At 39.3% G+C, this 137,567-nt stretch overlaps 3 protein-coding genes and 1 long non-coding RNA gene across 4 annotated transcripts; all 4 read right to left on the reverse strand.

The window, feature by feature from the left end:
• Nucleotides 1-24,846: 24,846 nt before the first annotated feature.
• LOC124285534 (tolloid-like protein 2) lies at nt 24,847-52,946 on the reverse strand. The gene is made up of 20 exons (XM_046721774.1): nt 52,802-52,946; nt 40,293-40,371; nt 39,927-40,066; nt 39,527-39,676; nt 38,940-39,024; nt 38,536-38,678; nt 37,184-37,321; nt 36,111-36,192; nt 35,767-35,888; nt 31,654-31,797; nt 31,225-31,312; nt 30,727-30,848; nt 30,204-30,383; nt 29,638-29,740; nt 29,025-29,146; nt 28,686-28,838; nt 27,774-27,849; nt 27,314-27,438; nt 26,291-26,429; nt 24,847-25,126 (listed from the first exon to the last, which is right to left on the reverse strand). Exons 1-20 carry the CDS (start codon nt 52,902-52,904, stop codon nt 24,847-24,849), a joined length of 2,574 nt encoding a protein of 857 aa, XP_046577730.1. The 5' UTR covers nt 52,905-52,946.
• A 4,212-nt stretch (nt 52,947-57,158) lies between these two features.
• Nucleotides 57,159-86,165, reverse strand: LOC124285541 (cubilin-like). Its single transcript, XM_046721783.1, has 20 exons — nt 85,835-86,165; nt 75,747-75,825; nt 75,224-75,357; nt 74,738-74,887; nt 73,854-73,938; nt 73,449-73,591; nt 72,041-72,178; nt 70,979-71,060; nt 70,654-70,775; nt 69,813-69,956; nt 69,273-69,360; nt 68,712-68,833; nt 68,160-68,351; nt 67,289-67,376; nt 65,415-65,536; nt 65,059-65,211; nt 62,914-62,989; nt 62,250-62,362; nt 58,917-59,075; nt 57,159-58,130 (listed from the first exon to the last, which is right to left on the reverse strand). Exons 1-20 carry the CDS (start codon nt 85,890-85,892, stop codon nt 57,751-57,753), a joined length of 2,628 nt encoding a protein of 875 aa, XP_046577739.1. The 5' UTR covers nt 85,893-86,165; the 3' UTR covers nt 57,159-57,750.
• An 8,706-nt stretch (nt 86,166-94,871) lies between these two features.
• Nucleotides 94,872-96,497, reverse strand: LOC124285558. The gene is made up of 2 exons (XR_006900836.1): nt 96,360-96,497; nt 94,872-95,296 (listed from the first exon to the last, which is right to left on the reverse strand). It is a non-coding gene; the product is annotated as an uncharacterized LOC124285558 (long non-coding RNA).
• Nucleotides 96,498-100,899: 4,402 nt separating this feature from the next.
• Nucleotides 100,900-106,213, reverse strand: LOC124285535 (deleted in malignant brain tumors 1 protein-like). The gene is made up of 7 exons (XM_046721775.1): nt 106,133-106,213; nt 105,790-105,911; nt 104,673-104,816; nt 104,169-104,256; nt 103,218-103,339; nt 102,754-102,894; nt 100,900-100,979 (listed from the first exon to the last, which is right to left on the reverse strand). Exons 1-7 carry the CDS (start codon nt 106,171-106,173, stop codon nt 100,900-100,902), a joined length of 738 nt encoding a protein of 245 aa, XP_046577731.1. The 5' UTR covers nt 106,174-106,213.
• Between the last annotated feature and the right edge of the window lie 31,354 nt (nt 106,214-137,567).

Below are 137,567 nucleotides of genomic sequence, written 5' to 3' on the forward strand. Positions count from 1 at the left end.
GCTTCACCATGACATTATTTATTTAAGAGAACTTTTCATTGCACTCTCTATACTTGTAGCGCCTTCCACATTTGGGCAAATATGATGAGTAATTCTACACTACTAGCAGAGACATGTCCGCATTGTGCCAAGCGCAGAAGGGGGACGTATGATTAGAAATCTCTGAAGAAAATAAATAAAATGATCTGGTAAAGACTGACCAGTAAATGAAAGGCAAACAGATTAAGCGTAGAAGGATTGTGGGTCCACGAGTCAAACGCACAGCAGAGCATAGTGAGGCAAACAGGTTTTACTACCCTCATTCATGTCAACATCCAGATCGCTGCCATAGATGACTCCAATGCGTTTCATTGGTGATTCAGGCTCAGAAGTGGTAACATAATGTTCATCAAGCTCAGCAACTTTGCATAAGCTTTTAACAGCCTCAAAGGTTTTATTTGGTAACACTAACATCCTGGCAATTCATGCAATACTGACTATGTCAGTAAGAACCTTAGTTTCAGCGTTTCGCTACAAGTTCTCCGTCAATAAGTTGAATGGGTTACAGAAGGTCATCATCATCAACATTCGTCTAATTATGATATTGACTTCACTCCAGAATGGTCTATCATAACAATTGTAAAGAACAGACCATGCAGAAGGAGTGGCAGTAGGAGGTTGCTTAACAACACAAGCTTTCTTAGAAGCGCCATCTGGAATGCGACCGATTCGCTTCCTATAGAGGAGACACCACTTTGAAGCCTCCTCATGTCCATATCATGGTTGGTCAGTTATTGCCGAGGAAATCCCCAACATCAGACTGATTAACCCACGAAACGAATAAACGTAGAGAGTTCAATAATCTCCAACAGAAGTGAAAATCAGGAAACAACAACAAAACAGGAACAATCCATAAACAACCAAGCATGCTATGACACTGTTCAGATTTGCTCACAAGCAAAAGACGTCCGTACAATGCAATAAGACCGAACTCCCCTTGTGTTCGATTGAGAAAGGAATTGAAGTCTAAGACGTTATGGTACCGAGACGGAATTTTGTAAAATGACCTCTGCATCATCGGTACAACAGAACAAGAGATGGCGTGGTGTTTCAAAGCGATAACGACAGACCACATGATTTTCTCGAGCTGTACAGCAGTTTCATTGTCAAGAGCAATCTTTATGTTTTATCCTGATCCGTAAGATCCCTGATGTGTCACCCACTCTAAGACGTCTGGCTGATACAAAAAGAGAGGTACGTTTATGTCAAGCGAATCCCATAAAGCGCCGTAAAAGATCCGCCAAATTCCTCCTCCGAGGATGAGATAATCATCCCGCTTTGTGCCCATCATTATGGCCTCCAGTGAAATGAAGATGCCAGGTCACCTGGTGGACGGCACTGGTACTCTACCATCTGATTGCCACTCTCGTGTTGAGACTCATTTCTAAAAACGAGAAATTCTTATGAGGGACTGTTGATCGCTACCATAACTTGGAAACATTTGTCTTCTCTCGTGGTAGCTTAAAGTTAAAAAGAATGATTCTGTTTATGTTGTTTCCAGTACATCACAATACCTTTTGCGGTTGCCATTACAGTTATTGAACGGAAAAACCTTGCAGGAGACACTAACTCAATATCCGCTTGACTGACTTCCATTAGAATGTGCACATCTCTACTCTCTACCGTGTATTGACCGTTGTATACCGTGACATAATCATTGTCACAAACAAGAGAGGAGATGTTCTGAAGTACCGAGTCCATGGTGTCCAGTTGAATGGCTTGGTTTTGATGCTCTGGTTGTATCTGTCCATGTACAAGTCTGACTCCTGCAAAACAGACACATTTATTATATTCTTAAAGGTAGAAATACTGTAAATATTTGTTGTTGTATTTTGCAGGAATATGTAGAATAACATGTTACTTCACCGAGTGTGAATATCACTTTTGCCTGGAACTACTTGCTGATTAAAAGAGAATGTCTCGATGTCTCGATCATTTATAGTAAGCAGTCAAAATATAATAAATAGAGATATTTTGTTAATGTTGTAAGATAACACGTATATTTCATCTCGTGGTCTGACAAAGTTGATATGTTCACTGCGCCACTCGTGAACATATCAACAATCGAGCTACGAATATCGATATTAACCTAACAAAATATCTATTATTACTTCAGAGTGCTATACTAATGATTCAAATATAAAGGTTGCCGGGTGGTTCCAAACATCAGCTGAAACAAACGCATGACTGTGTACACATGCGCACGCATGAATTAGTACGAAAGTATTAAAACATTGAAGTTTAATAAACAATCCAACACACCCATCTCACTTGATTTAGGCAACATTAAACACAGGGCAACATTAAAGGGTCGGATGCAACCAAAAAAATCAAACATAATTAAAACACAATTATCACTTATTCATGACATATAATAATAAACATTGCTGGTTGAAAAAACATATAAACAAAATTATAAGCGTACAGTCGCAAATCAAAAGTGCAATATTATTTTTGTACTTGGGTTTTACTTCCCAAGAAACAAGAAGCAGCCGGGATACCGAACCCAGTCAGAGCGGGTGGGTTGTGCACTCAAGTGTAACGGCTGGTTCATTAGCAGATCCCCTCACTGCTCATTGTGTGTGTGTTTATAGAGATGTTGGGTTTGTAAATACATGCTCATTTTTTGTTTATAACATTTTGCAATCAACAGACATCATAACATGTCATGTGAACAAGTATCACACCTGCCTGACTGTGTAATTACATAATGTGACAGAGACCGAACTCTGGCCATAAATCAATGCGTTTTTGTTTATGGTGTAGAAACTGATAGGTTGTTAAGTTCAAATGCATGTGGTCAGTGATCAGTTGTATATTGTCATTAGCAGACAGGCAAGCAGATACATAGGTGTCAATAAAACAGACATTGAGTTTGTCTGTGAGAACGACATATCTATATCACAGTTAGAAATTCTGTCAACGCTAAAATAATGACATTGCTTAAGTATCGAACTGAGAAAGTGACTCGGTAAGAAGAACGTGTGGTGAAATAGACAAATGAAATTATATAAACAGTTAATCTACTGTCGCCAACATATACAAAGCTCGCGCCTATGAAATATCAACAAAACACTAGAAAAATAGATCACGCCAAACCTTCGCCAGACAACCCGCTTCCAACCTGCGCGAACCTATTTTCACTGCGCATGTGCTATGAGCGCAGCTTGAATTTCCCAAGCGCTGGGGAAAATTAGTGAATCGTTTGAACTACGATTTCGCGCGTTTTTCATCGCGTTATTTTTTCAACTTTTAAGTTGAATTTGCATTTTGACGCTTTGTTTCGGTAAGTCCATACCGAAAGGTATCAGAATCTGCAACGTTGCATGTGACCTTTAAACACTGTAAATGATACAGTAATTAAGTTACTCACAGGAAGTAGGTGTTTGGGTATCCAGGCGAGGTAAATGTCTTGCCGACAGAAGTTGCAACGAGAGCTACACCGCAGTTTTGGGTACCTGGTTGTAACAAAGGGAACAATTTGTGAGATCATCATGGGCAACTTTGTATTTTTTTAGTGATTTTGAAGCATTCAGTGATGCCATGTAATAATCCTGCATGTTGAAATTCGTTAAGCCAGCGCTAGCGAATCTACGTTATTATGCAGAAAGAAACACGCCATCATTGCAAGACCTGCTTCGTTTTGATCAATGTTTGAGAGATCTGCACAAGATGATCATTTTGGCTTTCAGAAGTGGTTCAAATGTTTTGATTAAAACCAGTCTTTACGATCCTGATTTTGACCATTCAAGCTGAGAAACACTAGGCTCAATTTTACATACTTGACCACATCTGCTATTACATTTTGTTTGAAGCCCATATAAGTACCTTGTAAAGGGAGAAATGGAGAGAAAAAACAGGTTTATAATTTACAGGTTTAACGGTACATGCAGTAAAGATTTTTAGACTACTGCTGCATAGCCAGGGTACTGATTTTACTAACCATTTTCTCATAGTATCTAATTAGAAAACCACTTCCCGTTCCACTGGCATCAGTCGTGAACACTGCATGGATATGTTGGTCGTCTTCGATGAGAATATTCCATCTGCTTTCTCCACAGATTTTACGCGAAGAGGCTTACTTTGATCACCTGGGTGGACAAAATGTGAGGAACAATTTTGTAAAATATGAAATGTGTTTCGGTGTTAGTAATCTAGTTTGTAAATTACTTCAGCTTTTCACAAACTTTCACTTATTTTCCTTCCTTGATGCGCCACAGTGATCACATTAGGTTTTATCTTGATAAGAAATCAATAATGTGAAAAATATGATAATATCATTATATTTAATAAGTAATTTATATAGAACAGAGAGGTTTTCAATGTAACACGACTATTTTACCATTATTTATGGTATTTATAGTAAGGACGTCGTATGCACAGGTGGACTTGTATTGGATGTTGGAATACACCATTTCGAGCACAACCCTGTAGCCGCTTGTTTCAGGATAGATGTCCCAATAACAGTTTTCATGGCTGTAAAATAATGTTATTTTGATTAAACAAAATATCATGTGTAAAGCTAAACACATAAACATTTACATCAAATATCAGTTAATTACGTTAATTCTTTAGTCCCTATCACGTCAAGGATAACCATTTTGCAAAAAGCATTCATCAATAGATATGAATGCTTGGACTATTATGAGCATTCATTCTTGTGAACAGATCATTCATGAAATGAACAGGAACATCTCTACATACTTTCCGTAGTTGCCCGGGTAGTTAGGAGATGTGAAATTCAGCGGTTCCCTCTGTGCATGGAGCGTGACATTGCACGCACCTGTAAAAACACCATTCATTGTAGTACATGCTTGTAAATGGCTTCTCTTTATAACCTTGGCACCAGGAACAGTATAACCTAGGGAAGAAGGTTCAGAGACTAGTCAGTCTTTACTGGAGTAAATAAATTTGCTGACATGGTATTGCACGACTTGTAAATTTTACACAATTCCAAATTTACACAAACACACCATTCTTACATTATATTGATAACTTAGTAAAATCTTAGTAAACAGCTTGACACAATAGTTCATAAATGGACAAAATTGTGAGATATAATTCCATACAAAGGAAGATCATGTGTCAAAGAGTTCGAACAAGGTTGTCTTCCTATTGGGTGAACGTAGATGTCGACAGTTAGTATTGCATGGAAATAATTTCACATGCTTCGTAAATTGTGAATATGAATATCAGTTGTAATTGGTGAGCTTTCCCAGGATCGTTGTGGCATAAACTATATCATACTGATATATTTGTTTTATGCAAATAAAAATGAAATACAAATGTTCGCCGTTGTCACCCATGCAAAATGTCATGTTCGTGAGTTCTTGGAAATTTTATGAAACCATAACCGTCTTGGCTAGAAGCAACAAAGGATTAAAGATGGTATTCCCATACACAAAGCCGGGTTAGACGATGACAATAATGGGCTGAGATTGTCGTTCGCTTCATCAAACAAGTTACCTGCCTTGTTGTTTTACTTTACAAGGACATAAACCGTCCAGCTCACACTTTAGCACACAAGAGCTTAAAGTACATCCCGAACCGGAGCTCATTCTTCAGGACGTCTTTATCAAGTCAGATATTATTTGGCTAGATAAAGCCTAAATAACTACAACGGTTCGCGTAAAATAAAACAAATGAAAACACTGTAATATATTTTGATGTTTGTGCGCAGAAAACACATGGACGTAAAGCCAGGACTATTTTATTGTTGATACTGTCCACATTATCACCAGTCAGCACACAGTGTAAGTAGCGTTTCTCACAGTCATTCATAAGAACACCGTTTACATTTATCTTTTTCTTTGTATTTAAAGGTTATTGGTGTTGAAATAGACGTCATTGGCTTTCATACGACTTTGGAGGAATCGAATGCTAAACGTCAAGTCAAAAGACTTATAAAACCGATGATTTTGGCACATCGTGGTTAAGTTCACTAGCAGTAGGATCAGTTGAGACATCTTATCACGTGCCAGGGTTAGCCTGAAGCAGCCCCCCATCAAGATGAATGAATATTACAGCTTTACGGTGAAGAGACATAAGAGGGCGAGTGAGTGAGTTAAAGTTGATAGTCACACTGGCAATATTTTAGCCTACCCTGACTTCAAAAAGTCATTCATAATAAACGCGATTAAATTATAAAAACCTGTCAACGAAGGACAGTATAAAACTAGATTATCAATGATAGAGAATTAAAAGTAGTATGTAACTGTAAAATCAAACAAACTGTGATGGACAATACAATATAAAAACGGACTGGAGATCACCAGCAACTGGAGGTAGGTCACCGTACTAGGGACCATGGGAACTTACAGTGCCTTTACTACCTATATGGACCCTAGCTGGTTTTACACCATCCCTTCAGCCGCTGGTGATTGGAAACAACTATAGCCATAAGTTAAAAACACACATATTCTACGATGAGAAAAGTGGTCAGTTGAAGTTTACTTTGAATGTATTAGGACTTAGGTACTCATACATAAGAAGTAGCAATTAACCCCAAATATAATTGATGCAAGCATACACAGCAAATACGTTGGCCTTAGTATGATTTGACAAACTAAAGGGACACTCAGGCAAACCCTTTGCACGAAGTTTAATTGACTCCTCGTTACTTTCAAGGCAAATCAACGAAAGAATCGTGTATTTAAATCATTCTGTAATATTAGGAAATCGTCACATAAGTAAGAAATTAAAGTGTTCGTGACAACCTTGAACAATCCACCATATCTCAAAGCAGGACATCATTCTCTTCGTGTAGCAAAATCAGTGGCACAATTATTTTGAACAGTCAATTGTTAAACCTAGGGACAAAAACTCCACTTTTTCAGATGAAATTGACTTGGATTTATCTGAGCATGATTCACATTGTAACATTTGTATTGTAGAACTACCTGATGAAGTTAATCGAGGCATACCCATTGTGGAAGTTACAGATACAGTTTATTGTCTTTGATATAATGAAGCTGCAGTTTGCAATTATATGCCATCTGAATTACTGTAACATTCTTCGACAAAACTACCCCTGACATTAATGAATCTGTTGAAACACTGAACACTTTAATCTTCGAGATCGTTGTAACATTACTCCATTTATCTAATTTCAAATTTTGTATAAATAGTATTTTTCCTGCTACGTTTTCTTTTAAAAAATAAGTTCCTTTGTTCAAAATTGTAGCATCTGTACATAATGTTCTGAACTAAACTTTATAAATGTGTTTAAACATATCTGTAATAATATGCAAAACTGTTTTGTTAAGTTTAAATATTGATATGCAATAGTTGTATCGTTACATTCAGCTGAGAGTCCAGAAATTGCATATGAAATTTACATCATATATATTATATCTTCAGGTTTGTTCAATATTACTCACTCACTCAGTTTACTCACCGCAACTTAACAAGATAAGTCAGTCAGAAAAATTGCTTTATTTATGATCCACCATGAAACCGTGACATTGAGACATTTACAGTTCCAAGGGAATATCAAAAATGATTTTGACTCCATTATACACTTTTAGCTGTATTTGAATTTTACTCCAGCCTGTCCACAGCTGGAGACTTTCACTAGCCACACTGCCCACTAGTATGCTCATGAACACTTATGGGGATGAGGGAATGATTTATGATATGGCATCGGCTCATAGTCCATATAAGTCGATAGTTTATGTAATTTTATTTGTTTAATGTTTCACCAATCAATGTATCTTTGTTTATTGTGTATTGTTTTGTTAGTTATCCCTTGTTATGTCTATCCTGTTTTTGAAGTCATGTGGATTGAATGCAATCCTTTTTCTAATTAAGTCTTTTGTTCGTTAATTATCATTAGGCGTTGTACAATATACCCTCATTTTATAGGGTTCCGGGTAGTCTGTGTCATTTCCCTGGACTCCTAATTTTATGTATTATAGGTTGTTGTAATCATATGTGATTAGGTGTATCATTCTGGTACCGATCCTCTGTCAGATGGGCTGCCCGCAATATTTGCGTCATTAATTGAGGTGTGGATTTCAGGTGTGCGGCGAGGGTATTTGACACTCGACAGAGTGTTATATCAATACTTTGATGTACAAAATAAACTGTAAAACATTTCTAGGGGGGCGGGGGGCAGCTGCCCCCATGGGCTACCTACGGCCCTACCTCCTTTGGAGTTTCCACGCGTGGTCGACAGGAACGCTGACGGGGATCAAGTCAATAGTTTTCTGAATGACTGTATTGAGGATAAAATAATAGGTGTTGCGATACATTCCTCCATGTGTATACATTTTGTTAGCAACTTCAGAGTCAAATTTGAAAAATGGCATGTAAGATATATTATTGAAACCACTTTCTGTTAAGTTATATATGACCTTATTTTACACACACACACACACACACACACACACACACACACACACACACACACACACACACACACACACACACACACACACACACACACACACACACACACACTAACAAACAAACAAACAATCAAAACAAAACAAAGAAATAAGAAAACATAACCAACCAACCAACCAAGCAAAAAAAACCAACAAACAGTATAGTATGGACGAGACGGGTAATGGTTCAGTCGGCTGGCTTGGTATGCTTACCCATATTTAAGTACTGCAATATATCTATATGTGTTCATTTACCGAAAACCCCAGTTTGGGCCTGCCCATTCTTATATGAAAGGATGTAGGGTACGCAGACGAAATTTAAAATTAAAATGAATTTAACATCTGCTTCTGACAGTATGTGTGGGGTGGCTGAAGCGACCGCTCGTCCTCCGTAGACCCGGGTTCGATTCCCCACATGGGTACACTGTGTGAAGCCCATTTCTGGTGTCCTCCGCCGTGATATTGCTGGAATATTGCTAAAAGTGGCGTAAAACCTTGCTTACTCACTCTGACAGACTGTAATGGTGTTGTACTTTGTGAAAGTGATCAACCATTACTATTTGTTACCTGCACTACAAAATGAGTAAAATAGTTGACTAAACTAGTCGAAATGGATGCCAACTGCCTGTCGGACCAAATGTATCAGATTCTACACGAACTAGACTGGGTAAACAGAATGTTAACCTCTTAGACCTTGGGCCACTAAGATCAAACATATACTTTTCCAGTTTGACTTTGACTTTGTCAGCAATGTTGTTTTCTGTTCATATATTATTTTATTTCATACAACGAAGAACTAATTCTTAAATCCAAAGATAGGATTAGTCAATATCATCAAACTCTATGTTAATGGCGTATTTAACAAAGCTTTATGATTTCTATTCAGCTGTCAACAACTGTAGCAATATCGTGTCCGCCATCTTGTTGAGATAGGTGACAGGCCATTTCTCCAATTTCTTGTTTACTAATGCGCTATTGAACAAATGAGATTGTCATATACCATACATTTCCCGGGCAGACTCAAATTTAAAACACATATGCCTTGTCTGTCTACCATTTAAAACTTCTGTTACCTGTGCTGATTGTAGGTGTAGTTTGGTATGGTAAAATCCCACAGTAATACGACTGACCTAGTAATGTAGTTTGACCTAAAGAACGAAATCGATTATTGTTGTAAAACGTACCACCTGTTTATACATTTTTCACAACTTGTCATTTAACATATAACATAATATGTGAAAACGAATATATGTCACACTCACCTGAGACCAGCGGCCCATGCAACAACAACACACATAATCCAAAGAAATAATGGCATCCTGTCGCCGTGGAGAGCTCTCATGAAAGACTGGCATTAGTAGATCACCTCACAATGTAACTGTAAAACCCCTGAATCACTTTCTCTGTGTACACCCTATCAGGCAGGGAACGCTCCAATGACAAGCGCATAAATAGATTGCAACACACTTATACGGATGTGACCTAATCGACTTCTACGTGGTAGTCACCAACGACACCCGACAAAGCAAACAAGCCTCTCAGATAACGAAGTAATATTGTTAGGTGCGTCAGCACACACTATGTAAACATGCTTCAGTCAGTGCTGCTCATATTTATATGTTGTAATAGCTACTTGCTTCTTAAGAGGTTGTGCTTTACCGCATCTCCTTACCAAACAGTATAACTGATAGCAGATTTATAGCAAAGGGGGAAGGACAGGGCAAAGGGAAATCACTGTCATTGTGACGTATTATGTCAAGGAAACTATTCCAGGAAATTGAGCAATGTTTGGTTTGTGAGAAATTCTCAAATAGATTTACAAATAGCATTCTGTGATTAGGAGGTTATCACTAATGTTTGTAATAAAACTTGTATTTAGGAAGCCTTGGTATTATGCCTGATGCGTGTTTTTCACTATCGTTAAACACAGTCGCTTGGTGACTTATTTGTGTGAGTTAACTGGTACTGAGTTACATCGGTTTTGCAACATTCCGACAGTATCACAATGTCGAACACCGGGACTTCTATGCATATGTTATGGAGTCGTGAACACAGGTCCCGTTCGAGCCCATTCTCTTCCTTCTTGGTACCCTTCGCCATTGATGCAAAACCATTAAATTTCATGAATATTGCCAAATCACAGCCCCAGTGCACAGGCCCTCGTGTCTTTGCGAAGATTAAAGATTTTAAAAAAATATATAAAAATTTGAGATGACCCTCGACTCGAAATACTTCACAGTACAATACATAATGACAAGGACGGACACTTTTGTGCACCCTACCCGCCGGCTTTGCCGATCGCTACTCTACCATCGCATGCAATCATTTAAAACTTAATGTAAACATAATCATGGATGATTGGCCTATCGAGCACCACTCATGACACCTACCAGTTCTTTATTGCTATTTCTGCGAGTCTGTTTTGTATTATTTGTATAAAGCAGTTCTTCCCATGACAGGTAGCTGAACAGTTTCATTTCCAAACATATTGTCATTTTATTTTCTGTTTAGTGGCTTATAGGCAGTTTATAGAAAATTAACTAAGCCTTCACGATACAATGTATTATAATTACCCTTTGCAACAACCCGGCATCAAGATCATATGACATAATTCGTGCATGTGTGTCCTATTATGTTCCTAGGTAGGTAGGTAGATAAGGTTTTATGGCAACCTTTGGCCTTAAAAGGCCTGTATGCGTCCAACACGTAACAAACAGTTATATTTTGGTTTAGTTAAATTACATCGTACTCACCCTTTTTAACGAGGAAGTCTAAAACAGCACTTTGTATGCAACCACACATTAAATTATCGCCAACTATTGCGTTCATTGTAAAAGTATGTTATGTTCCTATTTGTTAGCGGGAGTTACTTCCCTTAGAACATTACTCTCATCGTCACTGACCCGAAAATATAATTATTAGAGTGAGTGAATAGCAGTTTTAGCAATATTTCAACATCAATAACAAAAATAGGCTTCACATACTGTAACCATGTGGGGAACATATTATTGGAATTTAGTGATATGTAATTATACAGATAACGAATAAACTTGGTGTTCCATGAAATATTGGATATAATTACAAGTGTTCATATTTTATCATGCCATTATTTGGCATGGTATAAGAATTGACAGATAGACAACTGGACAATACTGGTGATGGTAGGCAAAGTAATTTCAATATTGTCATGCATAGGCTTTGGTTGGATAGGTTCTTTGGCACATAATGTATATTTACCTCCTCTCTTCATTGAATGGAGTGCCTCTTCTTTGGCGCGGTTGTGCATTTTAGTGAGTGTCTTTTCTATAAATACTGCCCTTGAATGCCTGATGATTCATCCACAACATCGTCAGATTGGGAACGGGGAGATGATGAACTGAATGTTGTGAGATAATACTCTTGTTCCAGCCAATAGCCGAGACAGAGCTGACGATGAACCTGTAACGATGTTTTCCTCTAAAAACTTGCAGCTCACTTTCGTTTACATTTCGCAGTTGCATGTTTTGGTTGGAAATGCTTGGATATGTCATTACGATTTGATACCTTTTAATTTTCATTGAACATATTCAATGGACTCCACTTGACAAGGAGGCCGACTTGCAGCCTATATCACGAAGTTAAAAGAGTCATCTGACAGCTCTATCAGTCATATTTCCCATGAAGAGGTTAGGTTTTGTTTGTTTGTTTATTTACGCTGGATTCAGCGGCATCCTAGCGATCCGTAAATATTCTAATGTGGATTAGTTGCTCCAGTGATTGCCGTCATGAGCCTCGATACACACAATTGGGATACGATGACATACGATGTCAACCGAGTCAGCGAGCCTGACCACTCAATCCCGTAAGTCGCCTCTCACGACATGCATGGGTTCCTGAAGACCAGTTCTAACCCGGATCTTCAGGGGCTAATGTCTTATGTTCAGCAGCAGATAATATAATATATGTTATGTTAGAAATGTTTGAGAAAATCAAAACACCGTTCGTAATTTGTGTTTATTGATTTTCGAGATGCATTTGATTGGATGTGGCCAAAAGTATTATTTTAGACAAAAAGATATGCATGGTAAATCATTAAGACTCTTGCAAAGTATGTGTTTGAGAAAATCAAAACACCGTTCGTAATTTGTGTTTATTGATTTTCGAGATGCATTTGATTGGATGTGGCAAAAAATATTATTTTAGACAAAAAGATATGCATGGTAAATCATTAAGACTCTTGCAAAGTATGTGTGGCAAAGTGAGTGAAGGAGTGAGATAGTTTAGTTTTACGCAGCACTCAGCAATATTCAGCAATCGAGTCTGGACCAGGCAATCCAGTGGTCAACAGCATGAGCATCGATTTGCGCATTTGGGAACCGATGACATGTTGCAACCAAGTCAGCGAGTCTGACCACCCGATCCCTTTAGTCGCCTCTTACGACAAGCATGGATTACTGAAGGCACATTCTAACCCGGACCTTCACCGGTTGTGTGGCAAAGTAAAAGCTTGTATTGTCATGTATAGACAGACGGAATTGTTAGTATTGCATCGGGCGCCCGCCAGGGATACATGTTACACCCAATATTTGTTTTTTCTTTTTATAACTTGAATTCTCTTTAGAATTTAGAAACTGTAACTTCAGAACAATCTTTGTTTCTGAGAAATTTTCCTCGTCTTTTTGTACATGACTTCGTTCTTGTCAACGACAGTGTTATTTATTGCAAAGGAAGATGCATCCTATCTGTGTTAGATATCTTAGTCGATGCAATAGTAATTGTCAAACGCACGAGGACGCATATGTTTGTTAATCACAAACCTCATAGATTTATCGCTAATAATAGACTTTCAGCATTAAGGGTGTGTGTTAGGATGAGAATGCTACTTACACAGTTATGATATTATGGATGCATGTGCTAAAAATATGTTTTGAAAGGGCTGACCGCCCTTTCCCAAGTATCTGATCATGCCTCAAGCACTTCCGATAGTGTTGGCTATTTATGCCACTCCTGAATTGTTTCAGTGTTACAAGAATAACATACATTTCATCATGAGCATTACAAATTGGTAAGGATACTAAATTACACAAAGGTGAGTGAGTGAGTCTCGTTTTACGATCTTCACGGGTGTACACACAGGTAAAGTAGTCCGTTCCAGTGTTAGTATAACTGGTCGTATTTAAAATTATGTTATTTCTTTATATATCTTCTAATTCCTATGCATACAACGTTCGGCTGAAATGCTGGGTTGGATGTGAATACTTTCAGCTCCTCAAGTCCTGAAATATTATGTGCAGTCACGAGGCTATTCCATTTCCCCGCCATGGTGACATTGTACATACACATTATGCCTTGATAGCAAACACGCTTTAAACGATACTGGTCCCTGGTGTGGTGATCTACCTTCAGTTGTTGGCGATCTATAGCCCATTTTTACACTGTATCTTAACTCACTCAATCACTCACTCAACGATACTGATGAAAAGGGAGGCTATCCATTCTGCTCTTGTATCTGTATTGAAACGTGTAACTGATATTAGTATGTTCAACAAGTGAGACGGCTGAAGTAGTGTTAATATTTATAGCACCTTGGAGGATCGATGGTTTCCGGGAATATAATACGTTCTGTAGTAGTCGTATCAGCTGTGGTAGTGATCTCCGTTACCGTCGCATCAGCTGTGGTCGTGGTCTCCTTTACCGTCGTACCAGCTGTGGTCGTGGTCTCTTTTATTGTCGTATCAGCTGTGGTAGTGATCTCCTTTACCGTTGTATCAGCTGTGGTCGTGGTCTCCTTTACTGTCGTATCAACTGTGGTAGTGATCTCCTTTACCGTTGTATCAGCTGTGGTCATGGTCTCCTTTACTGTCGTGTCAGCTGTGGTCGTGGTCTCCTTTGCTGTTGCGTCAGCTGCAGTTTTTGTCTCCCCATCTGTTATGTCAGCAGTGGCCGTTGTCTTCGTGACTGTTACATCAGATGTAATGAATGTTTTCTTTACTGTCTCGTCAACTGCAGTCGTGGTCTCCTTTACTGTCTTGTCAGGAGTGGTTGTGATCTCATTTACTGTCGCGTCATCACTGGTCATGGTCTCATTTAAAGTCAGCATTTATGTTATCATTGTCACGTCAGCTGTTACCTTTGTCTCTACGGTCATGACATATGTCGCAATCCCCAGTACACTGGCTGATCTTGCTGCTAAGGCAGCACTCAACAAATCTGTGACACCACTTCTTATTCCATACTCTGATTACAAGGCTAGCATTGGAACTTACATCCGTGATCTGATGCAGAAGAAGTGGGACACCCAAGTAGGTACTAACAAATTACATGAAATAAAACCTTATATTGGCTACACCTCCTTGGGTTGTCAGTCCAGATTTGAAGAGGTCATTATGCGACGATGTCGCATTGGCCACACAAGATATACAGATGCATACCTATTGAAAGGTGAGGATCCTCCGTTTTGTATCCCTTGTGATGAGAGAACCACGGTCAAGCATGTCCTGCTTGACTGTGTTGAATTCCCCATCATACGGGATAAATATTTCAATATCAAAACAGTAAAGGACCTTTTTAATAAAGTTAATTAGTGTTTAATCATTGATTTTTTAAAAGAGATAGATTTGTTTAATAAATTTTGATATATGTTTTGTAAATAGATAAGGTTTTATAATTGGTAGTTCAGATTATCAACTTAGATTGTTAGTGGCTGTATCCTCAAAGGGGGTTGAAGTAGCGTAAACTTATTGTCCTCCTGAGAGGGTACGTAAGTCCCAAAAACTTTCAAAGTTAATTTTTCAGGTACCAAGTTTTTAAACGTAGTATGTTTGTTCTTTTAAATTTCGACTAAATTATTCTACAATCTCCAGCGGCTAAAGGGGTGGTGTAAATCCGGCTAGGTTCCTAGTATGGTGATCTAACTTCAGTTGTTGGCGATCTATAGCCCGTGTTTTATATTGTATTGTCTTCTTTAATTGGAATGTTTTAGCTTTGTTCACTAGTTTTGTATTATATCTGTGATTATCTAGTATTTGTACTGTCCATCGTCGACAGGTTTTACTCTTCAATATATTTTCACTTTTTATTGTATAAATTGTTTTCGTCAGGATATGGCTGAGATATTGCTGATGTGACGTAAAATATTAACTCACTCACTCACTTACTGGCTTCTCCTTTCTACAACACCAATGAAGAGCCGGGTTAGAATTGATCTTCAGTAGCCCATGCTTGTCAAAAGAGGCGACTAACGGGATTGCGTGGTCAGGCTCACTGACTTGGTTGGCACATGTCATCGTATCCCAATTGCGTTGATCGATGTTCATGTTGTTGATCACTGGCTTGTCTAGTCCAGACGCGATTATTTACAGACGGCCGCTGTAATATTGTTGTGTGCAGCGTAAAACTCACTCACTCACTTCCTATAAAAATAATCAAGTCATTCGTAAAAACACACTTCGTATTTTATACATGCCCCTTAAGCATACTCTGTAAATCGTTTTACCCGTGAAGGTCCTGGCTAGAATGAACCTTCTGTAACCTATGCTTGTCGTAAGAGGCGACTAACGGGATCGAGTGGTCTGGCTCGCTGACTTGGTTGACACATGTCATCGGTTCCCAATTGCGCAGGTCGGTGATCATGCTGTTGATCACTGGATTGTCTGGTCCAGGATCGATTATTTACAATAAGAAACTGTCCAGTGATTCAAATCATAAGCATTGATCGACTTAACTGGGTGAAAGGACATTCGTCAACCACGTCAGCAAACCTGACCACCAGAACCAGTTTGTCACCTCACATGACAAGCATGTTTGGTGAAGACCAATGTTCTCTGCTTGTGTGAAAGGACACTCGACGCAGTTGATCTGAGAAATAATCCCATTGTAATCAGAGCAGGCATTTCGATCAGAGACACTGATGTTCCAGTCGGTGCACTGACTGAGTTTGGTTTTACGCCGCTTTTAGCAATATTCCAGCAACATCATGGCGGGGGACACCAGAAATGGGCTTCCCACATTGTACCATGTGGGGATTCGATCCCGGGTCTTCGGCGTGATTAACCAACGCTTTAACATGTAGGCTACCCCACCGCCCCTCCAGTCGGTGCAGCAAATACAATGTACATAATGGTGTCTATGTGGTAAGCAGCACACAATCGGCGATTGTTTAGTATTATATAACAAACATAGTTTGCACTCCTTGTCGTTCAAGGCAAACTAAAATCGAAGGTTTAACCTCACTTTCCCTACATCTGAATGTTTGGATAAGGGATTAGGAGGTCACTGGACTGTGGATGTAGGACTATGGTCTGTTGTAATGGTGTCACTGGTGAACACTTCTCACTATCAGCAGAAGGGAGCTAAGGCCAAATGGTGAAATCAGTTCAATTATAAAATGTGAACTGTTTTAATAGGTCTTGATGTAATAACTGATTTGAAATAAAAACAAGTAAACTACTGAGATTTAATCATATCTTATCGTTTTTGACAAAAATAGCTAATCTGAATCAGAAATGGTCATACCAAAATGGCAAACTTTAGATACATTGCTAATACTAAATGTGGTCAGAATGTAGAGTTAGATGTTTTCAAATTCAGAGTTAAGTATAGACGTAATATGATCACATACTGAGAATATTGTAAAAAAAGACTGCACAGCCATTTTATGGTGGTACCATTTACGATGGTATTCTAGCATCGCCTCTTCCTCAACACAATCACCATTCAGAGGAGAACAAGATACAGACTATACTTGAATGCCCCTTTGTTAACTAATACGTTATGGCCTGGTGGACCAAGACTCTAAACAATGGAACGCCTTCTGCCTCCAGTACACAAGTACTTAACTGTAGATACAAAGCTGGTGGATTAATTTTGTATGTAGCCTGTGTTTGTGACCGGTGTTGCGGATCGATTCGCAGGCTCCTGGTATTCAGTGATCCATGAAGGACACGATATGAACGAAAGTTAAAACAGGAACCCACAGTGGCAATATTTCAAGCATTTCCTTTGAAAATACATAAATTATGGTCGGGTTTATATTTCGAACACGGAGAGATTACTAGAATCTGTACTCTACTAAGAAAGTGTAATCCCAATTATAACATATGTTACATTTGACAACTTTCTAAATAGTAGTATAGGGATCTACCTTCAGTTATTGGCGATCTAAAACCCATTTTATATTGTATTGTTGCGGAAATATTGTTTTATGATTACATGCTAGTTTTAATCTTACATCTGTGATAATCTATGTATTTTAATGTCCTTCGTTGACAGATATTTTTACTGCTTGAGTTTATGTTTGATATGCAACACTCATAGTCACGATATGGCTGAAATACTACCGAAGTGTCTTTAAATTTTAACTCACTCCCTCACTAAATTTCTAAATGGCACTTTCTAAATGGCATTGTGTAATCACGGAAAGATTACTAACATGAAGTCAAAGTCAACACAGTTACAACAAGGGACAGTTATTCAAGGGGAATATCACAACTGAATGACGACATGCTGCAGGAAATGAATGTAGATAACCATGCAAGAGAACACGAACGGTTCCCCAACAGAACAATTTTACGGCACTTCATTTCTTTCAGAAAAGAAGCCACTAACAGTTCCAGCTGCTAATTCCATTTACCAAATATGAAATGACATTTGTAGATTTATAAAATATTTTAATCGAATTCAATGTCACTTTCTATAAAGAAATGGTCAATAATTAATTGGCCTAACTTTATTAAATGATCCTTGACTGTTTTCACGCTGCACATGGCCCATGCAGGAAGCAAATGTACTGTAAGTCCCCATAGTCCCTAGTATGGTGATCTACCTTCAGTTGTTGGCAATCTATAGCCGGCATGTTAAGTCAGTTCGAGTCAGTTCGAGTCAGTTCGAATGTGATAGTAATAATAATTGCCCGCTTATATGGCGCTCATATACAGGCACATTGCCTGTTCATGGCATTACGTACATTACTATCCCCGGTCAAAGGACTTTCCGATACTTTTTCAACTCCCTGGGGATGATACAGTCATGCTGTCTGTTAGGCGCAATGAACTAAACACTCACATTGCCAGCACATCCTCACGGGTACCCATTTTACAGCTGGGTGAACTGAGACAATGTGGATCTAAGTGTCTTATCCAAGGATACTACGCAAAAGTGCCCAGGTAATTGCCTTCACCGAGGATCGAACCCGGGCCTATAACGTGATAGGCAGACGCCTTACCACTGCACCGTCGCGCTCCACATGTGTACCTGAAACTTCTCACTCAACCCACATTTGAAAATGGTATACCATACATCACTGTTAAGATAGCACAACTCCAGCATAGGAATGCCCATGGGATGTTTCCTTCTTAACACTGATTTCGATTCACTGCCTTGAGTACAATGGATGAAGCAGACAGTTTCTTTATATAGTGTGTGGACATGTTTGTTCAAATTGTTCAGTTGCTGTTTTTACCTGCTCACAGACCATGTGCTTGGTGCATTCAAAGGAGATACTCTTTTTGTCTTGGACACGGGTCAGAAAAAAATATTTGAAAAGAAAGCAATGTGTGCGTGTTCAAAAGAATGACACCACCTGAATACGTTGAAGATATGCGACACAGCTTACCCTGTGGTACTGCCCATTGTGCAGAATTGTGTCTCTTTGGTTTTGCAAGAATGTATAAAAACTCGTTGGTTTGAGTCAGGACCTCGACCCATAGTGAAACCAAATAGAGGGGATATTACCTGATGCGAGGTTTCCGTCAGCATGCATTTCACCACACATAAAGTGATGGAAATGTACAGTGATTTAAAGTGATCTCCGTGGCGTTCTAGAGGTAACACTGACTTTAGCTATAGGCAAATACACACAGCCACTTGTATTTTTGTAAGGTTACTTCTTACTGTTTTTCTCCTTGAATGGTCTTATTTGAAGTCATTTCCCAAATGAATGTATAGTTTATATCAAATATAATATATCTCTTATAATAACTGACATGAACCTTGAAACCCTGTTCAAGTTTGTTCAAGAAGTAATAGGGGTGGATAACTCTTAATCAATGTGAACGAATCTGGTACTTCCTGTATTTTGCGCTGCGCATTTATCAACGGAAGTCAATTACTAAAATATCGATAGTCACACATACTATCGATGCATCGATAGTTTTCCGTATCTACCATCGATTAATTGCTATCGGAGACTCAACAATTCCAATCCTTGGATAGTTCGATGCATCGTTACAACCCTACGAAATATTGACTAAACTAAATAACCACAGAACATCAACGATCATTCAACAAATTACATTGAAATACACAGTGAGCAGTCATAAAAGGCAACTGAAATATAAAGAACAAGCGAGAGCAGCGATATATACTGAGAGAAACAAATAAAGGAACACGGGAAATTTCAAGTGTTCCTTTAATATTTTCCAGTTTTCATCACCAGCTTTAAATAGCGCTGTGGGGGGAAATATAAGAATAAATAAAGGATCACTGTCGTGAAGTGGTGTTCCTTATTTCCTTATTTCCTGAAGTGGTGTTCTTGAATATGTCATGCTTTTTGCAAATTTCATGCAATTCGAACAGCAACTGTTTGACTGCGTTATTCCTTTTTAACACATCCTTGCACTTTGCTATTGCTAGAAGACTCTGAAAATTTACATAGGTAAATAGGTAAATACAGTTTTAGCACACAGCAAATGCTTATATGAATTTCTTTTGCAACAATGAAGTTCTGTCCGTATTCTCAAAATAATGTCGGCCCATAGGTTTTCACATGCAATTAAAATTGCATGCAGTACAGCAATTAATACTCCCTTGTTGTAACCCGTGTTAGGTGGTATAAACCTACACATGTCATTTGTCATCATTCACTTGATGGTCAGTTAATGAATTTATAACAGGTATAATTAGTGGTAACACCACTTAGATAACCCGACAAAGGTTCCCCATTGGCATTTCTTGTGTCTGGAGTAAATACTCAACAGTATAAACATCGATCAAAGGATTAACCCATACTTTTATCTTACACAGCGGATTGGTCAAAAGGTAGTGTTTATGTATGTACATTTACTAATCAATACTAAATACACTCTGTCGTGTCTGTGTCTGCGTAAAACAACTTCCATCTTTCAAAGGATTAACCGCCAAGACATTGATTCTCATTATTGGCTAACTAAATTACTTTTTTTGTAAAGAATGGCGGAGATTATGCAATTAGTTCCCAGGTATGCTATCTTGGGTGACCAATGCGACTATATACCAATGTGAAATACCTGAAACGATATATCACTTTTCGTGAACATGTATTAGACTGTTAAAAGACACATCATTTGGAACAGCTGCAGGTGAATGACATACGGCTCGTTTTTGTGGATATTGATGGATACATTCCTCGAACAAAGTAATAGCCTGACATCATTATAACTACCTGTTTTAGTTTTAATAATTGCATTTTGTTTTTTATTCATTTGTCGCAGCATTCCACAGAATCCATGATTTCGTCGTGAAGTAATGAGACAGACAACATACACTAGGGCGTGTGTGCGAATTATGATTTACAATGTCTAGATATTCAAGTTATAAGTAAAGGCAGATCGCCTGATAATAAACTAATTCGGATTATAAGACCAAATAGAAAGACGCACGTTGACTAGTATCTACATACTGGTGAGTGGACATTAACCATGGGAATGTAGCAAGATATTTATTGCGCAGTATGTCACTTCGACCCCCACCTCGCTTCCGAGGAAGAAATCGTTATGTTATAAGTTGTGTCATGCCAAATCCTGTTGGCCATGATTCCAATACATATTTAACTACGAGTAGAAAGTAGTTTTGCTTTTCTAACTTGATGAAAACAAACCATAATCTCATTAATTCTTTAACAGACTTTAGCCCGTCATGTTACGATTATTAAAAATGGCAGGGCACTGTCGCGAACATCCGCGAGTCTGAGAATAAATGCTATTTAGGTTTGTTTTCACCGAGTTACAAAATCAAACTACTTTCTACTGGTAGTACAATATGTATTTGATTGATGTCCAATAGGATTTGCGTGACATATCTTATATCATAACAATTTCTCTCGAGGAAGCGAGGTGGGTGTCAATATAACACTACTTACAATATTATTGTCACTTCCACCACGACCTCTCTTCCGAGAAAGAAATCTTTATGCTTCAAGTTGTGTCATGGAAAATATGTTTGGTCATCAATCATATATATATTGTACTACAAGTAGTAAGTAGTTTGATTCTTTAACTTCCGCGAAGCGATCTGGACAAATTTAAGATATCGTTCCAAGCTTCCACAACGCTTGTTTCGCGCTCACAAACATAACTCATTTACTAAATGATTTAGCACGAACTGCGGGGTCCGGTGGAAATTAGTGCATGGTGACACCATCACTCGACCCCCCCAGGACGGCAACGCAACGATTGACAGCAACGCAACGATTCGTTTTGCTTTGAGTAAGTTTCGTTGTTCAGACCACCCTTTAATGTTGGAATAAGGGCGAAAAGTAAATATAAAACAACATGAGTGATTCTACCCTCTGTGTATTGTACTTACAATTGAATCAGAGTACCAATTCTTTATTGAATGTTCATTATACTGTGATCTGAGAAACAGCCTTCTCCCACAATACTACATAAATAATCCATGTGAAACATTGACAAAAAAGAGCGAAGTTTTTGAATATAGAGTATAAGATTAAATTAGACATTGTACACGTTAGCATACAGCTTAATATTATATATGGCGCTGGATTGTATTTTCATCTTTATAATTGTAAAACGGGTCGGTGGCCCTTGTACGAAATTAACTCTCACTGACTAGATATAAGCTTATGATGATACATATTTAAACTCAACGTGACAAATTCACTTTTCACCCACAACATTGAACACTTAAAATGTGTTCACTGCAATTTCGAGTAGTCAAGTCGATAATCCTTTCGTTAACCCCTTAAACAATCATTACTAAAACAACACCAAACATCAAAGACTACCGCCAGTCGCCTTAACGACCCCATGAAACACTCATGCCGCCCCATGCCACTATTGCAATTAGCCCATGCAGAACAATAATTTACCATCACCCACCAGTTATCTCCCCTTGCGGATATTTCCAAGATTGGAAATTTTTGGAAACATCATCTTTCCAAAATTGGAAAGTCTTGGAAACATCATCTTTCCAAAATTGGAAATGTCTTGGAAACATCATCTTTCCAAGACATTTCCAAGCTTGGAAAGATGGATTTTTTTTTTCCAGTGTAGTGTCCCTCCAGCTGTCGTTGTCACATGTGTTGTCACGTGTCAGATGTGGTCGTACTCTCATCCACTGTTTTGTCAACAACGGTTTTATCAGAAGGTGACACCGTGCTCTCGGTTGCTGATTGCTCGGATGTTTGTTGTCAGGACAAGGTGAGTGAGTTTAGTTTTACGCCGCACTCAGCAATATTCCAGCTATATGGCGGCGGTCTGTAAATAATCGAGTCTGGGTCAGACAATCCAGTGATGAGCATCGATCTGCGCAATTGGGTGCAAGTCAGGTAGTCTGACCATCCGATCCCGTTAGTCGCCTCTTTCGACAAGCATGGGTTACTGAAGGCCAATTCTAACCCGGACCTTCACGGGTGTCAGGAAAAGGTGCATGTACCATTTTGGTTGTGTTACATATGGTTGTTGTGAATCTACACCTCCACTTGCTGAATTCAAGGATCTATCCAACTGCGTATTTGCTATAATTTCGATGCCACTTGTCGCCTTGGTTGTCGACGCCGACACAGACACAGGTTCAGAATCATCAGCTGTGGTTGCTGCAGCAATAACATATATTTACACAACCTGAATTCTCTGTATCTAAAACGACAGTGATGTGAGTTGCTGCAGCAAGTGACACATACGTCTGGTAGAGTGGGGAAAACCAGGTCATACGTTTCATTGCGACTATGTCAACATACATACGCCTTTGTGAGTTAATCAGGTCACGTGTCTTCCAAAAAGAGAGTGAGTGAGTGAGTGAGTGAGTTTGGTTTTACACTGCTTTTAGCAATATTCCAGCAATACCATGGCGGGGGGCAACAGAATTGGGCTTCGCGTGTTGCACTTATGTGGGGAATCGAACAGTGAGCCGAGTGGACGAATATTGGAGTTAGTTGTACGAAGAACATATTATCAAAATTCATGTTCTACAAATTGTACAGTGAGATACCTGTTTTGTAAGAGTAATCTAAAAGCTAATTTACCTAGCTCAATGGTCAACACATATCAACAATAGATCATACCAACAGACATTTTGTATTTTTGTTCCATGAAATGGTGAGAACCAGGCTTTCTGCTGACTTGCTCTACTGATCAACTTCGCACAACACATATGAACGTCTACACGTATGAAAACATAAGCAGAGTCAGTGACCTCTGCCAAGAAACTGACATGTTGGAGCAAGTAGAGTACAACTCGGAGCACATGATATCAATATGTCAACGGTCCGAACACCTACGCTACTCTATTTTGTCACTGGGATATTTCCACTCTTAGGCAAATTTTGTCAATAGCTGGTGCTACCAGCAGAATACATGCTTGCCCTTTCCGTCAACACCTGGTGTCGACAAACATTTTCAGTGTTAAACTCCTTACAACAGACGGAATGTGTTGTGAATATAGTTGATATGGGTATTCTTTTACAATTCTATATCCCATATAAGAACTGACAATGAAAGTGGTAGTGTCTTTTAAATAGAGATTCCCCATGAATTTGATTCTTCATCACCCGTGCTCGTGGATTCCATCAAAGTAAAACCATCAGTAAACTCATACTCGTGACAGTCGAAACACGCACATTCCCGCACATGTGCACATGTATAAAATTATAATTTGTAATAAAATCACATGATAATAATCATAAACATAACACGCACAACATGCATCATTTGAAATACAAAATATTTTTATTACAAAAAACAATAACAAAATATCAAAATATACCAAACGAGATTAAAATTCTAAGGTGTCTTTCCTTGGGGGGATTGTGTGGAATGTGCAGTATCCATTCACCATTATCACATTGTTTGGGACAATCTTTATTGAAAAGTGATCAGTCGGTGAAAGATATGTCACCAAATGGCGACATCCGTTCAATATCGTACATGTATTCGTAAAAATTGTTAAAAATTCAACCGCTGTGTACATTACACCACGAAAACATCCTATAGACATATTGTATAACACCATTAATATGCTTATATGCTAATCCGTCAAGTCAATCAACATTTTTAGAATTAGCTGTAATAGATATTTTGAATATTAAATGATCATCGAAAACCATGGTACGAAACGATACCCCTTGCAAAAAAGTATATGGATGAGGACACTGCATGAAGTATACACGAATGTGTCTTGTTCTGTTTTCTCCAGTTAAACAAACATGCACGTCATCTGAAACTGCCACTCAGCTGGGTCCTGCTGGGTTATCTATCCCTTGATGCTCAGATGCACCGCTACTGTATGACGTGACAACAGGCTGTATGTCTGATAGTGGAACTGCCTGAAAGTACGGTGGGGGATCATCCTTCACGACATCATTGTAAGAAGGAGGTGGTGGAGACATGAACGGCAGAACAGCAGGAGCAGTAGGCGGGGTTTGTGGGTAGCTGGGGACGTTGATGAAGGAGACGGTGCCTTCAGGTGGTCTGTTTCTCTGCTGTTGGACGTTGGGAATGGATTTCTTTCTGAAACAAAGTCCACAGCAACAGCAGGTTGCAATAACCACAGCAGTGATCCCGCCAAATACACCTCCCAGTATGGCTCCGATGTTCGTTGGTGCAGCAGCTAAAAAAGAAAACAAATTAAAACTGAATAAATAATACAGCTAAAGAAAACATAAAAAAGTGTTTTGTAAATATAGCATTCTCTTAGATTTTACTTAATCCCCTAAAATGGCATATAGATATTGTTACAACCCGTCTGTTTTAGTTGCTTCTAAGTAGTGTTTTGAGGCGGAATCCTAAATTTTGGTAAGGTACATATTATTTCAACATTATCGTGCTGTTGTAACTCTACTGCGTTCCATTACAGAGGTAAAGAAAGAGGGATGTCAAACCCTTATTTGTCTGATATTGCCTTGTTGTGGAGACTACAGTAGATGCATAGGGTAGGTCCTTGTGTACAAAATGGGAACCGTTATGTTATAAATTGGACTTACTATACGAATTTACATGTCTGTATGACAATGAGCCAGCGCATTGGTGTTAATTACTAAAAGATCAACTTCACCCTTAACTCACATAGGTCAAAGGACAATTACGATGAAGCGACAATTACACACGCTGAACCTGTGACTTAACAGTCTGCTTGCTTATAGGCTGCTTTGATTGAGAACGATTTGCACGCCACTTTTAGCAATATTCCATCTATATCAAGGTGGGAAACCAGATGTGGGTTTCTCACATTGTGAGGAATGGAACCCGAGTCTTCGGCCTGATGAGTGAATGCTGTAACAACTGGGCTACCCACATGCTCTGAAGCTGTGTCAATCATGTCAGCTTATCAGCTTGATGTGAGACTAACGAGCGTTGGTCCAGAAAAACAAGATACGGGCGAATATACCTCAGTTTGGTCAACCTGACAAGTCGTGCCCTGGTCGTCCACCTCCCTTGTCAACCACACCCTCAACATATTCTTTATCTATGGATACATATGTTATATATATGTCTTACCAACCTGTTATTTTACAAGATCAGTTGTATGCTGTAGCGTTCCCAAATACCGCATGTTTCAGTTAAAGTGTAAACGAACAGAGATGGCTATTGATGTGGGTTATTCTCTTAAACGATGCAATACATTCCTAAATGAACGAATAAAACTGAAACACGTACAATCATATGTTGGTTCGCCGGCAGTAGGACAACTTAAATCCGGAAAGGGAAGTCGAACCATCAGAGTGGAATTTAACCTTCATTGTCTGTCCTGTAGTCTGTGTATTTGGTCCATCTCTTCCACACCATCGACCGATCGAGCTTTCATAACTCGTGACTATTGAGAGAAATCACATGAGAAGATTATGATAATAAAACAAATCATGAGCTAATGTCACAAACGTTTGTTCGGAGATACAATGCTTTAACAGTGAGTGAGTTAATATTTATCGTGACATCGGCAATATCTTAGCCATATTATGACGAGAACCGTTTATAATTACATGTATATTAAAGATCAATAAAGTTATAAATTAAAAAACCTGTTGACGAAGAACAGTAAAACTATTAATGTATCACAGATATCCATTCAAAACTAGTAATTAAATCTAAAACATTGGAACTATAAATGACAATACAATATAAAAACAGGCTATACATTGCCAACGATTGAAGGTAGATCACCATACTAGGGACCATGGGGACTTACAGTACATTCGCTTCCTGCATGGACCCTAGCTGGAGTTACACCATCCCTTCAGTCGTCAGCAATTTAGAAAATCTAGCTATATATTAAAATGACACGTATTCTACGATTAAAAAAGTGGAAAGTTTCATTGCTTTAAGAACTCTTTCAGTTGTTCTTATTTGGGGATGACATTTACTTATTCCAAATGACTATTTTACTGTACTATCTACTGTGACTCAAACGCAATAACATCAACTATAAGTATCGTGAAAAATATAGATGAAATCGGACAGATCACACTGATGAATCCAAATGATGCTGTTAAGCAGGACGTGTGCCTACTGTGCCACGTCAACGTGGACGTCATGTCCGCGTAAATGTCAGCGTCTTAGCTTAAAATTGGAGAAAAACAAGAAGACACACAGGTCGCTGACGTTCTCTACATTAGCGAATCGAACAGAGCTTAAATTCGTTTTAGGCATCTGTCTCCTTTACCCATTTCTAGGATAACAATGATTAAACGCGTTCATTACCATCATAGAGCTGTACATAATCATAGAAACAGCTGCTGTCTTGCTCAATGTTGAAATACACCACGTCCACATGGATTACATATCCGTCAATGGAAGTGCTGATTGTCCACTCACAGTCCGCATTGCTAAAATTGGAATAGACATTAGCATTAGTCATGTGTTCCGCATGTCAGGCATTGCAATTATATATGAACTCATCGTGCTTATGCAACAGGGTTTACTAACTACAAACTTTCAGTTTCCATCCTCGCTGGAATTAAAATTTAACAATCCCCTGATCATAGAATGTCATAGTGTGTATTCCTTCTTCTGGATTGTTGATTCATTTCTCTCTGAGTTAATTTAAAGAAGGACAAAAATATTTGTATGAACAACTTCTGTATTAACAAATAAGTTGTTCATTGTTTTACTATTTACTGCTGCGACTGCAAATCTAACTACAAGTGTCCCATATACTTACTCGGGATAGGACAGAGGATAATTCGGTGATTCAATATATTTTGTCTCATAGCTTATCGTATCATCTTCGCCACACACTGAAACAAGGAAGTATCTCAGTGATATTAAACAGTTCTGTTTCTGTGATGGGCTTCAGACATTTACTCATGTCGGCAATCGTAAATGAAGGCTTACCCCAGGGTATACTTTTTTCTGAAGGAAAACATTTTCCTTTTATACACACATTTACATAAGGGTTTTGTTTTATAGGGTTTTCCCTTCAAATGATTTGAAAATGAATTTTTTTTTTGCAAAATGTATGTTTAAATGCGTTAGTTCATGAAATAAATAGTTGCAATAACAAATTACAAAACGTTGCCAACGAAGGACAATAAAATAACTAGAGGATCACAGATATAGATATAAAACTAGTATGAAAAGCTAAAAACGTTTAACTATAGAAGACATTACAAAATAAAAAACAGGCTATAGATTGCCAACAACTGAAGGAAGATCACCATACTGGGGACCATGGGAACTTACAGTACATTTGCTTCCTGCATGGACCCTAACTGGATTTGCACCATCCCTTCAGCCGTTAGCAATTTACAAAATCTAGCCATACATTAAATATATACGTATTCTACGATTAAAAACGTATCCTCTCAGGAGGACAATACTTTTACAGTACTTTAACCCCCTTTGAGGATACAGCCACTCACAATCGAAGTTACTAATATAAACTTCCAATCATAAAATATTTATCTATTTACAAATCATTCAACAAATCTAATTCTTTTTAAAATGCAATAATTAAATGAGAACTTATATTATTACAAAGATCCTTCATAGTTCGTGATTTGAAATAGTTATCCCCTTATGATGGAATTTCATGAAAGAGGAAACGCGCGAAAACTGATATAGAATTACGCACCTGTCGTCTGCGCAGTGTATTTCAGAGAAAATCCTTTGTCTGTGATAGAACTGTCAGTGCGGAACGTGATGGTCATGGAGTTGCGGGAACTGACGATGTAGCCGGTGACGTCACTACAGTATTTACCCAACCGAGTGGCGTAAGATGAGGAACCTTGAAAAATACAAAGAATCGTTGTGTTGTCGGTTAAAAGAGATACGCATGGTAGAAACACTGAAGCCAACTTCATCCTGAGAATGCTTATCATTGACCAGTGGTAACTGCAAACAAATTCAATTTGAAGAAAAAATTACTAAAAGTATCTTTAAGTCCTTTTGTTAAAAGGAACATTGTACTTACCATCTCTGAAGAGCACGTAGTCTTTAGAACAGGATGGATCGTGTTCCATAGAAATAGTCTGAGCTTCAACCTTTACTTTATATCCAGCAGGTGCAGATATTGTCCACTCGCAGTACATATTGCTGTGAAGAAACAGATGAAAAGATTATAAGAAATATAACACTGGACAGCAAGTCAATTAGGTTACAAAACAACATGCAAAACATTGCTGCATGAACATAGGTTTCAGCAGTTCCAAGATGCTTTTGTCCCAACCACTCTCAATCAATATAAGCTTTGTTCTTCCTGATAATTATCTATAATCCCAACACACTGAAATTGGCAAGACTCAAAACATAAAGCCTTGCAACGTTCCTCACAAGGGAAGGTGATAAAGAATATCAATTCTGATGTGTAAGGATATGTGCATTGTAATGTCTTCATGTAAGAAAATCCTCAAAATGTTTCAAAGTCTGGATCATCTGAAGTGATCAAAGATTAAGTGATTCCTGGGAGAGTGATTGTGAAGATGCAGGGTCATGACAGAGCTTTTTTCGGATCGAAGGAGTCACTGAATTAACTTGCAAGTAGTCAAAACGGGTTATCAACAAAGATGATGTATACATCTACTTACTTATTGTAGTTGTAGTATGGGTACCCAGGGGATGACAAAGACCTCCAGGAGTATTTGCTGGCGCTGAGCAATGAACTACCGCAATTAGAAACATGCGGTCTCTCTGTTTAAATAAAGAATGGAAGCAATGGATATTTAAGTCACAATAGTGTTGACATTGGGTAAGTGCTTTCAGAGTTATAAACGGAAGAGTAGGTTGTAGCAGAAAAGGCAAATAACCGCATATAGTATGTTAATTTATACAGTATTGCAGAAATAGACAGGAAAGCTCATACAAGATACATTTTGATTGAAGATCAATACATTTTCTTTTGTAGACACCTATATAACAGTGTGTCCTGTCTATTCATACATTAATAAAGTGTGTAACATGTGATTTTCCCATAATTGCCTGAACAAGGGATCAAGTAAATATAATGTCTCTATTGTCAATGCCATCCCCAAGCAACATTGAATACCCGCTACCACTAATGGCAGTTCCACAGTCCCAGCCCCAGCCCCAGTTCCCCACACATTCCAATCTATGTACACACAACTGGTTGACCACAAAAACACAATTATTGTACCTGTGGTTGTTGTTGTTGTTGATGGGAATATTCCAGCTTTGTACTTCAGATTATAACCTTGTCGCGTGGTAGAGCCATCGGTGTGGAAGGCGATGGTGATGTAGTTGATGGAGCTGACAAGCTGTTTGCTGTAGTAAACACCGCAATATTTACCCAACTGAGGTGACCAAGATGATGAACCTTGAGAAAAGATACTTACTAAGTTAGTGGCATTGGTTCTGACGCATATACATAAGCATGCTAGTATTCAAATGAAGCTGATGCTAATAGAACGTATTTAGAGTAACTGTGATAAAATACATTATGCACCTATCTTCACCCATCAAGTCCAAAGTTCTTACAAATAACAAAACCAATTGTATAGAGAACCGCTTAATGTGATCCAATGGTCGTTCACATATTTTTGGATTCATGATCAAACTAAGTAATTTATGAATTGTCTCAAAAGTAACCGATACAGCACAAAGCGCACTACGAGAATTTTGTTCTGAGGAACCTCTATACATTTGTACCATGTACTTACCGTCCTTGAAGACAAGATAGTCCCTCGAACAAGATGAGGAATATTCCAACGACAAATATATAATTTCAACTTTAATTTCATATCCATACGGTGCTCTAATTTTCCACTCGCAGTGTACATTGCTGAAAACAGAATTTGTATACATAAATTGGTATTATGCAAACGTATATAAACAAGTAAATTGTTCAAGTGTATAGTCTTGAAATGTACAAAGTGTAGTGTTTATATGAAAAAAACCCCATTCAAATACTTTTCAGTTCATCAAAACATATCATACAACTATACATGTGATAAGTTACCTGCAAGTCATTGGCGTAGTCACACTTACTTGTCCCGTGTTTAGTGCTAGTTTCAAAGTCACGTTTACAGTGCTAAATCGTTGACACGTGTGGAGTGCTGCATACCGGTCACGCGTGTAGTGCTATTTACCACATGTTATTTGCTAATATTTACTAACTGGTTAACCTTTATTCACTTGACAAGAGAGTAGGCACCTACTTGTAATAGTTCGAAGGATAGCCAGGAGAAGTCAAGTACTTCCACGTGACAGAAGATGCGGAGAGATCTGATAATCCACAGTCGAAAGCTGTAACAGCATGAAGCCAAACGAGTGAACTAATGAACATAATAAAACATAATACACTTGACGATTTGTGATAACCAAGAGTGACTGGATGACATGAATATCATCACACTTTAGGGTTCATGGAGTATATTCAGGTGGAAACAGTTATTCGCCTGGATGCTCGAAAGTTTTAAGTGAAAAGTTCCTCTGAAGAGGTAAAAGCAGACAAAAGTTTCTCACACAATGGGTCTCTGTGGTCCTGAGGAAATTATGTTATTCTGCTTATCAGGAAAGTATATTTTTCCAATGAAGACAAGAACTAAACTTTATTATAAGTTAAAGAATGTTCCTGAAATTATTACCAGATGAGTACTGCAAACGAAAACCTCCTCCTGTGACAGCATGGTCTGAGTGAAACATGATGGTCATGTGGTTACTGGAGCTGACGATGGGAGTAGACCTACTATCACAAATCTTTGCCAGTTGGCGAGCATCGTTTGCTGAACCTAAAACGTAAATGTATTAATTGTGCATCTTTCATCAATAAATGAATGCAGTTTCATTTACATTTATTTGATGTCTTCAGTATAGAAGCAAACAACATTCTTTTCAATATGAAAATTATTCGTTACCAAGGTTCGATTCAACACTAACGGTAAATAAATACTAACGATATACGCAGGGAACAGTATTGTTCTTCAAGGCAGCCGTATGTTCGGAACATTAAAAATTGGCACAGTAATGATTACTGTTAGAAATACAACTCTTTGTCATACACTACACCATCGTTATAGTTGATAACAAGAACCTTACCGATTACTTGATTTAAATAATAATTATTGCAATAGAAGATATATTTTTCTTTTCAGTGGTGAGGTTTTCATATTTTCATATCGTTTGCTCAAATGAAATGTCCGTATAGGAAGTCCTACTGAGAATGCAGGTGCATGTGATGTGTCTAAGAGCAATTCACTTGACTGGGAAATAAGGTAGGATTGTGACAATGAGGTTGTGTTGTGACAACAAGGCTGTTTTGTGACAATAAGGCTGTGTGGTGACAATACTGATCCCTGAAAAAGTTATTGCTTGGTCGATTGCTCATATTGTAGCCGCCGGGAATCTGGGACATTATCTTCAGCAACCCATGCTTGCCATAAAAGGCGATTATGCTTGTGATAAGAGGCGACTAACGGGATCGGGTGGTTAGACTCGCTGACTTGGTTGACACATATCATCGGTTCCCAATTGCGCAGATCGATGCTAATGCTGTTGATCACTGGATTGTCTGGTCAAGACTCGATTATTTACAGACCGCCGCCATATAGCTCTAATATTGCTGAGTGAGGCGTTAAACTAAACTCACTCACTCACTCACTACAATTAGGGATGATACGCTATCCCTCTGTTACTATCAAGTTGGGTGATTGCTTATCACCATACACGACAGGTGCAGACAATATTGATCCCTGAAGTAGTTATATTTCCTGGTTGATCTAGGACATTATCGAGTGCAATACTGTCTCAGTCAGGCACACTCATAGGTAACATGTCATGAGATAATCTTCCGATCTCAGTGAAACCCATATTCGGGAAGATACATTTCAATTAAGTTCTTACAACATGTCAAAAATATATATCCCAAACAAGAAACGTATGGTCTATTTTCACAAATTCTGCTACCTTTAAAGTGAAATAGCACATGCAATCATACTCAAGAATAGTGGACATAGACAAGGTACGTCAAATTTTTGGAAACGCATGTAAAATATCTCGATTCAACAACAATTCAAGGGACGTAACTCGTGCTAGTTTTACCTCACTTCAGCTGCTTCAGCCAAATATTTTATGGATGCTTTTTCAAAATTCAGTTTCTCATTCAGTAATAACATAAATGTAATAGGAGGACTGACTGACTGACTGAGTTTGGTTTTACGCCGCTTTTAGGAATATTCCAGCAACATCACGGCGGGGGACACGAGAAATGTGTAATAGGAGGAGACATATATATTTATTACACAGACATTTCATCAAGTTTCAAAATAGTGACAAATAACTGGACAGACAATTCCCATGTAAGGAAAAAGGCAATAATTTTTTCAGGTTTTAGGTTTAGTTTCACGCCGCAGTCAGCAATATTCAATCTATATGGCGGCCTTCAAATACATGTTGCGTTTTTCACTTAATGGTTGAACGAAGTTGGTGCCATTTACCTATTCTTTGCCATTTTTAACAAAACATCTCGTTTCGTTGCCTTTGTTTTGCACCCTTTGGACTCTAAGTAGTCCCTCAATTCAGTTACACTGGCCTGATTGACATCAAGCTGAGGCAAGGCTACATTTTCCATTTCGTCCCTTATGGCCTGTCATTTCGATTTTCTCATAGCAGACAGATCCTCTTCCCAGAATTGTAGTTTGCGTTTTGTGTATGTCCTTTTCTCCCTCACATGGTGTTGGTTCCTTTCCATGCGTTTTCTTATCTTCAGTTGCGTCAGTTGCTGCATCCCATTTATTGGATTTTCTCTGATGAATGCTCTTTATGTCATCATTCATCTTTTCAATACCCTGACAACTAAACTGACGCAGGGGTCCAAATTTGGCATACATGACAGGTGCATGGTTAACGAGACAATGAATATAAGGAGTTCAATGGCTTTGCAATATCCCATCTCCTTTTCCCCCAAAGACAAGAACCGGTTTAGCCATGCCTTAGTTGAAAATAGCCTCCCCGGTTACCCCTTTCCCACTATAGACAAAATCATGGAACACCTCTCTGAAACCTGTCCAAATTGATGTGATGGTTTCGACCGTAGGAGTGGGTAAAACATCTTCGGGTTTAAAGAGTCTGGATGACTTGCAGCCAATTTTCACAGTTTAAAAGCTCAAATATATGTTAACATGCATAGCATTCAGTGAAGGTGTCTGTTCCTAATGGGGTGTTGTCTTTAATATCTCTTGTGACCACCAAGAGCCCCAAAAACTGCTCTGCGCTGTCTCGGCATGGAGTGATTAAGTCTTTGAATTCGACCTTGTGGAACTTTGACCCAATCTGTCCATGCAGGTAGCAACAGTACTGTGGTCCCTATGGTCCCTTGTATGGTGATCTACCGTTAGTTGTTGGGCGATCTATAGCCTGTTTTTATGTTGTCTTGTCATATATAGTAAAAATGTTTCAGATCACACTACTAGTTTTATATTTATAACTTTGATATCCTAGTTGTTTAAATGTCCTTCGTTGACAGTTATTTTTAAAATTTACCTTTAATTATTATCATTTTATACGTTAATTTAGTCACGATATGGCTGAAATATTGCCGAAGTGACTTTAAATTGTATCTCACTCATTCACTGACCCAATCCTCTTGCGATGCCTGCGACAATAGATCTAACGTCTGGAGCGCCGGTTGACGTTCACGCACGCATCGGCCGAGGTCACGCCACAAATGCTCGATGGGGTTGTGGTCGTGATATTTGGAAGACCATGGAAACACTGTAATGTTCTCATTCTGAAGATACTAACTAATGGCATGTGCTGTATGAGACCTGGCATTTACTCACTGGAACAGCCATGTGAATCCTTAAGAAATCGCCTCTGTATCGAAAATGATTTAAATTGCCAAGATGGCGCACAAAGTTAGATTTCTGCGTGTCGGATATGGTATCCGACTTCAAGACACTCCCTGCACCATGTCGGTAAACCAAAGTGTCACAATTCTGGGTAAAACGTTCATTTTGACGTCAATCACGTCACTGAAGCAGAAAATGCCACTGAACAATACACGTCACAATCAAACGTTACTGTACCACTGGACGCGTCGATGTCGATGTATGGTGATCTACCTTCAGTTTTTGGCAATCTATAGCCTGTTTTTATATTGTATTGTCATGCATAGTTAACATTTTTAGATTTACTTATATCTGCGATAATTTAGTTCTTCGTAGAAAGCATATTGTAATTTATCTTTAATTATTAATATATCTATAACTTGATTTAGTCGCGATATCTCTGAAATACTGCCGATGTTACTGATAATCTTAACTCACCCACTCACTAAAAATACCAATGACCGTGTAAAAGCAGAACAGTCTTATATAGGTCATCTCCCTGCTCACTATTCCAGTAAACGGCACGTGCATACCACTCTTCATCCATGCCATTTTAAGCAAGTTGAACGTAGACATGCATTAATGTTTTTGAAGATGAGAATGCGCTGTGCATCCGTTTCACAGAATTACAAGGGCGAAATCATAACAATCAATAAGTAATTTTGAAAAAAACATGTTTGAAATTTCATATAAGATTAGTATCAATGTGTGGCATTTTTTGGTGAGTATAGGTAAATAGTGATCATTAATATTATCTTGATTATATTCTTTTTCTCCTTGGTACCACACGGATGTCACAGAACTTAAGCTACAACTGTTTTGCTCAATTCTAAGAGGAACACAACGTTAACATGCGTCCCAAGCTTTACTTACCATCCTTAAACAGTAGATAATCATCCACGCACGATGCCACCTTTTCCAAATCAAGAAACAAAACTTTCACCGTTATATTGCTTCCTATCGGTGCATTTAGAGTCCACTGACAGTCCAATCCACTGCAAGGAAGAAGAAAAAAAATGTTCCGAAACAAAAACACAAGCCTCATCCATATTGGTTACACGTGATACAAGCATATTTACATTTGGTGACATTATTATCAAGGCGAAGAGTATCTATCTACATGTGTAAACATCTTTTGATCTGGCGAATTATATCCAAGTAAACGGGTTTTGAACCATGCATTCATTTACATCATATTATTGTAACTCTTTACTTACTTTACGTAGTTGCTTGGATAGCCAGGGGAGACAATCACCATTGGACTGTAACCTGCGGAAAGCGTGACGCTGCACGTTGTTGCTGATAATGAAGAAGAGTAGCAAATGTACAATTTTTGTTTGTTTTTGTTGTTGTAACAAGGATTCGGCGTTCCTGTGCGCGTGTGTGTTCGTGCGTTCGCTCGTGCTTTTGTGTGTGTGGCTGGTTGTCAAGGATGAAGGGGTGGGGGATTCGGTCTTTGTGGTAGTTTGTTTGTTATGGACCCAGACATTTTTCACAAACAATGTTTAAACTCTCCAGGGGCGTATCTGATAAATACTAAAGAAATCAAGGTTTTATTAGTATAATGTTTACTAGTATAATCTACCATGCGAAAAAATAGCGAAAACGGTTTTGGGCTGACCGGCTGGGACATTACTGTGAGCCAATGTTGACATTAGTTAAAATTGGTGTCAACAGTAGTCATAAAACATATGTTTCTTGAATTATTGGCTTATTCTAAAGATAATGTGTCCTCACTTCACCATTTTGTCCAGAGAGATCTGTTACCGAAACTTCATAATAAATACATTTTACTAATCCCGTTTACAGTTTTACAAATAGATTCATACAGAAATATTATATCCAAAATATATGTCTAAATTGAGAGCTAATGTTATCATAATTGGCAAACATAGTTGTTACGCAAAACGAATCAAGGCATCAATGACAAAGACATAGATCTGTTATTGCTTAACTGAATGCACAAACTAACGCAGTATTGATATATTTAGAGACTAATAACGCTGAGAGTTTGGAGCTGCCGTCATGCCTCATCACGTCTTTCGAAAGACATGTTCATGACACATTTGTCAACACAACTAAGATGTATGAAATAACATGTAGTAAGTGACTGTGATTTTATTGTTTTGTGCCTTGGTTTGGTCAGTTGAACAGCAGTTTTACAGTTGACAACTGTGTGTTTATTTGTAAAATTACTATATTTCACCATCAGATCAGAACATTAATTAATTATTATCTAACCGGGTAGCTGTAGTTTTAGGTTCAATCTGAGTGCTTAATGCATACACACCCGGTATAGCTTTGTATAGCATTTTGAATCCTTTGTAGACTTGCGAGGAATCAGTTCGTAGACGAACACTCAAGGCGTTCCCACCACTGTTAAAAACAGGTCTTTCGTTGCCACAGAAGGTGCCGAGGTGGTAGGAACCTGTAATGGAACATTATATTATTAACAATGTCAAAAGTGTTGATTCTCCTAACTTTGAATAGCATCATTCAAAACTGCCGGAGGCTAACAACCATGCGTTGTGCAAACTTGACGTCAGCAGGCTAGTAAGCATTAGTAAAATGTTTTCTTGTGAATGAGTATTTGGATTTGAACCAACGAGTGGAACGAGTGTGTTGGAAAGGTCGAAGAAACAGAGAGTAGCTGTTGTTGCTCGAATTCCATGAAATTTGTTAGGAGCATGATATAGAGGAGAACAATGACCAACATTGTTAACGTTGCAATTCCAGACACCCAGTATCTCTTTTAATCGTTCAGGAACACACTCGATATGCCACTTGAGGGAAAATGACATATGGAGAGGTATTCTTTCGAAAAACAATTTTGAACCACGGACCTCCGACACAGGTTCAGTCCAGCAACCCTTACAGCTCGTAGCATACCTGATAACAGGCGTGTGTTCGCCTCTACAACATCCGTGCAAGCTGACGCCAGGATATCGACACCGACGTCTAAGTTACAGCAGACAACACTTAGGGAAGGGAGTGCGTGTAGGAAGGCTGTGTACACCGATGAGTTTATTTACTTCTTCACCGAGTTTACAACAGGCCCTGTGAACGTTACATTAGACCTTGTGTTCGAGAAAGGATTTGTTTTGGAGGTCAAGACGTTATTGTATCAAGACGAGATTTTGTAAATGACCTCTGTATCGCTTTTACAACAGAACAGAGATGGCGTGCTGTTTCAACACGATAACAACAGACCACCCGTTTCCGGAGTTTACAGCAGTTTCTTAGTCAGAGCAATCTTTATGTGTTACCCTGGCCAACAAGATCCCCTGATGTGTCACCCACTGAACACGTCAGGGATGAAATAGAGGTACGTTTACGAAGTCATGCGAATCCCCAAAAAGCATATCGACACTCCGCCAAATTCCTCCTCTGAGATGAGATAATCTTCCCTTTTATCGACGCATTATGGCCTCAGTGAAATGAAGATGCCAGGTCAGCATTAATGCACCTGATGGACGCACTTGATAATTACCATCTGATTACCTCTTGTGTTGAAACTCAATTCTAAAAACCAAATTCTTATGGACTGTTGATCATTACCATAGCTTGGAACATTTGTCTTTCTTGGCAGCTTAAAGTTGAAAAGGAGAACTGACTAAGTACAATGTGCACGTCTCTACTTACCGTATTGACCGTTATATACAGTGACATAATCATTGTTGCAAGTTCCACGAGATGAGAGGTTCTGAAGTACCGAGTCCATGGTGTACAATTGAATGGTTTGGTTTTGATGTTCTGCTGTAATAGTCCAAATACATGTCTGCCTCCTGCAAACAGACGCATTTATTTTGAAGTGCTATACAAATTATCCAAATAAGGTTGCCGAATGGTTCGAAACATTCTCACATACAAACGGATGGCTGTGTACAAATGTGTACGCATGACTAGGCGTGAAGTAAATATTGTTGAAAGCTTAATAATACATCCAACACACCCTCTCTCTTGATGTATTTAACATTAAACACTGGGTAACAAATACAAGAAACTCTAGTACTGTTTGTAGCTGATAGAGTAATTAGGCTACTCACTGGAAGTAGGTGTTTGGGTATCCAGGCGAGGTAAATGTCTTGCCGACAGAAGTTGCTACGAGAGGTACACCGCACATTTCGGTACCTGGTTATGACAAGGGAACAATTTGTACCAGCCGTATAATTCATGAGATCAGCATGGGCAACTTTGTATTTTTTATTTATTTTGAAAGATTCAACGATGCCATGTAAGAATCCTGCATGATGAAATTCGTTAAGCCAGCGCTAGCGAATCTACGTTATTATACGAAAGAAACACACAATCATTGCAATATCTGCACCGTTTTGATCAATGTTTTAGAGATGTGCACAAGATGATCATTTTGGCTTTCCGAAGTGGTTCGGATGTTTTGATTAAAACCAGTCTTTACTGATCCCTGATTTTGACTATTCAAGCAACTGAAAACATTAGACTCAATTTCATATACATGACCACACCTACTATTACCTTTGGTTCAAGCCCATAGAATTATCTTGTAAAAGATGAAATGGAGAAAAACAACCAGGTTTTTAATTATAGCTTTAACGGTACATGCAGTAAAGATTTTAGACTACTGCTGCATAGCCAGGGTCGTGACTTTACTAACCATTTTTCTCATAGTATCTGATTAGAAAACCACTTCTGGTTCCCCTGGCATCAGTCGTGAACACTGCATGGATATGTTGGTCGTCTTCGATGAGAATATTCCATCTGCTTTTGCCACAGATTTTACGCGAAGAGGCTTCACTTTGATTACCTGGGTGGACAAAATGTCAGGAACAATTTGGTAAAAATATGAAATGTATTTCGGTTTTAGTAATCTAGTTTGTATATTACTTCAGCGTTCACAAACTTTCACTAATTTTCCTTCCTTGATGCGCCACAGTGATCACATGAGTTTTTTTCTGGATAAGAAATCAATAATGTGAAAAAATATGATAATATCATTATATTAAATAAGTAATTTATATAGAACAGAGGTTTTCAGTGTAACACGACTATTTTACCATTATTTATGACGTCTATTGTAAGGACGTCATGAGTACAGGTGAAGTAGCTATAGTATTCGATGTTGGAAAACACCATTTCGAGCACAACCCTGTAGCCGCTTGTTTCAGGGTAGATGTCCCAATAACAGTTTTCATGGCTGTAAAATAATGTTATTTGGAACTGAAGCAACATGGCATGTGTAAATCTGAACATATAAACATTTACATCAAATATCAGTTGATTACATTAATTCTGTAGTGCTTACATATAAAGGATAAAGATATTACAATAACAATTCATCAATAGTTATGAATGCTTGGACTATGAGCACTAATTCTGGTGAACAGATGATGTATGAAATAAACAGGTATGTCTCTACATACTTTCCGTAGTTACCCGGGTAGTTAGGCGATGTGAAATTCAGCGGTTCCCTCTGTGCATGGAGCGTGACATTGCACGCACCTGTAAAGACACGTTCATTGTATTACATGCTTGTACATGGCTTCTCTTCATAACCTTTAAACAATGAATAGTATAACTTAGGGACAATGAAGGTTTAGAAACTGGTCAATGTTTACTGGGGTAAGGAAATTGCTGACATGGTATTGCATGTCTTGCAGATTTACACAAACACACCATCCTTACATTCTATTGACAAGTTAATATCATCTTAGAAAACATCCTGGCAAATAGTTCATAAATGGACAAGATAGTGGGCTATTATTCCATACAAAGGAAGGTCATGTGTGGAATATTTTACAGAGTTCGAACAACGTTGTCTTCATATTCAGGACCCATACATGTCGACAGTTATTATTGCATGGAAATAATTTCATATGCTTCGTAAATTGTGAATATGAATATCAGTTGTAATTGGTCAGCTTTCCCAAGGATCGTTGTGGCATAAATCATACCATACTGATCTATTTGTTTTATGCAAAGAAAAAGAAAATACAAATGTTCGCCGTTGTCAGCCATGCAAAATGTCATGTTCGTGAGTTCTTGGAAAGTTCATAAAACCATAACCGTCTGGGCTAGACTGACTGAGTTTGGTTTTACGCCGCTTTTAGCAATATTCCAGCAACATCACGGCGGGGGACACCAGAAATGGGCTTCACACATTGTACCCATGTGGGGATTCGAACCCGGGTCTTCGGCTTGACGAGCCAACGCTTTAACCATTAGGCTACCCCACCGCCCCGTCTGGGCTAGAAGCAACACCTGATTAAAGATGGTATTGCCATACACAAAGCCGGGATAGACGCTGACAATAAATGGCTGGGATTGAAACCCTGCGTTGTTATTTGTTTTCCAAGGACATACACCGTCCAGCTCACATAGCAACACACAAGAACCGAAGTACACCCTGAGCCGGAGCTCATTGTTCAGGCCGTCTTTACCAAGTCAAATAATATTTGGCTAGATAAAGCCTAAAATAACTAAACCGGTTCGCATAAAAATTAAACAAATGAAGCACTGTAATATATTCTAATGTTTTGTGTGCAGAATTGTTGAATCTGTGTACTATTGTCATCAGTCAGCACACAGTGTAAGTAGCTTTTCTCACAGTCATTCATAAGAACACCGTTTACATTTCTCTTTTTCTTTGTATCTAAAGGTTATTGGTGTTGAAATAGACGTCGTTGGCTTTCATACGAATCATATACGAGGAATCGAATACGAAACGTCCAAGTCAAAAACTTATAAAAACGATGATTTTGGCACATCGTGGTTAAGTTCACTAGCAGTAGGATCAGTAGAGACATCTTATGTCGTGCCAGGGTTAGCCTGAAGCACCCCCCATCAAGATGAATGAATATTACAGCTTTACGGTGAGACATAAAAGGAGCGTGAGTGAGTTAAAATTGATAGTCACACTGGCAATATTTCAGCCATATCGTGACTTCAAAAGTTATATATCCACAAGAAAAGTATAAAAACCTGTCAACGAAGGACAGTAAAAACTAGATTATCACAGATAGAGAATTAAAAGTAGTATGTAACTGTAAAATTAAATAAACTGTGATGGACAATACAATAAAAAAACGGACTGGAGATCACCAGCAACAGGAGGTAGGAGTGAGTTAGTGAGTTAATATTTAGCGTCACAGCCATATAGTAACGAGAAAAATTAATTTTATACCAATATTAAAATCAATAATTTTAAAACGTAAAAACCTGTCATCGAAGGACAGTGAAAGTACTGGACTGTCACAGATATCTATTTAAAACTAGTACGCTATCATAAAAATACATAAGTAGAGACAACAATACAGTATAAAAAAAGGGCTATAGATCACCAACAACTGAAGGCTGATCACCATGCTAGGGACCATTAAAACTTACAGTACCTTTACTACCTACATGGACCCTAGCTGGTTTTACACCATCCCTTCAGCCACTGGTGATGGGAGACAAACATAGCCATAAGTTAAAAACACACATATTCTACGATGAAAAAAGCGGACAGTTTAAAGTCACTTTGAATGTATTAGGACTTTCGTACCCTAGACATAAGAAGAAGCAATTTATTCCAAATGTACTTGATGCCAGGATACACATCAAATACGTTCGTTGGAAATCCACTATATTTCAAAGCAGGACATCATTCTCTTCTTGTAGCAAAATCAGTGACACAATTATTTTGAACAATCAATTGTTAAACCTAGGGAAAAAACCTCCACTTTTTCAGATGAAATGGACTTGGATTTATCTGAGCATGATTCACGTTGTAGCATTTGCATTGTAGAACTACCTGATGAACGTAATCGAGGCATACCCATTCTGGAAGTTAGAGATACAGTATATTTTGTCTTTGATATAATGAAGCTGCGGTTTGCAATGATATGCCATCTGAATTACTTTAACATTCTTCAACAAGACTACCCCAGACATTACTGAATCTGTTGAAACACTTTAATCTTCCAGATTGTTACGACGTAAATTGTAATAAGAACGCAAATTGTAATACTTGCAGCAAATTGTAATAAACTTGACGTAAATTGTAATAAAAACGTAAATTGTAATAAAAATTGACGTAAATTGTAACACGCAAATTATAATAAAATTGACGTAAATTGTAATAATGTTCGTTGCGGTAAAATGTAATAAATATTTACGTAAACTTGTAATAACAGTTGTAATCACTCGTAAATACGCGGGTGTTTGTTTTTCGTTGCATTTCATACATCAAATAGGCTTGTTAGGGCCATAACTCAAGAAAGAAATGATGGATTTTGTTCAAATTTGGTACCAAGGTATATTCTCGAGATTCACCGACACAAGTGAAATGGAGTGACCTGAGATAATTTTCAAGGTCACAGCAAAATCTGAGGGTTTTGCCAATATAAAGATTGTTAGCGCGATAACCAAAGAATGAACTGACAAATCTTAGCCAAATGACGAAAATGATATTCGTCCTGATGTATAATCCAATAAAAATCTCCTACTGTCCTCTGTATCACGTCTTTTCGCAAATATCTTCTGAGGTTTTGATATGTATAAATATAAAGTGGGGTTGGGTGGGGTGGGGTGGGTTTCTAACGGGTATATATCAAATCAAATCAAATCAAATTATACATTTGTATAGCTCTACATATCCAGATTCCTGCTCATGTGCACTTAGTCGAATGCTCGTTTGAAGAGGATGGTTTTGCGACAAGATCGGAAACTGTTGATATTTTCCGATTTTCTGACATTTTCAGGTTATCAATTCCAGAGTACAGCACCCGGTCTGCTAAATGATCTGTCTCCGTATGTTGTGGTTTGGACAAATGGAATAGCCTAGGTGACTAGCTATGAAATGCATACATATTATTAAACTGCACAAAAAGGCAATTTGAAACTACAATCGCTTGTTCAAATGTTATATATGCTTGCCTTACAACGATCTGTGTTACGACGTAAATTGTAATAAAAACGCAAATTGTAATACTTGCAAGGCAAGCATATATAACTTTTCTTAATAGGTGGAGCACTATTCACGTACAAGGCCGCGAATCGGCTGAGGATCTTGGGGGGTCCGGGCATACTCCCCGGGAATATTTTAAAATAAGATGCTCTCAGATGCAATTAACTGCTTTCTGCAGGTAAAATGACTGCATTTATCTAATTTCCAATTGTGTATAAATATTATTTTTTCATGCTCAAAATTGTAGCATCTGTACATGATGTACTGAACTAAAGTTTATAAATATGTTTAGACATATCTGTTTATATGCAAAACAACTGTTTTGTTCAGTTTAAATATAAAGTTGTATACATTAAACTAGTTGACAGTCCAGAAATTCATTAATTTACATCATGCAAGTTTGATTAGTCGACAGATAACCTTGCACAGTTTATGAAATTTACATCAATATATATATCTTCAGGTTTGTTCAATATTACTCACTCACTCAGTTTACAAGATACGTCAGTCAGAAAGATTGCTTTATTTACGATGAAACCGTGAAATTGAGACATTTACAGTTGCAAGGGAATATCAAACATGATTTTGACTCCATTATACACTTTTAGCTGTATTTGAATTTCCTCCAGCCTGTCCACAGCTTGAGACTTTCACAAGCCACACTGCCCACTAGTATGCTCATGAACACTTATGGCGATGAGGGAATGATTTATGACATGGCATCGGTTCATAGTTCATATAAGTCGATAGTTTATGTAATTTTATTTGTTTAAAGTTTCACCAATCAATGTCTCTTTGTTTATTGTGTATTGTTTTGTTAGTTATTCCTTCTTTTGTCTATCCTGTCTTTTGAAGTCCTTTGGATTGAATGCACTCCTTTTTCTAATTAAGGCTTTTGTTCGTTAATTATCAATAGGTATTGCACAATATGCCTTCATTTTATAGGGTTCCGGGTAGTCAAGCTATGTCATTGCCCTGGACTCCTTGTTTTATGTATTATAGGTTGTTGTAATCATATGTGATTAGGTGTATCATTCTGGTACCGATCCTCTGTCAGATGGGCTGCCCGCAATATTTGCGTCATTAATTGAGGTGTTGATTTCAGGGGTGCGGTGAGGGTATGACACTCAACAGAGTGTTATATCAATACTTTGATGTACAAAATAATCTGTAAAACATTTCTAGGGGGGTGTGTGGGTGTGTGGGGTGTGTGGGTGTGGGGTGTGGGGGTGGGCTGGGCCCATGGGCTACCTACGGCCCTATCTCCCATTGGAGTTTCCACGGGTGGTCGACAGGAACGCTGACGGTGCATAAGTCAATAGTTTTCTGATGTTCTGGCCATTTGGCTGATAGTCGATGGATGACAACCAACATTCTGTATATCCCAAGCGTGACGTGTCTCACCAGTTTGCTAATCATAAACGTAATCACTTAATTGTCCAATTTATTGAGCTGCAAAAGCAGTTTACTGAAACGTGATGCTCAATACGGAAACTTATTGGCGATTTATTGTCCATTTTTATACTGTATTGTTTTCCCCTATAGTTATAACTTTTTAGATTTAATTTCTAATTTTACATACATATATGTGATATTCTAGTTGTTTTACTGTCCTTCGTCGGCAGGTTTTATATAATATACATATATTTCATTTCAATATCAAATGTTCTCGTCACGATATGGCTGAAATATTGCCGATGTGACGTTAAATATTAACTCTCACTCACTCACTCAATACGGAAACACATGATGCTCGCCTTTGATCGTCGCACATTGACATCCAAATCCAGTCTATGGTGTCCCCGATGGGTCAATATGATCATGCAGAAATAATATGATATGATTATGAATGGCTGTATGGAGGATAAAATAATAGGTGTTGCGATACACTTCTCTATATGTATGCATTGTGTTAGCAACATCAGTGACAAATTTGAAAAAATGGCATTTAGGATATATTATTGAAACCACTTCCTTTTAAGATATATATGACTTTATTGTATGCGCACACACACAAAATAAAACCCAAAAACGCCAGTATGGACGAGACGGATGTTGGTTTAGCAGGCTGACTTGGTATGTGTACCCATATATACTGCAATCTATCTATGTGTGACCATTTACCAAATAAGTCAGTTTGTCCTGTTCATTCTGACATAAAGGATGTGAGAGTACACAGACTAAATTTTTGCATAAATTAAGTTTTCATCTGCTTCTCACAATCTGTGGGGTCAGCTAGTGGCTGAGGCGTCCGTAGACCCGGGTTCGATTCCCCACATGGGTACAACGTGTGAAGCCCGTTTGTGGTGAACCCCACCATGGTATTGCTTGAATATTGCTAAATGTGGCGTAAAACCTTACTTACTCTAACAGACTGTAACGGTGTTGTACTTTGTGAAAGTGATCAGCCATTACTATGTGTTACCTGCACTACAAAATAAGTAAAATAGTGGACTAAACTAATGAAAATGGATGACAATTGCCTGTCTGACCAAATGCATTAGACCCTTCACTGACTAAACTGGGTAGACAGAATGGTAACTCTTAGACCTTGGGTCACTACGATCCAACAGATACTTTTCCAGTTTGGCGTTGGCCATGTCAGCAATGTTGTTTTTTCATAACGCATTTCATACAACGAGGATCTAATTCTATGCATATGATAGCATAGATTTTTATTCAGCTGCTAACAACTGTATAATATGATATAATTACACACTTATAGTTATGCATTTCCCATCCTATCTTCACTGACCCCAGCACGATCAGCCCTGTGCGTTAACATTTCGCAATATCGTGTCCGCCTTCTTGTTTAGATAGGCGACAGGCCGTTTCTCCAATTTCTTGTTTACTAATGCGCTATTGAACAAATGAGATTGTCATATACGATATATTTTCCTGTCAGACTCAAATTCAAAACGCATATGCCTTGTCTGTCTGCCATTTACAACTTTCTGACCTAGCTGTAGTTTGACCTAAAGAACGAAATCGATTATTGTTGTAAAACGTACCACCTGTTTATACATTTTTCACAACTTGTCAGTTAACATGTAACATAATATGTGAAAACGAATATATGTCACACTCACCTGAGACCAGTGGCCCATGCAACAACAACACACATAATCCAAAGAAACAAGGTATGTTCATAATGGCATCCTGTCGCCGTGGAGAGCTTTCATGCAAGACTGACATTAGTAGATCACCTCACAATGTAACTGTAAAATCCGTGAATCAATTTCTCTGTATACACCCTATCACACAGGGAAGGCTCCAATGAAAAGAGCATAAATAGATTGCAACACACTTATACGGATGTGACCTACATCAGCTTCTAGGTGGTAGTCACCAACGACACCCGACAAAGCAAACAAGCCTATCAGATAACGAAGTAATATTGTTAGGTGCGTCAGCGCACACTATGTAAACATGATTCAGTCAGTGCGGCTCATATTTATATGTTGTAATAGCTACTTGCTTCTTAAGGGGTTGTGCTGTACTGGATTTCCTTACCAAACAGTATAACTGATTTATAGCAAAGAGGAAGGACAGGGCAAAGGGAAATCACTGTCATTGTGACGTATTATGTCAATGCAACTATTCCAGGAAACTGAGCAATGTTTGGTTTGTGAGAAATTCTCAAATAGATTTACAAATAGCATTCTGTGATCAAGAGGTTATCACTAATGTTTGTAATAAAACTTGTATTTAGGAAGCCTTGGTATTATGCCTGACGCGTGTTTTTCACTATTTTCACTATCGCTTGGTGACTTAAGCAGTCGCTTGGTTTTGACTTATTTGTGTGAGTGAACTGGTTCTGGGAGGTACATATATAAAAAATTTTACGAAACTGTATTTTCCTTTGACAGCCCCAGTGCATAGGCCCTCGTGTCTTTGGGAGGATTAAAGCCTTTTTATAAAAATACACAAAAAATTTGAGATGACCCTCGACTCGAAATGCTGTATTTTAATTAGTATTTTAAAAGTATATTATGTTCCTATTTGTTAGCGGGAGTTACTTCCCTTAGAACATTACTCCCATCGTCACTGACCGCAAAATATAATTATTAGAGTGAGTGAATAGGGGTTTAGCAGTATTTCAACATTAATAACAGAAATAGGCTTCACATACTGTAACCATGTGGGGAACATATTATTAGAATTTACTGATATGATATACAGATAACGAATACACTTGGTGTTCCATGAAATATTGGATATAATTACAAGTGTTCATAATTTATCATGCCATTGTTTGGCATGGTATAAGAATTGACAGACAGACAACTGGACAATACTGGTGATGGTAGGCAAAGTAATTTTAATATTGTCATGCATAGGCTTTGGTTGGATAGGTTCTTTGGCACATAATGTATATTTACCTCCTCTCTTCTTTGAATGAAGTGCCTCTTCTTTGGTGCGGCTGTGCACTTTAGTGTCTTTTCTATAAATACTGCCCTTGAATGTCTGATGATTCATCCACAACATCGTCAAATTGGAAACAGGGAGATGAAGAACTGTATATTGTGAGATAATACTCTTGTTCCAGCCAATAGCCGAGACAGAGCTGACGATGAACCTGTGACGATATTTTCCTCTACAAACTTGCTGCTCACTTTCGTTTACATTTCGCAGTTGCATGTTTTGGTTGGAAATGCTTGGATATGTCATTAGGATTTGCTATCTTCTTCATGGTCATTGAACATTTTCAATGGACTCCACTTGACAAGGAGGCCAACTTGCGGCCTATATCACGAAGTTAAAAGGGTCATCTGACAGCTCTATCAATCATATTTCCCATGAAGAGGTTAGGTTTTGTTTGTTTGCTTATTTATTCCGGATTCAGCAGCATCCTAGCGATCCGTAAATATTCTAATGTGGATTAGTTACTCCAGGGATTGCCTTCATGAGCATCGATATACACAATTTGGATGCGATGCCATACGATTTCAACCGAGTCAGCGAGCCTGACCACTCAATCCCCTAAGTCGCCTCCCACAACATGCATGGGTTCCTGAAGACCAGTTCTAACCCGGATCTTCAGGGGCTGATGGTTTATGTCCAACAGCAGATAATATTTGTTTTTATTTTACAATCTCTTTGTCAGAAATATTTGAGAAAAATCAAAACACCGTTCGTAATTTGTATTTATTGATTTTCGAGATGCATTTGATTGGATTTGGCAAAAAATATTATTTTAGACAATAATGTCTGTGCCAAAGAGAGTGAAGGAGAGAGTTAGTTTAGTTTTACGCAGCACTCAGCAATATTCCAGCTACATGGCGGCGGTCTGTAAATAATCGAGTCTGAACCAGGCAATCCAGTGGTCGACAGCATGAGCATCAATTGGCGCAATTGCGAACCGATGACATGTGTCAACCAAGTCAGCGAGTCTGACCACCCGATCCCGTTAGCCGCCTCTTACGACAAGCATGGATTACTGAAGACACATACTAACCCGGACTTTCACGGGTTGTGTGGCAAAGTAAAAGCTTGTCTTGTCATGTATAGACAGACGGATGTCTTGCTTGACTGCATTGAATATTCCATCACAAGGGATATTTATTTCAAATCCAAAACTCTGAAGGATCTTTTTACTAATGTCAGTTCTCATTTAATTATTGCTTTTTTTTACAAAATTAGATTTGTTGAGTGATTTGTAAATAGATATATATTTTATTATTGGTAGTTTAGATTAGCAACTGAGATTGTTAGTGGCTGTACTCTCAAAGGGGGTTGAAGTATTGTAAAATTATTGTCCTCCTGAGAGGGTACGTAAGTCCCAAAACATTTAGTCAATCTAAGTGTACCTGCTTTTTAATCGTAGAAAAAGTGTGTTTTTAATTTATGGCTAGATTTCTCTTCTGTCGCCAATGGCTGAAGGGATGGTGTTAATCCAACTAGGGTCCATGCAGGTAGCAAAAGTAAGGTAAGTCCCCATGGTTCCTAGTATGGTGATCTACCTCCAGTTGTTGGCGATCTATAGCCCGTTTTTATATTGTATTGTCTTCATAAATAAAATAGTTTTACATGCTCATGCTTGTTTTAGAATCCATCTGTGATACTCTAGTTATTTTACAGTCCTTCGATGACTGATTATTTAGCAACTTTAATTTATTGTTTATATAAAACATTTCTCGTCACTATATGGCTGTAATATTGCCGATGTGACGTTAAATAATAACTCACTCACTCACTATAGACGGACGGAATTGTTAGTATTGCATCGGGTGCCTGCCAGGGATACATGTTACACCCAATATTTTATTTTTTTATTTTTATAATTTGAATTCTCTTTAGAATTTAGAAACTGTAACTTCAGAACAACTTTTGTTTCTGAGAAACTTTCCTCGTCCTTTTGTACATGACTTCGTTCTTGTCAATGACAGTGTTATTCATTGCAAAAGAAGATGCATCCTATCTGTGTTAGATATCTTAGTCGATGCAATAGTAATTGTCAAACGCACGAGCACGCTTATGTTTGTTAATCACAAACCTCATAGATTTGTCGCTAATACTAGACTTTCAGCGTTAAGGGTGTGTGTTAGGATGAGAATGCTACTTTCCACAGTTATGACATTCTGGATTCATGTGCTAGAAATATGTTTTGAAAGGGATGACAGTCTTTTCCCAAGTTTCGGATATGTTAATTTCGACAACAAGAACTATAACGCTATGAAATTTAACTAAAGACATGCCTCAAGCACTTCCGATAGTGTGAGCTATTTATGCCACTCCTGAATTGTTTCATTTTTCAAGAATAACATACATTTCAACATGAGCATGACAAATTGTTAAGGATACTTAATTACACACAGGTGGGTGAGTGAGTGAGTCTTGTTTTACGATCTTCGCGGGTCCGTTCCAGTGTGAGTAACTGGTTGTATTTATAATTATGTTAGTTTTATATATATCTTCTGATTCCTATGCATACAACGTTCGGCTGAAATGCCGGGTTGGATGTGAATACTTTCAGCTCCTCCGGGCCTGAAATATTATGTGCAGCCACGAGGCTATTCCATTTCCCCGGCACGGTGACATTGTACATACACATTACGCCTTGAAAGCAAACACGCTTTAAACGATACTGGTCCCTAGCTAGTGTGGTGATCTACCTTCAGTTGTAGGCGATCTATAGCCCATTTTTACACTGTATCTTAACCCACTCAATCACTCACTCAACGATACTGATGAAAGGGAGGATATCCATTCTGCTCTTGTATCTGTATTGAAACGTGTAAATGATATTAGTATGTTCAACAAGTGAGACGGCTGAAGTAGTGTTAATATTCATAGCACCTTGGAGGATCGATGGTTTCCGGGAATATAATACGTTCTGTAGTAGTCGTATCAGCTGTTGTAGTGATCTCCTTTACTGTCGTATCAGCTGTGTCGTGGTCTCCTTTACCGTCGTACCAACTGTGGTAGTGATCTCCTTTACCGTTGTATCAGCTGTGGTCATGGTCTCCTTTACTGTCGTATCAGCTGTGTCGTGGTCTCCTTTGCTGTTGCGTCAGCTGCAGTTGATGTCTCCCCATCTGTTATGTCAGCAGTGGCAGTTGTCTTAGTTACTGTTACATCAGATGTAATGAATGTTTTCTTTACTGTCTAGTCAGCTGCAGTCGTGGTCTCCTTTACTGTCTTGTCAGGAGTGGTTGTGATCTCATTTACTGTCGCGTCATCACTGGTCATGGTATAATTTTGGTCAGAATCTATGTTTTTCATTGTCGCGTCAGCTGTTACCTTTGTCTCTACGGTCACGACACATGTCGCAATCCCCAGTACTGTCCACATATACACACGCATGCACGTCTTCATATGAGCGAAATATTCTTAAGCACGACGTTAAACCCGTTGTCACCTCACCTTACCTTATTCAACAATGGGAATAGAATACTTGTGATTTACAGATTAGAATAAATGGATGACATAAAATTCAGGTGTAAGACAAGTAAATGGATGGTAACTTCTTGTTTATTGGTGGTTCTTGTGATCAGGCTGAGCAAGTTCATTTGGCTCAGATCGCGATCGTCATCTCAGGGCCTAGCCCTGGCAGCAAATGGACTTCTTAGTAAGCATTGCCCAGCCGAACCTTAAAAACACGTTACGGAGAATGTGTAGACTCCCAAACACGTCAGCCTTCTCGACTGCAAACCTGGATACACCCTCCGGGTCGGTCACAAGATTGGGAGGTTCCGAAACTAAGCCAGCAAGAGTGATGGATAATCGGCACTGCCTGGTTCAGTAATGCAAACGAGACATTATGCAAATGAGGTCCGATTATTGACCATGTTTTTCCTGATCACAGTTCTATCAAATTGGAGAGAAAATTCAATTATATAAATGTTCTCTAGTTTTATGTAAAAGGACAAGGTCATGGTCAGGTTTGTTGGCTGGGGTAGGTCTGGGGCCGTATACGGGCCTTTTCCTTATGTTTTTTTGTAATTGTCATTCTCCGTGATGGCCTCTACATTATTTATGTTATTAACATCTTTACGGTCCAGCTGTCAACAGCAGTAACAGTTATGTATTCCCCCATCAGCGGTTATATTCACCGACACCAGCATAATACGTTAACATTACGCAATATCGTGTCCGCCATCTTGTTTAGATAAGCGACACTCACTCTTTCTCCAATTTCCCGTTTACAAATGCGCTATTGAACAAAGAACATTGCCATATAGTATACATTTCCCGGAACAGCCTCAAATTCAAAATACCTATGCTTTGCCTGTCTACCTTTTAAAAGTTGTGCCGTCTGTAATGATTGTACGTGCAGTTTGGTATGCTAAAAAATGTAGATCCTATTGTTCTGTTGTATCGGTTGTTTGCTTAACAATCATTGCACCTGTAGCAATACGATTGACACAGCAATGTAGTTTGACCTAAAGAACAAAATCGATGTACGACCTGTTTATACGTATTTGACAAGATGTCAGTTGACATATAAAATATATGTCAGAATGAATATGTCACGCTCACCTGAGATCAGCGGTCCATACAACAACACATATATCCCAACGAAAAAAGGTATGTTCATAATGGTATCCTGTCGCCGTCGAGAGCTCTCATGCAAGACTGGCATTAGTAGATCACCTCACAATGTAAGTGAAACACCTGTTTAAAAGATTCCTTTGTGTACACCCAGACAGGGAACGCTGATAAATGTAAAGAACATAGATTGCAACACACACATACGGATGTGACCTACATCGACCTCCAGGTGGTAGTCACCAACGACACCCCACAATGCATGCAATCATATAAAATAACGAAATAATATGTTAAGTGCGTCACCACACTCTATGTAAACATGATTCAGCCAGTGTTCATATTTATATGTTGTAATAGATACTTGCTTCTTAAGGGGTTGTGCTTTACTGGATTTCCTTACCAAACAGTACAACTGATAACAGGCTTTATACTAACGGGATTAACTGGAACCAAAGGAGGAAGGGCAAGGCAAAGGAAAATCACTGTCATTGTGACGTAACACGTCAATGCAAATATTCCATGAAATTGCGCAATGTTTAAGAGAGATTCAGGTTTTCATTATGCGTAAACACAACCGCTTGATACCGTAGTTGTGTGAGTGAGCGGGTACTGGATTACACCGGATTTGTCGATATTGCGACAGTATCGCAACCTCGAACACCGAAACTTGTATTGATGGAGTAGTGAACACAGGTCCTGTTCGAGCCCATTCTCTAACTACTTGGTACCTTTCGCCATTGATACAGAATTGCCAAACGAACGAACGAACATGTTGATTTCTCTCTTTTGTTGGTTATGGTTGTTCGGAAACATCGAATGTAATTGCATGTGTTCCCTGATAATTATGACGGCATACATCTTTTCCCAAAGTGTGGGAATGAGTGAGTTTAGTTTTATGCCGCACTCAGCAATATTCTAGCTGTATGGAAACGGTTTGTAAATAATCGACTCTGAACCAGACAACCCAGTGATCAACAGCATGAGCATGGATCTACGCAACTGGAATACGATGACATGTGTCAACCAAGTCAGCAACCCTGACTATCCCATCCCGTTAGTTGCCCCTTTTCCCCGTAGAGGTGAGTGAGTGAGTTTAGTTTGACGCCACACTCAGCAATATTCCAATAGAGGAGACACACTGGTCGTCGTCTGGCATGCCTCTGTCAAAGATATCAAGCAATCCGATTTTGTCCAGGGTTTGCTTTTAGAAGGATGCTATCTGTTCTACTGTAAATTGTGGTGCCAGATTTTGTCATCTGCTATATTGCCAGTGCATGGTAAAGTGCTTGATTGGTGTCACAGTAACCCACTTGTAAACATCGATGCTCACTATATCAATCTCTTACTTGTCTGGGTGAGACGTGATATTTCAAAACCCATAGTCATAGATAGAGCTTTGAATATGCGTTTTTACGACATTTGTTGTGATGAAGGTATTTTTATTCCCGACCAACGGTTTGATCACCAGTCAGATACAGCCAATAGCTGATTAAACATATCTAACATGGAACGACTGTGAGGAAATATACGGAATGTTGGATGTGTTGTAAGTATTTAGAAAGGAAAACTATTCACAGCATATAAGCACTGTCAGATGTAACGCCTCCGGAGTGTACGTCAAGATCACGCTTCGACGCCTTTCCCCACATGGGTACAATGTGTGAAGCACATTTCTGGTTCCCCCGCCATGATATTGCTGGAATATTGCTAAAAGCGGCGTAAAACCATAGTCACTAGCTCACTTCAACACCTTTCAAGTTGTTGTGATTGTAGACATAACATTTGGGTAGAACTGTGAGTCGGTGATATAGTGTCAGGGCAGTCATTTGACTGCACATTCTTTGTTTGGATAGGATCATTGGCACAGAAGGTATATTGCCCTCATTTCTTCATTAAAGTAAATACCTCTTGTTTGGCCCACCTGGACACTTTAGTAATCTAATCCGAGCTTTGCAACCAGAGTAAGAAGTGTTGTCACAGATTATTTGACTGCTGCCTTAGCAGTAAAATCAAACATTGTGTCACCAGAATTTCCAACGTGGTTTGGTAACCAACAGAGGACGATGTCGTACTGGCCACTAGCAAGATCAATAAATCGTTCAATAATTTCTATTAAATGCGGCTGTTTGCAAGAAAGATTTTTAATAGCCTGAAGACACGAAAGAGAGTCTGAGAAAATGATATACTGTTTGTATTCAGGGTATTTACTAATATATTTAAAGGTCACATGCAACGTAAAACACAACTTTGCAGATTCTGATACCTTTCGGTATGGACTTACCGAAACAAATCGCCAAAAATGCAAATTTAACTTATAAAGTTGAAAAATAAGGCGATGAAAAAAACCGCGCGAAATCGGAGTTCAAACGTTTCACTAATTTTCCCCCAGACTTTTCTGGGGAAAACGGGTTTCAACAGCTGGGCTGCGCTCATAGCACGTGCGCAAGTAAATAGGTTCGCGCAACTTGGAAGCGGGTTGTCGGGTGAATACTCGGTGAAGGCTTTGGTGTGAGCTATTTTTGGTTTGTTGATATCTCACAGGCGCGAGCTTTATATGCTATGACAGTAAATTAACTGTTTATATAATTTCACCACACGTTCTTTTTACCGAGACAATTGACAGAATTTCTAACTGTGATATGGATATGTCGTTGTCACAGACAAAACTCATTGTGTTGTTGACACCTGTGTGTCTGCCTATCTGCTAATGGTAATCGAGATATTTGTTAACACCAATCAGGGATCAATGACAGTCGGGTAATTTCATAACCAGCAATGTATATTATATGTCATGAATAAGTGATAACTGTGTTTTAATTATGTTTGATTTTTGGTTGCACCAGCTGTTAGTATTGCATTAATTGCTTCTGCAGTAAAATAGAGTTAGTATCTGGTAATGGACCAATGACATGGACCCATAAATAAGGATTTGTATGTATTATATTTACTTTTTAATTGATTATATTCTTGTTTATATTGTAATTCGTTAGTTTCTGTTTTATATTAAAAGTTGTCAGTGTTAGGTCAACCTGTGGTCTCACTAATTGCCAAGGAGGAGAAGCGAGAAGACGGAAAAGAGATATATTCTCCACCTCAATGCCAGCTACAGCGTATAGTTATAGTGATATGACAGCTCTATCAATCATATTTTCGATGATGTATTTAGGTTTTATTTGTTTGTTGTTTAACACCGGATTCAGCAGTATCCCAGTTATATGACAGCGGTCAGTAAATAATCGAGTCTGACCCAGACAATACAGTGACTGACATCATGAGCATTGATCTACACAACTGGGATGCGGTCACATGTGCCAACCAAGTCAGCGTGTTTGACCACCCAATCCCCTTACGACAAGCATGAGTTACTGTAGATCAATTCCACCCCGGATCTTCAGGGGCTCATGGATAAGTGCCTGTCGGGCCGGGTAAGTGACCCATAAGTATGGCAGTGAAAACCACTTCATACGTTTCCTTGTGACTTTGTCAACATGCTCACGCCTTTGTGAGTAAATCAGGCCACGTGTCTTATAATCAAGAGAACGAGTGAGTAAGTGAGTTTGGTTTTACGACACCTTTAGCAATATTCCAGCAAAACCGTGGCGGGCACCATAATTGGGCTTCACACGTTGCACTTATGTTTGGAATCGAACCCAGGTTTTCGGCGCAGAGGACGAAATTTGGGAGTTAGTTGTACGACCATGTTATCAAAAGACATGTTCTACAAATGTACAGTGAGAGTTATCTAAAGGCTAATATGCCTATAGTTCAGTGGTCAACAAATATCCACAATATGAAATGAAATGAGAATCAGGCCTTCTGCTGACTTGCTTCCTACACTACTGATCAACATCGCACAATACCGGGTACCTTCTACGCATATGGCAGCGTGATAGATTCAGTGACATCTGCTAGGAAACTGACATGTTGGAGCCATTTTCAGGCACATTTTGTGAATGGCTGGTGCTACCGGCAGGAGAAGACATGCTTGCCCTTTCAGTCAACACCTGGTGTCGACAATGCTTTTCAGTGTATAACTCGTAAAATGTTCACAGGTATCTTCTCCTCACACCATACGGAATGAATTGTGAATATAGTTGATGTGGGTATTCTTTTGCACTTCTATATTCCATATACAAACTTGCAATGATAGTGCCGGTGTCCTTTACACAGAGATTCGTCATGAATTTGATTCTTCATCACCCGTTCTCGTGGATTCCATCAAAGTAAAAACATCACTAAAGATTACGATTTACATGTGTCAGACGAAACACGCACATGGCCGCGCAATCGTCCATGTGTAATAAAATTACACGATAATAATAATAAACAAAACACGGACAACATGCACCATTTGAAATACAAAATATTTTTATTACAAAAAAACACAACAAAAACAATAACAAAATATGAAACTATACCAAACGAGATTCATGGGCATATTCTAAGGTGTCTTTCCTCGGGGGAATTGTGTGGATTGTGCGGTATCCATTCACCATTAGTACATTGTTTGGGACAATCTTTATTGAAAAGCGATCAGTCGGTGAAAGATATGTCACTTCCAAAATGACGACATCCGATCGACATCGTACATATTCGTAAAAATAATTTCAATGACTAAAACAAACTTTTAAAAATTAAATCGCTACATACACAGCACCAAGAAAACATCTTACTACAGGTACATATGCAGATTACATGCAAGTGGGAGACTTATTGTTACTTTTATAACCTCATTAATATGCTAGTATGCTAATAAGTCAAGTCAATCAACATTTTCAACATTGGCTCTCATGACGAAATGATCTATAGTTTGAATATGAGATGATCTTCATAAAACATGGTACGAAAAGATTGCCCTTACAAAAAGGTATATGGATGACGAGACTGCTTGAGTATACTCCAGTGATACAAACATGTACATCATATGAAACTTTCACTCAAATGGATCCTGCTGGATTATCTATCCCTTGATATTCAGATGCACCGCTAGGGGATGACGTCACAACAGGCTGTATGTCTGATAGTGGAACTGCCTGACAATACGGTGGGGGATCATCCTTCACGACATCATTGTAAGAAGGAGGTGGTGGGGACATGAACGGCAGAACAGTAGGAGCAGTAGGAGCTGTAGGCGGAGTTCGCGGGTAGCTGGGGACGTTGATGAAAGAGACGGTGCCTTCATATGATCTGTTTCTCTGCTGTTGGTCGATGGGACTGGATTTCTTCCTGAAACAAAGCCCACAGCAGCAGCAGGCTGCAATACCTACAGCCGTGATACCGCCAAATACACCACCCAGTATGGCTCCGATGTTCTGAGCTGAATAAGAAAACAAAACAAATAACAAAAATAGATTAAATACATAATGAAGCAAAAGAAACAATATAAAAAGCAAGGGAAAATTAAGGGTCTTTGCATTCTCTCAAATATTATTGTGCTATTATAACTCTACTGCGGTCCATGATAAAGGTAAGGAAAGCTAATGTCAGACCCTGACTTGTCTGATATTGCCTTTGTTGTGGAGACTTCAATTGATCTTAAATAACGTCAAGGGGTAGGTTCTCGTGCACAAAATGGGAACCGTGATGTTTTTATAACTGTATCACGCTGACCTATCGCAATACCAGCGTATTATAGGTGTCGATTACCATTAGATCAACTTCACCCTAAACTGACATAGGTCAAAGGACAATTACAATAAAACGACAATATTTATACCCGCTAAACCCGTGACTTAATATTCTGGCAAGATGGGACAGAATGTGTCTGATTCATTTAGGGCTGCTTTGAGTGAGTACGATTTGTACGCCACTTTTAGCAATATCGCAGCAATTTCAAGGTGGGGAAACCGGGCGTGGTTTCACACATTCTGAAGAATTGAACCCGAGTCTTCGGCGTGACGAGCGAACGCTTTAACGACAAGGCTACCCAAATACCTTGAGGCTGTATAAGCCATGTCAAAGCGTGCCAGCTTGATGCCATGTGAGATTAAAAGTGTCATGTGTTAATTAAAGTGCAAACGAACAGAGATGACAATTGATGGATCGTATTCTCTTAAAGGACGCAGTGCATTCTGAAATGAACAAGCAAAACTGAAAAACGTACAGCCATTTGTTGGTTCGCCGGAAGTAAACGACAACTTGAATCCCGTTCGAGGCGTCGAACCATCGGAGTGGAATTTAACCTTCATTTTCTGCCCTACTGTCTCTGTATTTGGTCCATCTCTTCCACACCATCGACCGATCAAGCTTTCAATACTCGTGACTATTGACAGAATAGCACATGTTAGAAAATTATGATACTCAAAGAAATCAACAGCTAATGCCATTAACATTTGTTTGAATATATATACTAGGCACATAAAGAAACTGTGCATACAAAAATTTAAAATCTAAATTTATCAAACCTGTGTAGACACATAAGGATTTAAACTCAGAGATTAGTGACATGTATCCAACATGCATGCACGTGCCACGTTCCGTGACGTCAGTGAGTTCGTCCTTGAGACGTGCAATACGTTGTTGCACGTGCATTCCGGGAAAGAGAAACAGAGCAAATGAATGTCACACAATACTGTCACTTTGGAAAGCTCTACCCCTGCCCTTGCGATTGTTCAAAAATTAAACGGCTAGTGAAACGCATAGCATGATGCCAAGGCTCACGTCTGCACATTGTGATGGTCGGTGGGGGAATGTCTCAACGACAAGTGGCTGCACATTTCCACTGCCACCGGAACACCATTTCTGCACAGGTGAGACGCTACCAGAAAACAAATGACGTCATCGATCGGCCACGTTCTGGACGTCCACGTGTAACAACGCCAAGATAGGACAGATGGACAAGGGTGACCCATCTGCGCCACATGTTTCAGACTTCAGTGATGACTGCCCGAACCATCCCAGGACTTCGCCGTATCCACCCTAACACAGTTCGACAACGTTTACGTCATCACGGGATCAGACCACGACGTCACGCCATACGGCCTATCCTGTCACAACGTCATTGACAGGCTCGCCGAATGTGGTGCCGAAATCATATCCGCATACCCTTGTTTTGATGGAATAATGTTGTTGTTTTTTTTACAGATGAGTCAAGGTTTAACATTTCCCATAGTGATGGACGTCAACGTGCCTATAGACGCGTGGGAGAACGTTATGCACAGGTCTGTGTCTTGGAGAGGAATCGCTTTGGTGGTGGTTCCGTGATGATTTGGGGTGGAATAACAACTCCTTTAGTGATTGTTCAGGGCAACGTAACTGGTGTGGGCTACAGGGATCAGCTTCTTTGACCTGTGGCAATTCCTTTTCTGCAACGTCATGGCCCTGGGTTAACCTTCCAACAGTACAATGCCCGCCCTCATACGGCAAGGGTTGCTATGGATTTCTTGCAACACCACAACGTTGACTTACTGCCTTGGCCTGCAAATTCACCGGATCTCTCCCCGATAGAGCATGTTTGGGACGAGATGGATCGACGTCTACGCCGTCTTCCTCATCCGCCAGATAACGTCCTTGACCTTGCAACAGAACTTGAGAGAATCTGGCGTGACATCCTACAAGCCTTCCTTTCACGTCGATGCACTGCTGTTCTCAATGGACATAACCGTTATTGAGCTTGTGACATGGCCATTTGACCCCTGTCCCGATTGTGGACTCGTGACGTCATTGTGATTGACTTTTCAATTTAAATTCTCCCGACTTGTTATGGTCTCATGATCCCTCCATTAACGTTTATATGTACCTTTGACATTGTTATCGTACTTATCAACTGGGATAATATTTTGACAATGCACAGTTTCTTTATGTGGCTAGTATAGTATGACCAGAAATTATTGAGAATTTTAGGAATATGTTTAATTGGATTTCTAGTATAAACAACCTTGACCAGCTATCAAGTGCTTGGTTTCATTCAAGAGAGACAACTCCGTTAATCATTTTTCATTAGTTTGTGAAGAGTTATCCCCATTTGTTTACTTGCTAGCAGACGACATTTTCAGTGATCCCAGTATGGATGATTAAGAGAAGAGGAAGCTGATTTTAGAGTATTATAACAAGGACATCAGGTCAGCTAAAGTGATTTCAAGTAGAACAGGCATCCCCTTGTCCACTGTTTATCGTGTTTTGAAAAAAAATATTGCAAATGGATATGGCATTGAGCACCAGGGAGGCGCAGGTAGGCCCAGAAAATTGACTGTCGGTGACAGGAGGCAGCTTGGTATTCTTGTTTCTCAAAACAAACGAAGGAGTTTAGAAAACTTATGGCTGGATATGATTGATAGAGGAACTGTGGCTGTCCGTAAGGAGATAATTAGAACTGAGCTGCATGCAATGGGTTGGCAGAACAGTCGAGGAATTCCATCACCGATCATGAAACCTGAATAAAAGGAGCGAAGGTTGAACTGGTGCTTACAGCATAGAAATGTTAACTGGGACAATACGCTTTTCTCAGTTCTGTGTGGCTGTTTTCTAATACACTGAAATTCAGGACCAAACAAACTGAGAAACCTTTGTATCAGCGCCCAAAGTACAGTCCGAAATTTAACATGTGGGTCGGCATATCTGTGTTAGGGGCAACGCCCCTCTGTGTATTTGAAGGGACTATGAACAGTGAGCGTTAAACAGGTATTGTCGAGGGACATTTACTTCCATCTGCTCACGTGTTCTATGGAAATTGTTTGAATTTCCAGCAGGACAACGACCCAAAACATCGTTCAAAGCATTCAGATGCCTGCTTTCGGGCCCAAAATATGACATTATTAGATTGGCCAACCTATAGCCCTGACCTAAATCCAATAGAAAATGTTTGGGGACTTATGAAGGAAAGTGTTAATAAGTAAAATCTGACAAATATTGCTGAAATGAAAGACGAGGTGGTCCGATATTGGGACAGCATGGGCCAGGACTTTCTAACTTCTTTGATCATGATCATACTATGCCCCGCGGCATTGAAGCCTGCATTGCTGCATATGGTGACTTGACAAAATACTAACTGATCACCTGTCTTTCAATCTGGAGTTATGTTCTTCTAATATTCACATTTAATACGTTGTACTGTACATTGCTTTAAACAGTGTTTAATTTGTTGTTATTTGGGGATGACGTTTAGTCGTTCAAAGTTTATTTTACTATCTATTATGCCTCGCTTATAATATCATCAGCTATAATTATCCTAAAAAGTGTAAATAATGTTTCGTTAACCCCAGATGAGTTCGTACGGATCACAATGCTTGATAAATCCAAAAGATGCTATTAAGAAAGACGTGTGTCTATTGTGTGTTTCGTCATCGTGGACAGTATATCCGATAAACAGCGTGTCAGCTTAAAATTGGAGTGCAAAGTCACACAGGTCGTGGAGGTTTTCTACTAAGCAAATGTCAATTTAGGCGCCTGTGTATTTTACTCATTTATAGGATAACCATGATTAACCATAAGCCATTACCATCATAGAGCTGTACATAATCATAGGGACACTCAGTGCTGAAATACACCACTTTAGCATGGATTACATATCCGTCAATGGATGTGCTGATTGTCCACTCACAGTCCGCATTGCTAAAATTGAAACATACATTAGCATTAGCCATGTGTTTAACATGTACATATGAAAATACAAGAAATGTGGCTCAGGATTTGAAACTAATTGAACGACTAGTGCTTATACTGAACATGATAGGCATTGGAATTATATGTGCTTGAAACAGGTCATATGGACTCATCGTGCTTTGGCAATGTGGTTTACTGATGCAATGTGGCAATGTGGTTTAAATTAAAATGTAACAATCCCTTGATACACGGCATACCGCAGTATGTACTCCTTCGCCTGGATTGTTAATCAATCTCGTAATAGCTGTTAATTTAAGGAAGAACAACAACATATGGATGGACAACTTCTGTATTAACACAGAAGTTGTTCATTGGTATCCTTACTGCTGCGACTTCTAAATTCCCCTCAAAGATGCTACATTAATTTATACGATTGTTTTGGATGAAACTAATATAGGTATCATATATTGCTCGTTGCCCAAGTCAATAATATTATTGTTTGTGTATTTCTTTCAGTTCATCGAGGTATGAAACGAATTATAATTGGGCCGTATACTTACTCGGGATAAGGCAGAGGATAATTTGGTGATTCAATGTATTTTATCTCATAGTTTATCCTATCATCTTCGCCACACCCTGAAACAAGGAAATATCTCTGTTATATGAAACAGTGATATGAAACACTGTAATATGAAACACTGTAATATGAAACACTGGGTTCGTGTGGAGTTATTTGATGATGAGTGAGTGAACATGCATCAACGCCGCTTTTAGCAAGATTTCAGCAATATCGCAGCAAGGAACACCAGAAGTGGTCAACAAGGCAACCTCACCACACCACCACGGTACAGTCCACCTTTTTAGGCACGACTAAAAGATATGGGATAGTAACCTTTCATATTGAATACATATATCAGATGTTACTATTTCCTTTTAAAAATAATCAGCACATTCACTGTTATTGACGTGGTGGAATGTGTTCATTCAGACAATTAACATTCCATGTCTTTCATCACTTTTCCATTACATCTGTCACTTTATTAGCCATTTCATCAAGGTAACAACATTCATATGTAACCTACTTTTGTACGTATATATATATACATGATTTTGTCTTTTTAGTGTTCACCATCTGTATTTAAATATGTAAAATCAATACCTATACAGTATACTAGGGTTGTTTCAAACTCAAAGGGATCACTACGTTTAGTTTCAGTTTGTTTTGGGTACGTAAGTCCCAACATTTTCAAAGTTATATTTAAACTTACTTAGAACGTAGTATTTTTGTGATTTTAATTTTGGCTAAATTTTCCTATAATTGCCAGCTGCTGAGGGATGGTGTAAATCCAGCCAGGGTTCATCCAGGTAGCAAAGGAACTGAAAGTCCCCATGGTCCCTAGTATGGTGATCTACCTTCAGGTGTTGGCGATCTATAGCCTGTTTTTATATTGTATTGTCCAAATAGTGCTATCAGTTTTAACTTTCTACACTAGTTGTAGCTGTAATTGTGATATTCTAGTTGTTTTACTGTCCTTCGTAGACAGGTTTTTATAATATACATATATTCCATTTCAATGTCAAATATGTTCTCGTCACGATATGGTTGAAATATTGCCGATGTGACGTTACATATTAAGTCACTCACTCATTCAGTTCGTGTTGATCGTCGTATTTCGAGTAAACTATACACGAGGCAGGAAAAAACCCCAGTTGGTTTAATGCGTTGTTTCGATATAAAGGTATTCATTACAAGGTTAGTATACTGTATACACAACAGAGTAATTCCGTATACTACAAATACTACAACAGGGTACGGATAAATGCAACTCTTGTCCTCCGTTTTAAAGATAAACGAATATAGTGAGTGAGTTTAGTTTTTCTCCGCACTCAGCAATATTCCAGCTATATGGCGGCGGTCAGTAAATAGTCGAGTCTGGACCAGACCTCCCAATGATCAACATCTTGAGTATCTATCTGCGCAATTGGGGACCGATGGCATATGTCAACCAAGTCAGCGAGCCTGACCACCCGATTCCATTAGTCGCCTCTTACGACAAGCATGGGTTATTGAAGATCAATTCTAACCCGGACCTTCACGGGTCGATAAACGAATATAATGGAATGGTCAATTGTTTTGTTTTTACACATAATAAACATATATTTATAAAAAAAAGGCTTAGTGGAATTCAAGTTTCATTAATGTTTAGGGACGTTGATACATTCATGGCTCTGTATGATATTACCGTGGGATGCTATGTAGAAAGGAACACACGACAAGTGATAAGATATTCTCAGTGGCTTTGGCATACTGCCTTGCTGATTTCATTTCCGAGAATATAAAAATGTGTAAAAATAACTCAAGAAACATGAAGGCTTACCTCAAAAATATATTTTTTTCTTTGAGGGAGGCAATCAGTTTTACACATATTTACGTAAGGGTTTTCTTTGTTTTTATATTTAGTGCCGCACTCAACAATATTCCAGCTATAGAGTGGCGGTCTGTAAATAATCCGAGCCTGGATCAGACATATTTACGTAAGGCCACATATCATGTCCACCGTTTGCATAAACATTAACCAAAACCAAATAATGTTTCACCGGGTTTTCTCTTCAATTGATTTGAAAACAAAGTTTGGGAAAAATGTGTTTAAATGCGTTAATTCATGAAAGAGGAAACGCATACACATTGATATATGATTAAGCACCTTTCGTCCGCGCAATGTATTTCAGAGAAAATCCTGTGTCTGTGACAGAACTGTCAGTGCGGAATGTGATGGTCATGGCGTTGCGGGAACTGACGATGTAGCCGGTGAAGTCACTACAGTATTTACCCAACTTAGTGGCGTAGGGCTGGAAACCTTGAAAAATACAAAGAATCGTTGTGTTGTCGGTTAAAAGAGATCAAAAGGCATGATGAAAGGCATGATAGGAACACTGAAGCCAACTTGACGCTAAGAATACTAATTATTGACCCATGATAATTGCATACTAATTCAATTCGAAGAAAGATGTGACTAAACGTATATTTAAGTAAGTTTGTTCAAAGGAACATTGTACTTACCATCTCTGAAGAGCACGTAGTCTTTAGAACAGGATGGGTCGTATTGCATAGCAATAATCTGAACTTCAACCTTTACTTTATATCCAACAGGTGCAGAGATTGTCCACTCGCAGTACATATTGCTATAAGGAAAGAGATGAACAGATTATATGAAATATAACACTGTATAAAGGGCGGCATTTCAATTAATTCACAAAACAACACGCAAAATCAGACTCAGACTCAGACTCTTTGTTTAGTAGATGATGGCCTGTGAGGCCTATAGTACAATTACCTAAATGATTAAAACATAATGGTTTGTTATACAAGCGCAAAGTTTGCATTAAGGACATTAAACATTTTAGTTACATAGATTGCTAGATTTTTAAAAAATGGTAGTATCATAGCTGGACACTAATTCAATAAACTTTTGTTTAGATGGATACTTATGGTAATAAAGTGTATATACTTATCTCTTAGATGTGTGTATAATGGGCATATCAATAAGGTATTGGTATTCGTCTTCAAGGCAATCCCCACAAAACGGGCACATTGCATCGGTTATCGTATTCGAAACAGCCCGTCTATATGCTGCAATTTTTAATTCGGAAGCGGAATTCGAACAACGGAATTTTGTAACAAAGCGACGCAATGTAGATGATTTGATTTGGTTTAAATATGGTTCCATTTGGATGGTGATCTTGAAGGTACAGTAAGAAATTAACATTGAAAATCCATGCACACTAGCAGACCAGTCTTGCATCCATACATCTTTCATTCTTAATTTAAATATGCTCATGAATTGTTTCACATCATCAACATCCCGAGCTTGCCAAGAGTATTTAAAGCCATACAAAATATAAATATAAATCGAACGCATGATGCCCAATTTTTATAACCTTAACAATCAAACTTTTTTCGCCAGTACGAACTTTTTTTAACATATAGTAACAATGTTTGACCAAACGATTTTCTGGCAATCTGGGAATTTTTAGCCAGAATTTTATGACACGTAGATAATGTTTACAATAAGTGGCATGGGCCCACTTTCATCCAGTACTACGACATTACAAGAGCTCTAACATATTTTTAAAACATATACTCAGCAGCAAAAAAAACGTTAGTACGAATTCAAAATTAGATAGGCACTGTAATCAAATCACTAGAGAAATTTACATAATAAGCGGATCAAAAACAGTTTCTTTGTACAATATCTTGACACATCAATGTTGGTGGCCCGGAAACGTTGCTGCAACCCATAAATGGTCCGAACGTTGAGCTTGAAGTGATTGGCAACGGCTTGTGCAGTGTGGCTTCAAGTCTTCCTAGCGCCTGGTTCCTCTGAGCTGTCTTGAGTCGCGGCATCCTGCTGACGTTGTAATGTGAATGTTTCAGCCCATTTTATAGGGCTGGTCCTTGTGAACAGCACGTGTAGCATGAGTTGCATGAAAAACATGGAGAACACCGCACCGTCTCCGAGATCAGGTTGCGTTTTTGAGACCATTTCCTGTGTTCCATTCTGAGTTTGGGAAGGAATGTCTTTGCTCAGGTAAAGTTGGAGATGTCAAAAACATACAATCAAAACATTAAATGGTTTACCGTGATCCGTTTCTGCGAAGGAAAATTCCAAACTGACGTTTCTTTTGCTGCTTAGTATATTTACAAAACTTGGTGTGAACATTCTCTATTGGTTTATTTACAAAAACACCCCTCAACTCTGACCCACAGAGGAGAATAGGCTGAATTTTACAATAAAAGCCAAAAAAATTCCGGAAATAAGTGGGGTGTGAAGATGCAGGGTCTAGATAGAGCATTTTGTATCGAAGGAGTCACTGCATTAACTTGCCAGTAGTCAAAACGGGTTATCAACAAAGATGATGCATATATCTACTTACTTGTTGTAGTTGTAGTATGGGTACCCAGGGGATGACAAAGACCTCCAGGAATATTTGCTGGCGCTGAGCATTGAACCACACATTCCGTCTGTATAAATAAAAGTCGGAAGCGGTGAATATTTCAGTCACAATAGTGCTGACACTTGGTAAGTGCATTCAGAGTTATAGACGGTTGAGTAGTTGTAGGTTGTAGTTGAATAGGCAACAAACGCATTGATTATGTAGCTTACAGAAATGGCTAGGAAAGATCATGCAAGATATATTTTTGATTGTAACTGCATAACTGAGTGTGTCCTATCTGCTCAAACAAAATTACAGTGTGTAACATGTTATTTTTCCCGCGTTGCCTGAACAAGGGATCAAGTAAATATTATGTCTGTATCGTCAAGCAACATTAAATACCCTCAACCACTATTGGAAGCTCTCCCAGCCACAGCCCAATCCCCGGTTTCCCACACATTCCAGTCTTCTTACACACAACTGATAGAGACCCCCACCGTGGTGTAGTGGTTAGAGCGTCCGCTCTGAGCGTATAAGGTCGCGGGTTCGATCCCAGGCCGCGTCATACCAAAAGACATTAAAATATGGGTACAAGGACTGGTCGGCTTAGAGTCAGTATAATGTGTCTGAGTGGGGTATTCATGCTTAGCTGCGGCACTGTATCTCAGTGAGCTAGAACTATAAAACCAGCGTAACTCTGGGCTAGTACAAGCAGCCACACATACACATACACACGCATGCACGTCGTTGTAATATTCTCAAATACGACGTTAACCCGCATTTCACCTCACCTTCAAAACTGAATGGTTAATCACCAAAACACCACAATTGTACAGACACATAATTTTATCAGAGTTTTTAAAAAATCTACCTGGGGTTGTTGTTGTTGTTGTTGTTGTTGTTGTAAGGAGCATTCCAGCTTTGTATTTCAGATTAAAACCTGGTCGCGTGAAAGCGCCATCGGTGTGAAAGGCGATGGTCATGTAGTTGCTGGAGCTGACAAGATGTTTGTTGTTGTAAAGACCGCAGTATTTACCCAACTGTTGACCCCCAAACGATGAACCTTGAGGAAAAATATTTACTCACTTATATAATAAGTGGCATCGAATCTGACACATCTACATATGTATGCAAGTATTCAAATAAAGCTGATGCTAACAGAACATATTTGAAGTACTTGTGATAAAATACACATGGCACAAAGTTCTTACAAATCATTATTCAACTTCATCGAAAACCGCTTAATTTGATTGGTTATTCGCTTCCTCATGACGAAATACTGCCAACATGAATTATTATGGATTTATGATCAAAGTGAATAATTTAGGTATTGTCTCAGAAGTAACAGGAAACCAATACAGTACAAAGACCACTATAGTTATATTTGTCTGAGAAGTTTGTGTACGTTTGTGCAATGTCTTACTGTCGTTGAAGAGAAGATAGTCCCTTGAACAAAATGGCGCATATTCCACAGACAAATATATAATTTCAACTTTAATGCCATATCCAACGGGTGCTATGACGTTCCACTCGCAGTTTATATTGCTGAAAATTGAATTTGTACAGATAAATTGGTATTATACAAGCATATATAAACAAGCAAATTGTTCAAGTGTATATTTTTTAAATATATAACAATCCGGGTAATTGCGTTGTCAAAACATTTTTGCATACACAATGTATTTGTCTACTTAACGGCTTTTCAGTGTAATGAAAACCTTACCGTAGTCATGGGAGACTCACAACGGCAGTGTTTATGGAGGCAAAACCTATTTAAATACTTTTCAGTTCATCAGAATATATCCTGTTACCATAAGTTACTTACAAGTCACGTGCGTAGTGTCTCGTATTTAGTAATAGCATCAAAGTCACGTTTAGAGTGCTAAATCGTTCACACGAGATTAGTGCTATTTACCACTTGTTTTTTGCTACTATTAACTAATTGGTTAACTTTTATTCACTTGTCAAGAGAGTAGGCACCTACTTGTGATAGTGAGAAGGATAGCCAGGAGAGGTCAAGTTCTTCCATTTGATAGAAGATGCGAAAAGTTTTGATAATCCACAGAGGGAAGCTGTAACAGCATAAAGCCAGCCGTGTGAAATAATAAACATTATAAAAATAATTCACAGTTAATAAAAAATACAACCGAAGATTTGTGATAAGCAAGAGGGACTGGATGGGTTGAATATCATCACTCTTTATGGTTAATGGAGTATATTCAGAAGAGTTATCTGCCCCGGTGCTCAACCTGATGATCCAAAGTCTTTAAGTTCAAAAATCCTCTGTAGTGGGAACAGGGTAAAAACAGACAAAAGTTTCTCACACAATGGGTCTCTGTGGTCGTGAGGAAATTATGATATTCTGCTCACCAGGAATGTATATTTTTCTGCTCACCAGGAATGTATATTTTTCTGGTCATCAGGAATGTATATTTTTCTGGTCATCAGGAATGTATATTTTTCCAATGAAGACAAAAAGCAGACTTTCTTAAAAGTTAAAAGATACAGTTGCTGAGATTATTACCAGATGAGTACTGCAAACGAAAGCCTCCTCCTGTGACAGCATGGTCTGAGTGAAACATGATGGTCATATGGTTACTGGAGCTGACGATTTGAGGAGACGTACGTTCACAAATCTTTGCCAATTGGCGGGCATCGTTCGTCGTACCTAAAACGTAAATGTAAACGAAACGCTGCATTCTGCATTTGCTTGACAGTTGGATGCCGCAAATGAAGTACCCGCATGTACCTATCCTGTCCTGCGCTGCTGTTGTATTCCGAGTTCTAACACTTCATCGCCGATTTTGGTTTGTTGAAAATCGGTCCCCAAAACTACAGGTTGAGACTTTCCAGTCTCCATGCGTCCAATGCCAATGTTTCGATTTACAGCAGTGATTCTCGACATAACGATATTCTTTCATTCAGCAAAAAGCTGTCAATGACCAAAACGGCCTTATATATGCAATATCCCTGCGCACGATTTCTCAGAACTGTTGCAAACCTCTTTTTCTCCATGACACTTTCAAGCAAGTGGACACTTTCGAATGTAAACGTGCATTAAAGTCTCCGAAGATTGGTTTGCGATGTGCCTTCGTTTCATGCACACAAACCAGCTTATACATTTTAGCAATCCATAGGTAGTTTTGAAGAAAAACAATATTTGAAATTTCATGTTTCAGTATAATATATGCGGGTGGTTTTTTTTGGGAGAGTGTATATATATATATATATATGTATATATAACATCACGATTATATTCTTTGATTTCCTTGTTACAACTCGGATGTCTCATGTCAATGACCTTTATCTGCAACTGCTTCACGCAATACCAAAAGGAACACAACATGCATCCTTGTTTTACCTACCATCTTTGAACAGTAGATAATCATTCACGCACGATGACACTTTTTCCAAATCAAGAAACAAAACTTTCAACGTAATAGAGCTGAATATGGGTGCATTTATAGTCCACTGACAGTCCAAGCCACTGCAATTAGAGGGGAATATGTTAGGAAACAGAAAGACACGTCTCACCCATAGTTAAACGTGACAAAACATAATTAAATGTAGTGACATCATTAAAGCAAGGTATGGTTATATGTGGATGCATCCTTTGATCCAGCGAACTATATCAAACTGTTTTTGAATCTCGCATACATTTCCACTGATTATTATAACTTTTGTACTTACTTTACGTAGTTGTTTGGATAGCCAGGGGAGACAATCACCATCGGACTGTAACCTGAGAGAAGCGTGATGTTGCACGTTGTGGCTGACAATGGAAAACAGTAGCAATTGTACCATTTTTGCTTGTTTGTTGCAGGTTGGTGGAGTATACTTGTTATGGGCCCAGACATTTTTGACAATAGACAAAAGCCCTGTTTAAACTCTCAAGAAGGGTGTCAAATAAATACTCTAGAAGTCAAGGTTGGGCAAATGTTTTATCAGTATAATCTACCATGCTTAAAAAAAGCAATCAAAAACGTTTTTCAGCTCACCTGCTGGGGCATTAATGTCAGCAGTGTTGGCATCAGTTAAAACGGGAGGCAACAGAAAACATACGTTTCTTGAAATACTGGCTTGTTTTAGAGACATTTGTCCGAATTTAGCATTTTGTCCATACTGTCACTGAAACCTGATCAATTTAACTTCATAATGAATAAATCTAACTAACCCCGCGAAGCAACAATGCAATACAGAGGTAACATCCCATATGAACATGAAATTTAAAAGACTGCACAGTCTATTTACATTTACGTCATGACAGAGATCTAGATTTCATTGTTATCGCTAAACTGAATGCTGGCGCAGTATTAACATGGCAGTATGAACTCACAAGTCAGTATGAACTCATATGGCAGTTTGAACTCACATTTAGAGAACAATCACATTGGAGCTGCCATCATGTCTCATCATGTCTTCGTAAAGTCATGTTCATGACATGTTTGTATCATTTAACGCAACTAAGATGTCTGAAATCACATTGACTAAGTGACTGTGGTCTTCTCACATTTTCTTTGGTACTTTGCTCAACACAAACTTAGGGCCTTTTTCTTGGAGATATTCTTTGGTATTCTTTGGGCCTTGTACACACAAACATGACGCACTGAAGTTTCATTGTATGCTATGATTCGGATATTATCTCAAATCTCCGGGACAATTAGATGTGGTGTCAATTGGTACTGCAGTTATCTTTCCTGATATCTGTAGTGTTTGGTTATACATGTATATAATTGCTTAATGCATACAAACCCGGTATAGCTTTGTATAGCATTTTGAATCCTTTGTAGGTTTCTGAGGAATCAGTTCGTAGATGAACACTCAATGCGTTCCCACCGCTGTTAAAAACAGGTCTTTCGTTGCCACAGAATGTGCCGAGCTGGTGGGAACCTATAATAATACATTATGTTATTAACAATGTCAGAAATGTTGATTCTCCGAGACTGGCGAAGGCCAACAACCATGACCTTTGCAAAGTTGACGACAACATGCTTTTGATATTCTTCTATTAGACCAATCATGTACACTTAGAGGCCAAAGAAATTGTGACATGAAACGTGATCTTATGAATGATTTTTTGGATTTGAACCAGAGAACGTGTGAGTTAAAATGATCAAAGAAACGCAAAGTAGCAGTTATTGCACGCATTGCATGAACCTTACACGAAGCATGATATAGTCGATAAAATCTACTAGCATTCTTAACTTTAAAAGGCCAAACAACCAGACGCTAACAATATCCACTCACTGTTGTCTTCAGAAATAAGCAAACAATATGTTTATTCATTGTTGTGGAACAAAATGGACATGCCACGCTTCGAGGGAAAATGACAGATGAAGAGGTAATCCAAGAAGAGTATCGAAGCACGCACCTCCGACACAGGTTCAGTCCAGCAACCCTTACAGCCCGAAGCATACCTGACAACAGGCGTGTATTCACCTCTACAGCATCCGTGCTAGCTGACGCCAGAACATCGACATCGACGTCAAAGTTGAAACTGACAATACTTGGCCGGGAAGCGAGTGTAGAAAGCTTCTGTACAATGATGAGTCACATTAACTTCTTTACCGAGCTTACCACGGGATCCCTGAACATTACATTAAGCCTTGTGTTCTACAATGGAAGTCTTTTAGAGGTCGGGACGTTGTGATCTGGGTAGGATAGCCGAAGCCGCAAGTACACCGGTGATGGAGGGGAACTTGAATGCTGTGAAGCACCGACACGACATTGCACCAGAACATACCTGGCGTGATGTTTCAACACGATAAGGACGGACCACGCGTTTCTGGAGTTGTACAGTAATATCTTAATAAGAACAATCTTAATGTGTTACCTGTCATCGACGTATAGTGGCCTGAGTGGAGTAAAATTGCCAGGCCAGCATTAGTGCACATGGTGGACACACTCGGTACTGACCGTGTGATTCCCTCTTGTGTTGCGAATATTTTCTGTTGAGGCTCATATCCACATGCCAAATACACCTTTCTTTGTCTTTCAGTTGTCTTCCGCGGTAGTGTAAAGTTTAACATCGATTCTGTTTCTTGTTGGTGTGCTATAATACCTTTAGCCTTGGAGAACACAATTGTTGCAAGGAGAACTAACTAAAATACTCCCTTGATTTTCTATGTAGAGTATCGAGCACATACACGTCTCTACTCACCGTATTGACCGTTGTATACCGTGACATAATCATTGTAACAAGTTCCATGAGATGAGATATTCTGCAGTACCGAGTCCATGGTGTCCAGTTGAATGGTTTGGTTTTGATGTTCTGCTGTAATAGTCCAGGTACAAGTCTGACTCCTGCAAACAGACCCCTAAATGTTGTTAAATGCTACATAAATGATTCATGTAATGTTGCCGAATGGTTCGAATTATTCACACTTGCAAACGCATGACTGTACAGATGTGTGCGCATGACTCGTCATGAAGTAAAATATTGTTGAAAGCTTAATAATCAATCTAACACACCCACTCACTTGAGTTATGCAACGTTAAACACTGGGCAACAAACATGAGAAACTCCAGTGCTTCTTTTAGCCGATGTAGTGATTAGGTTACTCACGGGAAGTATGAGTTTGGGTATCCAGGCGAGGTAAATGTCTTGCCGACAGAAGTTGCTACGAGAGGTACACCGCAGTCTCTGGTGCCTGGTTGTGACAAGGGAACAATCTGTACCATTCGTAATATTCATGAAGATCAGCTAGGGCAACTTTTCATTTTCTACTCATTTTGAAAGATTCAACGATGTTATGTAAGAAGCCTGCTTATTGATTTTTGCAACGCCAGCGCTATCGAATCTACGGTACACGAAAGAAACATACAGCCACAACTACATCATTGAGAGTATCACGTCGTTCTGAATAATGTTTGAGATATCTGCACTGGATGATCATCTTGTCTTTTTAAAGTGGTTTAGATATAAGTTAAGTTATATTTGGGATTACACTTTCTTAGTAAAGTACATATTCTAGTACTTTTTGGGTTGAGTCCCATCCGGGATTCGAACCCAGACCGTCAGAGGCAGGCACCTAATCGCCAGCACACAAAGTCAGACGCTTAACCCACTCAGCTACCGCGGCTTCCACAAAAAATGGAAGTCGTACAACTGGTAGTCTAGACTGCGGACCTTGTGTACCCCACTGATAAGTATTAATTGGCACGTGTCCCACGGCCGACTCAACCCAAAAAGTACTAGAATCTGTACTTTACTAAGAAAGTGTAATCCCAAACATAACTTGTGTTACATTTGACCACTTTCTAAAATGGCATTGTGTATTTCATGATTGAGATATGTTTGATTAAAATCGGTCTTTATTGATCCTGATTTTGACCATTAGACCCAATTTCATGTAACTGACCACATCTGCTATTAGATGTTGCTTCAAGTATTTTGTCAAGGTGTAAAAACAACCAGGTTTCTGATTGATGGTTGATGACTTTACTCACCATTTGTTTCATAGTATCTAATTAGAAAACCATTTCTGGCTTGAGTGCCATCAGTCTTGAACACTGCATGGAAATGCTGGTTTTCTTCGATGAGAATATACATTCTGCGCAGTCCACAGAATCTATGCGATGCGGCTTTACTTTGATTAGCTGTGGTGAAAAATTACAAGAATGTGTTTGCTGTGTCGTGAAGTTTATAGACTGTAATTGTTACGACCATAAAAATGCATAACACGTTTCCGTATCAGTAATAAGTGTTTGGTAAATAATTCAACTTTCACAAATTTTCAGTTATTGTCCTTTCTTGATATGTCACAGTGATCATTATCCAAAACCTGTCAATGTTTAGTTTTTTCTGGATAATGCTTGCAAAGTACAAAAATACCCCCATAATAATAATATTTGATGCATAATGATATCATAATATTTGACAAACGTGATATATAACAGATAAATGAGGTTTTCAATGTAACACAATTATTTTACCATTATTTATGACGTATATGGTAAGGACGTCATATGCACAGGTAGAAGAGCTTTCGATATTGGAATACACCATGTCGAGCACAACCCTGTAGCCTCTTGTTTCCGGGTAGATGTCCCAAAAACAGTTGTCATTTCTGTAAAATGATAGCATTTGGAACTAAAGTAACATGTCATGTGTAAATCTAACCATATAAACTCGACATTATGTCAAATATCAGCATGATTACATTTAACTGTGCAATGCTCACATGTCAAGTGTAAACAATCTTACGAAATAAGCACTCATCAATATATATTCTAGTGAGCAGATCATCCATAATACGAACAAAAATGTTTCTAAATACTTTCCTCCGTGGTCACGATGCATGATTACATTAATCTGCAGTGCTTACTTATCACGGACATACATATTTTATAATAGCTATTCATCAACTGATATGCTGTTTTGAGGTATACATGAGCACACATTCTGGTAAGCAGATCATTCACCATTCATAAAATGGACGGGGACGTCTGTACATACTTTCTGTAGTAGTCTGGGAAGTTAGGAGATGTGAAATTCAGCGGTTCCCTCTGAGCATAGAGCGTAACATTACACGCACCTGTAAAAACACAGTTTGACTATATAATTCATACATGGAAAGGATAGAGGCGTTTTGGTCAATATTCCAAACGGAGATCATGCGTGCAATATTTTAATAGATTCTTTGTGAATTCCTTGCAATTCTATAAAACCATAACCGGCTGGGCTAGTACTGACAAATGATCAAATATGCTATTATCATGCATGCAGCTGGGCTAAAAGCCGACAATAAAGGGTGAGGATTTAAATTATTCAGATTTTAAACTCAGCCTGTATGTCCTTCGTAGTTGACAGGAACGCCGACGACACTAAAGTCATTCATTTCCTGATGTTTTGGCCAATCGGCTGCTGGTAGATGAAGCAGAACCAAGATCTGAAGCAATAGCCGTCAAAGCCATGCCAGCATTCCGTATACCAAAACCGTGCCATAATTAGCTGAGCAGTTGGCACCTGAGCAGGCCCATATTTGTAAATCATAAACATAATCACTCGATTGCCCAAGTTATCGAGCTGCAAAAGAAGTTTACTGAAACTTAATATTTGCTCAATGACGGATACACATGATTCTCGCCTTTGATCGTAGCACAATCATATCTAAAACCAATTGTATAGTTTTCCCCATGGATAAAAATAATCATACAAACACAATGTTGATATGATTATGAATGGCTGTATGGAGATAAAGAATAATAGCTGTTGCGATACATGTGTCTACATTTGTATACATTGTGTTAGCAACTGCAGTGAAAAATGGGGTCTGACCATAAATATTAAAAACAAATCAAACATAATTGTAATCCGAAATCCAGTATGAACAATTGCATCACAAATGTATCATTAACCGTTTTCTTTGTCAGAATGTGTTGAGCCTAAAATACTTCTGACAAGTGCATGACAAAAATAACTGTAGGGTATTGAAGAATGATTTATATCATTGACATAACATGCACTGGTCGCTGTAGCTTTTTTTCCGATAACGTGACATCTTATCACATGTACCCCCTATTGAGGTGAGGTGAAATTTGGTTTAACGTCGTGCTTGAGAATATTTCGCTCATATGACGACATGTGTATGTGTATGTGCGGCTGCTTGTACTAGCCCAGACTTAAGCTGGTTTTATAGTGCTAGCCCACTGAGATACCACGCCGCAGTAAAGCATGAATACCCCACTCAGACACATTATACTGGCTCCGAGCCGACCAGTCCTTGTTGTACCCATTAATGCCGAACGCCAGGCAGGGACCAACAAGTGCCATATTTTAACATCTTTTGGTATGACGCGGTCGGGGATCGACAGGACTGGATATTATTTGTAAATTGTTATGACATGCCGCTAGCTTCCAAGTTTAATTCCCCTAAAGGATTATCGTATCCCAGCTTATATCTCTATCCCCCAGCCCGACCCCAACCACCGTCTGCGACACCCGTCATCCATAATCCACATAGATTGCCTTCCAAGAGGAACCACGATGACTGGGGAATATTATAGTACCCTTCTGAAGGAAGTGAGACATTCCATCAAGGAAAAGCGCCGTGGCAAACTCAGGCGTGGAGTTTTTCATCAGGCCTTCGTTCCAGAATGTGGATTTGAAATCCTACATCACCCTCCCTATTTCCGACAGTACTTTAGGGATCTGTGACAGTTTGGTCCTGTCCATTCTGACATAACAGGATGTGAGTGTACAGAGTCTAAATTTATGAAAACCACTTTTTACATCTGCTTATGTCATGCCAGTCTGAAATGATGCCGTCCTTGGGAAAAGGGATCGTCCCGAACTGCTGTGTGAATGAATGACGTTATTCGGTAATGGGGCCATCGGCTCATTGTACAATAAAGCTCTATAGTATAGCTGTTTTGGCGTGATAGCCAGACGTACATTCAACATTAAAATGCATTTAAGTCACAGTCCTCAGTGCCTGATTTTCAGTGCAAAAATCTGTGCCTTTCATTAACAGAAGGCATGTATATTTCCCGACTCCAGTCAATAGTGCTACATTGTCCGTGAGCAGTAGTGCGTGGTGCTTATGTAACGTTGGATAATGCTATAAATTTTACTTTTATCTCCATAAACCAGAAGCTGTCACTTATCACAGTAAAGTGACACCTTGTTTAATCGTTGCTGTGGACCTACTATGTACTATCAAACATAGTGATGTCATCAGCAAGCAACAATATAAATAGTTATATCAACCTAACATTGTTAGACCATTGGCCATCCTCACCCTCAAGAACTTAACTATGGCATTGATGAAAAAGGAGAATAGAAAGGGAGACAATTGGCAGTTACCTAACTCACCCCAAACAAACCAAAAAACTGGGCGAAACTATCTTGAAGAGAAACTTTAAGACTTTACCTCAACATGCATATGTATCACATATGTATCTACGAGGGGTGCATCTGTTGTGGACTACTGCGTCATTCCATATGAATCTCTCTGTAACTTTAATAAATTTCAAGTTGCAAGTATCAACGTTGTCGGAAGAAGCTGGTGTTGCAAACATTGACTCTGAACTGGTCAGTAATTTTATACCACTCTTTATTACAGTGGTCCATGTCATGTGATCCTATCAATACTGACATGAATAGAGCAGTTAATGAACCAGCTACTGTGTATGCTACCCATTTTTCTACCGCCGATATACCATGAGACTTTTTATCTTCAGAGGAGTGTATCACCAGAATTAATGACATTATTGCACAGTTAGAGGAGTCGCACAGTGACCTAGATATGTGCGGAGCTAGTTCCACAGGAGATGTGTGCTAAGTTGAAAACTCGTTCGTATACTGTGTGTGGTGGTAACAGTAATAACAAGAAAAAATGTGTCCGGGAACACGGATGCCCCCGCTGACATTCATAAGCCTTAAAGATCAATAATTGAACAAAATTCACGAACAAGTTCAATAAACATCTATGCAACTATTACATGCACACCTTTCGAGTCTCAATGAAACACATGTATAAGCTTAATCAATTCTGTTGAGTAGTTTTTGTGGAGAAGTGGATAGACTTAATCCCCCATTTCACTATCGTCAGAGAGAAATTCAGGAACATTTATCTAAGTTTAAAATTCTCTAAACATACACCTAATTATAAAATATGAAAACAAAATATGAGATGCACACCTTTAGAGTCTCTATAAAAGACATATGTAAGCTAAAGAAGTTTTGTGCAGTGGTTTTTGAGAAGTGTATAAAGTACACCCCCTGTTGTATGGGACGAACTGGATGAATAGAACCAATTCAAGTTCAAACGTCTGTAGAAGTGACACAATTAAGAAACTGGATGAACAAGGTATGAGACACACACCTTTAGAGTCCCAATGAAACACACATAGAACGCCAATTCTGTTGAGCATCTTTTGTGGAGAAGTGGATAGACTTCACCCCCTATAACACTATATTCAGAGAGAAATTCAAACGGCATTAAAATTGGAAAAATAAATAAAATACAAAATCAAAATATGAGATTCACTCCTTTAGAGTCCCTATAAAGCACATGTGTAATCTACATGAATTCCATAAAGTAGTTTTTTGAGGAGAAGTGGATAACGTACACCCCCTGTTGGATGGAACGAAAACTGGCTGAATAGAACAACATTCAACTAAGTTCAAACATATGTAAAAGTGACAAAATTAAGAAATTGCATTAAAAATTATGAAATGCACACCTTTAGATTCCCTACAAAAGACATGTAGAAGTTCATTCAATTCTGTTGAGCAGTTGGTGTGGAGAAGTGGATAGACTTCATCCCTTATTACACTATCATCATAGAGAAAATCAGCAAAATGTACCTAAGTTCAAATGTCACTAAACTTTAAAAAAACCCTAATAAAATAAAAAAAAAATAAAAAAAGAGATACACACCATTAGGGTGCCAAGAAAGCCCATGTATAAGTTCATTACATTCCACAGAGCGGTTATGGTGGAGAAGTGGATAGAATACATTCCCTGTTTCGTACGGACGGACGGACACCGAGGGTAACCCGATATGTCCTAGCCATGTATGGCGGGGGCATAAAAAGCGTCGTGTGTGTAAGCCTTGGTGGAATGATAAATTGCGTGTGCTGTGGAATGAAACATGTGATGTTGAGAGAGCGTGGTGTAAATGTAAGCGTCGGGGTAATGAGAGAGTGATACTAAAACATTGTTTTGTGCGAAAGCGCAGGATATTTGATAAAGCTGTGCAAATGGCTTAACGTGCGTATGTGCGAGAAGAAAGTAAGCGTTTGGATGAAATGTGTGAATGTAATGACAGAGACTTTTGGAAGAAGATCGGTGGGGGGGTGGGGGGAGAGACGAAAACAGATTCCTATGAAAGTGGTCTTAATTGATGGAAGTTTGTCTGACAACTGGAGTGATGTGTTAGAGAAATGGAAGACTGGTTACTGTCAACTGCTGAATGGTGACGTCACTGTGGAGATGTACATGTGTTGAAGGGGAGAGCATGCCTGGTGATATACATGTGATGAAGGGGAGAGCATGCCTGGTGATGTACATTTGTTGAAGGGGAGAGCATGCCTGGTGATGTACATGTGTTGATATACATGTGCTGAAGGGGAGAGCATGCCTGGTGATGTACATTTGTTGAAGAGGAGAGCATGCCTGGTGATGTACATGTGTTGAAGGGGAGAGCATGCCTGGTAATGCACATGTGTTGAAGGGCAGAGCATGCCTGGTGACGTACATGTGTTGAAGGGGAGAGCATGCCTGGTGACGTACATGTGCTGAAGGGAGAGCATGCCTGGTGATGTACATGTGTTGAAGGGGAGAGCATGCCTGGTGATGCACATGTGTTGAAGGGGAGAGCAATCCTGGTAACGTACATGTGTTGCATGTTGAATGTGTTGGGAGAGCATGCCTGGTGACGTACATGTGTTGAAGGGGAGAGCATGCCTGGTGACGTACATGTGTTGAAGGGGAGATCATGCCTGGTGATGTACATGTGTTGAAGGGGAGAGCATGCCTGGTGACGTACATGTGTTGAAGGGGAGATCATGCCTGGTGATGCACAAGTGTTGAAGGGGAGAGCATGCCTGTTGACGTACATGTGTTGAAGGGGAGAGCATGCCTGGTGATGTACATATGTTGAAGGGGAGAGCATGCCTGGTGATGTACATGTGTTGACGGACAGAGCATGCCTGGTGACGTACATGTGCTGAAGGGGAGAGCATGCCTGATGATGTACATGTGTTGAAGGGGAGAGCATGCCTGGTGACGTACATGTGTTGAAGGGGAGAGCATGCCTGGTGACGTACATGTGTTGAAGGGGAGAGCATGCCTGGTGATATACATGTGATGAAGGGGAGAGCATGCCTGGTGACGTACATTTATTGAAGGGGAGAGCAAGCCTGGTGACGTACATGTGTTGAAGGGTAGAGCATGCCTGTTAATGCACATGTGTTGAAGGGCAGAGCATGCCTGTTGACGTCCATGTGTTGAAGGGGAGAGCATGCATGGTGACGTACATGTGCTGAAGGGGAGAGCATGCCTGGTGACGTACATGTGTTGAAGGGGGAGCATGCCTGGTGATGTACATGTGTTGAAGGGGAGAGCATGCCTGGTGACGTACAGGTGTTGAAGGGGAGATCATGCCTGGTGATGCACAAGTGTTGACGGGGAGAGCATGCCTGGTGACGTACATGTGTTGAAAGGGGAGAGCATGCCTGGTGATGTACATATGTTGAAGGGGAGAGCATGCCTGGTGATGTACATGTGTTGAAGGGGAGAGCATGCCTGGTGACGTACATGTGCTGAAGGGGAGAGCATGCCTGATGATGTACATGTGTTGAAGGGGAGAGCATGCCTGGTGACGTACATGTGTTGAAGGGGAGAGCATGCCTGGTGATGTACATGTGTTGAAGGGCAGAGCATGTCTGGTGACGTACATGTGTTGAAGGGGAGAGCATGCCTGGTGATGTACATGTGTTGAAGGTTGAGAGCATGCCTGGGGATGCACATGTGTTGAAGGGGAGATCATGCCTGGTGACGTACATGTGTTGAAGGGGAGAGCATGCCTGGTGACGTACATGTGTTGAAGGGGAGAGACGTACATGTGTTGAAAGGGAGAGCATGCCTGGTGACGTACATGTGTTGAAGGGGAGAGCATGCCTAGTGATGTACATGTGTTGGTTGACGCTAACATTACTCTTTTTGAGATAACCGCGGCTCTGGATAGAAGCCACGTTGGTAAGGATTCGGGTGTTGATGGCATTCCCGTTGAATGTCTTAAATCAAAAAGCATTGTCATTGCTATGCATTATATTTTCAATGTTTGTTTTAATACACGGACCATCCCCGCAATATGGTCTACGGGCATTATTAACCCCATACCCAATTGTTCCACTCTAGATCCTATGGATCCCATGTCATATAGAGGATTAACTATTACCAATTCCATGTATAAACTATATTGCAATGTTTTAAATAAGCGATTGTAGTCATGGGCTGATGCAAATGATGTATTAATAGAGGTGTGCTATGGGACAAAGTGAGAAATATTGGTGTAAATGGTAAAATGATTTTAGCTCTTCAATCTTTGTATACGAATGTAAAATATAGTGTTCGTATTAATGGTATTTTAACCGCGTGGTTTGGTGTAAATCGGGGCCTGAAGCAAAGTTGTTTACTTTCTCCAATTCTGTTTAACTTTTTCATCAATGATCTACTTGATAAACTTGCAGAAGTGGGGATTGGTATTCATGTCAAGGATACAGTGATTGCAGCTTTAGCGTATGCTGATGATTTAGTTTTACTTGCAGATTCTACAGATGATCTGAACAGTCTATTAGAGTCTTTAAATGTCTGGTGTATAGATAATGGCATTTGTATAAATAATGAAAAATCTAAAATTGTACATTTTAGGAAAGTAAGTGTCAACAGAACGTGTGCTGCTTTTAATGTTGGGAGTTCCTTTTTATATGTTGTGGATTGTTATAATTATTTGGGCCTATTGCTCACTGAACATTTAGATTATAACGCTATGGCAAAGGCAGCGGCTAAGTCTGCTAGTGGAGCATTAGGACTTCTTATTTGCAAATATAAGGCAGTCGGAGGTATGCAGTATTCTACGTATACAAAACTGTACGATACGATGGTCTGGTCGGTTCTGAGTTATGGGGCTTCCATTTGGGGTCATCGAGATATTTCATGTGTAATTGCCGTCCACCATCGTGCTTTGAGGTTTTTTTTAGGGGTGGGTAAATCCGCTCCAAATTTGCGGTTAATGGAGACATGGGCTGGGTTCCTCCGTTTGTCAGACAGTGGGTATGTATTATTAGGCAATACCGCCGCTTTAACAAAATGCAATGTAGATTAAATAAATATGTTTTTATATGGTCGGATGAGTGCGCGGGTGGACGTGTAAAAAATTGGAACTACCGTGTGAAGGCCAAACTTAAAGAATGGGGCCTGAATATGGAAGAGGGTGTGAGTGTGAAGAATGTATGTGAGCGGGTACAGGTTACTTGTATGGGAAAGTATATGTCTGAGTGGTATGATGCATTGTATAAACAAGAAGGTAGCAATAAATTGCGGACGTATAGAATGTTTTTTAAAAGTGTGTATGGTTGCAAAAGCTATGTAAGTATGCAAATGCCGCGCTCCTAGCGATCTTTGTTCTAAGTTTAGATCCGGTACTGCACCTCTAAAGTTGGAAACAGGCAGATATTCAAATATGAATGTAAATGAAAGGGAGTGTTTTCAATACAGTGATAAGATTGAGGATGATCGTCATGTACTGTTGGAATGTCCGCTGTACGATGATCTACGTGAAAGTTTGTATGGCCATATGTGTTTCAGCTATCCCAACTTCCTAGATTTATGTGATAATGAAAAAAATGATTTTACTATTTAAAGAACATGTTTATTTTACAGCCAAAACCTGCTTTTATATTCTTCAAAGAAGAAAACATCTTTTATACGGCTAATTTCATATTGTTACTTTTAACATATATGTCACTTCTATGTAATAGTCTCTCATAACCCTTAAAGGGTGGCTCATTTTATGTATATGTGTGTATATATATGTACTTTTACATGAGGTGAGACTTAAATAAAATATCTGTCTGTCTGTCTACATATTTCGTGGTCAGGTCTGTTGGCTTGGATACATATGGGACGGTATAAGGGCCGGGTTAGAATGAACCTTCAGTAACCCATGCTTGTCGTAAGAGGCGACTAACGGGATCGGGTGGTCAGGCTTACTGACTTGGTTGACACAAGACATCGGTTCGCAATTGCGCAGATCGATGCACATGCTGTTGATCACTGGATTGTCTGGTCCAGACTCGATTATTTACAGACCGCCGCTATATAGCTGGAATATTGCTGAGTGCGGCGTAAAACTAAACTCGCTCACTCACGATATGTTGTATCGTGTTACAAGATCACCTCTTGTTGAAACAACAAACCTGCGTATGTTGTGTTTCTGGTCCAGAATAGTATCAGGAAAATGTAATTCGACGTTCACAAAATTATATCAAATGTCATTGACATATTCAGTGAAATACCACCACAACTATAAATGACGCAACTACATTAAAACCATATTAAATAATATTGATGTCCAATATTTGTCACGCTTAAGACATAGCTTCCTTTTCTTGGTTAAACAATTCTGTTAAACATAGAATTTCAGATCAATCGCTTCAATTGCTTAACTAGCAATGATCTACATAAACCATTGAAATCTGTTCATGATTACATAATAAAATCTGATCGATTTCATATTTCATAAATACTTCAATATTGACTGACAAACAAACGAATCGATATTCATGCATTTTCCTTGTTTTGATTGCTGATAAATAAGATTAGTATCATCATTATTGTCATATGTTTCTGTATTTACTTGTACATGTATTGCTATATGGAAGCGTCCCTTCAAATAAGCTCCGAGGAGTTTGTTGGCCAGTCCATTTATAACGTATATTTTCATGAATACAATATGTTTAAATCAATTGCTTCACAACCCATATCACCTTGCTCTAAGCAGTTGTCTATGAACATATGAAATCTCACTATAATATTTCTTTACTGGAACGTAAATTAGGAACAAAACACTGTGATATTTTAATCAAATTTTAAAACAACAACCATAAATTACCTAGTGAGATGAGTCACTGGGAAAATATTCCCTCAAATAACGAGTTTGTCAATAACGTCCCTCCCAAATCGGAGATGAATTTCATTATTTATTTCAATGTACTAAATTTCCTGCCTCCAGAAATATGGATTTAAATAATTATTTTGGAAACAAGCCTAACTATTATAAAATGTCAGCCCTATTTGAAACTCATAATGTAAAGCAATTACAAAATCCATGGAAATTGCTATTCGTCATGTCTGTCAATATGGCATGATTAATTTATCCATACATAATTGCTGGATTCGTTTCAAGCCATAGTCTCAAATGTGATATATTACTGAAAAATACTCCCATAATGTTTCGCATGTATTTGTATACTTATGGTAAGAAAGTTGAGTGACTGATTGATTGTCCGCCATCTGGTTTAGATAAGCAACAGGCCATTTCTCCAATTTCTAGTTTACAAATGCGCTATTGAACCAAGGAGATTGCCACATACAATACATATCCCGGGACAGCCTCCAATTTAAAAGATGTGTAATCATGTGACCAGTCATGTGACTTTGTAGCGACAGGAGTCGCTTACTTCAGTCTGGCTCAGTATACAGTGTACAAATATATTATGTAATTGTTATTTGAAATTCAAATATTTTGTTGTAAAATGTATGTTTGCTGTGTCATGACTGGTCACAGATGATTTAAGTTTAAGTAAAGCCTTGTCGGTCTACCATTTAAAACTTGTGTCACCTGTACTGATGGGACACGCAGTTTGTAATGCTATATTTAGAACCTAAACTAATACAATTGACAGGGCATTGTAGTTTGACCTGAATAACAAAATGAGTTAGTCTCGTAACACGTACCACCTGTTTATACGTTTTGACATGTTGTCAGTTAATACATAAAATATATGTCAGAATGAATATGTTTTACACTCACCTGAGACCAGCGATCCATACAACAACACACATATTCCAAAGACACAAGCTATGTTCATAATGGCGTCCTGTCGCGGTAGAGAGCTCTCATGCGAGACTGACAATAGTAGATCACCTCACAATGTAACTAACATCTGTTTTAGAGATGCCTTCGTGTACATCCTATCAGACAGGGAATGCTCCAAGGATAAGAACGTAATAGACTGCAACACACACATTACGGATGTGACCAATATCGACTTCACGGTGGTGGTCACAAACGATATCCGGACAAAGCAAACAGGCAAGTCTATCTGACATATGACATAATCTTGTTCGGTGGGTCAGCCACGAAACACATCAAGCTGCACAGTAGGCGGTGAAATGGGACAGACGTTATGCCTCACTGAGCACAGAGTAGAAACGTTTCTGTTTATCAAGATGAACAGAATAAGTGATGACATATTACCCAACAGTAAAAGAGGAAAAGTCGATTTATAACGCTGTCGTCAAGGTATGCAAAAGTCTTAACATTGAACATCTACCTTTTTAAAATGGATCAACACACCATATTATATCTCGTACAAATGCCAAATAACAGCGCCAGTGCACTCAAATTGACAATTTAAAACGTATGTATGTTTTTGTCGGATCCTTGTAATTAAGGAGTGGTAAAGTAAAACATAATTCCATCTTGTCATCTTGAATAAACAAACAAACATGTTTAAAGCATGCCCCTAAGATTTGCATCTAAATACAAGCTTGATGGTTATGGTTGTTCTAAAACATTAAATGGAATTGTGGTCCCTGAGGTGACGGCATGCATCTTTTTCCCACAGAGACACTCTGGTCGGCGAAGCATGCCTCTCTCAAAGTTATCAAGCAATTAAATTTTCCTCAAGGTTCGGTTTTAGAGGGATGCTATTATCTGTTTTACCTATTATTATGGTGCCAGTTGAGATCAGTTTTTGTCCTCTGCAAGATTGTAAAGCATGGTAGAATGCTTGGTGCATGTCATCGTAACCCAGCTGTATTGATTGATGCTCTTTGTGTCAGTCACAAAGCCATTGCCATAGAGCTTGACTATATGATGTTTATAAAACCCCAGATATTTCTTGTGATGAAGGTTCTTTTATTCCCGACCAACGGATTGATCACCAGTCGGATTCTGTTTTAAACATGTATCTAACTTGGGACGACTGTGAGGAAATATACTGTATGTTGGGTGTGAAGCATGAATGGAGAAAGGAAAACTATTCACAGCATAAAGAGCACTGTCAGATGTAAAGAATCCGGAATGTACGTCGAGATCACGCTCCGACGCCTTTCAAGTTGGTTTGAGTGTAGACCTAAGATTTGGGTTGAACTGTGTACGCTGTATTGTCAACAACTCACTTGTGGTTGGGGCTGATAGACGGGGTATACGCCAGCCAGTGAGTTAGTGTATAGAGAGAGGGTTATAAAGGGAAATGTGTACATGACTGACAGGGCAGTCACTTGTCAGACCTGTCGCTTTTTTTAGTCTGATATTTTCCCTCACTCGCTGAAGGTAACTTTCTATTTTTATGTCAGTATTTTAATGCTAAAATGTTATGTTATATTTATGACATTTCGTGTATGCGTTATTTGAATAGTATGAAATTAATGAATGAATTTATGTGGAGAGACAGGAAGACAAGTAATAGTGTGTTTGTAGTTCCATTGTGCGTATGTTAAATGCCTTGTGAAATTAGAGGGAAGCTTCAAATTAGAAAGAATGATAAATTTAAGTACATATTGTCTTCATAAACCAGTCTTTCCCACAAGTAGACAATCACTTTCATTTCTGAACATATTGTTCACAGGACAAGGCTTGGTATAATGCGATTCGTTCACGCACAGTGAATACAAATTTAATTACTGTTTTGTGGCATATGTCAGTTTACGGAACTTTAACTACGCCTTCAGATTACAATGTATTATAATTATCCTTTGCAACAAATCGGCATCTAGTTCATAAGATAGAAATCGTACATGTCTGTCCTGTTATGTTCCTATTTGTTAGCGGGAGTTGCTTCCCTTAGAGCATTACTCTCCCCGCCATTGACCCGAGTGCTTGAATAAGTCTCAGTTATAGCAATATATCAACAATATCACGACGGGGAACTCAGGAAATAGGCTTCACATATTGTAGCTGTGTGGGAAACGTATTATTAGAATTTATTGATATGTTACAGCTAACGTATACATTTTGTGTTTCCTGAAATATTGGATACATTTACAGATGTACATGTTTCATCTTGCGTATATTTTGGGCATGGTGTAGGAAGTGAGAGACTGATGGACAATCCTGATGATAGTAGGTAGAGGAATTTCAACATTGTCATGCACCTGCTTTGTTTGGTTAGGATAATTGGCACAGAAGGTATTTTTACCTTCTTTCTCCATTAAAAGGAGCGTCCCTTCTTTGAGGCGACAGTGCATTTCAGTGAGTGTCTTTTCAATAAAACACTGCACTTGAATGTCTGATGTTCATCCACAGAATCGTAAAACTGAGAGCGAGGAGCGGATGAGATGTGTTTTGTGATAAACTACTCTTGTTTCGTCCTATGGACGAGACAGAGCTGACGATGAATCTGTAACCATGTTTCCTCTACAAACTTGCGGCTCACATTGTTTCATTGCGCAGCGTGCATATTCTAGTTGGAAATGCATTGAAACGCCCTTACTAATTGCTACCTTCTTAATGTTTATAATGATTCATTGAGAACATTTAATAAACTTCACTTGACGAGGACCCGTGAACGTCCGGGTTAGAATGAGCCTTCAGTAACCCATGCTTGTCGTAAGAGGTGAGGTGAAATTTGGTTTAACGTCGTGCTTGAGAATATTTCGCTCATATGACGACGTGCATGCGTGTGTATGTGCGGCTGCTTGCACTAGCCCAGACTTAAGCTGGTTTTATAGTGCTAGCCCACTGAGATACCATGCCGCAGTGAAGCATGAATACCCCACACAGACACAGTATACTGACTCCGAGCCCACCAGTTTTGTTGTACCCATTAATGCCGAGCGCCAGGCAGGGACCAACAAGTACCGTATGTTAAAGTCTTTTGGTATGACGCGGTCGGGGATCGAACCCACGACCTTCCGCTCTCCGGGCGGACGCTCTAGCTACTACACCACGGAGGCCGTCTGCTTGTCGTAAGAGGCGAATAACGGGATGGGGTGGTCAGACTCGCTGTCTTGGTCATCGGTTCCCAATTGGGCAGATCGATGCTCAGGCTGTTGATCACTGGATTGTCGATTATTTACAGACCGCCGCCATATAGCTGGAATATCGCTGAGTGCGGCATAAAATTAAACGCACTCACTCACTAAATGTAATTGTAAATTTTCATCATTATTTTATGGAATGCTCTTTGTATTGTAATATCAGACGGGAAATGTTTCAAAATATTAGTAGAATGTGTAGCTTTAGAGCACCAACAAAACCTGCAGGTACTATTAAATGCCAGTGCATATCTTCCACACAGTGACAATATTCAGATTTTTAAAGAAGTTCAAAAATATATATCAAACTCCAAAAGGTTAAATAATTGTATATAATGTTTATGATCTAAATAATTCATGTATTCAATGTATTTTAGATGTCTTTCTCTTCTTTTGTATATATCTTTCTATCCCTGTACACATAGTTTGTGTCACTTTTGCATGTAAGAACTGTAGATAGGAGAGGGATTCATTAAGTTGGAATAACTTGTACCCAATCCATTCTCTTGAATGAATAATATTATGTTTAAATCAAGTCAAATCAAATCAAGAAAAGCGACAAAGACGATTGTTCTAGTTATAGACCAGTTGCTCTAACAAGCTGCCTGGCAAAGGTTTTTTAACGCTGTGTTTTTAAATATGTCTACAATTACCTTAGAGTTAGCAGTACCATTACTACTTTTCAGTCAGGCTTTACTCCAGGTGACTCAACTTCATACCAGCTGACCTACTTGTACCATTTGATTGCAAAAGCCCGTGACACTGGTAAAGGAGTTAAACCTGTTTTCCTTGGCATCAGTAAAGCATTTAGGGATACATATTACAAAGTTTAACACTTAAAGGATCTTTTTAACACAATCAATTCTCATTTAATTACAGGGTTTGAAAAAGAGATAGGATTGTTCAGTAGTTTTTGAATGGATGTGTTTTAATATTGGGGTTAATGTAATCAAAAACTCTTATTATATTGCTCTTTAATGGGGTTGAAGTATAGTAAAAATATTGTCCCCGTATGATTGCATAATAGTATTATAGTATGATGTTTTAATTTATGGCTATCATAGTTTACAACTACCAGTGGCTGAAGTGAAGGTTTAAATCCTGCTGGAGATTCATGCAGGAAGCAGAAGTACTGTAAGTCCCCATGAACCCTACAAAGGTGGCCTAGCTTTGGTTGTTGGTGGTCCATAGCCCGTGTTTTAATGTTAATATATGTACAAAGTTACATTTTTAGAATTAGAAATGATTAGTTTTTAGACTTGCATTCTGTGATACATTGCTAAAGTTTTACTGTCCTTCGTGACAGATATTTATCATATATACTAACTTTGTTCTCGTCACTTTATGGCTGAAATATTGCCGATGTGACGTTACATTTTAACTCACTCACTCAATCAGTAAAGCATTTGATGCAAGTCAGGTTCCTTACTGAAATGTTTCAAGAGTTATTTGCAAGACGGAAAATAGCAAGGTTCCATTTTGGGTCCATTATTATTCCTGATATACATTGATGACTTAGTTGTTAACATTGATAGTAATATCCGTTTATTTGCTGATGGCACTGATATTATTGTTGATAACAGTGATGTTACTGCTACTTACCTCCATAACATCTTAGAAAATATTGTTAATTGGGCTAGAGATTGGAATGTCGTTTTCAGTCCTAACAAAACAGAAAACATATTGTTTTCAAACAACCACCTACTAGACTTCCTGATCTTCACATGAATAATAGGCCGCCTCCGTGGTGTAGTGGTTAGAGCGTCCGCCCGGAGAGCGGAAGGTCGCGGGTTCGATCCCCGACCGCGTCATACCAAAAGACGTTAAAATATGGTACTTGTTGGTACCTGCCTGGCGCTCGGCATTAATGGGTACAACAAGGACTGGTCGGCTCAGAGTCAGTATAATGTGTCTGAGTGGGGTATTCATGCTTAGCTGCGGCGTGGTATCTCAGTGGGCTAGCACTATAAAACCAGCTTCAGTCTGGGCTAGTACAAGCAGCCGCACATACACATACACACGCATGCACGTCGTCATATGAGCGAAATATTCTCAAGCACGACGTTAAACCCAATTTCACCTCACCTCACATGAATAATATGATCATTAAAGTAATATCTCATAATGAACATTTTGTTTTTTAACATTACAAAGCAAATGTATTTGACATGAGCACAATATATATAATCAAGCAGGTATCCCTGATGAACAACTGCCTTAGATCCCTGAAATATAGATTATCACGTAAGGGCCTAGACACTATTTACAAACAATTTATTCTTCCTCTCTCTGATTACTATTCTCACAACTTGGACAACTGTAGTAAAGAACAAAGCAACTCCCTTGGAAAATTACACTTTGACGCTGTACGCATAATATATGGTGCTGTACGCGGCTCCAGTCACGATAAATTATATTTTGAAACGAAAGAAGATCTATTCAAAAACTTAAGCAGATGCACAAAATTGTAAACAATGAAACGCGACTTACTTACAAAACTTAATCCCTTCTAAATTACAAAATGGCAACTGCTCGCTAAGAAATTCTGGACAAATTCGCAATATCTATTGCAGATCTACTCTCTACGCTAATTTCTCTATACCAGACGTAATCTGACAATGGAACGCTTTGCCACAATCAGCAAGCTCTGTTAATAATCACGCTGATTTCACACGTTTAATATCTACTCGTAAAGGCGCCTCGTTTTTCTTTGACATCAATTCTGGTATAGGCAATGTTAAGTAATCCATGCGCGCCTCAGGCTCGGATGTAGCGATTAAAATTGCCATACGTTCGATGGACACATCTCTTCAAAGCGGGCCTGTCCTTGTGGTCACCCGAGAGAAGACAATATTCATTACTTCTTTACCTGTCCGTTGTATAATACTTACGTTTCTCACTGTACTTTTATCAACATAATTAATATCCTCACAAGAGACCAGGAAATTGAGACCTGTTCGATGTCTGCGCTCGTGAACAAAGCTGTGAGTCAGACTTTCAAACATTAAACATGGTCCACTATATAAAAACTGTGCTATTTTGTTGTGCCAAGGATGTGTTTGTTAGACACATCTCAGAAAAGTGTGTTGATAACTCATTGCTACCGGATGATGTTAGGCTTGCCTTACTTGGTTTGTGTAAACTCCCCCTATTCAGATTTTGTTCTAAAACGGAGAATAGAGAGGATCAAAACTGGCCATAAACTTTATGTGAAAGTTTCTAAAGACTGTTTTGCGATATTCAGAAGTTATGAAACTACAGATATTTATTCGAACGTTTGCATATCAACCCATTTACACGTAGACAATCTCACTTAGGTTCAGTGAGTGATTTTCACTACCCTGAAGTTGAACTTTCACGTACATTTCATGAGTCAATAGACGTTTAGTGAGAGATCTTGCCACGCTGAAAGGCGAAACAACGCTGGGCAGTGACTACTTCCAATCAAAGATTACGCAACTGGAGTCAGCTAATCATCAGCTTCAGTGGAAAAAGAAGTAAAGAAATCAAATAAGATCCACTCTTATGCTGACGCAATAAGCAACTAAGACCTGTGAAATGTGCCGCTCTTCAAGAAACTGATGTGGATATACAGCAGCCCAAAGGTAACACACATGAACATAACGAGGTCAGAGAGGAACCCACAAGTATTTCTCCCCCAAAAGATACGCCATCCAGTCTGGTCTGGAGTCGGGTCTGAAGTATTCCCCCTCAGAATCTCTCCTCCATGACAACAGTCTCGAAGGGTACGTCTTCACGACTACAAACATAGACAGTCTCGATGTTTAAACCTCATGCATCAAGTGCAACCGCGTGCGCCGTTAGGAAATCCTAATACAGAAACGTCGTATAAAGCAAGGCAAGACAGGACACCAGCTTAAATGAAGTTCAGGATGAACAGCTTACTGAAAAACATTCAAGTAAGATTACAGCACATATTGCCATTGACCAATGTGCAGCTACGAGGGATAGGAGGGTTCAGTTTTGTGCAGGTCCACCTCGACATAAAACCAGCAGATATTATGTCGGCAGACCGTGTGATAAAAGACTATATTCAAGAAGGAGGTGTGACAGTCACACACATGAAACTATTTACGAACCAGAAAGACATTTTGCATCAGTGCAGAAAACTTCCTTTTTCAAGGAAAACACGTTGTTGAAAATCCATCCTTTTGTCCTGAAGATATCATTGTGAAACCATGGTTGAGACGGAGACTATATCTTGAAAAAATTAAATGATGTAACATGACCGACGGTGTTGCAGACATCACCTCTAGATGACCTGGTGCAATACGACCACATCTGCACAAGACTAATCTATAATGGCATGAATTGCTGTGGAGTCAATGTAGCCGTGTACAATACCTGAAATCATGTCTGTGGAACAATGACATCGACATCTATGCAATGGGTGATCACAAACTGAACGCCCACGATACAATGTTCCTGGACTCACTTAATACAGACTACTTCTCTGTAATAAACCCTGGACAGGCATTTGACAAGTGTAGTGGCGGAGCCGCGCTATTAAGCAAAAGTAATTTCAGTCATGTCACACTGGACATTGAAACTGGCAAAGATTGTGTATCTTGGTCTGGATATGTATCCCAAGGACACGCTTTCTTTTTTTTGCTGTTTATCTGTCCCCATCAAACATAAGCGACGAACTGTTCATGTAGTATCTCCAGATCTCAGCACAGCTGTTCATGACAGAGGGGAACCGTGATATTCCTTGGTGGCTGCAATGCGAAGATAGACGGTCCTTGATCATCATTTATCATGCTAAGATGTTAGCAGCAAGACGTTACTGGATAAATGATGGAAAACCCAAAGCCGTGGAACACAATTCCTTCCGTCTGTACAAATGTGCTAAGGATGAGTTGGGCTCAAGTTTACATGAGAGACTGTGCAGAGAAGTTCAAAAGAGAATATTTCAGAATGTTGATAATGTTTTGGCATCTCATCAATAGGAATAACAAATCCAAGCAGATACTCTCTATAAAAGATGGTAAGAAAACATACACCAGCCCTGAGGACATCGGCACAGTTGTTTAACATTATTCTTGTAACGGGAGCCTTCCTTCTTCACGGAAAAGATGCCTTGTAACACTAATACACACAAAAGGTGGAAAACGAAAGAATGCAGTTGATTCTTATTGGGGCATTACCCTACTTCATGCCCTAATGAAACTCTTTGAGAAGATCATCGAGAGAAGTCATAACGATTTCCCAAATTCATAACAGTGTGGATTACAGAAAGGACATGGAACAATCAGATTCTTTTAGACTAACAACATAAAATAAAATATTAAAATATACCAAACGAGCTTCAAAGGGATATTCTAAGGTGTGTGTTTTTACTCGGGGCCACTGTGTGGCATCATTTCACAATTATCACATGTTTGGGGCAATCTTTATTGAAACGCAATCAGTCGGTGAATGATGTTTCACTTGCAGAACGTGACATCTGTTTCTTGGATATTTAAAGTTCAGCATCGTACATATTTGGTAAAATACTTTCCATGATTGTTAAAGAAAAACAACTTAAAAATTCAAACGATGCATACATTACATTACGAAGGCATATTGGGACATACTGTATAACCACATTAATATGCTAATAAGTCAAGTCAATCAACATTTTTTTCAATTGGCTCTAATAACGAAGTGCTATATATTTTGAATATTAGATGATCATCAAAAAATAGATTTAAAAAAAACATGATACGGAACGTTACCCCCCTGTCATAATGAAACTATGTATATGGATGAAGACACTGTATGAGTATACACGAATGTGTCCTTTTGTCTTTATTCCAGTAATACTAACATGCACGTCATGTGAAACTCAACTGGGGCCTGCTGGGTTATCTATCCCTTGATGCTCAGATCCACCGCTAGGGGATGACGTGACAACCGGCTGTATGCCAGATAGTGGAACTGCCTGACGATACGGTGGGGGGATCATCCTTCAAGACATCACTGTAAGAAGTACCTGGTGGAAACATGAACGGCAGAGGAAAAGAAGCAACAGGTGTAGTTTGCGGGTTGCTGGGGACGTTGATGAAGGAGACAGTGGCTTCACATCATCTGTTCCTCTGCTGTTGGTCGCTGGGACTCGATTTCCTTCTGAAACGTCCACAGCAGCAGCAACAGGTTACAACGCCCACAACTGTAATACTGCCAAATACACCTCCTAGTACGGCTATTAGTATGTTCGTGGTCGCAGCAGCTGAACATATAAAAAAAAAATCAAAATGTAAAAAGCAACAAAAGCAGCACAGCCAAGGTCTATTTCAAATATTGCATTCTCTTTTGTATCTGAATCCCCTAAAATGGGCAGATAAATGATCTTACAAGCCGTCTGTAATAAAAAACTGTTGTCGTATTTTTTAGGTGGAATCCTTAAATATTTAGAACATATATACTATTGCAACATTAGTGTGGTGTTGTAAATCTATTCCGTTCTATTACAACAGTCCAGGAATATCATAATTTCCGACCATGTAAATATGATGTCAAACCCGGACCTGTCTGATATTGCCTTGTGGAGGCTTCCGTAGATGTTTAATAACATCAAGGGAGGAGTTTCTCGTTTACAAAATGGGAGCCATGATGTTTTAAACTAGAGGTGATATATGGATTTATATCGCAGTATGACTCCGAGATATACAGGAATTAACTGCCATTAGATCAACAACACCCTAAAGTAACATAGGTCAAAAGACAGTTACGATGAAACAACAATATTACCCACTAAACCAGTGACATAACATTCTGGTACGATAGGACAGTGTGTCTGTTTGCTTTGAGACTGCTTTGAGTGAGTACGGTTTGCCCGCCACTTTTATCAATATTCCAGCAATATCAAGGTGGGGAAAACCAGATGTGGGTTTCACACATTGTGAGGAATCGAACCCAAGTCTACACCGTGAACGAGCGAACGCGGTAACCTCTGGGCTACTCCACTGCTCTGTAGCTGCATCAGTTATGTTAAAGCGTGTCAGCTTGATGTAACACAGAAACCATTGGTCCTGAAAAGAATGATCAGGGCGAATATACGTCAGTTCGGACATCTTAATGTCCATCTCATTAGTCAACCCACCTTAACATTCTTTATCTGCCTACAAATAAGTAGTATCTTGTAGTGGTGCCAAATACTCCACAACTGTCCATTAACACATGTGCAAAACACAAACACATGATAATGAATTCTGGTATTACCATTGATGGGTCTTATTCTCTAAAACGATACTGTGCATTCTGAAATAAACGAATAAAACTGAAACACGTACAATCAGAGGTTGGTTCGCCGGCAGTAACGGACAACTTAAATCCCGTGAGGGAAGTCGAACCATCGGAGTGGAATTTAACCTTCATTGTCTGCCCTGAAGTCTGGGCATTTGGCCCATCTGTTCCACACCATCGACCGATCGAGCGTTCCAAATTCGTGACTATTGACAGAAAATAACATGTGAGAAGATTATGATAATCAATCAGATCACATTATATAATGTTACAAACATTTGTTAGGAGATACATTGCTTTAAAAATTCGTTCAGTTGTTCTTATTTGGGGATGACATTTAATTCCTCCAAAGTACTGTTTTACTTTACTATCAAGTGTGGCTCAATTATGATAACATCAACTGTAATTATCGCAAAAAATATAGGTAAAATCTCGATAATCGGACGAATCACAATGCTTGATTGATCCAAATGACGCTTGAAGCAGGACGTGTGTCTACTGTACCACATCAACGTGGACGTCATATCCGTTAAATGTCAGCGTGTCAGATTAAAATGGGAAAAAAACCGAAGTCACAAATGTCACTGACGTTTTCTCCTTAGTCGAAAAGGACACAGCTTAAATTCTATTTAGGCATTTATCTGTTTTATCCATTTCTAGGGTAACCATGGTTAATCGAGAACCATTACCATCATAGATCTGTACATAATCATAGGAACACCTGCTGGAGTACTCAATGTTGAAATCGACCACTTCAACATTGATTACATATCCGACAATGAATGTGATGAATGTCCACTCACAGTCCGCATTGCTGAAATTGAAATTAGTATTAGCCATGTGTTACGCATGTACATATCACAGAAATGGGGCATAATAGTGGCAAGTGATTGTAGCATGATCTGATGACTAGTCATCATGGGGTTGCCGCATGCAGCTTAGAGGCTTATTTGTGGGAATTAAGCCTCCCAGCCCCCTTAAAAACGGCGATGGTCTATCGAGAGGCATCCTCGATGTGCCTCCAGCCTAGACCCAAAATTCTGAGCATTGAAGTATCAGCCGGCTCACCAGTGAGATGGTTAAAGCGTTGTTCGAGACGGGGTATCGGCGGAAACTTTTGTAAGTGAAACAAGCACCGTCTTTGCTAAGTTAAACAAGATGGTCGTCCAGCCTAGTAATGACGGGATCAGTCTTCTCGTCCTTGCTAAGCTAAACAAAGATGGCCGTCCAGCCTAGTAACGCCGGGTCTGCCTTACCCGTCGTTGCTAAGCCAAACAAAGATGGCGGCCGAGCTTAGCAACGGCGAGAAGACTGATCACGGCGTTGATAAGCCAAGCAAGATGGTTGCCGAGCTTAGCAACGGCAAGTTGACCGATCCCCGTGCTGCTAAGCCAATTAAGATGGCAGCCGAGCTTCGGAACGGCGAGTAGACCGATCCCAGCATTGCTAAGCGGTCACCCAACCTAGAAACAGTCAAACTCAACAGCGCTAACAACGGGAGTTGAGTGTTGTCCATACTATGTCGGATATCTAGTGAACCAGGGAAACATTGATGTGGGATAAATGAGACAAAACAAACTAACTATTTCTCTGGCTGTGGCCTGTCACGCGGGTATTGAATACAAAGCAAGGCACACAGCCGTATTAGGGTTGCTGGCTAGTTGTAGCGAAAAGGATGTTTGAAACCAGTTTTAAAACCGGTCACTGTGAAAAGTTTCAAGGGAACCAGTCTATTGCTAAAACAATTTTGAGAAGCCACAATCAATTATTTTAAAATCGGCTTACATAAGCTTGGAAAGGAAACGGGGTTTGAACTGGATTTAAATGTAGCCATAATATTCGGCGACGACTTTATGGAGTGGATCTGCCATAAACTCGTCCAAGTTATGCTTCGATAACAGCTGAGACACGGATTCCATGAACTCGCCTCTGGGATCGACTTGTAACTCGGTCGGCCAAGTCAAGCCACTGCGTTTGCAGATACGTTCTGAGGCCTTAGCGACTTGACTTTGGTCGTTAATAGCTCCGCTTCCTTGTAGCGACTGGCGACGTCAAGCTACCGGCCATATTTGTGTTATTCTTATCAATATCTGGCATATCAGAGGTACACTCTCCTACCTGAGTGGCTCTATCCTCCCGCTCGCTGGCGTCGTCTACTCTTTTTTTAAAGTGTTTCTTAAACCTGGAGGAATTGAACTGGTTCGGTCCGTTCTCTAAAAAAGAGTTTGTCTGGGAGGCGTCCTGAGGGAAACTGTCATAGCTCTGTGGCCGTCCAAATCCTCTACTTCGTCCCAGAAAACCGAAGTTATAGGGTCGATTGCGATTGAAACCACAGTTCCAACGTCTTCCCGGAAATCTTCCGGCTCTGGCACCAAGACGATGTGCGACACCGAGATCTTTGAGATTTTTTATAACTTCGTCACCAAAGAGAAATTCGGGTTTGCTGCATGATGCGGGTGAGCAAAGCGCTATATATTCCGCCGCAATGCCAAATCGCAAAAACTCTTTGCGTTCCTGAACTGTAAGTAAGTTGGTATATCCCATAATGTTCAACACGTCCCTGAGTAAGGAAAGCATCTTCTCGAAGTGGGGTTTAGGAAGCTCTGATTTGTTTGTAAACAGCAATTCCATCGCGCGGACTGCAGCCGTCGAACTTTTGATAACACCATTTTGTCATTTCTGCATTTCTGTGTCAACCGCACGTGCGTGACCCGACACATTCTCCCATATCAGTTTATTGAGTTCAGGAACTTTGCCGGCTTCAGGTGAGTTTTCATTCGCTCATTCACGGTAGATTCATTTTTGACTTCCTTGTTCGGTTGCAGATAAAAAAAAGAGGACACAATGTCAACAAGGTATTCTGGGATATTACCCCCTTTCTCTGCAGCTGAACCAAGACTTTCTTTCAGCTGGTCAATGACATTAGTATCACTATTTTCACTGCACATTATGTTGGAATCAACATCGTCATTGTGTTTGTCAAGCAAAGCCGCAATAGGGTCTTGCATAGAAGAGTTGACAGTTAATTATCCTGAATCTAGACCGTAACCATCATCATCCTCATAATATTGAAATTCGTCACGACAGTTGTTGTCATAAAGTCCCTCACTCAGTTTAGTGAAATTATTTTCTATATTACCGCTGAGCTGGCTCAAACCAGAGTTCGTTTTCTTCATTTCCGACAACACGGCCATCATTGTCATGTTAAGTGACACAGGGAGTGAACGTCTTTAGATTGTTTTGAGGTAGACGCCTCTGAAGGCGTGGATTTTGTTGATTTTTGCGAGTCAACTTTACTCTTCGATTGCTCGTCAGATTTGGCGCTTTTCTTCCCACGTGGGAACGAGAGCATGGCGTCAGCCATGTTCATGAATCTGATTTGAAACGAAATACTTTCTCTGAATCTACACACGATTCTTCCAAGATTAAAGTTTTGTTTTGATACCTCCGGTCATAAAAAGGTTCGCTTCAAATACATGATTATTTGAATCAAATATAAAGACACCTCAGGTTTTTACATCCATTTGTCCATAGCGCGAGTCGCGAGTGCTCTGACTAGCGCATGCGCATTTGCCATCTCATGTGACCTTCGGCACGTGACTGGTTGGTAGAATTAACAATACACAAAACCTCTCAGCGGAATTGCGGCCGTACCCCCATTAGTGATAGTACTGATTTATATACTCTCCCCCTTAAAAGGCAAAGATGTATTTTCACGAATTTAATCTGCTAACTTTGAAGTGATGTGACACATATAAGTCTGGATCAGTTGCAGCCAAACTTCACAGTATAAAAGACCGCATGTCTGTTCTCGTGTATAGCTCACAAATAATTCAATAAGTGAAGGCGTCCGTTCCTAGTTGGGCGTTGTCTTAAATATCTCCTGTGGCCACCATGGGACACAAAACTGCACAGTGTCGGCATGGGCTGATTAAGTCTTTTATTTCGAATTTGATCAAACGTTTGGGGGGCCGGTTGACGTTCATGTCATTCCACAAATGCTCGATGATGTTGAGATTGTTCGATTTAGAAAGTCATGGACGCACTTAACGTTCTCATTCTGAAAATACTGAGTAGTGGCATGTGCTGTGTGAGGCCTGGCATTATCTTGCTGAAACAACTCCCTCTGGCGGCCAATTATCCCAAACATGCGAATCCTTAGGATTTCGTCTCTGAACCGTACTTAAAAGCTAAAACATGCCAATAAGCAAAACGGCCTTATATAGGCATTTTCCTGCTCACAATTCCTCAGAACTAAACCTGAATATTGTGAGCCATGTTTTCTCAATGACATTGTTATGCAAATTGAACGTAAACTTGCATTAAGGTTTCCGCGCTGTTCGGAGTTTTGGCACTGTGCATTCCAAGTACACAAACTAGCATTATAATGGCGAAATTATAACAATCAAACACGAATTTGAAAACAAATATTAAAATTTCATAGATCAGTATGCGTTTCTTTTTTGGAGAGCATGTATTGTGATAGCAAATAATAAGCATGATGCTTAGGCAAAACTCGTTGTGGTGTTATCCCCACGGAATTTACTTTTGTTTTGCTGTGTTCATCCTAAAACATGTGATGTATACTTACTCGGGATAGGACAGAGGATAATTCGGTGATTCAACATATTTCGTCTCATAGCTTATCGTATCATCTTCGAAACACCCTGAAACAAAGAAGTATCTCTGTAAATTTGAAACAGTTCTGCAACACTGTATTATAAATATATATTGTAACTTGATAGAGTCACAATATGGCTGAAATAATGCCGATGTGACTTAAACTTTTAACTCAATCACTCACTCACTCACTCTGCAACACTGGGTTCACCTGCTTTTTTTTTTTTAACTTAACTATCTATCTATCTATTTTTTATTTATTTATTTATTTAATTTATTTTTATCATTATTACTATTTATTATTATTATTTTCATTTATTTTTGGGTGGTGTGGGGTGGTGTGTGTGTGTGTGGGGTGTGTGTGTGTGTGTGTGTGTGTGTGTGTGGCAACTGTGGTACTGATGAGCGAGTGAGCACGTATTTTTTTTGTATAATTACGCTGCTTTTAGCAATATCATGACAGGAGACACGGGCTTCACTCATTGTACTCATGTGGGGAATCCAACCCGGACCTTTGGCGAGACAGGCGAATGCTTTAACCACAGGACTACCCCAGCGCCCCTCTGTGATGGTGAGAATGATATGGGAGACAAGTGACGTTTGTACGTATATATATATATAAACGATTGCGCCTTTTCAGTGTTTATCTTACAACAATTATAAATATGTAAAATCATTTCCTATGTAGTATACTTTGGTCACAAGGAACTCAAATGGACCACTAATTTTAGTTCGTTATAACCGTAGTATTTTATACGCATTTTGATTAATATATTCAGCAAGTGGCCGGAACAAGTAAAACGTAGTTGGTTTGATCCGTCGGTTCCTTTTAAACGTGGCCAGAGTACACGTACTATACTGCATATACAAAAGAGTAGTAAACACATTAGTGCCACACAAATAACATAACAGAGGATGTATAAATGTAACTATTGTTCTCCATCTTTTAGATGAAAGAATATAATGATCAACTGAGTTCTTTTTGCACATAATAATCTTCTCTTCACTTTTGTTCAGATATGTTTATACATTGATGGCTCTTGAGAATATTACTGTTGGTTGCCATGTATAAAGCAACTCATGATAAGTGCACGGAGTTATTCTGCCCAAGTGGAGTTGGCATACCCCCTTGCTGATTTCTTTTCAGGAGAATGTAAGAAAGTGTAAAAATAACCGAAGAAACATGAAGGTTTTTTTTATCAGACACAGATTACCTCAGGATATACTTTTTTCTCTGAGGGGCGCAATCAGTTTCCTTTCTCACACATATTTATGTTTTTCACATATTGAAATAAGGGTTTGTTTGTTTATTGTTTAGTCCCGCACTAAATATATTCCATCTATGCCGCGGCGGGCCAGACATTTACGAAAGGGAACACATCATGTCCAGCATCAGCATAAACAAGAACCAAATAAGTGAGTGAGTGAGTTTAGTCTTACGCCGCACTCATCAATATTCCAGTTATATGGCGGCGGTCTGTAAGTAATGTCTGGACCAGACAAACCAGGGATCAACAGCATGAGCATCGATCTGCGCAATTGGGAACCGATGAAATGTGTCAACCAAGCCAGCGAGCCTGACCACCCGATCCCGTTAGTCGCCTCTTACGACAAGCACGGGTTACTGAAGGTTCATTCTAACCCGAGCCCAAACCAGATAATGTTTAAGCGAGTTTACCCAAATATTGTTCTCAAATCAATATATTCGTTGACTGGAGAATATTCGTGGACTGAATTGAAAACAATGCTGGGAAAAAATGTGTTTAAATACGTTATTTGATGAAAGAGGAAACGCATGCACATTGATAAGTAAGTAAGCACCTTTCGTCCGCGCAATGTATTTCAAAGAAATTCCTTTGTCTGTGACAGAACTGTCAGTGCGGAAAGTGATGGTCATGGCGTTGCTAGAGCTGACGATGTATTCGGTGACGTCACTACAGTATTTACCCAACCGACTGGAACCTTGAAAAGTAGAAAGAATCATTATGTTTGGGGTTAAAAGAGATATGCATGGTAGAAACACCAAAGGCAACTTGAGGCTATAAATATTAATTATAGACCAGTGATAATTGCAAATTTAAACCAATTCTATTTGAAGAAAAATATGACTTAATAGATATATAGATAGACAGATAGATATCCTATTTCAGTAACGTAGGCCATTGGCCCATAATACAACATAATGCAAATATAAATAATGCACACATGCTGGATGTAGGATAACGATTGACATAGAAGGCTAAGAGTATCTTTAAGAACTTTTGTTTAAAGGAAGATTTACTTACCATCGCTGAAGAGCACGTAGTCTTTAGAACAGAATGCGTCGTATTGCATAGAAATTGAATGAACTTCAACTTTTACTTTAAATCCAACAGGTGCAGAGATCGTCCACTTGCAGTACATATTGCTATTAGGAAAGAGATGAACAGATTAGATGAAATATAACACTGTATGAGGGCCGGCATGTCAATTAGCTCACAGAATAACACGCAAAATCGTGCTACATCAACACAAGTTTCAGCAGTTCCAAGAGCCACACAACTCTTAATCAACATTAGGCGTGTTCTTCCTGAATAACTATCTATGAACCCAGCGACCTGAAACAATGAATATCACACGACTTAAGACATAAAGCCTTTTAATGTTCCTCGCCAGGGAAGGTGATAATAGCATCCATTCTCGAGCATAAGGCTATACCCATCGTGATGTCTTCAAGCAAGAAGGTCCTCAAAGTGTTTCAAAGTCTGGATCATTTGAAGACATCACGGATAACGTGTTTCCTTGTAAAGATACATTGGTATTATACAATATATACAAGTAATTTGTTCAAGTGTATAATTCTTAAATATATAGCTGTCCCGGTATTTGTGCAGTCAAAACTCTTTTGTTTAGTTACATAAGACCTTTGGGTACTCAACGGCTTTTCGGTGTAATGAACATTCTACCGTAGTCATAGGAGACTCGCAATGGTAGTGTTTATCTAGGAAAAAACCCATCAAAATACTTTCATCAGAAGATATCCTTCTACCACACGTGTGATAAGTTACAAGTCACGTGCGTAGTGACACTTGTGTCGTATTTAGTATAAGCATCAAATTCACCTTTCGGGTGCTAAATCGTTGACACGTAGGGAGTGCTGCGTACCGGTCACGTGTGCAGTGCTATGTGCCACGTGTTTTTGTCACCTGTTTACTGATATTAACCGTTATTCACTTGTCAAGAAAACAGGCACCTACTTGTCATAGCTCGAAGGATAGCCAGGAGAGGTCAAATACTTCCAAGTGACGGAAGATGCGGAAATATCTGACAATCCACAGACGGAAGCTGTAACAGCATAAAGCCAGCCGAGTGGAATAATAAACAATAAAAAAATAATTGACAGTAAATATAAATGGTAAATTTTCCATTTCTGATAACTAAGAGAGACTGAATGGGTTGAGTATCATCACACTTGGTCAATGGAGCATATTCAGGTGAAGACAGATGCGTTTTTCGCGTGAATGCTTAACCCTAATGATTCAAAATCTTTAAGTTAAAAGATCCTATCCAGGGGAAAAAAAGACAATCGTTTCTCGCACAATGGGTCTCTGGTCGTACGGAAATTATGTTATACTGATCATCAGGGATGTATATTTTCCTGGACGTTATATCTTTCTGGTCATCAGGAATGTGTGGTTTTCCCAATGAAGACAAGAACCAGACTTTCCTAAAAGTTAAAAAACAGTTGCTTGGACTATTACCAGAATAGTACTGCAAACGAAAGCCTCCTCCTGTGACAGTACTGTCTGAGTGGAATATGATGGTCATATGGTTACTGCAGCTGACGATGGGAGTAGACCTACGTTCACAAATCTTTGCCAGTTGGTGAGCATCGTTCGTCGTACCTTAAACGTAAATGTATTAATTGTGCACCTTTAATTAATTAATGAATATAGTTTTATTTGTACATTTTTTTCGGTGTCTTCAGTATGCAATAAACAAACAATTTCTTTAATATGAAAATACCTAAGTAAAGTATTTGTTACCAAGGTTCGATACAACAGTAACGGTAAATAAATACTGACGATATACGCAAGCAGCAGTATTGTTCTTCAAGGCAGCCGTATGTTTGAAACATCAAAATTTGATTCAGTTATATTTCCATATCGTTTGTTTATATCAAATGTTCGTGGGAATTTCTGCTGAGAATTTCGGTACAACTGATGTTTCTGAGAGCAGATCACATGCCTGGGAAATAAGGTGGGGCTGTGACAATACGGCATGACATTTTCAAGCAAGTTGACACTTTTGAGACCCGTGAAGATAAGGGGTAGAACAGGTCTTCAGCAACCCATGCTTGTCACAAAAGGCGACTATGCTTGTCGTACGAGGCGACTAACGGGATCGGGTGGTCAGGCTTGCTGACTTGGTTGACACATGTCACCGGTTCCCAATTGCGCAGATCGATGTTCATGCTGTTGATCACTGGATTGTCTGGTCCAGACTCGATTATTAACAGACCACCGACATAAAGCTGGAATATCACTGAGTGCGGCGTAAGACTAAACTCACTCACTCACTGACACTTTCGAACGTAAACATGCATTAATGTTTTCGAAGATGAGTGTGCATTCATTCCATGTACACAGCATTACAATGGCGAAATTATGACAATCAAACACTAACTTTGAAAAACATATTTGAAATTTTATATATCATTAGTATCTATGAATTTATCATTATTATCTATGTGTTTATATTAATATGGCACTCTTGTTTTCCTTTTAACCACGTGGCTTTCTCATATCAAAGAACATTAGCTACAACTGTTTTACTCAATGCCAAGAGGAGCACAACATGCATCCTTGTGTTACCTACCATCTTTAAACAGTAGATAATCATCCACGCACGATGTCCCCTTTTCCAAATCGAGAAACAGAACTTTCGCCGTGATGTTTGTTCCTATCGGTGCATTTATAGTCCACTGACAGTCCAATCCACTGCAAGAAAGAGGAAATATTTTCCGAAACAGAAACACTTGCCTCATCCATCCATTATGGTTAAACGGGATAAAAAAGCACATTAAAATTTGGTGGCATTCTTAAGGCGAAGAGTATCTTTCAACATGTGTATGCATCTCTTGAACTGGCGAACTGCATCAATGTGAATTGGCCTTGAATTATGCATACATTTCATCATATGATTGTAAGTTTTTACTTACTTTACGTAGTTGCTTGGATAGCCAGGGGAGACAATCACCATCGGGCTGTTAACTGCGGGAAGCGTGACGTTGCAAGTTGTTGCTGATAACGGAGAAGAGTACCAGTTAAATATTTTACAATTTTTTTTCCTGTTTTACCAAGAATATGACGTTTATTTGCTTGTTTTTTTGTGTGTGACCGTGCGTTCGCGCGTGCGTGTGTTGTTTTGTGTGTCAAGGATGGATGGGGTGGTGTTCGGTGGTAGTGGTAGTGTGCTTGGTAAGGACCCAGACATTTCTGACAATAGGCTCACGTCTTAAAACTCACCAGGAGGGTGTCTGATAAATACTTAAAACAACGAAAGTTGGGCAAATATCTTATTAGTATAGTCTACCATGCAACATCCCCCGTTACGTTTTTTGAATTAAAGGCATATTCTAGAGACAATTGATCGCACTTTACCATGTTGTCCACACTGTTACTGAAACTTCATAATCATTAAACTTAACTAATCTCGTCCACAGTATTACAAATTGGCGTGGTTCTGTTTACTGATTATCATATTGACATGTGCGTAAGTGAGGTAAATATAAACTAAGTAAATTAAATCAATGGGCATCATACATATATTTCACAAGCAGATTAACACTAATAGTCTTTCCGGAAAGCTGTAGTTTTAGGCTATATGTAATTGCTTAATGCATACAAACCCGATACAGCTGTGTATAACATCTTGAATCCCTTGTAGTTTCGTGAGGGGTCAGTTCGTAGACGAACTTTCAAGGCGTTCCCACCGCTGTTAAAAACAGGTCTTTCGCTGCCACAGAAAGTGCCGAGCCAGGAAGAACCTATAATAGAACATTATATTATCACCAATGTCAGAAATGTTGATTCTCCTAACTTTGAATACCACCATTCAAAACGTACGAAAACCAACAACCATGCATTCGGCACACTTGACAAGAAAGAGTTTCATATTGAGGCTTCCATTCGACAATTCAAATACAATCGGAGGCAAGAGAAATTGTGACATGAAATGTTTTCATTGGTAATCTTGTGACTGATTTTGATCAGAGTACGAGTGTGTAAATATGGTAGAAGGAACTGAGAGTACCTGTTGTTGCTCGAATTCCATTAAATTTGCAAGACGCATGATAAAGAAGAGAAAAATTACCAGCATGCCTTTTAAACGGATAAAGGCTAGACAACCAGACATGAATAATTTCCACTCGCTGCAGTCATTAAAAGTGCAGAAAACAGCATCTCCATTCATCGTTCTGGAACGAATTCGAACCTCGAGGGAAAATGACAGATGGAGAGGTTTTGGAACAACGCAACTCCGACACAGGCTCAAGCCAGCAACCCTTACATCCCGTACCATACCATGCGACAGGTGTGTATTAGCGTCTACGGCATCCGCGCATGCTGACGCCAGAATATCATCATCGACGTCTAAGTTGGAGAAGACAACACTTGGGGTGGGGAGTGAGTGTAGGAAGGTTCTGTACACCGATGAGTCATATTTACTTCTTCACCGAGATTACGACAAGACCCGTAGGGTTATATTAAGCCGTGTGTTCTAGAAAGGAATCATTTGGAGGTGGGGACGTTATGGTACCGAAACGAGATTTTGTAAATGACCTCGTTAACGTTTTTACAGCAGAACAGACCTGGTGTGGTGTTTCAACACGATAACGACAGATCATGCGTTTCTGGAGCCGTACGGCAATTTCTTAGTCAGAACAATCTTTATGTGTTACCCTGGCCCGCAAGATCCCCTTATGTGTCACCCACTGAACACGTCAGGGATGAAATAGAGGTACGTTTACGAATCCCCCAACAGCGCTGCATAAACCCCGCCAGATTCCTCCTCTGAGATGAGATCATATTCCCTGTTATTATATGACGTGTAGCTTTCCGCCCTTCTGATTGGCCACATGACAGCTTTGACGCTAAGCGATGTCAACCTCTCGCGACGTGGCGAGGTTGACATCGCTTAGCGTCAAAGCTGTCAAAATCCAAGCACCTCCCGTGGCGTAAAATAGATTTGGGATATTCCAGCTGTGAACTCCGGACTGCGTGCCTCACCCTAGATAAGGAAGCGTCCCTGTGACTGTTGGTTTAGAGTTACTCACATCTGTATCAAAATGGCAGAAACCACGAATATTCATGACTGTCTAAGAAGAGGAAATAAATCGTCTATGTGACAGAAGAACAGGTATTCAGTACTTTTGTCATATAATAAAACATTTATTAACTTCAGTTCGGTTGATCCAATGATTTATCGACCTTGGACATGTGATATTATCATATGTCCAAGGCCGATAGAAGTCAATAATTGTATATAACTCACGTATTATGGCCTCAGTTAAATGAAAGTGCCAGGACAGCATTAATGCACAATGTGGACACACTGGGTATTAACCATGTGATTCGATCTTGTGTTGGGGCTCATTTCCACATACCAAATTCTTATGGACTGTTGATCGTTACCATAGCTTGAAACATTTATCTCTCGCGGTAGCCGAAGGTTGAAGACTGATTCCGTTTGTTGTCTGTGTGTCAAAACACCTGTTGCCTTTGAGTATACAATTATTGAACGGACAACTTTGCAGAACTAAATATCCGCTTGAATGACTACGTAGAATGTCGTTGTACAAACACAGACAAACACGGTATTCCAGTTCACCGCGAGAAAAAAAGTAACTAATTACGCCTCGCAATACGCCTGCTTTGAACCAGTATATCTTGGACAATTTTAACTGATAGTTTGGCTCTTAAAAATCAATCAAAACAAATGTAAATATTCGTCAAAAACAACTACCCAGTCGCACGTGTGGTACAGACTTCAATACTAGAATGAACTGGCAAGAGTTATCTAACTTGACCCACGTTCCCATAGCAACAAAATGGCGACTGGTTAAAGTAGCGATTTCGAAATAGTGGGAAACAAGAGGGCAAAATCAGATATTTGGAAGTATTTCGGAAAAGGGGGGGTAAACATTGAAGCAAATGTCGCTGTTTGTCGTGCAATGTTAGTGTGAAATACGCTGGGGGAACAAGTAATCTTACTGTACACGTGCAAAAACATCACCCGGTGATAGATACAGCTACACGTGTGAGGAAGGGCGAGTGCACTACAGTGTCTCTAGTGACTCCACTGATAAAAAGAATCGTCAGCACATTCATCTGAAGTGACAATAAACTCCTTGTTCAATTTTGAAAAATCAAAAACATATTTTAAACAAACACCAGTCCTCGCGCAACAGATCAATGACAAAGTAGCGAGATTTACCATCAAGGGACTTCGTTCGACCTATCAGTGTTGTTGACACGCCTGAATTTAGGGATTTGATGAAATGCATGGACAGTCGGTATAAGTGTCCACCGAGAACAACATTTTCAGAGAGGATACTTCCAAACATGTACCATGATGTTAACAGAAGTGAAAAAACCCCATCTTGCCTATGGTACAGAATAATATATTTTCTTTCAATTAGTCTATGCATGTCTGTGATTCCATGTCAATTTCCGCTCTGGTTTTAAAATGAATGAATTATCTGTCAACATGGACAACCTCATTCACTGTCAGTGTTATCACTATTTCAATTATTTCAACTGATCTGAAGCTCATGAAGGAACCCTTGGCGATGTTTTCATCTTGAAGACTGAGCCAGCTAAATCTCCCTTTGACTTGTCCAAACTTGAGATAGATAAATACATCAATCACCCTGGCATTGCACTACAAGAAAGCTGTCTTGAGTGGTGGAAGAAAAATGAAGAACAGTTGCATCTAATCTATCAAAGTTGGCCAAGAAACAACTCTGCATTCCTGCAACTAGTGTCTCCTACGAGCGTGCATTCTCAACAGCAGGAGACATTGTCACACACCAGAGAGCCTCTCTGAAAGCCAAACAATGTGGATATGTTTCTTTTTACGGAGAACACTTATAAAGTTAAACTGAAACAAAAAGGTGCCAAATGTGAAAATCAGTTATCTACAGATCAAGTTGAACTGTATTTTGTTACTAAGTCACTGGTCAATACTCATTTGTTCATCGTGGTTTTTGTGTTTTGAATTTCATTTATTTATGTAATATTTGACATATTATGACATGGTGGACTGCTTGGGACCAAGTCAATGAAAACATTTTTAATTAACTGTTGTGTTGACACTTTTGGGATATTTATTATGTTCAAATCTATTCATCACCTTGAATTACAATAAATTGTTTATTCATGATACTGACTTGAAAATTGAAACATGAGTCATTTTTATCAAATATCAACTTAATTTTCCTCGGCAATATATCACAATACTTATCAAAATACATATCAGTGTATCGCAAAATATCGCAATACAGAAAATGCTGCAATGCACAGCCCCAATAAACAAGCATGTACACGTTTCTACTTGCCGTATTGACCGTTGTATACAGTGACATAATCCCAGTCGCAAGTTCCTTGAGAGGAGATGTTCTGAAGTACCGAGTCCATGGTGTACAATTGAATGGTTTGGTTTTGATGTTCTGTTGTAATAGTCCAGGTACAATTCTGACTCCTGCAAACAGACGCGTTTGTTTTTGAGTGCTATACAAATAATCGAAATAAGGTTCCAGAATGGTTCGAAAGATTCACACATACAAACGCATTACTGAGTACAGATGTGTATGCATGACTAAGTATGAAGAATAATATTGTTGAACGTTCAATAATCAATCAAACACGCTCACCTATACACACACTTGATTTATGCACAATTAAAACACTGGGCAACCAATATAAGAAACCTAAGTGCGTTTGTAGCCGATATAGTAATTAAGTTACTCACGGGATGTAGGAGTTTGGGTATCCAGGGGAGGTAAATGTCTTGCCGATAGAAGTTGCTTCAAGAGGTACGCCGCAGGTTCCGGTACCTGGTTAAGACAAGGGTACAATTTGTGTTGTGAAGATCAGCCAGTGCAACTTTATATTTTTACTGATTTTGAAAGATTCAACGATGCCATGTAAGAATCCTGCATGTTGAATTTTGTCACGCCAGCGCTATCAAATCTACGTTATTAAACGAAAGAAACATATAGCCTCAACTCCAGGATTGCAAGAGTCGCTTCGTTTTCAATAATGTTTAAGATATCTGCGCTAAATGATCAAGTTGTCTTTTTGAAGTGGTTCGAATAACTCACCATATTTCTCATAGTATCTAATTAGAAAACCACTCCTGGTTCCACTGCTAACAGTCTTGAACACTACATGGAAATGTTGGTCTTCTTCGATGCGAATATTCCTTCTGGTATCTCCACAGATTTTATGTGAAGTGGCTTCACTTTGATTAGCTAGGGTGAAAAATGTCAGGAATAATTTTGTTGTTCGTAACGTTTGGACTGTATATAGATAGTGATTGTTGAAACCGAAACATGTATAATATGTTGCCGTATCAGTAATGTTGTTTGGAAATACTTCAGCTTTCACCTTTCAGTTATTTTACTTCCTTGATGCGCCACAGTGATCATTATGCAAAACATGTCAATGTTTTAGTTTTCTTGATAACTTACAAAATACAAAATAAGCTCATTAAATAGTATTCAATATATGGTACTATCATAATGCTTGATAAATAATTGATGTACAAAAAATGCAAAAATGAGGTCTTCAATGTAACACGGCTATTTTACCATTATTTATGACGTATATGGTAAGGACGTCATATGCACACGTAGAGGAGTTTTCGATATTGGAATACACCACTTCAAGCACAACACTGTAGCCTCTTGTTTCAGGATAGATGTCCCAATAACAGTTTTCATTTCTGTAAAATGATTGGAATACACCATTTCAAGCACAACTCTGTAGCCTCATGTGTCAGGATAGATGTCCCAATAACAGTTGTCATTTCTGTAAAATGATTGGAACTAAAGCAATATGTCATGTGTAAACCTTAACATATAAACTTGACATTTATGTCAAATATCAGCACGATTACATTAAATAATGTAATATTACATGATTACATATAAAGAATAAAACATCTTACGAAATAAGTATTCATCAGTAGATATCCAAGTGAGCAGATCATTAATAAAATGAACATGTCTCTAAACACGTCCCGTAGCTACGTGGGTAGTTCAGCATGGTTACATTAATCAGCAGTGATTACTTATCAAGGATAAAATGTTACAATAAGCATCAACAGATATGAATATTTAGGATATAGATGAGCATACATTTTGGTGACCAGGTCATTCATAAAATGACCAGGAATGCATCTACATACTTTCTGTAGTTGTCTGGGTACTTATGAGATGTGAAATTCAGCGGTTCCCTTTGAGCATGGAGCGTAACATTGCACGCACCTGTAAAAATACGTTCATTGTATCACGTGCTTGTAAATTGCTTCTCTCTATTACCTTGGAACCAGGAACAGTATAACTAAGGAACCATGAAGATTTGGAGACTGATTCTTCTTTACTTGATGAAGTGAGTGAGTGAGTTAATATTTAACGTCACATCGGCAATATTTCAGCCATATCGCGACGAGAACATTTTACATTGAAATGGAATATGTGTATATTATAAAACCTGTCATCGAAGGACAGTAAAACAACTAGAATATCATAATTAGATATAAAACTAGTGTGGAAGGTTAAAACTAATAGCACCATTAGGACAATACAAAATAAAAACAGGCTATAGATCGCCATCAACTGAAGGTAGATCACCATACTAGGGACCTACTTGATGAACATGATTAGGGTCTGTTCCTCACATAATGAAACTGCTGACATTATTTGTGAACGACTTGGAAATGTACACACTCATGACATCATCATAAGTCATCTTTGAAACAGCTTGACTATATAGTTCATACATGGACATGACAGTGGCGTATTATTCCATACAAAATGAGATCATGCCCGCAATATTTTGATAGTTTCGAACAACGTTATCTTCTGAATCATCGAAGGGGTTAAAGTACTGTACAATTATTGTCCTCCTGGGAGGGTACGTAAGTCCCAAAACTTCCCAGTCTATTTAGTTCTACATTCCTTTTTAATCGCAGAATATTTGTTGATTTATTATGGCTAAATATCAGTACAATCGCCAGTGGCTGAAGGGATGGTATAAATCTAGTTAGGGTCCATGCAGGTAGCCAAAGTACTGTAAGTCCCTGATGACAGAGTTTTACGTTATACATTTATTGATTTGCCTATTGATATCAACTGTTCTCGTCACGATATGGCTGCAATATTGCCGATGAGACGTTAAACTTTAACTCACTCACTCACTGTAAGTCCCCATGGTCCCTAGAGTGGTGATTGTGTGATGAATTTACAGAGACTGTCCAACCCCTTTTCAGTGGATGCCCTTCCTTGGCACAAAGAGCATATTGAAATTGAAATGCCGTTTGCGAGGGTAGGGTGGCATATAAGTACTGTAAAGTTTTGAAAGGGTGTTATGAGTAAGACTGACCTACGTTAGTCTTAAGATTGTAGGACCGCCTCCGTGGTGTAGTGGTTAGAGCGTCCGCCCAGGGAGCGGAAGGTCGCGGGTTCGATCCCCGATAGCGTCATACCAAAAGACGTTAAAATATGGTACTTGTTGGTCCCTGCCTGGCGCTCGGCATTAATGGGTACAACAAGGACTGGTCGGCTCGGAGTCAGTATAATGTGTCTGAGTGGGGTATTCATGCTTCACTGCGGCATGGTATCTCAGTGGGCTAGCACTATAAAACCAGCTTAAGTCTGGGCTAGTACAAGCAGCCGCACATACACATATGCACGTCGTCATATGAGCGAAATATTCTCAAGTACGACGTTAAACCCAATTTCACCTCACCTTAAGATTGTACGTGCCCACTCCCAAACCGACACAACCAATCTCTATCGTGGTATTTATATTCTTTCAACACACGCACCATCTTAGATAAGAAATCCGGTGAAAAAGTGGGTCGGGCAGGTCGGCGCCCGCTGTCTATTTGAAACAGGGTAAAAGCCTTCATCGACTAGGTTTTGTTTTTGTTTGTTTTTGTTTTTGTGTTTTTTTTTCGTTTAATGAAGGGGTTCAATTAAAGAGTGCATAAACGCGCTAAAACAAACACCGGTTCATTAACCTTTCTGACCTGTGAAGTCATGTATTCATTACCATATTAATGAGTTATCGTGCATATTCATCACGAATCAACCGAATCAACCAAAAGGAAGACATGATGGCATGGCTCGTAACTTCTACTGTCGTCTTCGCCATGCCTGTGGCTTTGACTCCGAGGTCCATCCATGGTACGACCCTGAACATGTCCTGTCCAACAAACATGTTCTTGTCCTTTGTGATGAAGTCAATGAATTTATTTATGTCATTGACTTTTCTGTCCCTTTTCACAGCAGCGTATTTGGCAAGATTCAGGATATGCAAACTTCTCGCCGTTGAAGACCCGTGAAGGTCCGGGTTAGAATTGATCTTCAGTAACCCATGCTTGTCGTACGAGGCGACTAACGGGATCGGTTGGTCAGGCTCGCTGACTGGATTGGTACATGTCATCGTATCTCAATTGCGTAGATCGATGTTCATGCTGTTGATCTCTGGATTGCCTGGTCCAGACTCTATTATTTACAGACCGGCGCCATATAACTGGATTATATTGCTGAGTGCGGCGTAAAACTAAACTCACTCACCCGTTGAAATGTCTAGCTTGCATCCACTGCAGTACACTGTCGTCAGACTCCCCATTGTTCCCGGTGCCCTTGGTTTGGTACCTCCTGATCTCTTGGCCTACCGGGAGCACAGCCCTTCTGACACTATGGGCAATGCAGAAGGCTGCTGTTTTAGGCGAGTCTACATATTCTCCGGAAAGTTCTTGGTGGGTTCGACTAGGCAGCGATTCTTGGGAGAAGTCTCATTCGCTGTCTTGGTGAGTGAGTGAGTTTGGTTTTACGCCGCTTTTAGCAATATTCCAGCAATATCACGGCGGGGGACACCAGAAATGGGCTTCACACATATTGCCCATGTGGGGAATCGAACAGGGGTCTTCAGCGTGACGAGCGAACGCCTGAACCATTAGGCTACCCCACCGCCCCACGCTGTCTGGACTGCATGTAGAGGGGGGAAATGGCCCTGTGAGCTGATGATGAGCCTTAGCAGCCTGACTGCCTGCATCGCCTGAACCCTCCCTGCTGGATGCTATTTTAAATCAGTAAAACATAATATTAAAAAGGAGTCCATTTATATTGTGCTAATTCCACACCGTCAACATGCTTATATGGATAACCCAAGCTGCCTGTGAAGCGCTAGAAGGTTATAGTCACATGACTTATCCCACCGCGTACCCATTTTCTGCTGGGTGAACAGAGGCAATTTTTGAACAAAGTCAATTGCGTAAGATGAGATCACATTATCACATGTGCTTCGTTGTGGGGCAGGACTGAAGTACACGGTCACCCATCCAAGGAATCTCCGTGACCAACGTTGCTTAGCTGCAAATGATTTGTGACCTGAGCTCAATGCACAGGACCGAACATTGTTGAACATGATGTTGAAATGTCTTGTCCACACTCGATTATGTACAGACTGCCGCCATATTGTACTCACAAGTTTTTTATCCGAACAAGAAACAAACTCGAACCCTTAATTGATCTGAGTGTATGGCATATCGTGAAGCCAGATGGTGTTATCAATAATTTTTGTTGCGTTTAGGAAGTTTCGAGAAAAACACATCAAAAGAAAAAATCACCAAAACGCACCATACCAATGAACATGTGGGTATCATGCACACATTTCTCGTAAAATCGAATATGCACGAATTGTCACCACCTTTAGTGGGTATAAGACGGTCCACAAAAATTGGGCCTATCACTCCTTGTTCAAAAATGCCACGCTTAACTCAAATTGCAAGAAACCAGGCTATCAAACGTTTGGAAGCTAGGGAGTCTGTCCAAGATGTTGCGCGTCATTTCAACGTAAACAATAACCACGATCTACCGTCTCCAGCATCGATACAACACAACACAGATGACACTGATGACCTTCCCCGGAGCGGTCGTCCTAGGGTCACCACCCCTTGACAAGATTACCCGTCAACACCAGCGAGATCCGTTCGTGACTGCAAGTCAAACAGCTCGAGACACCATAGGAACACATAATGGACGCATTAGCCGGGACACTGTGATCTGACCCCTCCGTTCCAACAATCTCAGATGTCGCCGACCAGTACGTCGACCCGTTCTCCAACCAAGGCATCGACAAGCACGACTTCGGTGGGCACAAGATCATCAAAATTGGCGTCATCGTGAGTGGAGACATGTTATCTTCTCGAATGAGAGTCGTTTTTGTGTGTCCCATGCAGATGGAAGAGTCCGAATTTGGCGGCGTCGAGGTGATCGTTTCTCTGATGAAAACGTTTTGGAAGGGGATGCATGGGGTGGACCTAGCGTCATGATCTGGGCAGGGATTGGACTTAATGCGAGACCTGGACCCATGTGCTTCCAGAATGTTGGTCAAGGTCGGGGACATGGCGTCACTGCTCAACGTTATATCGACCAAGTGATCAGACCACATGTTGTTCCATTTTTTGCACAAAATCGTCAACACATTTTCCAGCAGGATAACGCTCGTCCCCATGTTGCAAGAGCTACCATGACCTTTCTCCAACAACACAGCATCCCTATTATGCCGTGGCCAGCTCTCAGTCCTCATCTGAACCCTACCGAACACTTATTGGATGAGGTTAAAAGGCGTTCTGCATAATGTGCGACCAGTCCCTACAACTGCCGATGAACTTCGCACAGCTGTTCTGGATGTGTGCAGAAGAATCCCAATGGCCTTTACATATCGTCTGATCCACTCAATGTACAGGAGATGTGTGGCCGTGATCAATTCTAATAGTGATCACTCTCGGTATTGACTGACATATTGGCTATTGACCAGAACATGTGTAACCCCTTTCAGTTTCGAATACTAAATGATGTCATCAGTATTTGCAGCCGATGAAATGTCATCAGTAAAAGTTTTGCCCATCTGCCTCTGTTGATATTTTTTGTATTTAATGTTGAAAATTACATACATGTATACTTTATACTCGACGTGCGTTTCTTTTGCGTGTGAGTATATATTGATTATTGCTGGGTGCGGAGTGAAAAAACCCAAACAAACAAGGTCATGATCAGGTTTGTTGGCTTGGATCCATCCGGGACCGAATAAGGTCTTTTCCTCAAAAAATTTTAATTGTCATTTTCTGTGATGTCTTCTACATTATTTATGATATTTTTAACAAATGTATAATACGATAATATGATATAATTACACACATATATAGTTATGCATTTCCAATCACAAACTATCTTCACCGACCCCAGCACGATCAGCCCTGTGCTTTAACATTACGCAATATCGTGTCCGCTATCTTGTTTATATAAGAGACAGGCCGTGTCTCCAGTTTCTTGTTTACAAATGTGCTATTGAACCAAGGAGATTGCCACATACAAAACATTTCCCGGGACAGACTCAAATTCAAAAGATTTTGCCTTGTCTGTCTGTCATTTAAAACGTCTGTGACCTGGTCTGGTCGAACTTGTAGTTTGTAATGCTAAATATAGACCCTATAGTAATTAGGATTGACAAGGCAATGTAGTGTGGCCTAAAGAACAAAATCGGTTAATGTTGTAACATGTACCACCTATTTATACGCTTTTGACAAGTTGTCAGTAAAAATATAAAATATATGTCAGAACGAATATATGTCACACTCACCTGAGATCAGCGGTCCAAACAACAATACACATATTCCAACGAAACAAGGTATGTTCATAATGGCGTCCTGTCGCCGTGGAGAAATGTCATGCAAGTTTGACCTCACAGTTTAACTGTAACACCTGTTTAAGAGATGTCTTTTGTCTACACCCTATCAGACAGGGAACGCTCCAAGGAAAATAACATTAATACATTGAAACACACACACTAGGGGTGTGACCTACATCGACTTCAATGTGGTAGTCACCAACGACACCCGGACTAAACAAACAAGCCTCTCAGATAACAAAATAATTGTTTTAGGTGGGTGAGCACAGAATTTGACAGTATGATACAGTCAGTGTTGCTCATATTTAGATGTTGTACTAATTACTTGTTTCTTGAGAGGCTTTATTGGATTTCATAACCAAACGGTATAACTGATAGCAGGATGTATAACAAAAGATAAGTCAATGAAAAATCACCGTCATTGTGAGGTACTTTGTCAATGCACATGTTCCAGGAAATTGAGCAATGTTTGGTTTGTGAGAGATTGTGAAATAGATTCACAAATAACAATATGTGATCAGGAGGTTATCACTAATATTGGAAATTTAACTTGTATTTAGCAAGGCTAATTATTATTAATATATTACTTTATAATTATTATATGTATTATGCCTCAGGTTTTCACTATCGCTAAACGCTGTCTTCTGATGACTTATTTGTGTGAGTTAACTGGTACTTAGTTACATCGGTTTTGACAATATTCCGACAGTATCACAAGGTCGAATACCGGGACTTGTATGCATACGTTATGGAGTAGTGAACACAAGTCTTATTTGAGCCAAGTTCTGCCTACTTGGTACCCTTCACCATTAATACCAAATTGCCAAAGAGCAGCGCAAGTGCACTCAAATCCACCATAGCAAATGTATTTATATTTTGTCGGATTCTTGTCATTAGGGTGTGGTAACGTACCATAATTCCCGTTTATCATCTTGAACAAACAAACATGTTTACTTCTACAACATATGTTATATTTGGGGTTACACTTTCTTAGTAAAGTACGAATTCTAGTTCTTTCTTGGGGTTGAGTCCCATCCGGGATTCGAACCCACACCCTCGGAGTCAGGCACCAAATCGCCAGCACACAAAGTAAGCCGCCTAACCCGCTCAGCCACCGCGACTTCCACAAAAATGGAAGTCGTACAACTGGTAGACTAGACTGCGGACCTTGTGTACCCCTCTGATAAGTGTAAATTGGCACGGCTCCCACTGCCGAAAGCTATGATTACACAATCATTTAACAAGTGGTCAAATGCAACATGTTATATTTGGGATTACACTAAAGATTGATGCTCGTTGTGTCAGTCATGTACTTGTCTGGTTCAGACTTGATAATTCCATTGTCACAGAGCTTGAATATATGATGTTTAACAAAACCCCAGACGTTCCTGGTGATGAAGGTATTTTTATTCCCGACCAACAGATTGATCACCAGTCGGATTCTATGTTTAACATATCTAACTTGGGATGACTGTGAGGAAATATACGGTATGTTGGATGTGAAATATGTATGGAGAAAGCAAAACTATTGAACAGCATAAACAGCTCTGTCAGATGTAAAACCTCCGGAATGTACGTCGAGATAAGGTTTCGACGCTTTTCAAGTTGGTTTGATTGTAGACATAAGATTTGGGTTGAACTGTGTGTAAGCTGTATTGTCAACAACACGCTTGGGGTTTGGAGTGATAGACGGTCAGTGATATAGTGTATAGACAAAGGGTTATAAGGGAACTGTGAACATGATTGTCAGGGCAGTCATTTGTCAGACCTGTCGCAGTTTTGACTGATATTTTCCCTTACTCCCTGTGTACATAACATTATATTTTTATGTCAGAATTTTAATGCTAAAATGTTATGTTATATACTCAGCAGCAACAAAAACGTCAGTACGAATTCAAAATTAGATTGGCACTGTAATCAAATCATTACAGAAATGGACATAATAAGCGGATCAAAAACATTTTTTGTGTACAATATCTTGACACATCAATGAATAACTCAGCACAATTCCAAGACATTACGAGAACGTTTGAAGTCCATTCAGACTCTTGACTATCTTGAGTATCTAGTGTGACCACCATGAGCGGCAATAACTGCAGCACAGCGCCTATGCATGGAGTGCATCAATCGATTGATAAAGGCCATTGGCACCTTGAACCACACTCCGAGAAAGGCCTGGCGCAATAACTCGGCTGTGTTAGGCCTTCGAATGACATTGTTCAGTCTCCTCTGAATTGCATCCCAAAGATGTTCAACTGGGTTTAAATCAGGACTAAGGGCTGGTCACTGCATAATGTTGACACCGTTCTGCTGTAGGAAGTCCCGTGTAGCTCTGGCAGTATGGGCCCGGGCGTTATCATGCTGGAAAATGTTGTCGCACGGTGACGTGCGAAATGTGGTATGACGTGGGGTCTGAGAGCTTTGTCGATGTAGCGCACCGATGTGATGCCGCCTCCTCTCCCTGGACCAAGGTTCTGGAACACAACAGGACCCACTCTCTGGTTCAGGCCTATTCCACCCCATACCATGATGCTTGCACCTCCCCATGAGTCTCTTTCCATAACACATTGGTCTGAGTAACGCTGGCCACGTCGTTGCCATATTCGTGTTCTGCCATCTGCAGTTGATACGCAGTACCGACTCTCATCTGTGAACAGAACAGTTCTCCATTGCCTGTATCGATCGCCAGTTTTGGTGTTGTAGGGCAAACTGTAGACGTTCACGCCGATGACGAGGGGTGAGGATAGGTTTAGGTAAGGTCTACGACAATGGAGGTTCCCGCTGTTAAGACGTCGGCGTACTGTATCAGTACAGATTGCTCTTCCGTGTGTTCCCACTGTCTGGCGTGCTGTTTCGGATGCCTGCATGAAAGGGATTCTGTACATGCTGTCGCAGAACATGGCGGTCTTGTCGTCTTGTGGTCACCCTTGGTCTGCCAGTACGGGGGCGATCATTTGTGGTTTGGTGGCCCGGAAACGTTGCTGCAGTGCAGCCTGTAGATGGTCCGAACGTTGACCTGGAAGTGATTAGCAACGGCTTGCGCAGTGTGACCAGCTTCAACTCTTCCTTGCGCCTGTTTCCTCTGAGGTGCCGTGAGAAGAGGGATCCTGCTGACGTTGTAATGTGAATGTTCAACCAGGTTTGGGCGTGCATTTTGTAGGGCTGGTCCTTGTGAACAGCACGTGCAGCATGAGTTGCATGAAAAAACACGGAGAACACCGTACCATCTCCGAGATCAGGTTGCGTTTTAGAGACTATTTCCTGGGTTCCATTCTGAGTTTGGGAAGGAATGTCTTTGCTCAGGTAAAGTTGGAGATGTTGTCAAAAATATAGAATCAAAACATTAAATGATTTTACAGTTATCCGTTTCTGCAAAGGAAAATTCCAAGCTGACGTTTCTTTTGCTGCTTAGTATATTTATGATATTTCGTGCATGCTTTATGTGAATAGTATGAAATGAATGAATCAATTTATGTGGAGAGACACGAAGACAATTGGTAGTGTGTTTGTAGTTACCATTTTACGTATGTAAAATCATTTCCAGCTTTGTAGAATGCTGTGTGGAATTAGAAAGAAGTAAAAAGAATGATAAATTTGAGTATGTTGATGCTCGTTTGCTTGTTCGATATTATCTTCATAAACCAGTCTTTCCCATAAGTAGATAAATACTTTCATTTCTGAACATATTGTTCACAGTACAAGGCTTGGTATAATACGATTCATTCCCGCACAGTGAGTACACACTTAATTACTGTTTTGTGGCATATTGACAGTTTTCAGAACTTTAACTACGCCTTCACAATTCAATGTATTATAATGATCCTTTCAAACAATTCGGCATCTAGTTCATAAGACAGAATCCGTACATGTGTTTGCTGTTATGTTCCTATTTGTTTGCGGGAGTTGCTTCCCTTAGAACATTACTCTCCTCGTCATTGACCCGAGTGAGTGAATAAGCTTTGGATAAATTTTAGCAATATTTCAACAATATCACGACGGGGGACTCAAGAAACAGGCTTCACACATTGTACCCGTGTGGGAAACGTATTATTAGAATTTATTGATATCTTACAGCTAACGTATACATTTGGTGTTTCATGAAATATTGGATACATGTAGAAAGTGACAGACTGATGGACAATCCTGGTGATAGTAGGTAGAGGAATTTCAATATTGTCATGCACCTGCTTTGTTTGGTTAGGAGAATTGGCGCAGAAGGTATTTTTACCTTTACTCTCCATGAAAAGGAGCGTCCCTTCTTTGAGGCAACAGGGGCGGTGGGGTAGCCTAGTGGATAAAGCGTTGACTCGTCACGCCGGGTTCGATTCCCCACATGGGTACAATGTGTGTAGCCCATTTCTGGTGTCCCCCGCCGTGATATTGCTGGAATATTGCTAAAAGCGGCGTAAAGCCACACTCACTCACCCACTCACTCTTTGAGGCAACAGTGCATTTCAGTGAGTGTCTTTTCAATAAAACACTGCACTTGAATGTCTGATGTTCATCCACAGCATCGTCAAACTGAGAGCGAGGAGCGGATGAGATGTGTTTTGTGATAAACTACTCTTGTTTCGTCCTATGGACGAGACAGAGCTGACGATGAATCTGTAACCATGTTTCCTCTACAAACTTGCGGCTCACATTGTTTCATTGCGCAGCTGCATTTTCTAGTTGGAAATGCATTGAGACTCCCTTACTAATTGCTACCTTCTTAATTTTCATTGAGAACATTTAATGGACTTCACTTGACGAGGACCCGTGAAGGTCCGGGTTAGAATGAGCCTTCAGTAACCCATGCTTGTCGTAAGAGGCAACTAACGGGATCGGGTGGTCAGACTCGCTGACTTGGTTGACACATGTCATCGGTTCCAAACTGCGCAGATCGATGCTCATGCTGTTGATCACTGGATTGTCTGGATCAGACTCGATTATTTACAGACCGCCGCGATATAGCTGTAATATTGTGCGGCGTAAAACTAAACACACTCACTCACTTGACGAGGAGGCCTTCTTGCAGCCTATATCATGAAGTTAAAAGAATGATCTGACAATGATCTCTATCAATCGTATATTCTATGACGAGTTTACGTTTTGGTTGCTTGCTGGACGGTCAGTAAACAATCGATTCTGGATCAGACAATCCAGTGATTGATATCATGAACATCGATCTACGCAACTGGGATACGATAACATGTGTCAACCAAGTCGGAGAGCCTGGCAACCCGATCCCGTAGATCGCCTATTACGAAAGGGTTACTGAAGACCATTTCTAACCCGGATCTTCAGGTGACTAATATCTGCTCAACAACAGATAACATTTATTTTCCTTTTACAATGTCTTTGTCAAAACTATTCCAGAAAACAAAACACTGTTCTTGTGTTGTGTTTGTAGATTTTCGAAACGAATTTGAGTTGGCTGACCGGCAATAATCATTAAATGTTTTACACAACAAAGGCATGCACGGCTAGTCATTTAGACTCTTGCAATGGTAATTGCAAAGCTGGAATTTGTAAAGTTCATAAACCGACGGAATTTGTAGCAGACATCAGGTGCCCGCCAGAGATGTATGTTACGCCCAATATTGTAATTATTTTCATAATCTGAACTCTCTTTAGAATTTAGATTTTTTGTATTTGAGCAAACCTAATACATTGAGATGACATCGATATAGTTTTGTCGACGTCAGTGTTATTGGGTACAAAAGAAGTTCTATTTGTAAAAGGAGCTTTGTGAAAAATGGAATTCAGAGGTAAATTTGTCAAAGTCTAATATTACAGTGTTAAGAAATAGTAGGTACTTGAAAAGGGTAGAAAGGAGGTGGTATTCGGGAAAACAGGTGTCTGTTGTTTCATATTAATAAATAGTTGGAGGATGGTTTGGTGAAAGGCCTTCATTCCTATTTAATAATAATAGTGTGTCCTTTCAATACATTTTAATTTGTGTTAAACATGTTTCACCATAATAGTCAAACCGACCCGAATGGTTCTTGGACATACAAGCACATATCCGATCTGTGTTGGATATCTTAGTCGATGTAATAGTAACTGATGTTGACTTTGGGGAAGGCAGTCTCATGTTGAGACATGTTAAGAGTATGCATATGCTAATGGTACCTAACTGGGTCTCAGATGTTACTTCTAGCGACTGTGTATTCCTTTGTCTAGATGCCGCAAGATTTTGGAGATAAACGTACTGTGTTTGAAAATTAGATGGATGTTAGACCGAATTGATAGTCTCTAAATATCACAGTGAGGTTCCCATCTAATGCAGAGATAAATACAATAAATTGTATTTTTCGAGTTTTAATAAATGTTGTATTATCAACACTTCCATTACGTCTGTTGCGTTGATATCCGCCATGTTGGTGGTCAAGCGGAAGGAGAGCGGCAATGCAATGCTTGTGCGCGGTGAAGCGGCAATAAAATTAGACGCATTTTCAATCTAAATTGAAAGTATCTAATTTTATTGATTGTCAAATCATATTCCGAGTATTTAACGTAGTCACGCTAGAATTTGGATTAAAAATAGACTACGCTTATAACGATGTCAAAGGAACTACTAATAACAGTTCGAAATATTCGTAGTTCAATATTCGAAGTTTGACTAAAATATACAGAAAGTGACTGTGCCCCAAACATTTCGTTATATCCGCCAGCTCGTTACAAACGTAGTTGACTGTACTTACACAGCATTTCACTTATCATGGAGTCATTCTCAGATGCTTAGCACATCTATCTTGTGATCGTGGTAAAGTAATTATTCCATTAGAATTCCATTGTGTAAGCATTCTAAGGATAAATACATGAATTATCCCTTGTGTCATACATTGTGTATATATTAGGTATATGTATGTGTATTTGTGTGTGTATGGTTATCCTTAATCTATGATTTAATCCATATACATGTGTTTCAGAGTGCCTGTTTATAAGACACAAACACATATAGACTCACACCGTAGCCAGTGTCTGGTCTTCGTTTATACCTTCACCAAATCAAGTCAAAGTTGTACAAAAAATGACGAATTCAAAAACAAGAAAGAGTTTTGATATAAAAATATTGTTGCGAGCAGCGATGTAGGCTCCATGGTCCTTTTTGGATGTTTCCCCCAAGAACTCAATTAGCCATTTTCTTTGTCGAAAGTTGACTGTTGGTTTCAAAGTTACAGATGTTTGAAGTGTATTTGAGGTCAAGAAATCGTCGAAAACACTCCCAGAACACGTTTTTGACACGCGGGCGTATCTCTGAAATACGGCAAGGGGTCATGTACGTTTTAAATAGTTCTGGAGAAAAAATAGTTCCCACTTGATCAGGCTGTATCTCAGTTGTACTTGGGTCTACCGTCAACACAATTAGTGTTCTGAAATCTCTTTCAGACACATACAATGGTTGCTTTGGAGTTCTGTTCAGTTTTCACCTGGCAAGTTTGCTCTTTGAATCGTGAAGAAGTCGTCAAAAGTTTTTGAAGAGAACTTTGGCCCGGAAGTAGCACTCAGTATGCCGGCCAACGAAGGCACACCCTGGCACTTTCTGTGCACATTTTGCAGGATGGTTACTGGGCATTAGTTATGGAAAGTTTGGAAGCTCTGCAGCTGATCGTTCGTCCTCAGCAAATTTTTGGGGCAAACTACTCACAAAACTGTTGAAAAACATGGCCAAAAACTGAAAACAAAAATAACTGTCAACGGTACATTTTAGCTACTTACCCGCCCAGGTAAAATTGTTGGGAATTCGATTGCGCATCTGTACACGAGATTTGGAAGTGTTGGAGCACTTAGTTCTTGAGATATTTGCTGTCAAACTTTGAACTTTTGGAATTAATTTTGAATTATCTGCCATTTGCTATTGGGCCTAGCGCCTAAAGATTTTTTAAGGGGAATATCTTGACCTCGGTGGGCATCTGGGTGATTTTATTAAAGCGGTTCGGAGCATTGGGTTAGTAGGTATGCCTGGTACAAAATCAGCGGAATAATAAATGATAATAATAATAATATTAACGCGATTGGCAAGATTCAGGAAAAATATTCTACATTTGCGGACCTCCCTTTGAAATGTCTCGCTTGCATCCAAAGTACACTGTCGTCAGGCTCCCCATTGTTCTCGTTGCCGTTAGTTTGGTACCTCCTGATCTCTTGGCGCAGATCAGGGGCGTGCTCGGTCTCTCCACCGGGAGCACAGCCCTTCTGACACTCTGGGTAATGCAGAAGGCTGCAGTGTTGGGGAGTCTACGTAAAGTTCTTGGTGGGTTCGACTAGGCAGCGTTTCCTGGGAGAAGTCCCATTCGGTGTCTGGGCTGCGTAGAGAGGGGGCAAGGGCCCTGAGCTGATGATGAGCCTTACCAGCCTGACTGTGCCAGGATCACCCGAACCCTCTCTGCTGCATTTTTATCTTAATCTGTAAAACATAATAATAATAATAATCATCATCATAATCATAAAACAAACAACATCATTTGATATACAAAATAAATTTATTCCCAAAGGTAAATTATGTGAGTGGGTTAAAACAATTATAGTCACATCGGCAATATTTCAGCCATAATGTGACTAAAATAGTTAATATGATTCCAAAAGTTAAAACAATGACAAAATGTTAAAATATACCAAACGAGATTCAAGGGGATATTCTAAGGTGAGGCCTCTGTGTGGTATCCATTCACAAGTATCATGTTTGGCACAATCTTTATTGAAAAGCGATCAGTCGGAGATGATCCTTCACTTGCAAAACGTGACATCTGTTTTTTGTATATTCAAAGTTCAGCATCGTACATATTTGGTAAAATAATATACATAATTAAAAACAAAACAACAATCAAACGGTGCATACATTACATCACCAAGATGGCGGATAATGTCGACGTATCAGTTTTGCTCTCTGAAACAAATCAGATATTGTGCTCAGGAGAAGTGAACTATCAAGCTGTTGACAACATGATTGGCAGTTGCTCCTCCAAACAAAAGGTATTAACAACGTTACTCACAGTTTCATTAATTTGCTGACAGATATAATCCAAACGTATATTCCTAATGAAATAGTAACTTTCAAAAATAATGACAAACTATGGATAACAAATAATATTCGAAAACTGATTCGAGAGAGAAACGACAACATTGAAGAGATAAACAAACAATCCCAACGATTAGGCAAACTTTAGACAATTAAGAGATGCAACTGGATGCTATAGTTACAACAACAAAAAGGAGTACAGTGCAAAATTAGATGAACAAATGTAAACTGGGCTAGAGATTGGAATGTCGTTTTTTGAATCCTAACTAAACTGAAAGCATATTATTTTTTAAACAACCACCTATTTTCAAACAACCATCTACTAGACGTCCTGATGTTCACGGGAATAGTATGAACATTAAAGTAGTTTCTCATCATAAACATCTTGTTTTAACATTGCAAAGCAAATCTAGCACAAGCACATTTTATATAATCAAGAAGGTATCACCGATGATTAACAATCTTAGATCCCTGAAATATGGATTATCACGTATGAGCCTAGACACTATTTACAAACAATTTATTCTTCCTCTCTCTGACTACTGTTCTCACAACTGGGACAATTATAGTAAAGAACAAAGCAACTTGAAAAATTACACCTTGATGCTCTACGCACTATATATGGTGCCTTACGCGGCACCATTCATGAGAAATTATATTTTGAAACCAATTTTTACCCAATGAACGAAAGAAGATCTATTCAAACACTTAAGCTGATGCACAAAATTGTAAACAATCAAACTCCGACTTACTTGCAAAACTTTATCCCGTCTAAATTACAAAATAGCAACTGATTGCTAAGAAATTCTAGACAAATTTGCATTACCTATCGCAGATCTGCTATCTATGCTAATTTTTTTACATCAGACGTAATCAGACAATGGAACAATTTGCCACAATCCGCAAGCTCTGGTTATAATCACGCTGATTTCAAACGTTCAATATCGTACTCGTAAAGTCGCCTCGTTTTTTTTAAATCAATACTGGCAATAGACAATGTCAAGTAATCTATGCGAGCCTCAGACTCGGGTGTAGCGATCTAATTCCCATTAGTTCGATAGACACATCTCTTCAAACCGGGCCTGTCGTTGCGGTCACCCGGGAGAAGACAACATTCATAACTTTTTTACCTGTCCGTTGTATAATGACTTACGTTTCTCAAGGTATTTTTATCAACATGGATGCGACATTATTTCAGTATTATATGGTAATTCTAATGTAGACTCTGAAACTAACAAAAACATTATCCCCTGTGTTTACCATTTCATCCTGTTTTCAAAAGACTTAACATGAATATCGAAATTATCAACCCATTTTCTAGTAGACTATCTCACTTAGTTTCAGTAAGTGATTCTTAGTACCCTTTCATGTACATTTCATGAGTCAATAGCACGTTTAGAGAAAGACCTTGCCATGCGGAAAGGCGAATACACGCGGGACAATGACTAGTTCCAATCAAAGATTACGCAACTGGAGTCAGCTAATCATCAGTTTATAAACGAACTTGTCACAGTCAAAGCAGACAATGCGAGAACAAAAAGAAAGAGTTGAAAAATTACGGGTTAACTCAGTAAAGCGGTTGATCGTCTACTGGGTTCGGACATTCAAACATGTACAGCAAAACCTCAAGAACCATCCACACTTTAACTGATGTAAAAAACAGTTAGATAGCCTCACTGGAAATGAGAATGCCTTTCAAAAAGAAATTGTACACAAAATATGCTTATCTAAACAAGAAGCATAATCAACTTAAATATACGTCCTCTGAAATTGCCAGTAAGGTTGAAGATAGTTATTTGGATGTTTAAAGATTCTCCTTTGTGCGCAGTCGTGGGGTAAGAGCCCCCAGATCTAAAGTAACTCTTCTTAAGGAAACTGTTAGAAGACAAGGGTATCTAATAATGTTCGACGGTCACAGAGCGTAAGAAGAAGAAGATATCTTCAGTGGAAAAAGAAGTAAAGAAATCAAATAAGGTCCACTCTTAAGCTGACGCAACTAATTAAGCAACTTAAACCCGTGGAATGTACCGCTCTTCAACAAACTGATGTGAGTATGCCCCAGCCTAAAGTTAACATGCATGAACATAACGAGGACAGAGAAGAACCAAGAAGTATTTCTCTTCCAAGAGATACACCATCAAGTCTCGTCTGCACTAGACTCAGAATCTCTCCTCCATGACAACAGTCTCCAAGGATACGTCTTCACGACTACAGTCTCGATGTTCAAACCTCATGGATGCAGTGCAATCGCATCGTTAGGAAATCTTAATGCAGAAACGCCGTATAAAGCAAGACACCACCTTAGATGATGCTCAGGATCAACAGCTTACTGAAAAATAATCAAGTAAGATTACAACACAGATTTCGAAAGACCAATGTACTGCTACAAGGGTTAGGAGTGTTCAGTTTTGTGCAAGTCCACCTTGACATAAAACCAGCAGATATTATGTCGGCAGGATTAGCAAGAACTGTTCAGAACGTATCATAAGTGACTATATGCAAAAAAGAGACACTCACACACACGAAACTATTTACCAAACCATCAAAGAAATTTTCACCAGTGCAGTTAAACATATTGTTGAAAAAAAATCCTTTTGGCCTCAAGATATTATTGTGAAACCATGGTTGAGTCGGAGACTATATCTTGAAAAAGTAAATGAACGGTGTAACGTGACCGACGGTGTTGCAGACATCTCTTCTAGATTACCTGGTGCAATACGACCAAATCTGCAGAAGACTCATCTCTATTGGCATGAACTGCCGTGGAGTCATGACGAGTACAGCATACCTGAACTCATGTCTGTGGAACAATGACATCGACATCTATGCAATGGGTCATCACAAACTGAAGGCCCACGATACAATGTTCCTGGACTCACTGAATACAGACTACCTCTCTGTAATTAACCATGAACAGGCATTTGACCAGCGTAGTGGCGGAGCCGCACTCTTAAGCAAAAGTAATTTCAGTCATGTTAGTCTGGATATTAAAAGTCACAGTGACTGTGTATCTGGTGTGGATATGTATCCCAAGGACACTCTTTCTTTGTTATCGCTGTTTATCTGCACCCATCCAACAGAAGCGACGAACTGTTCACATAGTATCTCCAGATCTTAGCATAGCTGATCATGACTTACTCACAGCGGGGGAACCGTGATATTCCTTGGTAGCTGCAATGCGAAGATAGACGGTCCTAGATCAACATTTACCCATGATAAGAGGTGCAAGGCTTTGATGTCATTTCTGAACGAATATTTTCTGTTGTCAGTAAGTATGGAACCCTTTTGCATTGGGCCAGTATCCACATTTCAAGCCTGTTGCGGTGGTCCCGAATCCTTTACTGACCGCATCCTAATTCCTGCTGACGTCATCGCATTTGTTGGTAATGCCGAGGTGAAAGGTGACAACCCGTTCAACCACCATCCAAGTGTGTGTCGACTAAGGATCCCTTCGCTTAGTAGAAAGGTGCTAGTAAGAGTCTGCATGATAAGATGTTAGAAGATAACAGACGTTACTGGATGAACCCAAAACCGTGGAACATAATTCCTGTTGTCAGTACAAATGTGCTAAATTGTCAGATGGGTTCCGCGCAACCATGAGACACTGTGCCGAGAGGTTCGAGAGAGAATACTTCCAGAATGTACATAGATAATCTATGTCAAAGTGATCAAAGATTGTTTTGGCATCTCATCGATATGAGTAACAAATCCAAGCAGACACTCTCTATAAAGATGGTAACGAAACCTACACCAGTCCTGAGGACATCGACTGCATTCAGTGTGAACATCTTCAACATGGTGGTACCTACCGTCACAGTTGTTTAACATTGCTTTTGTGAGTCCTTCCTTCTTCTCGGAAAAGATGCATTGTAACACTAATACACAAAGGAGGTGGAAAACCAAAGAATGGTTACTGGGGCATTACTCTACTTCCTGTCCTAATGAAACTCTTTGAGGGGGTAATCGAGAGACGCAGCCCCCAGTTTGGAAATCATAACGATTTGCCAATTCATAACAGTGTGGTTAAAAGAAATAGATTTTTTTAATGATTTGTAAATAGATAAATATTCGAGGATTATGATTTAAACCTAATATGTCAAGTCAATCAACATTTTGAAAATTGGCTCTAATGACGAAGTGGTATATACTTTGAATATTAAATTATCATAAAAAAACAGATTTAAAAAAACCAAAAAAAACCCCAAAACATGGTGCGGAACGTTACCTCCCTGCATAAAAATATATATGGATGAAGACACTGCATGTGTATACATGCATGTGTCTTCTTCTGTTAATCCCAATAATACAGACATCTATGTCATGTGGAGCTCAAATTGGGCCTGCTGGGTTATCTATCCCTTCATGCTCAGATGCACCGCTAGGAGATGACGTGACAACCGGCTGTATGTCTGATAGTGAAACTGCTTGACAGTACGATGGGGGATCATCCTTCACGACATCATTGCAATTAGGAGGTTGTGGGGACATGATCGGCAGAGCAATAGAAGCAGTAGGCGTAGTTTGCGGGTTGCTGGGGACGTTGGCGAAGGAAACTCTGCCTTCATATGATCGGTTGCTCTGCTGTTGGTCGTTGGCACTGGATTTCTTTCTGAAAGGACCACAGCAGCAGCAGCAGCAGATTGCAACACCCACAACTGTAATACTGCCAAATACACCCCCTAGTATGGGTAATATGATGTTCGCGGACGCAGCAGCTGAACATGTAAAGGACAAAAGTCTATTTCAAATACTGCATTCTCTTTTGTTTTACAATACCCTAAAATGAGTAGATAAATTATCTTACAATCAGTCTATTTGAAATACTGTGGACGTATTTTTCAGGGGGAATCCTTAAACAGGTAAAACATGTATTCTATTGCAAGATTAGTGTGGTGTTATACATCTACTGCGTTCTATTACAGCAGGTCAGGAATTATTAACTTCCGTCGAAATGTTGTCAAACCCTGACCTTTTGTTGTCTTGGTTGTGGAGATTTCAGTAGGTAAGGTAGGAGGTACTCGTTAACAAAATGGGAACCGTTATGTTTTAAATTAGAGGTAATATATGGATTTTTATCACAGTATGACACTGAGCTATGTAGGAATTACCTGCCATTAGAACAACCACACCCGGAACTGACATAGGTCAAAAGACAGTTACGATGAAACGACAATACAAACTCATGAAGGGATGGTGTAAATCCAGCTAGGGTCCATGCAGGAAGCAAATGTACTGTAAGTCCCCACGGTCTTTAGTTAGGTGATCTACCTTCAGTTGTTGGCAGTATAAAGCCTGTTTTTTATATTGTATTGTCTTTTATAGTTAAAAGTTTTTAGTTTTTCATGCTAGTTTTAAATCTTTATCTGTGATCCTCTAATTATTTTACTGTCCCTCGTTAACAGGGTTTTATAATTTGACTATATTTATTACGACATTCTTTATTAATATACCCCCGCTACGAAGTAACGGAGGTATATGGCGTTCATTCTGTCCGTCCGTCCGTCCAGAAACTTTGTCCGGAGCATATCTCTTAAAGTTTACATGCTAGGTTCACCAAACTTCACACACATGTTAGTCATCACCCATTGATGTGCCTTTTGCTATTTTAAAGTTTTTTCCAATTTTTTTTTTTTTTGCTGTTTCCATGGAAACACGACTTAGGCTGTGACTATGAGGATGTCATCTTGTCCGGAGCAGATCTTCCAAACTATACATGCTAGCTTCATCAAACTTGGTACACATATCAAGCATGATCCCTAGATGTGCCTTGTGGGGTTTACATCCAGATATGAATTTTATTTTTTGCTGTTTCCATGGAAACATGACTTAGTTCCAAATGTGTTCGATTATTTTGTCCGGAGCATATCTCTTAAAGTTTACATGCTAGGTTCACCAAACTTCACACACATGTTAATCATTACCCATTGATGTGCGTTTTTGGCCTGTTAAAGGTTTTTCAGAATTTTGTTTTTTGCTGTTTCCATGGAAACATAACTTAGTGCCAAATGTGTTTGATGGTTTTGTCCGGAGCATATCTCTTGAAGTTTACATGCTATGTTCATGCTAGGTACATGCAAAATGTGTTTGATGGTTACCTGACCACGGCATATCATCAAAACTATACATGCTAGGTTCACTAAACTTAATACACAAGTTAATCATGACCCACAGATATGCCATGTGCTAAAAATAGCAATCTTCATCTACGTCCACTTCATTGTGTGCAACATGAGACAGTCAAGTTCAATTGTATGTCAGGTTTCCAGAATTACACTTGTCACATCACTTTAAAGTTAGCAGATTAGATTCATGAAAATACACCTATGCCTTTTCCTTTTCTTCTTTTTTGGAGGTGGTGGTGTGTTTGTATATCATTGAACATCTTCTTTATTCATACTTTTTTCATCCGTATACTGCTATCCTTCCTTAAAATTAAATCAGGCAGAAATTGGGACATTGATCCAGGCGAATAAATACATACTGTGGTATACAGGGGATTGTTAAATTTTATTTCCAGCCAAAAGGTTTGTAGTTTGTTAACCCTATTCCCTATCACGGTGCGTGTATATGACGTGTATGAAGCATATATATTTGCAATGCCTGTGACTAGTCATCAGAGCATGCTAAAATCAGTTTTCACTTTTATTCCCCATTTCTGTGATATGTACATGTGTAATACATGGTTAATACTAATGTCCATTTCAATTTCAGCATTCGGATATGTAATCCACGTTGAATAGGGAATAGGGTTAACAAACTACAAACCTTTTGGCTGGAAATAAAATTTAACAATCCCCTGTATACGGATGAAAAAAGTATGAATAAAGAAGATGTTCAATTATATACAAACACACCACACACCTCCCCCCCCCAAAAAAAAAAGAGAAAGAAAAGGCATAGGTGTATTTTCATGAATCTAATCTGCTAACTTTAAAGTGATGTGACACGTGTAATTCTGGATCAGTTGTGGCCAAATTTCACGGTATAAAATCTTACATATTTGTCAACATGTATATCTTATAAAAAGTTTCCAGATTGGCGTTGTCTTCGATATCTCTTGTGGCCACTATGGGACACAAAACTGCTCTGTACCATCTCGGCATGGGCTGATTAAGTCTTTGATTTCGACCTTGTGGTCCTACTGCGACATTTGATCAAATATCTGGACGCCGGTTGACGTTCACGTACGCTTCGGCCGAGGTCTTTCCGAAAATGCTTCATGATGTTGAGATCGTGCGATTTAGAAAGCCATGAAAGTACTGAAACGTTCTCATTCTGAAAATACTAAATAGTGGTCTTTGCTGTGTGAGGCCAGGCATGATCTTGTTAGAAGATGACATTTTTATTCAAATTGACACTTTCGAACGTAAACATGCATTAACGTTTCCGACGATGGGTTTTTGCTCTGTGCATTTGTTCAACTATCATTATAATGGCAAAACTATAACAATCACACACGAATTTTGTAAAAAATATATTGAAATTACATATATCAATATGCGTTTCTTTTAAGGGAGAGTATGTATTGTGATAGTATTGTAATACCTGACTACATTTATCACCAGTTTGACCGACTGCAGGGCATCTATCCTTCATGTGCTGATATCCGCATGCACGACACTGGGGATACTGTTGACGAGAGTACTGTTTTGCTCTACTGTCTCTGCTTGACTTTGTCTCTAGAACTTTTGGTTTGGCTTTATTCTGATTTTTCTCGGAAATTACCACCTTTGTTGATTGCATGAATGTTTTTCTTCATTTAACACTTTAATTTGCTGTGCACTTGCGTCACTAGCTCTACACAAATCAACTGCACGACTTAAATCTAAGTCAGGTTCTCTCAAAAGTCTCATTCTCATGCCATTACTATTCACCCCACAGACAATTCTGTCTTTGATCAAGTTTTCTGTCAACGTTCCGAACTCACAGCTTTTAGCTTTATTCGTCAAGTCTGTTACATATTGGTTTTACCTGTTTTCTGTGATCTCATAAAAAAAATGCATGTCTCTCTATCGTTAAGTTCTTTTTCGGTTCACAGTATTGTTGGAATTTCTGCTTAACCTTATCTAACTTCTAGTCATCACCTTCATTTGTCCATTCAAACGAATTGAATACTTGCACTGCTGTATCTCGGCCACGTGCAGCAACGTCGCGCACTTGACATCATCAGACTTTGCAGCGGTTCCGCTGGCTACGAGGTATAATTCAAACCTCTGGATTCATCTTCGCCAGTTTTCTGATTAGTTTCCTTCGAAACGAAGTTCATTCGGGGGATTTAACTGATCCATTCGGCTCAGATCCCTCAACTGACACATTGTGACTAGAATACATGGCGGGCTCAAGACTGTTTATTACGTCATCAATTCCATTGTACATCATGATTTGACACGCATTACACATATGGTCTAAGGGAGGCAACTCCAGCTGGCCTATATCACAATAATACCCTTTTACGTAATTTTATGTGATTTTGTTCGAAAGCACGTTCTCCAAACAATGCCCTATGATGCCTGCATAGCAACACGGTTGTCTAGCTCAGCAAGTGCATATAAGCTCCGCTCACTGATGGTGAATCTCTACTAGCTATGTCATTGCATAATCCCAATGATGTTGAGAGTTTCCTGTAGTTGTTTACTGGTTGATGCACAATTTATCGCAAGCACCAGTTTAAAATATTTATCTTTTTTCACTAATACTCTCCTATTCATTTGTATTACGGGGTGCTGAGATTTTATATTTTGTGTATTTTGCCTTTTTTTAAATTTAGTAAGAATGCGTTACACCTATCACATTCTGCCATATTCTATTACTCGCAGTTTTGGTCAATTTAATTATTCAAATATATTTTAACACGTCACAATTTAATTCTGGACTCACAAAAGTCCAGAAACTCTCCGCACTGTGGACACTTTCTGACAAGGGATTTGACCAAATCGAACATGCAGTTGTTATGAATACATGCCAAGGATGAAAAAAATGATTTTTTTTCCTCGAAAACTTTCAAATTAAACCATGCGCGAGCGAGTGTAAATTGAAAGTTTTCGAAGAATTTTTTTTGCATTTTTTCATCCTTGGCATGTATTAATAACAACTGCATGTTCCATTTGGTCAAATCCCTTGTCAGAAAGTGCCAACAGTGCAGAGAGTTTCTGGACCTTTGTGAGTCCAGAAATAAATTGTGACGTGTTTAAGCATGATGCTTAGGAAAACTCGATTTTACCTTTGTTTTGGCGTGTCCTGTATACTTACTCGGGATAAGACAGAGGATAATTCGGTGATTCAGTATATTTCGTCTCATAGCTTATCATTTCATTTCCGAAACACCCTGGAGCATGGAAGTACAATTTAAAACAGTTCTGCAACTGTGTTCATCTGTGGTAGTGATGATGAGTGAGCATGTATTTACGCTGCTTTTAGCAATATCATGACAGCGGACAGGGGCTTCACTGCGTGTGAGTGATATAGATTTCAAGTCACATCGGCAATATTTCAGCCATATTCACTCAATATACTCATGTGGGGAATCGAATCCGAGCCGATGACGAGCAAATGATTTAACCACAAGGCTACCTCATCCTCTGTAATGATGAGGATGATATGGGAGTCAATGGACTTTGGTACGTATATATATAGATGATTGTGATCCCCCGCAACGCGTTTTGCGTGCGTGCGCGCGCGCGCGCGTGTGTGTGTGTGTGTGTGTGTATGTGTTATTATATTAAAATGGACTCCGTCCTTGCGTCAGCCTGTCTGCCCGTCCGTCACGAAACTTGGCACATAGATAGATCTGGTGGTGAACTGGTGCCTTTTGGTAGTTTTTGATTTCTGAATAAACTATTTTTTTGCGTTTCCATGGCAACAAGTTTGACTTAGACTGAAATTTGTGCTAGTACTCTTTTCCGGAGCAGAACTCTAAACCCGTGCAATGTTTCTTCACCTAATGTAACGGCGCCTGTGCTTATGGAGGACCTTCAAATCTGGGAGTGGGCGCGCATGTTCCGTCAGTGTTATAGAAGTTATAATTTCTATATCCGTTATCCGAAATTCAATATTTAAATGCATTGGAAAGCCCTTGAAAATGCGGTTCTGCCAAGGTATAATGTGCATTCGAGTCACATCTGATAGTGGGGCTGTACGTGCCATTATGTAACGGCGGTTGTGCCGATAGCGGATCAAATCAATGATATGGCCCACATGCTCCGTCAGTGTTATAGCAGTTATAATTTCTATATCCGTTGTCCGAAATGTAATATCTAAATGCACCGGGAAGCCCTTGAAACTTGGCACTGCCTTTACTAGAATTGAGGGTCCGATGGATTGACACTGAAACAGGGAATCCAGCCAGTGTATCAATTGACAGCAGGTTAGACGCTTGTAGTCGTTTGCTACATTCTATGAGTAACGATCCAGATCTCATTCGTTTGATATTTTTGATGTCACCTGCTATACCGTAAACTGCTTTAGAAACACCAAACGGGTTGAGTTTAATTGGTTCTTTATCTGGAGATTCTATCACTAGAAATCATGGCCAGTATTCTATGTGCTTAGATCTATCAGGTGTACTTTCATCAGTATCAAGCTGACGTGTCTTTTTCAAGGGGGTTTCAGGATCCATGTTTATGTATATAGATTCATCATCCCAGCTCCCCGCCCACCACGGAGTATCA

The sequence above is a fragment of the Haliotis rubra genome, unplaced genomic scaffold (genome assembly GCF_003918875.1).
Source record: "Haliotis rubra isolate DU_JTF1 unplaced genomic scaffold, ASM391887v1 Scf362, whole genome shotgun sequence".
NCBI lineage: Eukaryota > Metazoa > Mollusca > Gastropoda > Lepetellida > Haliotidae > Haliotis > Haliotis rubra.

Bases quoted from the DNA above. Each gene is read 5' to 3' on its own strand.
- LOC124285534 (XM_046721774.1), bottom strand. From the start codon at position 52,904: ATGCCAGTCTTGCATGAGAGCTCTCGACGGCGACAGGATACCATTATG. The intron at 39,677-39,926 runs GTAAAATAGTCG...TTGTCCACCCAG, and splicing joins AATAGACGTCATAAATAATG to GTAATCAAAGTGAAGCCTCT. The intron at 37,322-38,535 runs GTAAGTAGAGAC...GTTCCATTACAG, and splicing joins TGTATATAACGGTCAATACG to GTTCCTACCACCTCGGCACC.
- LOC124285541 (XM_046721783.1), bottom strand. From the start codon at position 85,892: ATGAACATAGCTTGTGTCTTTGGAATATGTGTGTTGTTGTATGGATCG. The intron at 71,061-72,040 runs GTTTGTATGCAT...TTCCATTGTCAG, and splicing joins GCTATACAAAGCTATACCGG to CCACAACGTGCAACATCACG. The intron at 68,352-68,711 runs GTAAGACATTGC...TTTTTCCTCAAG, and splicing joins CTATCTTCTCTTCAACGACA to GTTCATCGTTTGGGGGTCAA.
- LOC124285535 (XM_046721775.1), bottom strand. From the start codon at position 106,173: ATGGTGATTGTCTCCCCTGGCTATCCAAGCAACTACGTAAA. The intron at 104,817-105,789 runs GTAGGTAACACA...TTTACGTTTAAG, and splicing joins TTATCTACTGTTTAAAGATG to GTACGACGAACGATGCTCAC. The intron at 103,340-104,168 runs GTAGGTGCCTGT...CTTTCCTAATAG, and splicing joins TATCCTTCGAGCTATGACAA to CAATATGTACTGCAAGTGGA.